The 144,179-nt window shown below is 40.8% G+C and overlaps 1 protein-coding gene and 1 long non-coding RNA gene across 4 annotated transcripts; both read right to left on the reverse strand.

Annotated features, from left to right (window-relative positions):
• Nucleotides 1–23,714: 23,714 nt before the first annotated feature.
• Nucleotides 23,715–87,152, reverse strand: pkdcc (protein kinase domain containing, cytoplasmic). The gene is made up of 7 exons (XM_008125785.3): nucleotides 86,168–87,152; nucleotides 57,885–58,007; nucleotides 56,262–56,533; nucleotides 52,255–52,334; nucleotides 50,486–50,593; nucleotides 30,993–31,166; nucleotides 23,715–27,078 (listed from the first exon to the last, which is right to left on the reverse strand). The coding sequence occupies exons 1-7, from the start codon at nucleotides 86,777–86,779 to the stop codon at nucleotides 26,993–26,995; spliced, it is 1,455 nt and encodes a 484-aa protein (XP_008123992.3). The 5' UTR covers nucleotides 86,780–87,152; the 3' UTR covers nucleotides 23,715–26,992.
• An 11,390-nt stretch (nucleotides 87,153–98,542) lies between these two features.
• Nucleotides 98,543–122,611, reverse strand: LOC103283028 (uncharacterized). 3 transcript variants are annotated; one of them, XR_010003279.1, is made up of 7 exons: nucleotides 120,576–121,227; nucleotides 118,768–118,850; nucleotides 117,936–118,001; nucleotides 105,627–105,666; nucleotides 104,620–104,731; nucleotides 99,018–99,125; nucleotides 98,543–98,876 (listed from the first exon to the last, which is right to left on the reverse strand). It is a non-coding gene; the product is annotated as an uncharacterized LOC103283028 (long non-coding RNA). The 3 variants fall into 3 exon arrangements; XR_507964.3 differs by lacking the exons at nucleotides 99,018–99,125; nucleotides 120,576–121,227 and adding an exon at nucleotides 122,573–122,611; XR_001729829.2 differs by lacking the exon at nucleotides 99,018–99,125 and having other exon boundaries at nucleotides 120,576–121,221.
• Between the last annotated feature and the right edge of the window lie 21,568 nt (nucleotides 122,612–144,179).

A 144,179-nucleotide genomic window follows, 5' to 3' on the forward strand; every position in this document is an offset into this window, starting at 1 on the left:
CTACTCAAATGCCTCAACATGCAATAATAGTAACCATAGACAGCCAGTGTAATGTTTTGGCAAGAATGATAGATGGAACTTGTGAGGTCTATGTTCTCCTATATTTGTCCAGCAATGAAACTCACCAAGTGGCCTTGAGCTTGACACTCTCACTCTCCGGCTGATCTACCACAAAGTTGTTATAAGGATTATGTTGGGAAGAGGAAAGTAATGAATGCCATCTTGAGTTTAGGATGGAAGAGGCATCATACAAACTTAACTAATACATTAATCAAAATAGTTAATCCGTCACATTTGAGTGTTAAACATTTGAGAATTTGATATGTTCTCTCTGGGGATATCTAGGGGCCTCCAATGCAGTTCCATGATCAATGTCCACCAAAAGTTGACAATAGAGAAGTGGTTCTCAACCTGTGGGTCCCCATATGTTTTTGGCCTTCAAATCCCAGAAATCCTAACAGCTGGTAAACTGGCTGAGATTTCTGGGAGTTGTAGGCCAAAAACATCTGGGGACCCACAGATTGAGAACCAATGCAATAGAGTCACCCTAGAGGATGTAGAGATTCCTAGAGAGGTGTTCTCTTAGTGCTGGGAGTTTTTTTAAAAAAAATTAAGTTTTCCACTTTCGTGGAAATGTTTTCCACTTTCGTGGAAGTCCTATGTCCTTAACTCCTGTGAATGCAGAGGGGCTACTGTATAGCCAAACTGTGTCAGTCCACAGAACAGCCCATTCTTCCCATTTTCTTTAAGGTCTCTCTCATACTCTTTTTAAAATTATGGTCTGCTTTTTAATGGCTTTTAGTTCATCATTGTGCATCTTACTGTATTATGGTTTCAAAAATCCTTCATTAAAAAGTCCCACAGAAAGCTTTTTGAAATGGGAAGTAAATGATGGTCACAAGGTTCACTTTATGAAATGCAATCTCTTCTTTCAAAGCTGGTAAGAAGATGCTACAATTCACCCTTACAGAAGCCAGGTCAGGAGGATCTCTCCACATCCCCTTTATCTTAATGTGTCATCAACTCCTGAGGCCATTTTCCTTGGATGCTTGATCTTGTTCAGCTAAAGATTATTAAGACTCAAAGCCTTGCTTCACTACACCATCATGACTCATGCTTGCCCTTAAATCCTTGGAATTCAGAAGCTTAAGAGGCTGAAAGAAAGTTGAATGCTCAATGCCAGAAATCAACTGCAGGGTTGTAAGAAGAAAGTTTAGTAACATCCTCTGTATGCAGCAAGCCAGCAGAGCTGAACTTTGGGATCTTGGTTCAGGATATCAGAGCCTCCAGCCAGCAGGTCAAATATATCAGCTCTCTGGAAGAGAAATGAAGTCACTTGTGAATCATCCTTGGCATGTAATCTGAATTTGAAAAGATCTCTCAAAGGTGCTGGACCTATTGTAATGAGGGGATTCAGGACCTTAGAAAGATGAAATGGCATCCAAAGACCACCATTGTACTGCAGTAATTCCCCACGATTTTAGAAATTATTGAACAGTGGAGAGGATTGGAGAAGTATCTGACTATAGAAAGACACATACGACCGACATCTTCTTCTGATAACTCCATGTACCAGGTCACAGAAAGAGCTGTCCTCAATCAGCATCTGGCTATGGAAACATAGATATAGTCATTTTCTCATCCTTCTACCCCGATCTCTTTCTGCCATGGAATGACTGTGGGGCAGGAGGATATTGTTTCTCAACTATGGATTCATGGGTGGTAATGGGAATGGTGACAAATTTCTTCAGGGGAAAAATTTCGCACAACACTAAACAACATAGGGCCGGGCTGTGGTGCAGGCTGGTGAGCAGCCAGCTGCAATAAATCACTCTGACCATGAGGTCATGAGTTCGAGGCCAGCCCGTGGCAGGGTGAGCACCCGTCAATTAAAAAAATAAAAAATAGCCCTTGCTCGTTGCTGACCTAGCAACCCGAAAGATAGTTGCATCTATCAAGTAGGAAATAAGGTACCACTTATAAAGTGGGGAGGCAAATTTAACTAATTTATGACGTTGAAATGAGGAAGTGCTGTCACAGTGGACGATGAAGCAGCTGCTCCCCCCTGTGGCCAGAATCGAACATCCCCCCAGGAGAAGATTAAATTGCCTCTGCCTCTGTCTCTGTCTCAGTTCTATGTGTATTTATTTATTTATTTATTTATTTATTGCAATATTTATATCCCGCCCTTCACACCCAACAGGGGACTCAGGGCAGCTTACAATAAAACGCATATATAAAAATTATACAGTGCAATATAAATCAGTTAAAAATTATTATTAACTTACATCAGTATTCATAAAACACATTATAAAATACAGGTAGGCGTGTTCAGTATATGGGCATTGAATGTTTGCCCTATATGTATATAATGTGATCCGCCCTGAGTCCTCTTCGGGGGTGAGAAGGGCGGAATATAAATACTGTAAATAAATAAATAGAATCCTATCTATCAAGTGAAAAATGCACATTGATGGAGATCCTTCTCCAAAGTATAGCAATCTCCATGCAGTTTCATTTCCTTCCCACTTCCAGGCAACTGTGAAATCATGAGATCAGTGATAGATGATAGGATAGAGGGAATATTTTCACATCTCTATATGATATAAAACTAGGAGACATAGCTAATACATTGGAAGATACAAACAGAATTCAAAAAGACCTTGATAAAGTGGAAAACCAGACTGAAATTAATACAATAAAATTCAACAAAGACAAATGGAAATTTTTAAATATAGACTGTTATAGGATGAAGGATTAATGGCTCAGAAGAACTACACATGAAAAGGACATTAGGATTCTTGCTGTTTATAAACTGAACATAAGACAGAAATGTAATGCTGCAGCAAAGAAGGTAAATGCTATCTTAGCCTGCATTGATAGAAGTGTTGTTTCCAAGTTGAGGGAAGTAGTAGTCCGTCTATATTCTATACTGGTCAGACCACATTTGGAGTATTGTGTTCAGTTCTGGGTATTTCATTTTAAGAAGGATATAGGCAGGTTGAAACAACCAGAGAAAGGCAATGAGGATAACAAGAGGTAGTGAGACCAAAATGTAACTGGAAATGTTGAAGGACCTGAGCATGCGCAGCTTGGTGAAGAGAAGATTAAGAGTTGACATGATATCCTTCTGCTGCTTGTTCATCTGGTTTCCTATTCTTCATATCAAATGCAGACTCTGGTCTTGGTTAAGTTCTTTTCACTTTGAAGTTGTCCTTGGCAAAGGCTAGAGCACTCTCCCCTTTATTTCCTCTTTTGGCTTCTGTATTCAGTCAAGTAACATGGTGCTTGTCCATGCCTAGCACTATGAATCTACCTGCTTTCCCTTTTCAACCACTGCTTTTCAAGTGGCTCATTGGTCTTTAGTTCATTTATCTTCTCTGACACACCAAAAGAAATGGAGAGACAAGAGAGATTGTTGGTATTTGAAGCCAAATTGATTGCACATTACATTTCAGACACAATCTGGAAATGGGAAGCAACTTCACTATATCAAGTATTTCCAGCTTTGTTTTTCCTTTTTTAAAAACCCATCAAGGCAAAAATCAGCTTGTCTCCACATCATAAGCTTGTCAACAAGGTTGCCATTACAATCTTCTCAACCTTTTAGCTTTCAAAATGCAATTTGTAGAGATTGTAGCATAGTTGGCAGAGTTTCCCATTTTGTATAATAAACTTGTAATACAACCCTAGTATCTCTGGGGCTTATGTTGTTAAAATGATTATGGAAACAAAAAAACTGTAGATAATAATAAACCCTACTGAAATGAATGTCTTTCTCCTGAAGTTGCCATACATTCACCATGAAGGAGCCAGAGGTACCCTTCTGTCTTGATTTACCAACAATATAACAATGCAGTGGGAGAGCCTATAGAGATAGAATACGGCATGGGGGTCAGGAAACAATCTCCTTCCAGACCCTATTGTAGATCATCTACACCCCTAACAAGTACAAATGTCTCTGTTGTCCTCTCAGTCCTTCTTGAAATAATTTTTTGGCCATTTTGAATGGGGCTACAGAGGAAAAGAAAAGCATTAGGAGGATAGTGTGGAGTTCTGAGTGTTTGTGAGGATTGAGTTCAAATATTTTTGTATGCTAATATACATTGGGAGGTCTTCATGATTTGAGGGCTAAATTGCTCAAAATCATGCCACTTTAAAAAATAAAAGAATTGGAGGCTTTATGAGTCTACTGGGGAATTTGGCATCATGAAGCCATCTGTGGCCCAGTGACTACATTTTGTTTATTTTTGCTATGCAAAATAGTTAGCATTCCTTACAGAATAACATCCCAAAAAAGGAGCAACATTTATGCTCCTGATCTTCTTTGTCCTCTGCAGAGGAAGCAACCACATCTTGCTAAGGAGATGAAGTAGGTGGATGGGTGAACTGAAAATGTTTTAATTGCCTGACTAGTAATCCTTTGGTTTTACTACACTGAGAAGAGGCTTTCCTTATCTGGCTTACATATCCCGCTGTGGGTGATTAAGAAGAAAAAGGCTTTTCCAAACATCCATAACATCAGCTTTTCAGTAAACACATACAACAGACTGAGGGAAAGTCATCAATGAGATTTTCCATGTGAGATTTTGCATTTGTGTATATCTTCAAATTGCCTGTCAATTTATGGTGATCCCATTAATGTTATATGGCTTTCTTAGGAAAGGGATACTCAGAGGTGTTTTTTCCAGTCTCTTCCTATGAAATATAGTCTACAGATATTTATTAGTGGTCTCTCATCCAAGAGCCGACCCTATTAAGCTTCCAAGATCAGATAAGAGCCGACCCTATTAAGCTTCCAGAGCCGACCCTATTAAGCTTCCAAGATCAGATAAGGTTCTGATGGCTTTAGGATATTTCAACCCTACACTGATAAGACTAGACATGAAATACAATACTAGCCGGTTGTACAGCACAGTTATAGCATACAGAAGGTCCTGGATTCAATCTCAAGAATCTCCACAGAAGGAAAAATCTAGTTTGAATCTTTCAATAGCCTCTGCCAACCAACGATGAGCAATGTGGGTTCTGACTAACCTCTGCATCATCGGACAGGAGATTATCCAATTTAATACTAGTGTTTTAAAGGAATTTTAGGGTGATCTGGAAAAGTACCATTCAAGTAGTTTAACTTCTGTCCTAGGTAAATTGTGGGAAAATACTACAGTGCGTACATACAGTTCTGATAATAAAAAGGATGTTATAGACCAGAAAAAAAATTCAGACCAACCAACTTTGTCAAGGGTCTTGATCAACTGTCCTATAAGGAAATATTTATAGAATTACAGAGTTGGAAGGGCCTGCAAGGGCCGTCTAGTCCAATTCATAACCAAAACACACCCAATACATAGCCACCCAAATAATTGTTTAAGGACAATTATTTAAAGTTATATAAATGAAGAAAAAAGAGAGATTCTGAATGGAGTAGAGATATTAGATAGCATCTTCTCAGCCAATCATAATACAGTCCTCAGCTGAAGCACAATGGTGAGATATTCAGAGTAGGTAAAAAGAGGTATTTCACACTGTGTGACCTCTGTCAAATTCATTGTCATGTGTTACGGCTACCATCTTGGATGACTTCAAAAATGGATTCATGGAAGATGGGCACCTCGGTGCTTACTAGTCAAGTATTAGTGTCCAGACTATCTTCGAGACTGCATCTTTTTCTATGAACCAGTGTGGGCACTATGATCTACCGGGGAGGCCCTCCTCCCAATCCCACCTCCATCACAAGTGTGGTTGGTGGGGATGAGAGAGAAGACCTTCTCGGTGGTGGCCCCATGTCTTTGGAATACCCTTACAATGGAGATCAGGCTAGCCCTCCACTCTGCAAACCTTCTGCATACAACTGAAGACATGGTTGTTTCGACTAGCCTTCGGCCATATTTACATGCCTTTAATGAATATATGTGAGGACCCATAGATTTCACCAAGCATTTTACATGACTAAGATTGACTATTGTTGTTTTATACCTGCAGCTATTGCTGTATTTTATTGATTTTAACCAGGGGCCTTGTGAAGTGAGATATTTAGGCTGGCTGTTATTGCTGTATGTTATTGTTTTGCACCTTTGAGACTTTTTAAGACTCCCCAAGTCCCTCTGGGAGATGGTGGTGGGGTATAACTTTATTTGTTTGTTTGTTTGTTTGTTTGTTTACTGCACTTTTATCCCGCCTTTCTCAACCCCAGGGGGGGACTCAAGGCAGCTTTACAACATAGGCAACAATTCAATGCCTTTAAAAACAGAGTACAATTAAATGACCATTTAAAATAAAATAAAATAATAAGAGACAATTAAAATAATTAAAAGCATAACCCAATACAGCAGAGTAATTCACGTGATCCATAAGCATAGTCCGGGCCATTCCAGTAGTCATTTTCCCTCTTTTGTATCTATTATTGCACCACATCTCCAAAGGCTTGGACAAAATGCCACTTTTTCAGGTCAGGAGGGAGAGGGCTGATCTAATCTCCCTAGGGAGGGAGTTCCGCAGCTGAGGGGCCACCACCAAGAAGGCCTTGTCTCTCGTCCCCGCCAATTGTGCCTGCGAAGAAGGCGGGACCGAGAGCAGGGCCATCCCAGATGATCTTAAGCTTCGAGATGGTTCACAGAGGGAATAAATAATAAATGATAAATAAAGTATTATTATTATTATTATTATTGACACAACGACGTTGTATGACACAGCAAACAAGATAGGTATGCTGGATTTCGTTTCACAAAACCACAAGTCGAACACTTCCCAAGTGTCTAGGACTGTGTGATGTATTTTCGGATGATGCGTGCAGATTCCAGTAAGGTGGCCTTTTGCAGTTGGCAGATCATAATTTTGTCAATGTCTATTGTTTCCAAATGCCGGCTGAGATCTTTTGGCACGGCACCCAGTGTGCCCATCACCACCGGGACCACCTGCACTGGTTTCTGCCAGAGTCTTTGAAGTTCAATCTTGAGGTCCTGATAGCGGCTGATTTTTTCCTGTTGTTTTTCGTCAATGCGACTGTCACCTGGGATGGCAACATTAATGATCCAAACCTTGTTCTTTTCCACAACTGTGATGTCTGGTGTGTTGTGTTCCAGAACTTTGTCAGTCTGGATTCGGAAGTCCCACAGTATCTTTGCGTGTTCATTTTCCACAACCTTTGCAGGTTTGTGATCCCACCAGTTCTTTACTGCAGGGAGGTGGTACTTGAGGCATAAGTTCCAATGAATCATTTGGGCCACATAGTTGTGCCTCTGTTTGTAGTCTGTCTGTGCAATTTTCTTACAGCAGCTGAGGATATGATCAATGGTTTCATCGGTTTCCTTGCACAGTCTGCATTTTGGGTCATCAGCTGATTTTTCGATCTTGGCCTTGATTGCATTTGTTCTGATGGCTTGCTCCTGGGCTGCAAGGATCAGGCCTTCTGTCTCCTTCTTCAGGGTCCCATTCATGAGCCAGAGCCAGGTCTTCTCCTTGTCAGCTTTTCCTTCAATTTTGTCAAGGAACTTTCCATGCAGTGTTTTGTTGTGCCAGCTGTCAGCTCTAGTTTGTAGTGCGGTTTTCTTGTACTGGTTTTTTGTCTGCTGTGCTTTGAGGAGTTTCTGATTTTTGACTTCAATCAAAGCAGGTTCTTCACTTTGCTTTACATATTCTGCCAGGGCATGTTCTTCTTCTTTGACTGCTTGTTTTACTTGTAGGAGTCCTCTGCCCCCTGATCTTCTAGGCAGATATTATTATTATTATTATGTTTATTATTATTTCAAGCCACCTCAAATAGCATTTGCAATGACACAATGCAGCATCTCGAAGCAAGACAGAGTAACACTGTATGCTCCAGAATGTTATGGGAAGGGAAGGGTGGAGGAATCACTACGGAGTATGTGGCCCCCATCAGATGGGGGGAAGCACAAAAATAGCGTTAAAAAAAGAGAAAATTGTGGGAAACTTAACTATATTACAAGGGCTGTCCATGATGTAGAAATTTGTGGTGGCCAACACAGGGTGCTGTAAGCATGCCAAAAGAGTGCATGGCCAGTCGTGCATCGTGTGAAGGAACGTATTGGTGGCCGTAAAATTGGATCAAAAAAGCAGAAACCAGAATAAAATTCCTTTAAAGACCCCATCTGATGAGGTCCTAATCAGATGTGGAATGAAAAGTTCATCATATGTAAATCTCATTAATTCAATGGTCTACACAAGCTCCATACAAGAGGACACCCTAAACCCACATTAACTAAAATCTGCTAAGAGATTGTCCAGCAGAATGTCTCAGACCACACAAAAGCAAGTCACTTTTTTAAAAAATGATTTTGTGAGGAACCTGAAATCCTTGACCTGTTTGAAAATAATTTTACTGGAAATTGTTTTATAAATCTCAACTGGTAGATTTGAAGAATCCCAATTGAAAATGAAATAATATATTGCCTATCTTCATCCAGCTATGGTTTAACAGCTACTTTGTCGATGTTCATTTAATAGAACCATGTAAGTGCGAGGAAACAAATACGCAATACCAGGCATTTAGATGCTGAAAATGAATTTGTGGACAGTGTATCCTGTGGCCACTCTCACTTTCCATTTTTGAGATTTCTGTAGGGGGCAGAACTAGATTTAACTAGGAGAACAATTGTGAACCGTTAACTGTCAGTTTTTTCAATATAAACCTGAAGCTGGCAATTTGGGGTTTGAAATTGTAGACTAACAGCATGTTTCTGATTTCAGCAAGCTGGAATAAATGGCTATTTTTCAAAGACAGCTGGGAGGAAAGGAAAAAAGTAACTGTTCCTTTGAACTTTCATTCAATACAGTGAAGCATTAGAAAGCTGATGGATAAAGATTTTTGCCCACAAAGTTTCTGATACATCCTTTCCTTGCTGTGATGACAAAAGTGGGGAAATATGGCAGGAAGTTACTTGTTCACATGAAACAGAGTTCTGATGGATTCTTTTTGAATATGTTTGTATGAAACTTCATTGGTGTGTATTCTCATGATGACATTCACTTCCAGGACTCAACCTAAATTTATTCTTCAAGCAGATCCAACCACTTCAGACTTAAACAGATCCATACACTGAGCATGAGCATATGTTCCATAGTCTCTATAATATCAGTCTTTCATTGGAAGCAAGTAAATCTTGGCCAGCTAGGTATTTTTGACTTTTGTCTCCCAGAAGCCCTTGCCATCCAGGCCAATGGTATAGAATTATGGGAGCTATAGTCCAAAACATCTGACAAATCAAAGGTTCCTCACTTTTATTCTTCATTACGATTTTCTGAACCAGCAGTGGCCAGTCTTTGGGAGCATTGTCAGAGTAGTTAAGCCCATTATATGTGATATAGCCTGGAATCCTGTTGATGACTTATGCATATGTAATTACTGTATGGAAATGGCTTGACATTTTTCTGTGAGTGCAGACTGTACACACACAGCTCAAAGTTGCAAGGGCACAGTGAAGAATGTGGTGTAATTTGGCATATGGATGTCTGATGCTTGATTTCTTTTCTTTTTAAATTTTTCCCTACTTCCATGGGAGTCCTGTGCCCTAACACCAGTGTATGTAGAAGGCTGCATGTACCGTAGTTCTGAAAGGATTGACCTTGGACAACCAAATGTTCCCAGAACACTTAATAAAGATACAAAAAAGCCTATTAGAGGAATGAGAATTTAAATGATCCCTCCATCCTCTGAGGCCTCAGGTCCAGAAGCATACTTTCACTTGGAAAACAAATGCATGTAGTTTATTTTTTCATCAAAATTAAAGGGCATGTATTTGATAAGGCCAAAATTATAATAGGAAAGATGCAAGGCTAACTAATTCTGTCTGATGTAGATGGAGATGCAAGTAGCCAAACTTGTTTCATTAGAAGAAAGCCAAAAATAGTGTTCTTTCCAAATTCAAGAGTAAAAGTATAAGGGAAATCAACAACCCTATAAGTATCAGTCTAGAGTTTGAAGGAAGGTCAACATAGGTAAGAGCAAATCAAAACCAGTCTTCTGAGCCTGAGGAGCTCTCACTACCCCACACATAGGGGGTGTACCTATGGAAGGGTTGGCACAATCAAGGCATTGCTCCCCAAATAAGAATTGCCCCCTAGCAAATAACAACAACAACAACAACAACACTTTATTTATATTCCGCCCTAGCTCCCCAAGGGGACTCAGGGCTGATCACAGTACACATACACGGCAACATTTGATGCCGTTTGGACAGACAGACAGAAAGCAGATAGGTTGTGTCAAGGTTCAGCTTCAGAGCCATGGAGGTTGTGCTCGGATTCAGCCACAGGGTGCGTTGTTGCTGCATTCTCTATGACGAAGAGCCATCAGGACTTCCTCCTTCCTTTTGATCACTGGCATTTCTGGTCTTTTTCATTTTTATGGTGTCATAAAATACCTCCCCTGCTGAATTAGTGGTATCTAATTTCTCTACTTACAGCTCTAAGCTTTTTTCGAACTGCTTAGATAAACAGTGAGCTGGGCTTGACAGTCAGGTGCTTACCCTGACCAGAACTACCGGTTGGTAGATCTTATTACTGCTGGTGATTTACCAGTTTTGCTAAAGCCCAGCTCTAAATATTCCTTTAGTACCCACATTTTCAGTGCTGGAGTAGTTTAACAATTCTTTTGAGCTTTAAGAAATGCAGTTTAAGCATCCAAAGGAAAAGGGGCCGTCAAAATTACCAAGGAAATGTCAATATAGCAAATCTAGGATTTATACATATGAACATTTCTTAGGTTTGACTCTCTGGCAGAACATAAATTTGGGAACTAAGGAAATACTTCATAAGAGCAATGCCCTCATTTTTCCCCCCTCATAGTTACACCCTTTCATTGTTGTGGTGGTCATGTCTAGCATAGTAAGCCTATCATTGTTCTTTTGGTAAAAATTTGTTCAGAAGGAGGATTGTCATTGCCTTCTGAGGCTGAGACAGTGTGACTAAGCTGAATGAGCATTCCATAGCCAAGCAGGGACTCAAACCCTGGTCTCACAGTCTTACTCCAATATCTAAGCCATGAAAGCATGCTAGTTCTACATGCCAACATAGCATCCATCTTAACTGCAAGTTGTATTGTGCCCTGTCCTTTTCAACAGAACTGGACTTTTCTTCATTGGCATTTATTTCTGCCATCCCTCAAATGAGTGAAAGTTTTCTTTAACTTGAAAACTATCCTTAACATTACTTATGAAAATGTTCTGACATAATAGTTCTTATTCCCGTGGCTTCCTTCATTGTCAAAGATGAAGCTCCATTCCATAGCAGATGTTGAAATGCCGTTTGCTGCCTTTCACAGGCAATAAAACAAGTTCCCTGGCACCTGATGGAGAAATAATTGTAATAACCCCTTCCACTTGAACACCATCATTTATCTGGGAACTCCTCGATGCTTTAAAATTCTAGCCAGACGTGGGAGTGTTATCTTCAAAGTGTCCTGATAAATTCCAACTTGGGTAATTCCATTTGAATCTGCATAATCATTTCCTTGTAGTCTTCATTTAGAAAGGGTTTTTTTAAAAGAGCCAGTGCCAAGGAAAAGGAAATTGTTCTTATAATAACTTACATAAACTACAGACTTGGAATACATGCCCGACTTTTTCATCATCATTTCTTCTATCACCAGGATTCATGCTATGCATGCCATTATTTATGCAGTCCAAATTTCACCACCCATTTGGAAGAAAGAGGTATCACCAGCAGGTTTGAAAACACCAGGCTTGCAGAAATTCCAAAGGAAGAGGGGAAAAAACTGTAAGGAGGCAGAAGAGAAGGTCCAACAGCCCAAAGAGGCCTGAGGATACAGGCTCCCACTTAAATATGACAATGAAGATGGAAATTAATGGGAAATAGAAAATCGAGCCGGGGGGGGGGGGATTAACATCATAGATGTGCTATGACTGGCTGACTCCATTTGTCAACACTTTGCTGTCGTTCCCACTTGCTCATTCTAACTTCAATACTTGGAATCAGAATGACTCATGAGGAAAAGCTGTGGATGGATGGGAGTGGCTTATTGCTCACAAGATCTTGAGAAGAACCTCATTCTTGGATCAAAGACTTCAAAGGTTTATCTCATTCAGCAACTTGTTTCTCACAGTTCCTGGTTACACAGTGTGAGGAAGTCCAGAATCAGGAAATGAGGACAATTGCTGTCTCCTGCTTTTTGTGCCAAGAAGTAGTGTCCAGAAAGGCTTGCAGCCTCTGATCCAAGGGGAAATCTGTGACCATTACGACCAGAAGACATTGCTTGCCATTAATACATCTAACCCACGTGTCAATAGCCTGATTTGGCAGCCATCATCTCATCTGGACAATAAGAGCCTAGAGCTTTTGTTTTGTCCCCTCCCTCATCAAATTATGCTACTGCATTACTACTGCAGAACTGGTGAGAATCGTGGATCCCTTCACTTCTGTTGGATTTCAGCTCCCATCAGCCCTAACCAATGGTGAGAAATCTCGCTCCATGTCAACAAGTTGTAATTAACAATATCACCAACGCTACTCTAGCTAGCAGCCTTGACCAGGAGCATACATTTGGTAAATAGGACTGAGCATATCGTCATGAACAGGAAGAAAGCATACTCCTATCTTAGCTGTCTTGAGTCTGATATATGACATATGAGCCCTTTAGCTGTGAAAGTACTTCTTTTAGGCCTTCAAACCTACAAAAAAATCACTTCTTGCTTTGATATTTCTAGAAAAATCTGGTCTATTTTTGCTATTTTTGCTATGAATGTCCAATCTAGATTGAGGTGGCTTTGTGGGGCAAGGATGGTAAAGGATGCTGAGGTGGCAAGGCACTGCCATTTTATTCCCCAGATCCTCTCCTTTCTTGCCAGGAGAACAAAGTCTTGACTCACATTCCCACCTTTCACAGCCATATTTCAAAAACCAGTCCTGCTCCCCACCCCACTGTTTACTTTTCCTGCCAAAAGTGCCAAGCCTTAACTCCCATTCCCACCATCCACAGCCACATTTTCAGATCCCCGCCCTCTCTGTGTGTGTTGAAATGGGGGGGGGGGGACAAAGCACTGCTTTCCCTGATTTTCTGTATATAGTTTTTGAACCGAAACTACAGGGAAACATTTGGAGAAGTTCAGCAGCTGAAGGATAATTATTTTCATATCCACATATTAGTTCTGGAAATTCAAAAGCTCAGCTCACTTACAAATGGAGGCAACATAGAATTCACCAGATTCCTTATTTTTCATTTTGTGGTTATATGCCTTCAAGTTAATTTGGCTTTATGAAGACCCTTCTATAGGATTTTCTTAGCCAGATTTATCCTGTGGAGGTCTGCCATTGTCCTCCTCTGAGAAAATGTGACTTTCCCCAGTTGCCAATGGGTTTCCAACTTGCTCTCCCAGAATTCTAACCCAACATCCAAGCCACTGCACTATGCTGGCTCCTTTTAACTAAACTCCTCTTCTGAAAATAACAAGCTTGAAAATCTCATCATGGTTTTTTTCATGTCAGGAGCGACTTGAGAAACTGCAAGTCGCTTCTGGTGTGAGAGAATTGGTCGTCTGCAAGGAAGTTGCCCAGGCGATGCCTGGATGTTTTACCATCCTGTAAGAGGCTTCTCTCGTGTCCCTGCATGGGAAGCTGGAGCTGACAGACAGGAGCTCACCTTGCTCTCTGGATTCGAACTGCTGACCTTTCAATAAGCAATCCTGCTGACACAAGGGTTTAACCCATAGTGCCACCAGGGGCTCCTATCTCATCAAGGTGAACAATTGCTTTTAATCAGGCTTGCAGAAAGTTCTACTGTATGCGTTATATAAAAGACTATCTTTCTACATTACAGCTCTAAATCAAACCTAAAGGATTTTGGGTACCCATGTAGAATGTGGATAAAGAGGAAAACAAAACACAATTTCTTTTGCGAGTGAACCAGGTTGACTCAGTTCAAGGTCAGTAGTTGACATAATAGATAAACTGTCGGGGATTGATTGTTTAAATATACTTAAATACCGAACCAACTAGTCTAGTCTCTGTGAAAGCTCTTTCAAGAGAACATGTTCTCTCACCCTTATGCTTGTAACATCTTGCACATTTGTGTTCATTGTGTAAATATCCTGTGTAAAATGATAAATGAGCCAGTGATGGAGAAAGGTGTTTGATGAGACATTGGTGGTTGGTTATATTAGATGTTTTTAACTGGCTCCGCTTAATGTTCGCAGCTCTGTTCAGAATGGGACAGTCTGACAGGTAAGGTGGGGAAACATCTGTAAGGCTTGAATAGTAAAGATAGAGCATGAGTATGCAATGGCCATACAAGATTCAGTGTCTGAAGAGAAAAGAAATAAAAAAAATTGGTCCTCAAGCACCAGGGAGAACTTTGGCTAACCTCAGCAGAACCTGAGACACGTAGTACATTCCCAATGCATTGTGGTTGACCACATATGACAACAGTCATATGTTCTACATAGGACAGTCTTTTCTCATTTCCAAATGCATCCATGGCTGAGAAAGCTATAGTCCTCTTGCCAATATTGTTTGTGGCCATGCTTCTTCAGAACCAGAGTTTAATCTTTCTCAGCAGCCTGGGATGTGGATGTAGAAGATGCTTAAGTGGAAATGGCAAGGGCTGAATGTAGACTCTCCTCTATAAAAAGTCCACATTCTACCACAAGATTTACATCCTTTACTCTGCTTGGAAATATATTGTAACTAAAGTGCATTACTTTCAATAAGTATCTAGCATTTGCTTTTTACAACCAGCCATAACATCATATCACCATGTTTCATTTTTAGTAACCAGCCTAGAGTTTTAAGACCATTTCTGTTGATTGGGAAAGTAGATCATTGGCATTAAAATTCATTTTTCAGATAATGTAATGGATGCTTCTCCCTATAAACTGGAGCACGAAGAGATGATGTCTGTAGAATCAATCATCCCCCATTGACAAGTCTGGTTAAATTATCAGGTTGTATGTAATTTTATTTGAGTGTAGGAAAATGAGTGTTACAGCCAAGAACTTGGTGGGGTTTTCTTTCCTGAGATGATGATTTATTCCTTTTGGCTTCAATAGCTACGGTGTCAGGCATATTTTATATTTCTCCAGCTCTGACACTTCAAACATTTGATTTCCCTTTGCAACTTCCAAGCTAAAACATGTTTCCCATTATGGCTAGTCAAGTGACTGCCATACATATACTGACTCACAGAGCTGTTTTTTATTCTCACAAAATATATAACCCCATTTGAATAAAATACAGATGGCCTCCAATGTGTTAAACACAGCAAATTTGCCATTTTTCTTTTTCTTCCCAGTCTTTTCACCACCCCCTTCTGTTCCCAGGCCAAGATTGTCTGCTTGACAGCAACCTAAAATCTTATCACCTTAAACTTGAACAGATCAGAGATGTAATGACAGCATAATGTTTGAAATGTCAATAATGTTTTGCCTGCCATCCAAACTATCATGTACAGGTAAAAGGGCAGAGGAAAAGCATGTGAAGACTTTATCTATGATAGGATACCTATAGATGGGTTCAGGTAACAGGGATATTTTCCCCCTTCATCTGTGTGAGCTGATTTTTGTGGGATCAGTTTATGAGTCAGGTCAGAGCATATTATGCCTTGCATGCAGAAGGTCTCATGCTAACTCCCAGGCTGCTAAATCTCAGGGCCTGGCTCTGAGTCTGTACAGTATTAATCTGTCATTGGGGGGGGGGGGGGGTTGAGGTGCAAGTTCTCCACTTTTTGTGGGCTCATCTCCAAGCAACAGGAAAAAGTTGTGTGCAAATCTCCATTTAGTTGGTCCAGCAGATAATGATAAAGCAAGAGATGAAGAGAGTTTAGGTTACTAAAACTATGTAAACCTGTCACTGCTGTTCTTCTTGAGATATTTTTAAGTTTTTCGTGTTATGCATCAAGTGCAGAACATTCAGAGCCCCACCCAGAATATGGTTGCAGACTATTAATGTCATCTGAAGAATGGTCTACCTGTTAGGAGTATCATGCTCCTCTTGGTTGTGTTGCACTCAAGAACCTAGAAAGCACCACTTTAATTTTTGGCTCCTTTAGAGCTCCAAAGCTGCATTATGGCTGTCATTTTGCAAACTGGAAGTGATAATAAGCTCTTTTTATTGCCCATCTCATTATTTTGGAGGGTTGACTATTTGGAGGTGGGAAGCAACAAGAAGGAGGATCCCTATCAAAGTTTACTGCTCATGGTAGAGATTGTTTCTGCAAGCTGCTTCCTGGTCATCAGGGAACTGACCCTTGTCAAATCACAACAACTGCTGCCTGATAAGTGAAGACTAGAGATTTTCATTGTCCCTATGTAGCTTCTAAACTAGTTCTAACAGTAAAAAAAAATGATTACAGTCAAGAATTTCTTCCTGATGTTTAGGTGGAATCTCTTTACTTGTTATTTGAATGCATTGGTTCATGTTCTAGTCTATGTAATAGCAGAAAACAAGTTGATTCCGTTTTTATGTCATCTTTCAGATATTTAAAGATGGCTAACATGTTAGCATGGTTAAGTAGTTTGAGTGTTGGACTACAACTCTAGAGACAAGAGTTCAATATCCTGCTTGGCCATGGAAACCCACTGGGTGGCTTTGGGCAAATCACACACTCTTAACCCCCAGAAAACATCATGATAGGGTCACCATTAGTCAGAAACAAGTTGAAAACAGGGTTGTTGTATGTCTTTCGGGCTGTGTGGCCATGTTCCAGAAGCATTCTCTCCTGACGTTTCGCCCACATCTATGGCAGGCATCCTCAGAGGTTGTGAGGTATGGATAAACTAAGTAAGGAAAGGAAAGAATATATATCTGTGTCCAAGGTGTGGCAAGAGTCCTTTGTCACTGGGAGCCAGTGACAAAGGACTCTTGCCACACCTTGGACACAGATATATATTCTTTCCTTTCCTTACTTAGTTTATCCATACCTCACAACCTCTGAGGATGCCTGCCATAGATGTGGGCGAAACGTCAGGAGAGAATGCTTCTGGAACATGGCCACACAGCCCGAAAGACATACAACAACCCTGTGATCCCGGCCATGAAAGCCTTCGACAACAAGTTGAAAACACTTAACAACAGCAATTATCATGTCACCTCTCAGTCATTTCTTCTCCAAGGTAAATGGTTTCAGCTCCCTGGGTCATCATCTTTGTTTGGAGATGTTTGGCACATCATGGTCTCTTTTTGGGACCCATTCCATCTTTGTCATCTAAACTACCTTGCATTTATATCCCCCTAACCATGGGTAATGAGTAGTAACAGCAGATTGCCCAGGGGCTTGACAGCTACTGAGGAGGAGAGAGAATGTGTGACTGCAGGGAGAGAAGTTCCCCTCTACCTTGTTGATGGGAGATATTGGCCATTGTGTTTATAAAGGTGAAAAGGAAAGAAGGATAGTATAGCAAAGCAGAATCAGCCATGAACATGTCCATATTAGCCCAGATCCTACTCCCTTGTTACACTTCAGAAGGATCTAGAATTTTTAGCCTTGTATTCCAGTCCTAGTTCCATCCCAGATTTTATATCATAACTATTTATTTATTTAGTCATTGATTAATTACTTATATCACACTGTTCTCTTAATTATCTAGTATTGAGCACACAGCTCTCAAGTCCCCTTTTTATCCTCACAATACAAGGTAGACTAACTTAAGATATAGGTTCTAGATCTGCATTTAGAACATGAACTCCCAGTCCAACATTCTAAACACTACTGATCACTGCCTGCCTATAGAAGCCCTACAACAAAAATGCAAAATTTGTCAGCACTACATTCATGAAAGCAGGCCTAACTGCATATGTCAGCATTGATCCCATTTTAGTTTTGTCAATCCATTTGAAAGCAAGTGGGGAGGGGGAGACCCAGCAAATATAGGAGCAGCCAAAAAAATGAAAAAGAATGAAGGAAGAGGTGTTTCTGGGTAGCTGAATCAGAAATTATGGCTGTGCTCAGTTTTATTTGCATGTGGAGAGCACAAAGTATCCAGAGATTGGAGCTGAGGGGAGCAGCAGGATGCAGGAACCGAAAGAGTGTAAACACAGGCAGACCTGGACTGCAAAAGAGGAATGGAGGAAATTCTTAAGGAGCTGGGAACTGAAACAGCATGAGCTGTGCTGCATCCTGATTTGGCTTTGGGGAATTAAAAATTAATCCTTTCTCGAGTCTCTGAGTGGAATTTCTGGTACTGTTTCTGTCATGCAGCCGCAACCAGTTTAGCACATGGAGCGAGCATCTACTGTGTCTTTGTTCAGGCCTGACTGATATATTTCTTCTTTTGACACATTCTATTCCCTTACTCCCTTTACACATCACCTGCAGGATTAGATCTGTTTGCCAGCTTGTGGCAGAAGTATGATTTTAAGCACTCATATCCTCCTCATAGGTAGTGTGAGTGCGGGAATACAAAGATACTAGTCTTCTGCTGTTATGGGCAAGTCCTGGTTACTTCTCTGCGCAGCTGGAATGATCAATGCAATGCATTGCTTCCTCTGACCTCCATGGTGGAAATCCTTCTATATGTTGTAACCAAGGGACAGTACCAACATTGGATAGGAGGTGCTATGATGAACAAATTGTGTACTTCCTCCAGCATTCACAAAGAGAATTATACAACTCCTTGGAATTAAGAAGGAAATGAATGAGTCAAAAGATCTCATAACAAAAACATTTTTCATAACAAGATCAAAGACATTATCGCAATCAGCAGTTGCCTTGCTAGACTCATACAGCTATTTCTCAAATGGAAATAACCATTTCAGACATACAGGTTTTTAAAGATGAGGATACTCTCAATAAAGAGGTGGTTATACCAGTTCAGGAACTAGAAAAGACACAAGTGTAAAGATATATAATTGAATACTAATGTCAGGATTCTCCTTACCATCGTATTTCTGATTTCAATATATGGTTGTGAAAATTGGGCAGTGAAGAAAGCTGATCAGAAGCGAATCAGTTTATTTGAAATCTGATGCTGGAGAAGAACTCTATAGACGCCATGAGTTGCCTGCCTAGAGCCTGGGTGTCATTTCCTCCAGGTTTTGGGGGTGAGATTAATGAAAAGACAAGCCTCCAAGATAATATCAGGAAGGACTTCAGAGTAGATACTTTCTTACAGTGTGACCTTGGCCTCTCTTTACAATCCAATGCAGCACAGGAGTGAAGTTGTCCTTCCTAAAACTACAAAGAAAATATAATGTGGTTTTAGCTTTGGTATCAGGGAAATGAACACAAGCAACTGGTTATTTGCAAGTAATCAATTACAAATTGGTGTGGGTATTCTTTAGGTATGAAACTTGGGACATGGGTGAAATTATCAGGATGAATTAGCAACTGGAGACTTTGTGTAGAACAAGGCAGAAAGTAAGCAGCGGGCAAGCATAAAGAAAAGAATAAGCCTTATTCTGTCTTTGCTGACTTGATTCAGGGAAAATATAGTCTCAGTTATCTTCCCTTTGCCAGATTTCCAGCTGGTGCACATATGCTTCTGTCTAGTAAGGTTTACTGCTCCCTCTCCCAGTCTAAACCTGATATGGGCCTTGCTCGAATGCTCCCTATTTCCCTTCTTACATTACCTGTAATCCTTGAGGACCTCTACTATAGTAGAGTTCCTTGTACTGATATGGCACCTCCTAGCCTGAAAACTACCCACTTACTGCAACCAGGGGAAAATTAGCAGATTTTGCAGTAGGTCAGAACTTTTGCCCTGTTGCCTAAAGGGAACAAGGATATTATGCAAAAACAAGAAGTTCCAGCAGCTGCTACTGAAAACAGACTTCAGTTCAGCAATGCATATGTACGAATCAAGGCATCTTCTGGAGGATAATTCCAAACACTTCATTTCTCTTCTCTCTGTTCCCCTCCATTAGCTGATCCGTATTGTCAAAGTAAACCACACCAGCCATCTGTTCTTTGATGCTTTTTCCATTACAGGCAGGAATACAACATGGAGCCGTGTACCCAAACCATGTTGCTGTGCACAAGAATCTGCAAATCTAAGCCATTTGTTGCTTACACAGATTTAGTCATTTATGCAGCATTATCCAAAGGGCTCAACCCCCTTCCTGATTCCTTGTGGTTATTCCCAAAATATGAAAATCTGTAATATAATAGCCTTGCTCAAAGTGTTTTGCCTTTGGGGGAGAGGCAATAAACCACAAAGGACAAAGTTTAAGACAGCCTGCTATCTCAAGCAAAAAAAAAATCAAGAGGACAGCCTTCTAAAGTTCCACATGCAGATATTATTTGGGTGCATCTACACCAGACATGGCCGAACGTCGGCCCTCCACTTGTTTTGGACTTAAACTCCCAGAAATCCCAGCCAGTTTACCAGCTGTTAGGAATTGTGGGAGCTGAAGACCAAAACACCTGGAGGACTGAAGTTTGTCCATTCCTGATCTACATTGAAGAATTAATGCAGTTTGATACCACCCTAACTGCCAAGGTCTGGTGCTAGGGAATAATAAGAATGGTAGTTTTACAAGGTCTTTAGATTTATTCTTCAGAAACAGCTGGTGCCTCACCAAACTACAACTCCCAGGATTCCATAACATTGAGCCAAGCAACTGAAATGCTATCAAACTGCATTAATTCTGTAGTGAAGATACACTTTCTGTGATATAATCTGTTTCCAAAGAAGATCCCCAAAGCTAATGCTTATTGCATTTCAGAAAGCACTTGAGACAGACTTGATTGGATTTTTCAAAATGATTGTTATGTACAGTCAGCCTTCCACATAAGTTGCGGCTAAGGATAAGAAAGTGAGGAAAGCATTATTTTGGTGGAAGTTGACCATATTAAAGAACCTAGAGATTCCTAGAGAGACCATATTAATCCAATCTGCCAATAATCAAATCCGTAACAGTTGAACCTTCAAACGTGGAGGGCTGGCTGTAGTGTCTTCCAAGTTCTTTACAATAATCTTTCCAAATATCTAAATGGAATTGGAATCATGCAAATAGGTACATAACATCAACATTTCCGAAGAATGCTATTCCCTGTAGACAATATTTTATCATTTTCTCAGCAACATTTGTCCTATTTAATAAACCGCCTGCCAGATTGTTCATTTCAGAAGTTGACAGTTCCCTTTGCACTGTGTAAATAATATCCTTAGTTCTGATCTCAGGAATTTTCTTTCCCTTTTATCCCAAGAATCAATTGTTTAAAGCAGAGCTGGTGTCTTCTTTCATTTTCATACCTTGAAGCTGCAGGGAGTTGTTTGAAGAAGCCAAGGAAATGTATAAACTAGCTTAAGCTCTGAAGCAACAATTCAAAAATAGTTTTGCCACAGTGATATCCTATACATACACATCTCTGTGCCAAAAGGGATCCAATTCAGCCAATACTCTAGGCAGCTTTTGTGCCTCATTCCCTCCTATGGGGATCACTAATATTTTATGTCCAAATTCCTCAGTCCATCAAAGGGATGCTTACTGTACTTGGCTGGTGTATTCTTTAACAAGTTATTGGCATCTTTGGAACTATTTACACGGTAATTATACCTCTGTCTCAATAGATATCTGTTCACATTTTGCTTTGTTGTTGTTACTTGCCTTCAAATCAACTCTGACCTATGAAAACCCTATCCTGGGATTTTCATGACAAATGTTTGTCTTTGCCTTCTTCTAAGACTGAGTGTTACTTGACCAGGGTCACATACGTGTAGTGGTTTTCCATAGCCAAGCAGATTCTGATCCTGGGCTCCTGGAGTCCTGATCCTTGTCCAACACTACAACATGGAGACATGTCTATTGGAAACAATTGTTTTCTATGGATTTCTGAATTTATATGGATAAAAGTTGAAGTCAATTCTATTTCGTGCTTCCGATATCTTGTATGTCTTATTCATGAGTAACCATAACCATGTCTCTTTGTACAAACTCCCCAAACCCACCTAACAGGCCACAGCTTCATCTAGCAAAGATGATTTATTCAGCTGGTGATCAGAATGCAAGGAGGGTGACTCTCCTCCCACAAATGAGGATGTAATAGTCAGAAGCTCAATTCCTCATTGTAGTCACAAATGTTGATGGGAGAGGGCTAGATACATCCTCCGCCTTGTTCTGTATTTGCCAGCTGAACAAACCTCATTTTCTAAGTGCAGCCGCTGGCTATTAAGGTGGGCTTGGTGGACATTTACAATGATGACAATAGTGCCATGACTGTGACTACGTAGTGATACTGGATATGTAGCAGCTATGAATCCATAACTGTAAGTTATAAATCTGTAATTTTAGCAGAATGCCAGTGTATGTTTATAACTCACAATTCCTCCAAGGTGCTCAAGATACCTTCATGTTAAATCTACAAGCTAGCTAAGACTAGCTTATAACACAAAAATAGAGGGCAGGGTATAGCATAGCAAAGAGTAAAGTGTGAATTAAGAAGTTATCCCCAATTCAACTATTGCTTCTGCCATAAACTCCAGGCAAGGAGTGTGCATGTATTAAGGATCATGGCATCATTCTGAGTGATTGCTGCTTCAAGTCCAAAAGTGCAAAACTATATTTCATCCTGAGACCTTTTCCACTAACCCGCCCCCCCAATAAGAAGTACACCCCCCCCCCAAAAAAAAAGGAAGAAGATACCCAGTGGTTGGAAGTAACCCTCTCATGGCTGCTTGAGGCCCACAGGTCTCCATCCCTATTCTAAATAGGCATCCATATCCTCAACCAGCATCACATTCAATAGGAAGATGGCCCTAATATATTTAAAATGCTTATTGAAGGAACTAAAAAAGTTGATTCACATTTCAGATACTTTTGAGTACTACAACAGTGAAAATTGTTATTTGATGGTTTTAACCTTTCAAGGCAGTAGTATTTTTGATATTGTTTGGTCTGGAAAGAGCTTTGAATAAACTACTACCAACCAACTGTGGAATAGACTGAAGCTGATCCATTCTTTCACTTTCTTGGATCATCTAGCAAATCAATCTTGAAATACCTTGGTTTTTAAGTGGCTTCTGCACAATTCAGCCTGTCTACAAAATCTTTTGGTAACCTTCACATTGATCTGCACTGGGAATTTGTACACTCTTTTTTATTTCCATTAAGCTCTGTACACTGGCATTGGCAGACTTCAAGTATGTGGATTTACTGTTTCTTCCTAGATGATCCCAAAAGCCATGTTATCAGAGAGGCTTCTGTGCAAATAAGTACTCAGTTGAAATTTGCTCCCACAATTAAAACTGATCTTAGTCTTTTCACATGAATTCTAGTTCTTACCAATGCTTTTTTAACCCAACGTGGAGAGAATGTTTGTCTTCAGACCTTGAAAGATTTCTTTCACATGAATTCTAGTTCTTACCAAAGTCTTTTAACCCAACTTAGAAGAGAATTTTTTTTCAGACCATGAAAGATTTCTTTTTTGGCCTACAAGTCTGGCAATTTCAGTCAGCCATTGTGCGTGTTGAGGTTCAAAGAAGTAAATTTCCCAATCTTTGCTTTTATTAAACCATTGGGAATTTTTGAAAATGCTTCTAATCACTGAGATTTACCAGTAAAGTCCAGTCTGACTTCTGCTCCTCTACAGTAAAGCCCATTGAATATTTTTGATAAAGCAGTCTATACAAAAATAAGGCAAATTGCATCAATATGGTGAACCACATGATCATTGTATAAAAGAGCATCATTTCATTTCTTACAGCCACTAACTCTAAAGAAGTAAAACCTGGGTATTCACAAGTTCACTGAAGAAATTTCTTATTTTAAACTAAAATATAGGAGAAAAAAGAATAACAACGATGGCAAAAAACAGTTTCCATTTCATTTTAATTTTTTTGCAAAAATAAACAATTTAAGAACAAAAGTACAAAAGATTCTTGAATGTACAAACTAAAAAAACAGCATGACATTTGTCATTTTTAACATTTCCTTGATTGCTTTCACTGAAAGCATATTATCTAAACACACTTTGCCTATGAAAAGATTTCACTATTTCTATTGCATTATTAAGGCTTGGGTTCATTTGCTGCTGTTAAGCTCATTTGTTCTTAAAGCTAGCAATTAGTATTACCAGAACTCCAAAGATTCACTAGGAGAAAGGTATCTTTGGTCATAAGATACCCTTGCAATATTGTGCTGTTCATTATTGTTAGCTGCTCTGCTGATGGATCATGGAAACATTGTTAAAGAAAATGGCCAGTTTTAATTTGACATATGACTACATGAAGAACATATTTCTTCCCCAAATGTTTTGAACATAATGATATGCAGAAATCGATTTAATATGAATTGTTCATTTTTGCTTGCTTTGGGACAGGTCTGACAGTTGGATCCAATTGTGATCCAGAATATATTTCAAAACAGAGTCCCTAGCAGAGATAAGCTATTCCAGGAACCTGAGTATTCAAACCTTTCGATTCATTCAGATATTAAAGTCCTTGCAGAATGCTCACCAAAAAACAGATCCCATTCCAAAACCTTGGTGAATAATCCTTTTTGACTTAGATTATACTATTCAACTAAATGAACATGTCACATTTCACAATAATCTCTACATTTATGAATATCCAAATAACATTTTTTGCATTTTGTCTCTTTTGCTCTTGTGTTCCATTCTATCATGACCAAGAAAATGGATCTCAAGAAAAACTGTGTGGATAGATAAGGGTTCAACTGTTGTTGGATAAGCTGAACAAGCTACATGAAGTATGAACAAAGTAATGCTGCTATTTCTTTCCCTAAGAAAGAATAAGGCTAGTTCATGCATGAAAAAGCTCTTACAAAACATTTTTCAAGGGCATTGTTTCTGTTAACTCATATGGGAAAACTAAATTGTTGCAGATAAGATTGGGACACTGTTTTGTAGATGTATGGGGAGAAATACAGTGCATCTGTTGAACTGACCTCAAGTTCAGAATGACCCTTTGGGACTCTGCAATGTACAGATCTCTCTTGTAACCACAGACATCTTGATAGTTAAACAGTCTACGCATAGTAAGGTTGCAACATTTAGCTGAATCATCAGTCTAACCCAGGCATGGGCAAACTTTGACCCTCCAGGTGTTTTGGACTTCAACTCCCACAATGATGTTAGGAGTTGTGGGAGTTGAAGTTTAAAACATCTGGAGGGCGAAGGTTTACCCATGCCTGGTCTAACTGATTAAAAACATTTTAAACAGGTAAAAATGCATCCTTGATGAACTGGACAAAACATGTTAAATAACTTATTGGATGTGCTTATGAACATAACAAGGCAGTGACATGGCCCAAGAATCCAGATGTCTTGCCTTGGAAACCCACTAGGGCAGTGGTTCTCAACCTGTGGGTCCCCAGATGTTTTGACCTTCAACTCCCAAAAATCCTAACAGCTGGTAAACTGGCTGGGATTTCTGAGAGTTGTAGGCCAAAACACCTGGGGACCCACAGGTTGAGAACCACTGCGCTAGGGGAACATGGACCCACCAAATGGGAAAAAATCTATATAGAAATAGGTGGAAATCCAGCACCACTTTTGGAAAATTGCTTTTTTAAAATCCAGTAAAAGATGCATCTTGTTTTTTTTAAAAAAAGAAAGGAGAATCCATGCATTCCCAAAAAGTGAGATTCATTGTAAATTGCATTTTTGAGGAAGGGTGCTTTTCTTTATGATTGGAATGTATTGAAGGTGGGTAGGATTACAAAAAAGAGCTTTTGGGTCCCAGGCAGGACCCATGGGGTGAAGGATTCACTCCACAGATCTAAAGAGATGCCTTCCAGATCTGTAAAGCTATTAAGTACAATTTTTAATTCCTTCTAGAGTAAAAAAAATGGAGAGGAAGAAAGAAATGCCTTCTCTAATATCAGAAAGAAGCCAATGATGATAATGGCGGTAATAATAATGATGGCTCACCTTCTAGGTAAGTATTTTTAATCTCTTTCCCATTGAGAGATATATGTTGATTTATCTATTAAGACTGATAAAATCAATTGAATACACTTTTAATTTGGCAACAACCCCAGTAATAAAGGTTGAGCATCCCTTATCCAGAATTCCAAAATCTGAAAGACTCCAAAATTCAAAATCATCCACAAAGGCAACTGAGAACTTGACACCTTTGCTTTCTGATGGTTCGGTGCACGCAAACTTTGTTTCATGCACAAAATTATTTAAAATATTGTATAAAATTATCTTCAGTCTATGTGTATAAGGTGTATATGAAGCAAAAGTGAATTTCTTGTTTAGACTTGGACCTCATATCCAAGATATCTCAGTATGTATGTATGCAATAAGGGACACTTAGATTGTACTATCTTGTGATTAATGTATACATCTAGACTAGGTTCATATCTTGTGCGTTTCCTCTATTTCCTTCCTTCCTTCCTTCCTTCCTTCCTTCCTTCCTTCCTTCCTTCCTTCCTTCCTTCCTTCCTTCCTTCTTCTCGCCAGATTCAATCTAATTGAAATTCTTTCTTTTTCAATGCCATCTTGACCCAAAGGTCATCATTAGGTTTGGTCTTCTATATTTGATACAAGGAACAGAAGTAATTATTGTCTTCCAGAAGTTTTGATTGTTAGCTTTGGAACACAAGACGATTAACTGCAATGATTGTACTTGCTTGCATAAATATCTGAACAGAAGATCCCAAACTCCCTGGGGAATGGAAGAATTTCCTAGCAACTCCTATGCAAAACTTTACATAGCTTGTGTAACCCTAGAAGGAAAAGCCCACTCGGGGTGCCTGTTGTTTCAAAACAACTTGTGGCAAGCCTCAAAGTGTATCACATTTTGGATTTCATTCTGCTTCTACAAAAAAGTCACATTTTAAAAATGTTGTCCTATTGCACATTTGTCCTGGTCATGCTTGTCTCTTCTTTAAAGTTTGGTTCCACATTTTGTAGATTAGAATAAGTGTTAGTGCAATTCCCTCTCCATCCTCAGCTTCTTTGCATGCAACCAAAGACTACATTGACATGCAGATCTCGGTCATATTTCATATTAGCTGGTTCTAGTCCTATGCACACTTACAAGGGAGTAAACCTATCAGAACTTAGGCATTACTTCTGAGTAAGCCTACACAGAATAAACTTAATTGATGACATTGGCTTTCAATCCGTCACTTTCACATATGTGGTCTTGTCACGATCAGACACCATGGAAGTGGATCCCATCTTGAAGAAGGCAAGCTGACGACCTTGGTGGAAAACAAAGAAGAAGCAATAACAATGTTTTAAAACATGGGAGAAGATGAGGAGAAAAACCTCTTGAAAATAAATTGGTCCTCTCAGCATTTATACATGATGCACCAAATCAAGACCATCAAGTAACACAGCACTTCTATGTCTTGAGATCTTTCCCTCTTAAAGACTATCAGTAATCAAAAACTGGGAAAGGTATAAAAGCCCAAGAAAGCCCTGTAAAATTCACCCAGTCATTATAAATTGACAGCCAACTTTGAAAGTGTGCACATGTGAATGTGGGGACACGCGCACACATACACTGATTCAAAATCAAGTCTGTTGTTTTAGGGTAGGAAGTAAGAGGCTCCAGAACATTAGAGCTGAGAGTGTTATAAATTGAACATTATTACTGCCTCCAATCTCTTTTGGATGGGGAAGGAAATAAGCAATTTGAACAATGCAATCAAGCATATAATTGCCCTTTGAGTTTCAAAACACCAGAAGTGAACTGTGACTTGCTATATTTTATGAATCTATTTACAGTTTCCAACATTAAAACAAACACTAATAATATTAATCAAATCCTTAAATCTCACTAAAATCCACTGTAGCCCAGTCAAACCCAAAAACAGCATAACACCAGTAATTAAAAGATGGGAGTTGTTGCCCATAGAAATAGTGGGCTGAATCCATCATCAAATGTCAACTAGGATGACCAGACAGACATTTTCCCAACTGCACTCTTTCAGACTTCTGGGCTATGCAGAAACTTTCTCTAGATGTTTGAAGGTGCACAAGGCCTGCAGTGGGAAGGGGGAAACTGCCTTTCTATGACTCTGCAGATGGAAGATGTTCCTTAGTACAATCGCTCCATTGAATCTTGAGCAATGAGCGGCTCTTCATACAGCGTCTCCCCCAACCCCTAGGCATGCCTTGATAGCATGTTGGATCATTTCTCCCACATGGGTAGACAAGAGTAAGATAGAAGAAATAAACGGAATTTCCCTTTTCATAGTATATGTGCATGCAAAATTCAGTGTGGTCCAACAAGTCAAGTTCTCCTAACAAAATTTCAGCACTGAATATGCAACAATAGAGAAGGGAGAAAAAGAAGGCAAAGGGACAGGGGCTAGAGATGAAGGAGAGAAAAAGAAAATGGATAGTGAAAGTTTTTGGAATGATGTATATGGATCAATTGGTTATGATGAGGAAATAGAGAAGAACTTTGATAAGGAATGGGAATAATCTTTGAACTTTGTGGGAAGAAAAGAAAGCATTTTAGAATAGGCTCCATAATTTACGCTTTGTTATAATTTTTGCTTGTAATTTTTAGGTGATTATTCTTGTGCTAGAGGGAAGAATGTATAAATATGTGAGGGGAAGTCATAGGAAGGAGGGATCAGGCTTGTTTTCTGCTGCCCTGGAGACTAGGACGCAGAACAACAGCTTCAAATTACAGGAAAGGAGATTCCACCTGAACATCCTCACTGTGAGAGCTGTTAAGCAGTGGAATTCTCTGCCCTGGAGTGTGGTTGAGGCTCCTTCTTTGGAGGCTTTTAAACAGAGCCTGGATGGCCATCTGTCAGGGGTGCTTTGAATGCGATTTTCCTGCTTCTTGGCAGGGGGTTGGACTGGATGGCCCACAGGGTCTCTTCCAACTCTATGATTTTATGATTCTATGAATGGGTGAATGTTTTACTGGGAAGGAAGGTTAAGGTTGAATGTCCTCAACCCAAAGGACAAGAGGTCACTGCAACGGGTGGGGTGAAAGGGGGGAAATAGTGTAATGAGGAACAATTATTATAGGCACTGTTCTGAAGTATATGTGTTTTATGTATACATATATGTGTAGATTTTGGGATGGTTAAAAATAAAAAAATAAAAAGTAATGCAAAATTTCAGCACTGGCGTGACAAACTGGAATTCATCAGTACATTCCCAAAAAAGGAGATTCACTCCCAAATAAAATTGAAAGGTACATTCTCATATTTTAGCTTTGAGCTTCACATGGTAGTAATTAACATAGTATCCAGGTTGAACTGTAATAGGTTTCTGGCAAGCTTTCCTCAACTGCACATGATTTTATCCAGAAATGGAAACAGATAGAGTGCTAGCAGCCCCGAGCTCTTTTTGTGACCCCCATCCTTCCTGCAAGCTCCCTGAAGCTCCTGGACCTTTCTGTAACATAAAATGACCCGAATGAAAGAATCCTGACCCTTCCTCTAAATGTCAAAAATCATCCACCCAACTGGCCAAAAATCCTAGTGGTTCAAATGTTTCAGGTCAGATTTTTGGATGAAAATGCACTACTATGCCTGTAGCCTGTGGCTAACAAAAGCACTGCTATCATTTTAAAAAGTGTTTAATTCCTTGGAATATGCCTTCTTGTGCATGTTTGATGTTAATAATAAACAAGGCTGCCAATCAACAGCATATACGACCTTGCAGCATGCATAGCACAATTTTCCCTGAGGTCATCTGAGGCTGCCCTTAGAGTAAGATTGCAGTCCTTAGCATCTTCTGGTGGTTAAAATACTCTACTTGTCAAAGGAAGCTCCTGCTCACATTTCATCCAGCTGGATGTAGTCTCCCAGCACACATACACACTAATCTCCACGGAACTCATCATGACTGATAAAGTAAAGGCGCTGGAATGTATCTGGCAGAATTACTTTTGCAGCTGCTTGTCCTTCCTCTACCTTCTGCCTACACTTTTAACACAAAGGACAGTGCACTCCCCAATGCCAACACTCTCAAGAGTCAGCAATAGCAACCTAATGTTCTGCTGTAGATACTGCCATGACAGGTTTTGTAGACGGAGGCCATCATTCAAGGCCATGACCCAAGTGCCACTTATTTGAAATTTGGCAGGCCCCTTAATGGTGAAACTGCTTCACTAAAGCCTTCCAGGCTGATGACAAGAGAAACCCTTTCTATTCTCCAATGACATTGTATTTGGGTAATGTGTGTGTGAATGTACACACAAAAATAAACAGAGATATTTATTGATTTGTGTCTGCATATGTACTTCATACAAATGCACATCAACAAGAATCTATATGTACACAAACTTATTTATATAAGATTTTATATATCTATATAGCTATTTATCTATATACACACACACATATTACACACACACATACATACATATACATACATATATACAAATATATACTGACACAAATATTTATTGATATCTGGTATTTTATATTTTTCACTCTGATATTGTGCTTTGCAATCTTACCACACGACAGCTGGTTTCCAGTATTTGTATTAGCTGCCTTGTTCCTGTTTCAATCTCCTAATGCATTTTTAAATTCTACCTTTTGCCGCTGCATTTTATTGAGATTTCAGTTTTATTCATCTCCTTTTTTATCATATTTATTCTGAGAGTACTGATCTTTGTGCCAAAAAAATGTAGCATGAGCCAGACTGGAGAGAAATATGGAAGGGCAATGGAAGATCACCTGTGACTAACATCTACTATAGGGTGATTTCAATATATAATAAATATCACAAAGAATTAAATTTGGTAGGAAGTCAGCTGTGAAGGAAAAAATCTTTCTATGCAGAGCTATGGGCTTTTCTAACATAAGCTGCAAGTAGACTGTGTATTGCAAATTCAAAAACATCTAAAAATGGCAAGACAGACCTCTTGCAAATTTCAAGCCAGAGCTTTAAATATTACTTTTTTGGACCATGATACCCCAAGCCTCCTATTGACCTTGATTGGAAGATTCAGGGAGTTGAGGTGCCAAAAAGTCATTTCCCCATGTGGTTTAAATCTACCTATCTTGCTAGTTATCTTCCTTAACCTGCCTCGAGCCACGAGAAGAGGCAGATAAGAAATAAAATGATTATTATGATTATTATTATTATCATCATCATCATCATCATCACAGAGAAATTGTTAAGTGTCTGTTACCTGTCCATGTTGTTTGGTTGGTGAGAACAAAAGCTTTGCACTGCGAATGGCTCTCGCAAACCTCAATGGCTTCATTAATATCAAACACAGAAAGGAGACATCCCTTGTGATGGTAGGATGGCCAGCACCTATAATTCTCATCGAGGATAGCAGCTTCAGGTACCTTTTTGTAATCTGTAAGAGAAGCAAAGAGAAGCTGTTGTTTCAAAATTGTAGGGTTTCAACACATTTCTAGAAAAAATACTCAAAATTCTTCTCCTTCTCTCCTCCTATGTTCATGTGTGTGTTTAATCCTGCAAGAAATATTTGCCAAAAAGAATATTTTGTTATGTTCACTTTGGCGAGGAAGGGTTTTGTGGGGGGAAAGGGTTTGCCAAGAAACTCTATGTGCCCCCAGATTTTATCCCTCTTCTCCTTCCTGTGCAATGTAAGCCTTTCATTTTGTTGGGGTCTTTCTGGACTGAATGTTCTCCTGAACAAACTGCATTTGCTTGAATGAACAGAGGGCTCAACTGTCGTCGCTTTAAACAGTGGGCTGAATTGTCAGGGCAAGACCTGATCAGGCTTTCCCAGCCCTCCTCCTGAGTCAGAAGAGCGTGGCTGGTTTTCTCTTGCTCAGTAGAGAAAAAAAACACAGGCTTTTAATTAAGCAAACCTTTTTTTAAAAAAAATGCTTGGATTAATACAAAAGGACAAGTTGCATGATGGGGCCCAGAGAAAAAGGCATGGATGGAAAAAAAAAATCCGACACCAAGTTTGGTGCTTGACCAGCATCCTTGCACTGCTTATGGATTAACTGCCCCCATTGGCTGCCATTCAGTCTCCCTTCTTTTTATGAGCTGCTTTCTCTCTCTTGTTTGCTGCTCTACACCATTTCCCAGCTGCCTGCGGTCTCCTCTAATGAATGCAACAGACAAATTAAACTAATCATTTATAAATATTTCTACTTAGCCGTTGGACTCACAAATTTTTAAAAAACCACCACGTGCTTCTAATTGTACCTATTAAGAAAATAAAGCTGGATTTCCAGTTACGCAGCCTGTATTTTGTTGGAGTCATTTCAGTTCAAGAGGTTGTTTTTGCCTGCAGCCATGAAATTTCAGCCTGTTGATATTTTGGATGCTTCCAGCTCAGCAGTCACAGAACTTATTTTTGGCTGCAATTACATGCAAGTTTACTTGAGAGTAGCCACAGTCCTACTACCAAGAAAACATCCCAGGGATTGCTGCACACAATCGTAATAGGCAACAGATTGGTTTATATGAGGATTGTTCTTCACACCATTTAGTATGCATTCCGTACATCATGGCCTGGGAAAGTATGTGAAACATTTCGTAAACAGGCTTTGCTTTGTACAGCCTTAATATTTTTCACTCTGACAACAAGGAAGTAAAATGCGAAAGCATATCCAGAATGCAGACTCCTAAAGTCAACTACAGCATCATAATTCTGCACTGAAATAAATTAAATTCTTCATCAAAACAAAGGGAATCTCTATTAGGGTACCATCCTTGACCTACTTATGTGGGAGAGAACTTCACTGTCCTCAGTAGCGCTAACTGCTGAGTAGACAAATACAGGATTGTAGTGTAAATTCTCAAAGCTAAGGATAGTCCTTTATGTGATATAAGGAATTATACTTTTTGTGTTATTCTTGAGTGAGCAGCAACATGTTATAAAAAGTATAGAAACTATGTAGTCAGCTACCCAGAATTTTATTCAAGCAACATATGCATACACACCTGATATTTCACCGGGCATTGCTGACATAGTTTAGTCATAATATGCTATATGCCAGAAGAGGCACTTAAGGAGAATTAACTGAGACCAACAACAGTACTGAATCTGCAGTTTGAAATGAGGATGATCACAGCCCGAGTCTCGGATTACATAGCGCAATGACATCTCATGCTTCCTCTCTTGAGTAGCAGGTGCTCAAACCAATCCTGTTTAAAATCCTGTAAACCGAGTACTGTTTTTCAGTTCATGTAACATAAAGCCCCACTGCACTGAACTGCTGTTGATGCTCTAATTTGGAACTCAGAGTCAGAACTATCATGACTACTACTTTGTGCTGAACCCCTATATCTGAAGCTGAGGATATTCCATCATTTCTAATTTCTATCTTGCAGTGGCTTCCTCTATTCATTTCCAGTCCCAATCCTTCATCCTTGGTAGTCCACCAGAGAATACAGAAAGGGATGACACAAAGTTGAATAGTGCTCTGAACTCAACTGCTAGACTCAACTACAGTAGAGTCATCAAATCAATGTGCTTATATAAGTGTGGGGCTATTATTAAGCAATTGATTTAATGGATGACGAGTAGCTGATTGTTGACCACTCTATGATTGGGGGGAATGGCAGTCTGGGGTAAAGAGAAAACAATCTAGCTCTGTATCATGCAAAGAGTATATGGCACAATCTCACCATTGTATAATGTAGTAGTAATTATAAGGGTAACTACTCCAAAAAGGAGCTGTTATATGACATTTATTTATTTACTATATTTATTTATTCCCTGCTCTTCTCACCCTGATGGGGACTCAAAGTGACTAACAGATTATGGTAAAAATTCAATGCCGCATCAAACACACAATAATAAATATAACATCAGATTATAAAGCAACTAGCTGTGCCCAGCCACGCGTTGCTGTGGCTTTTTTTTAGTGATGTTGGTCAATCTACATTGGGTTTTATTTTTGTTGTGACCGTCAACAAAAATTATACAGTATTATTTATTCATTTATTACATTAAAGACATATGATAGGATATTACGCTATAACATATACGACTATTTCACAATATTAGTAGTAATATATATATATATATATATATATATATATATATTGTTTTGTTTTGTTATTAGTATTATATTGTAGTGTATTATAATATTATTAGCAGTATTATATGTATATACAATGTATTGTATTATATATGTATTGTATTATTATATATATTAATATATTGCAAATTGGCCCCAGAGTACGGAATGGCCTTGTAGTTTCAAAGCTTGGGTGGTTCCGTGTGTTAGAGGGGGGGAATGCTTTGTTGGGAGGTGCTAGGTGGTCCTGATTGTTTCCTGGATGGAATTTGTGTGTTTTCAGACTGTTGTTGTTTATTTACTGTGCTGAGATGAGAGAGTGATGAGTACGGAATGGCCTTGTAGGTTCAAAGTGTGGGTGGTTTCCTGTGTGAAGGGGGGAATCCTTTGGTGGGAGGTGTTAGATGGCCCTGATTGTTTCCTGGATGGAATAGCTGTGTTTTTAGAGTGTTGATCTTTATTTACTGTCCTGAGATGATATTGTTGTGTATTATTGTACCACAGTAATTATTTCATATTACAGTAGAATCTCACCCAACATTCGTTTATGCAATGTTCTGGATTATGCAATGGAGTCTGCCTTTTAATAGTCAATGTTTTTGGAGTGAGTGTTTTTAATGTATTGTGATATTTTGGTGGTAAATTTGCAAATACAGTAATTACTACATAGCATTACTGCGCATGGAACTACTTTTTGTGTCAAATTTGTTGTATAACATGATGTTTTGGTGTTTAATTTGTATAATGATGACCTAATTCGATGTGTAATTGGTTTTCCTGAATCCCTTCTTATTATCCAACATATTTATTTATGCAACGTTCTGCCGGCTTGTTTATGTTGGATAAGTGAGATTCTAGTGTATATTTATAATGTGATATTATTTGTTTAGAAGTGGATTATATGAGGCGCCTTCTGTTATAACAATAATAATTATTATAGTCTTGAATGATTATCATTGTGATAAAAATAATAACTACTTATTATTAGTTGTTATTATATTGTTGAATGATTATCAATGTTATAATAATAATTATTAATTTGTGAATGATTATTACTATAATAATAATAATAATTTTCTATTATTACGATTTGTTAATACATTGTTGAATGATTGTCAGTGTTATAATAATAAGAACTGACTATTATTATGAATTATTATGTTCTCGAATGATTATCAGTATTATACTAATAATAAATTAGTATTATTATTGGTGATTATTACATTCTTAACTGATGATCAGTTATTATATTAATAATTATTACAGGGAAGGGAAAGGTGAGGGCGATAGGGTTTGAGAGGGGAAAAAGGGGGGCTTCTGAGGCATTGGAGGGGTTGTAATTTGTGGGTGAGAACAACAACAACAATAACAACAACAGAAAAGGGGGAAGCTCAGCCTGGGCCAACTTGGGCCTTCCCTTGACTTGTTTTGGGCGCCAACTTCCACCCTTCCTGGCCTGAGGCTCTTTCCTTTTCCCCATCAGCCGTTTAACCGGGTGAGGGGGAAAAGGAAGGGCCCTGAGGCCGGGAAGGGCGGGGGTTGGCGCCCCAAACAACTCGAGGGGAGGTCCAGGCCTGCTCGAGGGCCGTGCCCTCCTCTTCCCCCCTCACCTTGAAGAGCTTGAAGACCTCCGAGAAGAACCGAGAAGGGAGGAGGAGGAGAGAGGGTGAGGCGGGGGGGGCTCCGCGGGGCCTTCCTCGCATTGGGGGGATTGTGATTGTCATATAAATCTTACTGGAGCCGCGCGAGCGCCATAAAGGGTTGAAGCATGGTGTTTTTGCGCATGCGTACTTAGTTTTGGCATTTTTTGGTGTTGTGATAGTGTTTTATGTGTAAATTTGTTGTATCTTACTGGAGGCGGGGATGATGGATTGCGTTGCCAATTTTCGAGTTTGGGGGGGCTGTAGATTTGTTGTTTTGTCCATCGCCGTGATGCCATCACTCTTTTATATATATAGATTAAGACATATAAACAGTTAAAACATATAAATACAATAAAGCAGATTAAAAACATACATAATGCTGAGTCTTGATTTTCCATACTTCTTGATTTTCTCATAGTCATTATTCAAGCTGCCAGATAATAATAATAATAATAATAATAATAATAATAATAATAATAATAATAATACCAACAATTTTATTTTTATACTCCACCACCATCTCCCCGAAGGGACTCGGGGCAGCTTACATATGAGACAGAAAGTCCAACATACATAAAAGCAACAATCCATTAAAATTCCATATTACACTACTCTCTGAAGCCTGTGTTCAAGGCCAAGTCTTTAGTTTTTTCCTGAAGACCAGGAGGGATGGGGCCAGTCTAACATCACTGGGGAGAGAGTTCCACAGCCGAGGGTCCACCACTGAGAATGCCCTGTCTCTTGTCCCCACTAATCGCACTTGCAAAGGGGGTGGGACCGAGAGCAGGGCCTCCCCAGCAGATCTTAAGGCTCTAGTTGGCTCATAAAGGGAGATAGGTTCAAACAGGTACTACCACAAGGTGCCACTGTTCCCAATGCTGCTTAATATTTACATGAAACCACTGGAAATTTCATCTGGAGGCATAGCGAAGAGCAGACCACTATCAGTATGCTAATGAAACCTAAATATAAATCTGTATGCCTTCAACAATAGTATCAGTTAAAGGCATTATGTCTCCTTTAAATGAATGTCTACAGGTGGTAATGGGTTGGCTGAGGACAAGCAAATTGAAACTGAATCCAGACAAGACAAAGGTGCTTACCATCAAGGGTCCTAACCTTGGTTTGGAGGTGTGCCAATCAGTTCTAGTTGTGGTCCTAGAGCCACCACTTCAAATGACAACCCAGGCCCCTTCCACACAGCAGAATAAAATCCCACATTATCTGCTTTGAACTGGAATATATAGAAATGTGGACTCAGATAACCCAATTCAAAGCAGATATTGTGGGATTTTCCACCTTGATATTCTGGGTTATATGGCTGTGTGGAAGGGCCCTCAGATAGATGCAACAGTCAGTAGTGCCATTAAAGCCCTAGAGCCAAGTTATCTACAAGATTGCCTTCTACCGTAGGATACACTAGACTGACTGTTACCCAGAGACATTTTCTTTAGCCACTCCCAGGCAGTGAAGTGACCTTCTGGTAGAGATTTTTAAATTCTGTTTTTAAAGTATTTATTGATCAATTTTAATATACATTGGTGTTACATTATTTGTTGTTTTTCCCTATCTGATCCACAGGGAGAGGTGGAAAGGAAATAAATATTGATGGCGATTAAAGAAATCCAATTGCTAAACCACTGTTGAGTATAAAAGATAGTTATGGTTTAATTCATTATACTAAAATGGCTTCTTCATGCCATTTTGGCTGAATTTGGATTTCAGGGTTGCATCAATCCAGAGCTTCAGCCTGCAGGAAACTTACTGTCCCTCTCTATGCACACAAATGCCATTACCAGAGAAGACCAACTGTAACTCTCCGCACTGCCCCTGTGAATTCAACCGTCTAAATAAAGCTCTTGGAATATTACCTAATGTGTTCTGTTCCTGTTAAAAGGTTCAGGCAAATAAAGTAAATCTTTCCACTCTGGGCAGCTTGCATAGGTATACAGCACAGGCCCATCTGTTCCTAGAGCTCAGAAGCCACAGAGGTCTTCAAAGGTTCTTGGGCTCTGAAGTACTGTAAATACCATGTCATAACATATTTAGTAAATTTTAATGCTAGCTATTTTCAAATTGAGAGTTGAGTGAGGCGGAATAGAATAGCAGCAGAAAGAAAATGGCAACATAAGTTAACTGGATTTGAGATTTTACTGGGATGTCATTGAATATGTTGTTAAAACCTGAAAATCAGAGTTTGTGCAAGAATGAGCCAAAAGAACAGCAGTGAAATTGGAAATACCTCCTGTCTGACAAAACACAGACCCTCTATTTTGACTGGCTTTTGGCAAATTCTCAAGACTGGCACACAACTTGGAACAACCACCTACTTCAACAGTTGTTATCCTTCTCCTTTCCAAAGAGTAGTTTAAAGAGAACTCCATAGGGGATGATATGCATCTCAGAGAAAAATAACACACATGGAGTAAAAAAAAAAAAAAGATCAGATGATCTGCCAAACACAGTGGCACCTAGAAAAAAAACTTGAGGAAGCAAACTTGCATGTCCAAAAATCACACATTGGCCCACACAGCTCATCTTCCAGAAGGAGTCGGCCTTATGGCCTGGTGTCTTTACACCAACATCCTCATGAAAATGACTTGAGAGACACAGCTTCTAAAACTGCTGACATACACACATCTCCTCCTGGCTTGCAGGTTCTTTTAAAATCCATTACTCAAGGTGTAGTTATAAATATGCCACATTATCACGGCTACACACATGACTGGAAGTTATACCCAGGAGTAGTTTTGTACCCTACACCACAAAAAATAGTTATATCACTCTCCTCTATTAAGCTTCTCCTAGTCTTGTCAGACTAAAAAATGGAGGGAGCTCTTGCATCTTTGTGTAGCAGCTAACAAACAGATAATGAAAAAATCTCTTCTACATGACCACTAAAGATGGAGAAGCCATCTCCAGTTTTCTCTATGGCAATTCTATTTCTTCCCTACTTTATCTTCCTTGCAGACAGATAAGAGGGAAGGGGGTTGATAAAATGTCATTTTATAAGATTCATGGCACAGGGTGACAATACTTTGAATCTCCCCATACAGATTTTAGCTTTTTACACACTATAAACCTACACCTGGAACACCTTTTTGAGCAGTTATATAGGAGCTTTCTTTACCTTTAGGAATAATGAGAGCATTTTGTTGAACTAGGTCCATAGAGAGAAGTTACTCACGAGATTCCATCTATTGCAAATTTCCATCCTTCTATAAACCTGCATATTACCTACATGTGTAAATTTTCTTGACACCACTGTCATCTTCAAAGCCGGCTGCCTTCAGACCACCCCTTACAGGAAGCCAACTGAGCAGTGCACATACCTCCCTGCCAGTAGTTACCAGCTTGGCAGTATAAAGGCATTCATTGTATATCGCCAAGCCATATATTACAACAGATTTGCATAGATCTCAAGAGTGTGATTTCAGAATCATGTAATCACTGGAGCTCTTCTTCTTACCTATTTCTTTCTTTTAGGATATATGTACTTCAAGTGTGTGTGCATTCTAAAAGCAATCAGTAATGTTAGTTTGTAATTTGATGCCGCCTGCTTGCATTTTACTTACGTCAGTTTCAGTCAGGAGAACACTAAAGACTGAGGCGTGTCGCTTTTCCTAAATTCATTCCTAACAGATCCAGTCTTCATATTTTTTTCAAAAGGGTTAACACTCTTGAATGTGCTCCTTTTTCTCAGATAATGGAATAAAAATTTAAAAAACTCTCAAAATAATTTTATGCACAAGGGGACTTCAAAAGTTAACTAGAAATAGTTACTTGTTCCAACAGCAAAGTCACTTTGTTTGTACTAATTATGCTAATAAATCTAAAAGGAAACAGGGTTTTGTTACACCCTCATTACCACAGTGGTGTTATTCTTAATTTAGTATTCTCAAGCTCTTTTTTCATTGCTAATACAATGGGATGATTCAGGCCACCCACTTAGTACATGGCTGAGCTAAAGTATGGAGTCAAAGTCCAGTACTTTGTCAAATGGACCACACTGACTGACAACTGGCTGGACAATCGGCGGAGGAGGAGAACGCAATGTTATTTGTGTTCTTCTCTGCTTTGGCTGGCTAGAGCAAAACTAAAGGAGCAGAGAGGAGAGTAGGCCAGTCAATGGAAGAAACACACACATACCCTGAAATAGTCTACACAGACTGGAAGACAAGGCCCAGGGGACCCATAAGCCCGTCAGCACATGCTAGAAACCTTGACACACAGCGCAGATCGATGCATACTATTACACAAACAGAAGAAGATGCTGGCTGTCATGGTTTCTTGCGAAATAGGCCCTTTTGCAACAAGAGTTTTATTGCAAAGCAATAAATATTGCAAAAAGCCAATGGCAAAAGTGCCTCTTTGGCCCCATGGAGAACTACTCTAGCCACACTGGTAACTAATAGGCTTGCTCAAATAATTCGTTTTCCCCGTTAACCGTTATTAATTCGTTATTTTCGTTTGTTTTGAAGCAATTTTGAAGCATTGGTTGTCCACACGTCTGGATATCGCGGTTTCGAATCGCGAGAGGCCGTTTTTCGTTATGTCGTCGTTTTTTTCGTTAGGAAAAAAAAAGCTTTTGCAAATCACCCAAACTCCCACCATTCAGGCCCTTTCCTTTTGCCCCTCAGCAAAAGGGGCGTCACGGGCTCAGCCAATGGGAGGGGGCGAGGGGGAAGGAGGCCGAGGAGGAGGAGGAGGAAGACGGAGGGGGGAAATGGCCGCCGCCGCCTCGCCTCAGCTCAGGCCTGATACTCAGAGGTTTTGACGTCTGTGCGAAGCTAGGCAAGTGGGGTTTATATATCTGTGGAAGGTCCAGGGTGGGAGAAAGAACTCTTGTCTGTGGGAGGCAAGTGTGAATGTTGCAATTGGTCACCTTGATTAGCATTGAATAGCCTTGCAGCTTCAAAGCCTGGCTGCTTCCTACCTGGGGGAATCCTTTGTTGGGAGGTATTAGCTGGCCCTGATTGTTTCCTGTCTGGAATTCCCATTTTCTGGGTGTTGTTCTTTTACTGTCCTGATTTTAGCTTTTCTGTAGCTAAAAATGCATATAAAATTGATTCTATAGGGAGGATAAATGATTGGATTTCAACTCCTACAGCTTAGCTTTCTCTGCCAATAATGGTACCATATCAAACTAAACCTCCCAAGATTCTGTAGCAGTGAGCCATCTTGGATATTGTAAGGGATTTTTATTATTATTATTATTATTATTATTATTATTATTATTATTATTATTATTATTATTATTATTAGACCTTGCTCCCAGGAAGGTGCCTTCGCTGTGGCTCCCAACTTATCTATCTACCTTTCCACATATTCTCCACATTGTGTGTATGTGTATGTATATTATATATACATGAGCCCCGATGGCGAAGTGTGTTAAAGCACTGAGCTGCTGAACTTGCAGACCGAAAGGTCCCAGGTTCAAATCCCGGGAGCAGAGTGAGTGCCCGCTGTTAGCTCCAGCTTCTGCCAACCTAGCAGCTTGAAAACATGCCAATGTGAGTAGATCAATAGGTACCGCTCTGGCAGGAAGGTAATGGCACTCCATGTAGTCATGCCGGCCACATGACCTTGGAGGTGTCTATGGACAACACTGGCTCTTGGGCTTAGAAATGGAGATGAGCACCAACCCCCAGAGTCAGACATGACTGAACTTAACGTCAAGGGATACCTTTACCTTTACCTATACACACACACACACAAACACACACACACATATGCAGGGACTATACACAGTATATATCACACACACACCAATTTAACAAAGTTTCAGCCACAAAAACAAAGTTTCTGAAGTAGAACAATGACTTTCACAGTAAAGACAACCCAATTTAACAGGAAATAAGACTTTCAAACCAGGAACAGATTTCTGCAATTATTAAAAAATGGTTTATTATAAAAGCTATGAAAATTCGCCAAAAATCAGAGGATAAGGGAAACGTTCCAAATTTTGGTGAGCTATCAGTGTTAAATGTGTTCTACCACTGTACCAAGTTGGAAGAAGATCACTCAAAAAATGAGGGTGGGATAGTCCTGTAAAGTCCTCTCCCTCTGTGCTGTTTTTGGGAATTGCGCATGCGCGTCCGCCATTAACGAATTAATTTAGAAAATAACGAATTTTCGTTAATTTCGAATTTTTTGGGGGGGCCAAATTCGGAAATACCATCAGAAACGAAAAGCTGCCCCCCTCTAGTTTTGAAACGAGTTTAGAATCAAATTTTTCGTGGATCGATCAAGCCTAGTAACTAAGCATACAGAAGAGCTGAACTGGGACACTGGGTTGGGAAAATTTACAAGCAAATAAAGAAGATTGGGGAAGGGATGTGATAGGGACATTTCAAGCTAATGAATTAGGGTTCAGAATGAAACACCAAACCAATAGAAGTGTCCCAATGATAAAGAGCTAATCTAGGTTTGAAAGTGTTTCTTCTAAAAATTCCACCTGCATTTTCTTTCCATCCTTGATTTGTATCAGATTCTGAGGATTGCTTCCTTTCCACACTGAAATCTATGCATATTGAAATGCATTTTTCAGTGTGCATGTTTATTTATGCATTATACCTAACATTTGCTTATCTGTTAACTAAAACGTGATGGTGTGTCTTTTTCTGAATAATATGCATATTTAGCCACTTGCATATGAAAAACTGTGCAAGCTTTATTTTCCATAATGCAGTCTCCACAGATTCAACCATCCACAGCTTTAAAATATGTTTTTACCATTTTATATAAAGGGACACCAATATGTATATATTGGGATTGAGGATCCATGGATTTTGGTCCTAGAACCAAACCCTAGAGCAGTGGTTCTTAACCTGTGGGTCCCCAGATGTTTTGGCCTTCAGCTCCCAGAAATCCTAACAGCTGATAAACTGGCTGGGATTTCTGGGAGTTGTAGGCCAAAACATTTGGGGATCCACAGGTTGAGTACCACAGCCCTAAAGTATATCAAAGCTCAAAGGATATCTAAATTGAAATTAAATTCTCACCAAAAGGCACTGCTAATAGTAAAGTGCACATAGACCCACATTTATATCCACGGAAAGCATGCCACGCATAGGCATTCCTTTAACTGCAGAAGAGAATTGATGTTTTAAACATCTGTCCAATACATGGGAGCTCCACTGGTAGAGTTTTTTCCTGTCAACGATATGAAATTATAGAACAAGCTGAGCTGGATGAATTTCTAGCCATCATACAACCATCCCAGACATAAGGCCTCTGTCAGGAAACAGTGGCAAGCTTATTCAGATGTCTACTCTGATACTCTGAGATGCCCATGATGGATTTAAGAGCTTCTGTACTGTAATAGGAGCGAGTCAGGAAGCCCCTTCTCCAATCTCACCTTGCAATTAGGCAGCTTTTAAACAAGTTATCCATCTCAGCCTCAGTTCCTTACCCATATGCCCACTCCACCACTGGAAATATAATACCGATCTATCTTATCCACTTATGGGGGCATTACTGAGTAAAAGAAAAGGTGCATTCAATAGGTAGCTACTATATAAATGCTAATTTGTTAACAAAAGCAACAGATGAGGACTTGGGATGAGTTTTTAAGTAGCATTTCTTCTCCTCTCTCCCCCAAATAAAATTCTATTGGGTGACTGAGAATTTTTTCTATTTTTCCCTCTTGAATGAAATTGGAGAGGGGGAGCTCTGGATTACTGACAGGATTCAGAATCTGGATAGGTTTTGTTCTCTTTGTCTTACCATAACCTGAAACCTGCTAAAGGTAAGCCATGAAATAAGACTTCCTGCAACAATTCACATCATAAAAAGGTCAATTTCCTGACTAATGGGGTTTAACCCCAATAAATAATTTGCCTAATGATAGTGCCAACAAATTTACACATTCACAAATGGAAACAGACACATGGACTCACAGTGGGCATGATTTAAGGCTGTTACTGTAGTATCACATGCCAGAGATGACCATTTTTCCTCCATATATAGGACCATCCTAATCCAAAGCCTCCTAATTTAGAATTATGCTTATAGATATTGCAAATGACCCCAATATTCTATATTCATCCCCTGACTTTGGATGACATGGGCCAAGGCCATGTTAAGTGGCCTTGCAAGACATGAAGGGCAAATCTGTTTGTGTATCAGGTGGTCACAAATTCATTCACTCCCACTCAGCCTTATTTGACCTGTGATTGGCTCTTAGAAGCAGGATCCATGAGCTGTTGGCTCTCCTACCACACAGTGACTAGTTATTACAACTAGGAAAACTAAGCTAGCAGTTTTCCCACTGATGTGATGTGCGGACTGGGAATGTGAGTGGGAGTCACAGCCAGCTCAGTGCAGCTAAGAAGTCTTAAGGAGATGTCTTCCCCAATATCTGCTCCCTGATCTGATTCATGCAAACCTTGCAGCATTTAATAAATGAAAAGTGAGACAGATGTGCAATATAAAAATGTGATCATGCTTGCAAAAGTTATGAATGAGGAAGACCAGATAAGCTGAGAAATGGTTTCCATTTGCTTGATGCTACTGGGAAGGGCAAGGCTCAATCTTCTCCTCTCCCTCTACTGAGTTAGCGGAGTGTAAACTGTTTTGGACTTTGAATTCAGCACCAATGGAAGTAACCTCAGGACAAAGTGAGAGGAAGAAAGTGAAACCGAGGGCCCTTCCACACAGCCCTATATCCCTGAATATCAAGGCAGAAAATCTCACAGTATCAGAGTGTAGAGTAAGATAACCCAGTTCAGAGCAAATATTGGCGAATTTTCTGCCTTGATATTCTGGGATATAGGGCTGTGTAGAAGGGCCCTGAGGCCCCTCCCACACAGCTGAATAAAATCCCACATTATCTACTTTGAACCGAAATTTATTTATTTATTATTTATTTATTAAATTCATTTCTATACTGCTTTTCACACCCCTGGGGGGTTTCAAAGTGGTTTATACATCATATATCAAAAATAGCACATAATTGTGAATTAAAACCTTTAGAACTATAAAACATCAATCACACACATTGACATAAGACATAAACATTAAAACATTAAGCAATTGGATCAATTCCAGGTTATTATTTCACTGCTTCATTGTTGCTATCACTCACCGAATGCTTGTTTGAATAGCCAGGTTTTAAGTTGTTTTCTAAATGCCAGGAGAGAGGGGGCCAATCTAATTTTGCTGGAAAGGGGATTCCACTGCTGAGGAACCACCACCAAGAAGGCCCTGTCTTTCATTCCCACCAGTTGCGCTTGCAAAGACCGGGACCGGGAGCAGGGCCTCTCCAGCCAATCTTAATGTTCTGACTGGCTCATAGAGGGAGATGCATTTGTACAGATAAGCTGGACCGGAGCCTTTCAAGGATTTATAGGCCAAAGCCAGCACTTTGAATTGTACTCGGTAGTAGACTGGCAGCCAGTGGAGCTGATGAAACAAGGGGGTTGTATGCTGAGACAACTCAGTTCAAAGCAGATATTGTGGGATTTTCTGCCTTGATATTCTGGGTTACATGGCTGTGTATAAGGATTCTGATAAACTTTAAAAGCAGATGAAAAAATGGGATGGCTGAGTATTGAATGGGACTATCCTTGTCACATCAGGACAGTTGGAAAATATGCATCTGGATAATACTGACAGTAAAGCTAATTACTGTATAGATTGAAAGCCTATGGGCCCTTCCACAAAGCCATATAACCCAGAATATCAGGGCAAATAATCCACAATATCTGCTTAAACTAGATTATCTGAGTCCACACTGCCATATAACCCAGTTCAAAGCAGATAATTTGGGATTTTATACAGCTGTGTGGAAGGGGCCTAAGTGTTCTCAAGGAGTTCCAAACCATTCCCTCCTAACTTCTGATGGCTGGATCAGAGAGGAAGGCATGCCAATTTCAGTCTGTCCCACTCCAAATTCAGTCACATAAATAAACTCCTGGATGACAATATAAATTAGGTAAAACAGGCTGTGGTTTCCTTCTTTAAATTGTCTGAGTCACCCTCAATCTGACTTTAATCAGTCCTAATGACCATTTATTTCAACCGCAGCTGCCATGTTTATTTATTTATTTCACTTTTTTTAAAAAAACAACTAACTGTAGCTACCAGCTGGAAAACTGCCCAGTCTCCTTCTCCCATTATCACCTCCTGATATAGCCAGGGATACAGCTACAGGAATGTGCATTCCCGACAAAGCAATCACTAGATTCTCTCCCCCTTTCATTGTTGTGAAAGCAAAATTTAAAATGCCAGCAGCAGACTACTATGATAAGAGATGTGGAAGCTATTCAAATTTATGTGTAGAACAACATAAGATTATATAGAAGAGCTCAAGCTATCTTCTAGTTTCTTCAGAGTAAAGTGTGACACAGTAAGAAGTTGGTCAAAAAGCTCATGGGCTTTAAACTACTATACTCACTGAAATTACCAAGCAATTTATTTAAGTAACTTGAGCAAAGAGGATAAGATACCTGTCCCAATGCAGCTTACAACCAGAACTCAATCACCTTAGAAGGTGAAATAGCGCTTGTAGTCAGAAAGATAATAAACGAAATTAAGAGAAGGAAAGAGGTCTAAGACAGTGCTTCTCACCCAGTGGATCCCCAGGTGTTTTGGCCTACAACTCCCAGAAATCCCAGCCAGTTTACCAGCTGTTAAGATTTCTGGGAGTTGAAGGCCAAAACATCTGGTGGCCCAAGAGCCAAGTTATGAGGAAGAGAAAGGAGGGCAATGCACACTGGGTTCATGCTCTGGTCATTTCCTTTTTTGGAAGGGATTTCGCTCTGTTGTTGAACACATGTTTACCATGCTGAATATTTCAGGTTCAGCCCCCAGCATCTCCAAATTGGGTCATTAAAGTCGGGATAAATACTTTCATTTATTACTCAATGAGATGGCCCAATAGTCTGGTTATATACGTGTTCCAAAATACAGGCATGCCAAATGATATATGGATTATGTAAAACTAAATGGCATCCATTAGTCACTGGTTGAATTGTACAATGAAGCAAATAATAAATAAATCTAAGCTTTGGCTTTCTAAAAAAATGACAATTGGTTCCTGTATTAACAAACCATTAAAGCATTTTAACATAGTGTCATTTCAGAGCAGCATTCAGATAACAATTTTTGATAATGGAGTGATTTATGATTCCAGAAAAACACACATGACTATTAAAGCTCCCCACACACACACACCCACATGTGCTTTGTTTCTATGTCACTAAAACAAAGTCCAAAGTCAAATATAATTTATGGCACTATAAAACGTTTTACAACCAAAGCACAGTGAAAGCTTAAGACCCAAGCTGTTCTGTAACATGACCAAGGTTTATCTTGTTAACATTTATTTATGGGGAAGGCCCGGATTGACAAGAGGTTTCATGGAGTTACTTTTCACTAACTGTTGGTGCCACTCTCCTCTATACTTGAAAAGAGTCAGTCAGTCTGTCATCTGTCTGTCTCTTTTCTCAGAAATAGTTCAGACTTGACCCTCAAGTTATTGAATACACTTCTGAGTTATTTTTTAAAAGCCATTTCACTAAGATCACCATCAAATCTTATCAAATGGATTTTTAAAGCAATATGCCTACTTCCAATTCTGATTAAATATAGAAGGCTGGAGGACGGCAAATAAAGGTTAATAATACACACAAGACAAAGATGCTCCTAATTTGACAAAAGACAGACCTTGGAATAGAGACTGAGGCAGTGCTAATACAAGTTCACAATTTGGGATTACTCCAGACCCAGGCTTAAACCTAGAGGGCCAATGACAGCAGTGAACAGAAGTGCATTAGCACAGTTAAAAGCTCACTATCCAGCTGTGCCTATCATAGCCTCCTAGTGTCCTGATTTTAGCAGGGAGAATCCTGATTAATCTTCTGTTGTCACACTTTTTTAATTGCAGTCAAAAAGTCTCAATTTCAGTTTCATCCTCCTAGTTTTTCTCTTTCTCCTCAGCTTGCTTTCACTTGCTGCAATTTCAATTCAAATGGCAAAAGTTGTTTGTACTCAGTTAACTCAGCAGAGGAAGAGGACAGGAACAGAATCATGCTCTTCCCAGGAGAGTCAAGTACAAGCAACCTGCTGCAGCCTCTCCATGCTTATGTGTCCTTCCTTATTGATAACTTTTTTTCCCATCTTGATCACATCCTGATGCTATTTACCTAGTTTTCATCTGTAAAACATTGGAGAACCCACATAGAACCCACTCTTGAAGATGTCTGATCTGACCACAGTGACACACATGGCTTGATTACATCTCATTTGGATTAATGTGCTCCACTCTTACTCTGGAAAATGTACAAAAACTTCTATAGACCCAAAGTACTGTAATCTGATCATTAACTGGGGCTAGTTGCAGGTAAAATAAGTTGTTGGTGTAAAATAAGAATTAAAGGTTCAGCTGTATGCTAATATCTTTCAATGCACCAGAAAACTTTCATTTTGACAATATCTAGCGTCTCCCCATGGCCGTATTGTTTGCTGTTATTTGTATTCTGCTAGAAATTCTGTAACTGAAAAATTATGTGCCCAAAGCTAACAACCATGTTATTCTTACATATGGTGCCAGAACCTGAGAAACAATGTCATCAACAAGAAATCCTAAAATCATTCTGTGATGGTCACACAAACCTCAGATAAAGATTACACATATGCATTAGATATTGCGTCTGCACACTTTGCCCTCATCTGCATAACTATGCAGTTCTATAAAATACCAATGCTTGGAATAAAAAGCTGTATATGTTTTCAGACAATGCTGAGAGCAGGCTGGACTGAAACCAGTGATGGGGCTCGGTAGATCCTTTGGCCAAAGTTATTGTTTGTTGTCTGTTTACCTTCCTGCTCAGTTTCAGTAGAGCCCGCTTATCCGAGCTCCGTTTATCCGGCACTCCGTATTATCCGATGCACCGCCAGGGGCTTCGCGGCGCATCGTATTCTCCCCACACCTCGCTTGCTCACCTTTGAGGCCTGGGCCTTTTGAGAAGTGTGGAGCGTGTTGCCAAGAAGCAGCACCCCTCGCACTTCTCTAGGCCGGGGTGCCTGCCGAAGAGAGAAGTTTCCTCCCTCCGGCAGGGCCTGGGCCTTTTAAGAGGCGCGGAGCACGCCACCAAGCAGCGGCACCCCCGCGCTTCCCTAGGCTGGGGCACCTACCAAAGGGAGAAGTTTCCTCCCTCCGGCAGGGGCCTGGGTCTTCTGAGAAGCACAGAGCGTGCCGCTAAGAAGCGGCACGCTCTGCGCTTCCACAGATCCGATTATCTGACAGATCCAGGTTTCCGAGATTGGGCCCGCCCATTTAACTCTACTGTAACTTTGTGTCCCACCTGAGAGGATACAATAGAAATGATATTTCAATCCTACCCAACACAGGGAGTAACTCCCTTGCTCTGACAGTTCTACTACTTGTCAGTCCATTCCCAGGCACAACTCAAAATGCTAATTATGACCATAAGGTCCAATATGACTCAGCTCCAGAATATCTGCATCTCCCTATATGACCTTACCTAAATCCTAAGATCTTTCAGGGAGATCCTTCTCTCAGTCCTGCAGCCTTTCCAGGCATAGCTGGTAGACACATAAGAGAGAGCCTCCTTGGCAGCTGCTCCTAGATGTTTTGGATCTCTTTCCTAGGAAGGTTAGGAATATTCCCTTCTAGTTTTCCTTCTGCCTGCAATTCCAGCAGGCTTTCAAGAATCAATTGCAATGAAATTTTAAAGTATGTTGTTTTTTTTTAATTTTATATACTGTCTTTTTAAAAAATATATGGTTTTAGTTTTATAGGTTGTATAACTGTGCTCCAGAAAAACTTTCACATATTTTACTGATGTTTCCCTATATTTTTAATCTGTTCTGTTTTCATTATTCCGAAGGCCACGCTGAATCCCAATATTGGGGAAAGGGCAGGATATAAATGAATAAAATGACAATAGTAATTGAAATGCCTTCCTTGCACACCAACCACTGAGGACTCTAAAGGAGAGAAGAGCAGACAGTCTTGGCCACAGCAAATGATAAAAAGTCCACCCACCAGATCAACTTGTTCCCCATGTTCAAGCACACAGTATCTCTACTAATCTTAATGTTGTCCTCTGTTTCCACCCCCTTTTCCTTGTGTGTCATATCTTTTTAGATTGTAAATAAGATGACAGGGAACTATTTACAAGTTACTCTGTGGGCCTTTTTAGTTAAAAGGTAGGATATACATTCTCTAAACAGATACATAATGTATGCAATGCATGCATACTGTCCTGTAGTTTCTCACAACCAGGCCTGTAGCGAGGGTTTTTTTTTAGGGGTTTAACCCCCCCCCCCCCCGAAAATTTTCAGGTTATAAAAAAAAACCTGGTTTACTCATGAATTTTAACTGGATAACCAAATCCCCATGCTAAATCTATGAGACGCAAAACATTAAGAGTCCCTCCAGGCACTATCTCAAGCAGATATTAACAGGTTTGTAGTGGGGGTGGGGGGTGCTAGGGGTTCAACCCCCCCCCCCCCCCCCCGAAATTTTTTTCTGGCTACGGCCCTGCTCACAACACATAAGGAACTCAATCTATAATTGCTTCCTCTTCATTTCAACAGAATATGCATTGCTGTATACATGTAGATTTTTTCCTTCCAATTTTCTAATCAAATGAAATTTATATTTAAAAAAGAACATGCTCCTTGTGTACTTAGCTGAACTCAGCTTTCAAAAGCTTAAGTAAAGCAAGCCACACCTAGATATGCACATTCTGAGTTGTGTGCTTAATGAAATCCTACATTAAGTATTATTACTTGTGGTTTTTCTGAGAACAGCCCTAGAGAAACTGGGGAAATACCTTAACATTAAGTAGGAAAAGAAGAATAAAAATCCTTCTTAATTTAATTTAAGGAAATTTGCATTTATGAGAGGATGACAATGAGCATCATCTTCATCACCGCTACTGCTACTGCTATTAACTTTATATCCTGCCAGCAAGGAACCCATTTATAGTTTTGAAGATACATGCTTCACTCCCATTTTTAGTTCATGATAGGAATTGGCTACGTTTATATACCTGATTTGGGCATCTGAGTAGTGTTCTGAAGATACATGCCACTCTTATATAAGTGCAAAACTTTTTCAAGTTGAGCAGCAGTTTCATCTATTCCCCAATGGAGTTCTCCTGTAACAAAGAAAGAAACATAATGATTTACAGACAAGAAGAAACTTCGCCCACAATGAAAGAAATGGCAGCTACAGAGGCTTTAGTTGAAAGTAGTAATTACAGGGACTAATGTGAGGCAAAAAGCAGAGGAAGGAGGAAAATTGGCAAAAGTTTTATTTAATTAAGACTTCTACCTTGCTTTCCATCAGGGAGCTCAAACATTTTTTCACTTTCACAACAACTCTGTGCAGCAAGTACGACTGAAAGAAAGCAAGGAACACAACAAGAACTCTGTACCAATTAGCTCAGTTTTTCTCAGACTTTGGTGCTCAAAAGGTTTGGGCCGTAAATGAGCAATAGTCCCAGCAAACACTCAGACATTGCACAAGTAAAAGTCCCAAATATTTAGAGGACCAGGGTTTGAGAAGTACAGTACTAGACCGCACTGGTCTCCCAATGACGCAATATTGAAGACCAAAGCTATCCTAAGCTTACAACCCTTCATCTAAGGTCCGTTGGTGGTTTCAAAAATTTTACTATACTACTATACTAAAAATTTTATCAAAATTCCAATATCACTGTGATCTGAAAGGGGTTTCTTATGCCCAAACGGAAACAATTATTTTTTGTTATATCACTCTCATTTCCGAGATAACTTTCTTTTTAGATTAATTCCCTTAGAGAAGGGATAAAAGTTTGTCATCTCACTAGAATATAAAACCAGGGTAGGTAGAAGGTTAAACTAATCTGCTATCTGATCTCAGAGTGACAAAGAATATTGGATTCCTGTGATTTTATCGACAGAAGCAGCAAAACAACTCCCCTCGACTTGCACTAAACAATAATGAAAAAGGTTGTATCTGTTCTGTTTTTATGTGTCTTCAAGTCCTTTCTGACTTACAGCTACCCTAAAAAGACTCCATCACAGAGATTTCTTGGCAAGATTTGTTCAGAAGGGGATTTTCCATTACCTTTCACTGAAGCTAAGAAATTGTGACTTGCCCAAGGTCACCCAACGGGATTCTGTAGCCAAGTAGGCTAAGACCTTGGTCTCCAGAGATTTCTTCTATAATAGATAGTATTTGACTACATTTCCTATCCTGGTCACTAGCTGTGCTGGCAGAGGGTGATGGATGTTATACATATGGAGCTACAAATCCTCATTCCTGTTTTAAGGTAATCAAGAGAGGATTATTGTATAAAACGGGGTAGGCAAAGTGTTCCCTCTGGCTACATGTGCCCACCCATGATCTTTTCCCACTCTGTTACCTACATATTCCCCCACCCCCAACATGCACACACACACCAACAGCATGCTTACACACATATATACAGGAAAAAGTAGTGTCTGGGAGTTTAAAGGGAGTCCATACATGCTCAGAAAACTCTTCTCTAATTTTTTCATGAGCTTTCTTTTTTTTTCGTTCCAAGTCCTGATGCAACCCATGATAGATCCTCAGGACCAATACCTAGCTTCCAGTCTGGTATATTAGTCTGGTATATAATATCTCAGTTCTGATTCTCTAGACAAACACCTGGTCTCAAAATCCTTTCAGACTCCTTGCACATTTTTCCTGTTATCCATTGCTTCATAGCCAGTCTGGTTCTAGTAAATGCTTCAGAGCTTGGAAAAAATATTATTTGGGATTATATCTTCCAGAATTTTCTTCTTTTCCTACCTGTGGCATTGACTATCATATCAAGCATTGGTCTCAGGGATGAAGGGGCACTGTGTGGCAGAAGATATGTGAAGAAAAACCTACAAAGAAATGAAACTTGTTAGGTTTATGAGAGTTTGCTAACCGCGGAACAACATAAATGAATAGTAAAATTCCAGTAATTTACAAGCCTCTGAGCTATGCAGGAAAGAGAATCATATTCTATAATTAAATATATCTGTAACTATATTCACACAGCTGCTTGGTACAGTTTAAATAGAGCTGCTTTGAACAAGGCCACCTTATAATTATCCACAATTTTTTTTATTAATGTAGAGATTTGGCCCATTTACAAAGATGTCTGTCTCTGCTTGGGCAAGATTTGGAGTTTTTTTAAGGGCTGTAAAATTGAAACTTCACGCTTCCAATCTGAAAAACACCCAACCAGGTATGGAAACCAACCAAGTCAGTTAAATTTTAGAGCTACAGAATGTATAAGTTGGTGGTTCTCAACCTGTGGTCCCCAGATGTTTTTGGCCTACAACTCCCAGAAATCCCAGCCAGTTTACCAGCTGTTAGGATTTCTGGGAGCTGAAGGCCAAAAACATCTGGGGACCACAGGTTGAGAACCACTGATATAAGTGAAGGGACAGTACCCTGACAGAGAGATTGGGGAGGGATGTAAACACTTCAACAAGAAACACTAGATTTTCCATCATGTATCAACTATGTCAACTGAGCCATAAATTTTTTTGAACTTCACTACCCAAATTTGTATCAGACAATACTTTTATAAGTAAAATTAAATGTTCTCCAGAACTTTTCTTTGTGCTGAAAGAGGGAAGGGAACTGAGCATATTTAAAGTCTTCAGATTCTACAGTTTGCAGAGATATCAAGACAGACTGCAGAGATACTAGATGAAACAAGCTCTTGATCATTAAACATGGCTAAGACGAAGTGATTTCTACACCCTCTGCTAAGCTACATTCATGCTGATTATGGACAAAGAACATTTCCTTCCTCCAGAGCTAGTATGAACATTCAATTGAGTGTTTAAAAAGGGGTGCAATGATCCATCCAACCCCCACCAACTCACTGACTGTATGGAATACCTGGTTGCTTTTCATAAGAACACTCTTTTGACATTTTGCTGCAAATCCTGACGCACATTAATTCAAAAACTGCAAAAATGCCTTTCCTCTATCTGGCAACTTAAATAACAATTTACTTGCCTTGTACAATATGCAAAAATGTATTTCTTGAAGCAGTTACCTTCCCAATGAACTACGCCTACCAGGTGAGATGTTAAATGAAAACATCTGCACTCACTTTTTTAGTTGCACCAAGAGCTACTGGCACAAAGAAATCGCTGTGGCTTTTGATTTGAGAAGGGATGAGAAAGGCTATCCCATGGATGTCCAGAATACATGCTGATTGGGCTTTCTGGGAATTACAGGCCAAAATGTTTTTAAAATCCTCTCCATGGTCTGTTTTCCAGTGTAGACAGTAAGAAGCATGCACAAATTCAGTGGACCCTTGGTATCCGCTGGGATTTGGTCCCAGGATCCCACATGGATACAAAAATCCATGGGTATTCAAGTCATATTATATACAATGATGAACTAAAATTGTGCCCCTCATAAAAATGACAAAATCAAGCTTTTGGAATTCATTTTTGAGAGGGGGGATTTCAAGTCATGGATGGTTGAGACTATGGATACAGAATCCGTGGATATGGAAGGCTAGCTGTAATGTTCTTCATTCTTGTTCTTCTACAGCTTTTGGAGAAGGAAATGGGGCAGAGAAATGGCATTGAACTGGCACTACAGGGAAGAAGTCTTGGTTAAGTAGATCCTTGATTCTTTAAATCCCTTGCTAGAGATCATGAATTTAAACCCTTCACATAAATAAGAGAAACTTAAAAGGTGGAAGCAGACAGTTGAATCTTTAAAATGTCAACACCTTTGAGAATAAAGAACAGATAGTTAAAATTAACATGGGGGGACTTTAAATCCTTTGGCATGATTTATTAAAGGATATGTAATTCCAATGTCTCACTGAATTTCTCCAGCCAAATTGCATACTATTAGAATAGTTTATCATTTTTCCTTTCAAAGTTAAATTTAACAAGGTGGATGGTTCAGGCTCAGTGTAAACTGAAGCATGAGACATAAATATTAGGTCACAAGCAGATTGGTAACATAAATAGGATATTTCAAGGGAAGCTGCCATGTTCTTTGTCTGATCTGAAAAGTAATGGAAAACATTTTCCTTACATGCACGAATTGCACTGTCCTATAAAAAAAATCCATATAAAAAAGGTAGTTAATCACACCTGGGAAAGAATATAAAAATACTTGTTGCATAGTATTAATTACATAAATGAAGTCATCAGAAGGAATTAATACAAGATTCTTTTTGGCATCAATGTAGAGTTTGAGAAAAGAAGAGTGAAGCTGGACCTGAGCTCATAGAATCATAACATTATATAGAGTCTTGTACTCTCAGTAGCCCTTTTTTGGCTGGATCTACACTGCCCTGTATCCCAGGATCTAATGCTAGATTATCTGCTTATCCCAGATTATTTGGCAGTGTAGACTCAGGCCTCTTCCACACAGATGTATAAAATCCACATTAAACTGGATTATATGACAGTGTAGACTCAGATAACCCAGTTCAAAGCATATATTGTAGATTATCTGATGATATTCTGGGTTATATGGCTGTGTCCTCATATAATCAATTCAAAGTGGATAATCTGGGTTCAGATCCTGGGATATAAGGACAGTGTAGACCCAGCATTAATCTTTATCCTTCAAATGTTTTGAGTTTCAACTTGCGGAGGTTCAAATTAACTCAACCAATGGTCAGGGATCCTGGAAATTGAAGTTCAAAAGATCTGAAGGATCATAGATGGAGAAATACCAATTTAGTTTACCCATTGGTACATGCAAAAGAGCATCCAACAATGGGTGTCTGGTCATTTTCTCTGCTTGTAGATATCCAGTAGGCCCATATACCTCCAAAAGTAGTTGTTCTGAATGGAGGAAATTCCCAATCAGGAAACAAAGTTGAAATCAAACATCATCTGGAACCTCCTTGGTTGAACACAACTGTCATAGATAATTGATTTCATAGCTGGTATTGTCGCATTTCAAAAAGCATCTCCCAATATTCAATTGAAATCTTAACGCTTCATAAATCCATTTCAAAAAAAGCTAGTCTTGTTTAATTATATTATAATTAAAATATATCTAGTCCACGCATTGTAGCGTATCCATGGTCACAGCCGGGAGCATGGAGAACCCGTCACCCCACACCATACATAGCCCAATTTACCACTGGCCTCATCTCATAGGGTGAAGCATCTGCCACCAAGCTTCCCCTCCCCCACCCTCCATTGTAGCAAAGGCAATGCAGGAAGCCTCTTGTGTTGCCGCCACCACAGCATATGCCACTTCCTTGCCCTTTTCACCATGGATCTCAGTTGGAAGTGGATGTGTACCGTGTAATAGGCTCCATAGTGAAAGGGGTGAGGAAGCGGTGTAAAACAGGCAAATCAGCCTGTATAATGAGGTCATAAGACAACATGGCCATTTAAAATTTCAGAACAGAGGAGGCTTGGTGTCAGAAAGTCAATATACTCTTTGGAGAATGCATTCCAGTCTGGCAATCCCATTGCAAAAATGGGCCTTTTTTCAGTGCATATAGCTAGATACCTTCCCCAAAGTGGTACCTTTCAAGTCTAGATGGACTACAACTCCCATTTCAACTAATCAGAGGAGGTGGATCTGGGAGCTGACTTCTCTTCAATGCAACATCTACAGTATATGGTACAACTGCAGCATGCTTGACAAGTGGACGCCCTTTGCCCCTTTAAATAATTTCAGTGAAGCAAAGCCCACCACGTTACAATGAAATCTGTTCTAGTATCAAACAGCTCCTATTCATCCAAAGTTTCTTCTACCCATGCATATCTTTGAAATGTTCAATGACCATGGAATTTACTCTCTAGCTAGTTTAGTACCTGTATGCATTGTAAAGATTCCTCTTTTCATTCATATTTTGGCATTTGCCTTCAACAGTACAAGGAAGAGTGAAATTTCTTGCTGGAAATTCCATGAAACAATCTCTGCTGCTAGTGCAGGAAGTCTCCTCAGTGCTGGCATCATCCAGATCGGTGACTTTGAGCTCTCCATCCACAATCACAAACTGCCGAGGTCGGAAATCCAGCAGAGTTACAGAGCCAAGGGGAGAGTGGGCCAGGTAATGCAGAAGCTGAACTAAGCTGAAGCAGATCTGAAATAACAAAAGCCAAAATCGTTACATGTAGCTTTCTCAACAAGGCAATCCAAATGGGCCTGTTTACTGTTACACTGCAGGGAAAATGACAACAGACCTTCAGCCTTTTTGTTATGAGAAACAGACTCAGCAGTCAGAGATGCCAAGTCTGTACACAAGATCTCTGCACAACCATCCCTGGTCTCTGGCGTAATCAACTGGCCCTTTGACGTTTCAAAAGGAAAATGAAGATGCATACAAAAATCTCTTCCAAATAGATTTGGCATGTCACTCGGCAGTGTAATCCTGCAGGATGCATTTCACCTCTTATATTTGGTTTTGTGGATGGTGTTCACAACCTCACTTTAACTGGTTTACTCAGAAGCAATTTCTATAGAGTTTAAGGAGAAATAGTACAACAGCTGACCATTAAGCTGCATTGCAGAACCTAAGATTCCTAGAGAGATCACTTCTCTAGGAATTTGTGGGTCTTCCAGCACAACTCTATGGTCATTGTCTGGTGGAAACTGAAATCGGAGTCACATTGGAGGACACGGGGATTCCTAAAGAAATGTTCTATCAAATAGAAAATAGTGGTTTTTATTGCAGGGATCCTGTGCCCCCAACCCCAGCAAATGTGAAGAGCTGACTATTTATTTCTGTATTGCTGAAAATAAAATACATCCAACAGTTTCAAAACAATTGCATAATCACAATAATTTCTAGGATAGCTTTATGTCAGATTATGTTAAGCTTGAGGTGCAATTAGAGCAGGTATCAACAACGACACCCTCAGGGCAGCTGCCATGGTCACAGCACCTCAACAGAGCCTACTTCTGCTCTGGAAATTACCACAAACTTCTCACACCCAGTGGACTGAAGCAAGTATTTACATTTCTGACAGCGCTCCTTCATTTTTTTTCCTACTATGCATATTTTCAACAAACATAAAAGACTACTACATCATGGAATTCTAATTTGATTACTCTTGGTTTCTACAGCCCTAACAGTTCAAGATCAGTTTATCAGAGATGCCACCTTTTTCCTCTCAGTTTTTATGCTTTGGAAGGAAGACAAGGTTTGCCATATCACTCCAAAGTAAGGTTCACTTAATGGGAGTGTGGGGGAAAACCGTCTTGGTTGTGGTATTCACCATGTGAGTCCATTTCCCTAATGAGATCAGCTGAGTTCACAAAATGGGCTGTTTCTGACATCAACAGTTATTTGTTTGCCCAGGTGTTTTCCAGTATTGCCATTTACTTCTACTGATTACCATGAATTATTTTATAATTTTATTGTCACTTTATTTTATTAAGTGTTTAGGTTTTACTTTCTATTTTTTCCAACACAAAATTTAAACAATACTTACACGAAATCTATCTTCCCAAGAGGTCTGTAAAAGCTGTATCATCTCCAATGGTGAACCCAGTTCTGTGATGGCTGTCAGTGTATCTGAAATGTCGTTACTGTCTTGATAACAATATCCATAGAGCTGTCAGGGCAAAAAGTAGAAAGGAGACAAGTCAAAACATTATTTGCATGCATGTTCTCCTTATCAGCAACATGTTGATCTCACCCTCCAAATACAGATTTGAGACCCAGTAGCAATGACATGATAGTACAGGTTGATTAACACTCTACAAATTCAGGCTGCAGAACACATGTGTCAAACTCAAGGCCTGTGGGCCAAATCCGGCCAACCATATCATTTTATGTGGCCCTCCAGATGCTGAACTATAACTCCTGTGTTCCTTATTGTTAGACATGACTAAAGCTGATGGGAAGTGTGATACAGTAACATCTGGAAGGCTGCTGTTTGTTCTGTTTAGTCAGGATAGTGGGGTCTGAATTTAGATAAAAGGCTTGTGGATATGATGTCTTACTTTAAAATGTCCTTTAACCTTTTCCCAACCTCAGAACCACAAGTGTGGTTGGGTAGGGTTAGAATTCCCATTATCCTCAGTCCACAAAGCGGATAATCAAAAGTAACGAGAGTTGTCATTCAATAACATAAATGCTTTTGCACATAAAAAAATGTACTTTAAAAAAATAATATCAGGCAAAAAATTCAAATGCATTGGAAATCATCAGTCTACTTTGGCATCAAATATGTCATTACCGCAGTTCATTACACCTTAATTCCTAGAATAGAAAACTAAGAATAGTCTCCTGTTCAAGGTGACTCATCTCCACTCACAAATTTGGAAAGTCTAAAGACATTTAGATGTCGTTTAGAATAGCCAGGACTCTATTCTAGAACTATTTCTATTTTTAAAGGGCTTTTCCATACTGATTTTGCATCAAAATAATTTCACTGTAGTAATTGTTGTTGTTAACTGCTATCAAGACTACTTTACTTTACAGTAACTCTGTGAATAAGATAACTCTAAGCCACACTATGAACAACAGCATTGCTGAGGTCTTGCAGATTCAGAACCATGGTTTCCTTGATTGAGTCTATCCATCTCACTGACTTCCATCAAAACTCTGAATGGCAAAGAAACACTAAATTTATTTATTTATTTATTTACGATATTTCTATCCCGCTCTTCTCACCCCGAGGGGGACTCAAGAGTGGCTTACAGATAAGGCAAAATTCAATGCAGCATTATAAATACAAATAGACAATACAACATATCAAGCGATAAAACCAAAAAACATATAAATACAATTAAATGCAATTTCCTTTGAAAGCAATGCATCTACAAAATTCTGTAGTGTCTATATTCCTAGACAAACTGTCTCTTAACAATTAGATTTCTTTTGGAATAGGTTAAGGAGAAATCTACAAATTGCAGTGAGAGAAGTGACCCTTTCAGATGGTCACCCCCTCCAAAAGCAAAGGTCAGCAGAATACAAAAAATGACATTTCCCAAACACAAAATAAAAGCACTTTATTAAACTGTCATCAATGGGTAAGGATATACAAACAAAAAAATCCCTTTGGGCTTAGTGAGATTTCCAAAGCTGGATTTGTAGGAAAGTACATGCTGAGATAAGACCTTAGCAAAATGAAATGTTCGTGAAAAAAATCAGTGAGATGTTTTCTGCTTAAAATGATAGTTCAAGTATCTGATAATGAGGCTGGAAAGAAGGATGATGATGATGGAGGTGTGATGGAGTCCAAAGTAGGGCAACATGGGGGGTCCACTTTAACAGGCTCTATCCGTTCTCCCTTGATTCCACTTATGACTGTAATTTCCTCAAAAAAATGCCACCTTCGTTTCTTTTTCTACCTCAAAACAGATTACTTCCAATAACTTTTAGGCTTAACTCTTTAGTATTCTTCTAAAACTGAAGACAAAAGCTGGGGGTAAATGCAGACAGTCAAACTTTCTCTTTTTTCAATTCCTTTTTAATTACCTTCTTTCATTCTCTGCCAAACCTTGGAAATCCTACTCCACCTAGCATAACCAATGGACATACTGTAGGATCCTGGGAGTCATCGTCCAAAAATATTGTTTTTATTTTAACTTCTGTCTCACACACAAACAAGGATAGAGGGAATGATATAAGTTTAGACCACTTTAGACACACATACCCACAAGGCTCATATTTAGACTGTAAGCCCTAGAGGCAGGGATTTTGTCTTTTTGTTTATCTTAGTTACTAGGAAAGTGTCATGCCTACACTATAAATACCAACTCTGCCAAATTCAAGGGTGAGGGCAGGTTTTGCTTATAAATTTGCCCAGATCTTTATGCTCATCCATAGCACAACTCAAAATCACTCTTCTGTTCTCCCAGGCTCTGTAGAAATGCCAGACAAATGCCAGTAATAAGTTCTGCATTATGAGTCTGTTTTATCTGCTATAGTTCTATCCTATGGGTAACTGGGATTTGCAATTTTAGGAAGAGGTATTCAGAATTTTCAGGCAGGCAGCTCCTCTTGTGCCTCATCAAAAGACAAACCCCAGGATTTCATAGAATGCAGCCGTGGCAACCAAAGTGGCATCATGGTGCTATAATTGTGTAGTATGCAACAGCCTCTGGTTATCCTCTCTCTATGGGAGGCATTGCAAACTGTGCCCAGAGGGAGGGAACAAACAGATAATGGATGATAATGGAGGGAGGGAGGGAACAAATGGATGATGGAAGTTACTGAGAGGAGGAGGATGTGCTGTGGGATCTGGACTCCAGCCAGTCAGCATTACCAGCACAATGGAACCAGTATTACCAGCACAATGGGACAACTTGCCCATTTGTTTCAGCACTGCAGTTCCATTTAATCCTCTGAGTTTCTTGTATGGCATTACCTGTAACTCTGTGAAATTAAGTACAACCCTAAGTACAGATTCTGATAGTGCTCTTAAAACAAAACAGCTAGAGAAGTTTGTCAAGGTAACACTCTTTAATAGAGTGGTATTGTGTGCCTTCAAGTTGTTTTCGAGCTATGCTGACCCTAAGGTGAACTGATTTTCATGGCAAGGCTTTTTTGGAATGGGCTTGCCATTGCCTTCTATGAGGTTGAGAGAGTATGACATGGTCAAGATTACCCAGTGGAAGACCTAGGTCAGTGGTTCTCAACCTGTGGGTCCCCAGGTGTTTTGGCCTACAAGTCCCAGAAATCTCAGCCAATTTGCCAACTGTTAGGATTTCTGGGAGTTGAAGGCCAAAACATCTGGGGACCCACAGGTTGAGAACCACTGACCTAGAGATTCTTGAAGAGATGTTGTCTCTAGAAACCTCTAGGTGTTCCAGCATGACTGAGGGAAGCTGACCATAGAGTCACAATGGAAGACTCAGAATATCCTAGAGAGAACATTTTAACTAAATCTGTGAGTAATTGAATTTGCAAAAGTCAAAAGTACAAATGTGGAGGGGCGACTATATCTTCCTCCTCAGTTAAAGCAAACTGTACCTAATGCTCCCATCTGTTAATGTGGGATTTGTGTATTGGTAGTGTTTAAATGAAATTTGTGTCTTTTCTGTATTGCATACATTTTGTCACGGACATCACTGATATTGCAGCAGTACCCTGGTTGCCTGCCCTCGCCACAGGCATTTCGCAGAGGAGAGGAGAGGCAGGGAGAATACCAAGCTGAATAATAATTTTACAAGACTAAGATTTGAATCTTCCTATCTATATTACATCTAGCCTTCCTCAGAGTGCGGAGCAATGCCTGGGAAAGCAGGGTCTGGGAGATTCCAATAAAAATGTCTTTATTATCCCACATGACATTTTCCAACATTGTGCCATGCTGGCTCAGTATAAAATATTCAAGTCTATACATTTAAGAAGATAGGAACAAGAAAGCAAGAGGACTAAACCTTTCATTAGGAAGGGTGATAAGCAGTTGTTTTATGCAACTAGTTGGAGGTGGTGAGAGCAAATCAATTTAAATTAAGCTGTATTAATAGGAGTACCAACAAGGGTTTGGTGTCAGGAGCTCCCTCCCCCACAAATGAATATCTAAATATGTGGATAATCAAGTCCAGTTATATACAATAGTATGGTAAAATGCTGTTCCTTATATAAAATGCCAAAATCAAGAATTTTTTTGGATTAAAAAAAATCGAGATCTGGATAGTTGAATCGATAGATGTAGAATATGTGAGTATGCACACTGTATAGTGACTAATAGTACTACTTTATTTTCTTTTGATTGAATTTCATCTGGAATACTGTGTCCAGCTCTGGGCACCAGCTGGAATGTGTCTAGAAAAGGGCTACCAAAAGGACTAGAAACCATATCCTATGAGGAGCGGTTTAGGGAGCTAGATATGTTTAACCTGGTGAAGAGGAAGTTAAAGAGGGACAAGATAACTTTGAAAGGATGTCGTATTGGAGTTGGACCAAGATTGTTTCCTACTGCTTCATAGACTAGGACATGAGGTATGGATTCAAACTGTAGGAAAAGAGATTCCACCTAAACATTAGGAAGAACTTCCTGGTGGTAAGAGCTGATAGCCTGCCTCAGAGGGTGGTGTTGGGAGTGCTTTGATCGTCTGATCCTGCATGGCTGAGGTTTGGACTGGGGGAGCCTTTCTTCCAATTCTATGATTCTGTGATTTATTTATTTATAACTGGTGGCTGGAGATACTTGTAAGATTGTCTACCTCAGATGAAAAAATAACTTGCCTGACTTTGGGAACTGTACACCTTAACTGCAGGATGGTAGCAATGAAATTTGTTGTTCTACCTCCAGTGGGGTGGAACAATCAATTTCAATTCAACCTTTCCACTGCACAATAAAGCATAAGGTGGTTTATACCGCAATAGTGGGCGCTATAAATAATGTCATACAAAAGCTGACTGTAACAACCTCGGGATCACAACCAGACACAATGAAGACATCTGTCCTTGAGCTTTGCTGCTCTGCTGCTAAATATGCATGCCCAGTGTGGAATGCATCTCACCATGTTAAAACAAAGGATGTGGCTCTTAATGAGAAATGCCACAGTATCACAGGATGTCTACGCCCCACACCACTGGAGAAATTATACTGTTTAGCTGGCATTGCACCAGCTGACATCCACCGGGAAGTAGCAGCCAGCAATGAAAGGACCAAGGCAGTGACATCTCCAACCCATCCCCTGTTCAGATATCAGCCAGATATCAGCCAGCAAGCCAATGCCTTAAATCAAGAAATAGTTTTCTAAGATCTACAGAGATACTCTCAAGAACACCTCAGCAAGTGAGAGTCCAAAAGTAGCAGGCTAAAACCCAGATCCTCAACCCATGGCTGATACCGAATGAGAGACTCCCTCCTGGGCACACAGAAGACTGGGTGACTTGGAAGGTACTGAACAGACAGTGCTCTGTCGCCACGAGATGCAGAGCCAACCTTAAGAAATGGGGCTAAAAGAGGAGTCCACAACATGCGAGTGTGGAGAACTGCAAACCACAGACCACCTATTACAATGCAGCCTGAGCCCTCATGCACAATGGACCTTCTTATAGCAACACCAGAGGCACTCCAAGTGGCCAGCTACTGGTCAAAGGTCATTTAGTATAATGTTAAGTTTTTAACTTTGTTTGTGTTTACATATACATTACAACTGCACCCTCAGTTCACTTCTGACACGATAAATAAATAAATACTGCAATAAAATTATAACATACATCTCTCGCCCAATTAAAAAAAAACCTATGCCACAACAGCCTCTACGATTCTATTATACTTAGGGTTTCCCCATAAAAAATACATTAAAAGCCGTTGACAGAAAGTGTATCAAACAGCATATATGATTATTTCTCAAGAGACTCATATCTCTTATGTATGAATTATTTTAAATTTAACCACAATAAACCTCCCAGATGCATTGTTTTTGGCACCATCATTTGGAACAACAGAAGATAAATACAACATGAACTAGGTCCATGGATTTCACCTAGAATCATAGAATCATAGAATAGTAGAGTTGGAAGAGACCACATGGGCCATCCAGTCCAACCCCCTGCTAAGAAGCAGGAAATCGCATTCAAAGCACCCCCGACAGATGGCCATCCAGCCTCTGCTTAAAAGCCTCCAAAGAAGGAGCCTCCACCACGGCCCCGGGGAGAGAGTTCCACTGTCAAACAGCTCTCACAGTGAGGAAGTTCTTCCTGATGTTCAGGTGGAATCTCCTTTCCTGTAGTTTGAAGCCATTGTTCCGTGTCCTAGTCTGCAGGGCAGCAGAAAACAAGCTTGCTCCTTCCTCCCTATGACTTCCCTTCACGTATTTGTACATGGCTATCATGTCTCCTCTCAGCCTTCTCTTCTGCAGGCTAAACATGCCCAGCTCTTTAAGCCGCTCCTCATAGGGCTTGTTCTCCAGACCCTTGATCATTTTAGTCGCCCTCCTCTGGACGCTTTCCAGCTTGTCAACATCTCCCTTCAACTGTGGTGCCCAAAATTGGACACAGTATTCCAGGTGTGATCTGACCAGGGCAGAATAGAGGGGGAGCATAACTTCCCTGGATCTAGACGCTATTCCCCTATTGATGCAGGCCAGAATCCCATTGGCTTTTTTAGCAGCCGCATCACATTGTAGGCTCATGTTTAACTTGTTGTCCACAAGGACTCCAAGGTCTTTTTCGCACACACTGCTGTCAAGCCAGGCGTCCCCCATTCTGTATCTTTGATTTCCATTTTTTCTGCTGAAGTGAAGTATCTTGCATTTGTCCCTGTTGAACTTCATTTTGTTAGTTTTGGCCCATCTCTCTAGTCTGTCAAGATCGTTTTGAATTCTGCTCCTGTCTTCTGGAGTGTTAGCTATCCCAGTTTTGTGTCGTCTGCAAACTTGATGATCGTGCCTTCTAACCCTTCGTCTAAGTTGTTAATAAAGATGTTGAACAGAACCGGGCCCAGGACGGAGCCCTGTGGCACTCCACTTGTCACTTCTTTCCATGATGAAGACGACGCATTGGTGAGCACCCTTTGGGTTCGTTCGCTTAGCCAATTACAGATCCACATAACCGTAGTTTTGTCTAGCCCACATTTTACTATTTTGTTTGCCAGAAGGTCGTGGGGGACTTTGTCGAAGGCCTTACTGAAATCCAGGTACGCTACATCCACAGCATTCCCTGTATCGACCCAACCCGTAACTCTGGGCACCTGCTTGCCCACAACTTGCCCACCTGCAGAAACACTCTGAAATTTTCCCTTCTCACTGAACTTTAAAAAGTTTTCCAACATTTTCATTTGACCACCATTCATATCATGAGTTTATTCTGTAAGCATACAGTGCAAACATGTATTGGTTTAAACCATTTTAATTTTCTTTAACTGCTATCCTTGAAAAAAAAAATCCTGGGAACTGTAATTTAGAAAGAGTTAAGGAATTCTGACAACAATTTTAAGTGATCTCTAACTGAGGAAAGGGTGCGTGTAAAATAACTACTAAATCAATTTCAGTTTTCTCTTGAGATAAACACACCCTTTAAACCTCAAGACCTTCTCTTGCATAAAACTGTCTTCTATTCTAAACTTGGCACCTTGGAAATTGCAGGGAAGTCAATAGCAATCATCCCAGAACAGGCCTTGGTAAAGAAAAGTGACAGGAGGTTGCAAATCATCAGCTTCCTTGGAAGAAGCAGCCAGCAAAACAGAAACTTTGGGGATGATTTGCAACACATTAATGATGTTGACAAATTCACTGGGCTATTTTTTTAAAGAAACACAGCACTAAAACTGAACAAGGATAGTAGCGCTTTCTAGTCAACACTAACAGATATATCTGAAAACAACTACTCACGCCAACTTGCCCATTGCCCACCACCGTGCTTTCCACCATTCAGAAATGATGTTCAGTCACTTCACAGCGGAGGCGTGCTGCTCTGTCTAATAATGACATGAATAGTTTCTGCCTGGTTTGCAATTGTATCAGCTCCTGACTTCCAGCAGAAGCAGAGCTCTTGCTAACAGATCCTTTCTTCACTCTTAAAAGCTCAGGATAACATCTGGGCCTTTGGGGAAGCGTTCTTGCAATAAAGAAGCACTTTGTGTAATTCATCTTTCTTCACCAAGCCGCATCTGTCTGCCCCTTCAGCCCACCTCCTGTCTCCACTACCACCACACCCGGGGTCTTCCCTGAGCTCTGGAAGGGAGAACAGCAGATGGCCACCTTCAGTGAATTGCTAGAAGGTGGCACTGCTCTGACCTCTGCCCCCCAACAAGAATTTGAGATACAGCATCACCTTCCATGGTTGCCTCCCTGGTGAGACACTACCAGGCATTTAGCTTCCAGACTTGTGGTGGAGCAATCAGGAGCCAGTGCAAGATAGCAAAAGCATCTTGCTTAGTGGATTGGTTTTCTTTATATTTATTATTAAGTATCATAACATTCTTTCTCATCTCCCTTTACCATATTCTTTCCCTAACTTTGCTCCAAGAAGCTCCAGATAGTGCAATGCTTCTTAAACTGTGGGTCCTGACCCCAAATGGGCTCATCTTAGCTCCTGAAAAATTTGTTAGCAGTAAAAGTTTCCTGACTGCCACCTAGATATTTACATGAATCAGTTAGTTGACAATGTGGTATGTTTACAGTGAACTCTGCAGAAAATGCTTCAGATAGGCATCACAAAAAGGACAATCAGCCTGTTTAGCAAGCCTTGCAAATCCAGATTTAGTATCAGTAAACATTTGTTTTCTTACCTATATCATATACCTATAGATCCAGGATTGCATTAAAAAATTGGGAGGAAAGGGGTCATGAACAAATCTCTCGGGTAGAAAGGAGTAATGAGTGGGAAAAGTTTAAGAAGCCCTGAGACAGTGCACATGGTATTTCTTAATTTTATCCACACCTATATAGTTATACTGAAAGATAGAAGGCCCTTTCACACGACACAATTATAGCATTTTGATTCTACTTTATAGCCGCAATCCCAGTTCCTGGAGTGTGGCATACAGCAGCTCAGTTAACTGGCAAGGCCAATGGGGTGTTTTGCGTGGGTGTCCCATGATTCTGATCAGGAAGATATCACTCAGGCCCTTTCTACGCTGCCCTATATCCCAGGATCTGATCCCAGATTATCTGGCAGTGTAGACTCACATAATCCAGTTCAAAGCAGCTAATCTGAGATCATATCTTGAGAAATAGGGCAGTGTAGAAAGGACCTCAATTTAGTTATGTAGGAGATGGAGACAATATTCTTGAGGATAGGAATTCATCAGGTACTGGGGAGAGTAGTCCAATTGTTATAGAGAAAACAGGGCAAACAGTTCACAAACTCAGTTGTGAGGGGAAATAAACTTTTAACTAGCTAAGGGGGTGGACCTTGGTCTTAGTTTTCTTTATACTAATAAAATAAACAAGATGATACAGCAAAGCAAAAATGATATAATAGGCATCACTAAAACCTGGTGAGATGAATCTCATAATTGGAATGTTGTAATAGAGGATTATAACCTATTTCGGAGAAACAGACCAAACAGGAGGGGGAGTAGTGAACACTGTTGAAAGGAAGGACTATAGGGTTGTGCTAATGGACCTAGAAAATGCCTAGAGATGATCTATTTTGTCAGATGTGGATAAAGGAAACCATGGATACTGGTTTCACTGATATGAGGGTTGTACTCTAAATATATAATGGAGCCCCCCAATGGCATAGCAGGTTAAACTGCTGAGCTGCTGAACTTGCTGACCGAAAGGTGGGCGCTTCGAATCCGGGGAGTGGGTTGAGCTCCCACTGTTAGCCCCAGCTTCTGCCAACCTAGCAGTTCGAAAACATGCAAATGTGAGTAGATCAATAGGTATCGCTCCTGTGGGAAGATAACAATGCTCCATGCAGTCATACCGGGTACATGACCTTGGAGATGTCTACGGACAATGCTGGCTCTTTGGCTTAGAAATAGAGATGAACACTAACCCCCAGAGTTGGACATGACTAGACTTAATGTCAGGGGAAAACCTTTACCTTTACTCTATATATATGCACAAAAACATATAATAAAACAGTGATGACAATTATAATGACATAAATGGCAAAGTCTACAGCAATTCAATTAAAATGTGTCTGTATGAACAATAAACACAACAGACATTCACAGCAGTAGTCTAACTCACTGGTGATAACACTATCATCTGAGTATTGCCAGGTTAATTAACACTGTAGTGGGATAGGAAACAGTAATCTCTTTATTTGCGCTCAAACTGACAGGCTCAAGCTCCTTGCAAAGCCTTGAATTAGCACTTTCTTATAAGAGTCACTGCTTTTTAAAGCTCCTTTGTGGAAGAATATTACCTTTCAAGTCAACTAAAATGTTCTATCAGTGGTTTCCACATGTAATCTTTTCTGATGTCAAATATGTGTCCATCAGATGTCATAGTAAATTAAGGTTTCTGCAAAGTAGGATATTTTATAAGTAGCTTTTAAAATATAACGTAAAGATGGGAAATTCATGCTCTCGAAGCACTGATTTTGGCTGGCTGTCTTACAGGTTTTCTGGCCATATGTGTATGTTTTAAATAATGAAGTCCTTAGACTACTTTTTAATGATTTGATCAATCATTAAAAACAGTTATATCAAAATGAGCTGGCATACTACCCAAACCTTAGCAATGTGATTTTTTTAACAGTAACAAAATCATAAAATGTGCCTTGGGCTGCTATTCCTTGGTCTCAGTCTAATTCCCAAATTTAACAATTTTCTCTTTTAACAATTAAGCAGATAAGACAATACAAAACCAATCATTCCATCTTTAAAGCGGGACTAGTGAAATAACCCTCAAGGGGTGCTGAATTCAGGCGTATGTAAGTACTTCTGAATCAATATAATTTAGGGTCAATATTCAGATTCTGAGAAATGGAACCCTAATCTTTTAAATAGCATTTTCTATTTTCATATTTTATTTTATTTACTTATCTAAGTTTATTTACTGAATTTATGCCCTGTCTTTCTCCTGGGATAGGATCCAAGGCAGCTGGAGTCTAAATGTTTATTTTATCAAGTGTTCAATAAAATGTGTATTAATACATAATGATTTTAAAAATTACTTCCTAGTAAATATGTTCAAACTTAGACTATCAGATAGCAATCATATTCACATTCACTCAAAAGAGTTTAATAAGACAATTGAGTAAGTGTTTATAGAATGGTAGCCTAAGGTAGTTTATCTGTTTATTCACTTTCAAAAGTACTTGGCTTTACAAAGATTGGGAGAAGCTTTAGCTTATTATACTGAAGCCTTCAAGCAAAATTACAGATTTTAGAGTTGGATGCATTTTGCCCAGGAATTAAGTGTGCCGCAGTGATTTCACCATTAGACAATAATTCTAAAAATCAGGGTTCAAATCCCCACTCAGCCATTGAACCTACTGAGTGACCTTTGGCAAATCACAGATTCTTAAACTTAGAAGGAAACAAAGGCCAATTCCTCCTCTTAGCAAATCTTGCCAAGAAAACTCCATGATAAGCTCACCTTAGGGTCAGCACAAGTTGAAAATAACTTTAAAACACATGACCACCACAACATGTTCCTCTCCCAATATGAACAAAGCCATGGCTTCTGGGATATCTATCAAAGTCTGATGTTATGGTTATGTGTATTTGTCTATTCCATGAATGATCAAAAGAAAAAGGGAGCGAGCAGCTCTATAAATCACTGCCCTGTGGACTGCGGGTTTCAAACTGTACTACCTAAATATTGGTTAGCAAAGTCTGCCACCTAGGGACTGGAGATGGTATTTCTGGACACTAACAAATGAGCACATTTAAGCCAAAATTAATTAGTGGGTGTTTAAAAATCACAGAAACCCAAGGTACATAGGCTCAGTGCCCCCTTAGGATGCGTACCAGATTTTATGTATCTAGGATTCATGGTCTCTGAGCTATCACTTTGAAAATTAAAGGTACATATTCTCTTATTATTTTGAGGTCTTTTAGTTATTTGGTTTCTTTACCTTAATTGCTCTGGGAACAACAAATAAGATATAATTAAATAGCAAACATCAATGTGTAAATGTAAACAAAGAAAAAGAATTCATGTTCCATCATCAAAAAACAAGGCAGCGCTTAAGATCAAAACAAGAATTAAACAGCAACATTAAAACAGCTTATAATTCAGCATATCGATAAAACAGACAAAGATTGAAAGGGCAGTGAGAGGAAAAACAATTATGTGCTAGGCCCCCAAACCATAAGTAGGGACCAGATAGGCATTTCTACAGAATATTTGCTATTGCTGAAGGCCTATAGCTGAGAAGACCTTTTCTGTTGTCCTGTCCACTATATCTCAAAGTCTTAGTATGTGGGCCTCAAAGCACAGATTTATGGGGAAAGTGAATCATTCAGACGCTGGGAGACCAGGACATGGAGGTTTTTGCAAGCTGAAAAAAGAACTTGACACAAGATCCCAGTGCCAATGACACAACACCCATGTAATATGATCATAATGTCCTGTTCCCAACAGTTCTGACCTCTCCCAGTGGCTTCATGTCAATACCAAATATTAGAATGGATAAGAAACTCATGGGAACCTGAGTCATAAGTGACACAGCATCAAGTGACATCACCTTCTTGAAAGTGCACATTCAGCTATGAGCAGAATCAGTCAACCTAGATAAGACCTAAAGAAATTATACAAGAACTGATGAACTCAAAAGCAGCCGAAACCACCAAGATAACCAACCTAGGGCCTTTTCGCCACACATTGCTGCCCTTTCTCTCATCTCATGGGGAACAGGGACAGGGTGCCATCCCTACCATATGATGGGGAAGAAGGGAGGTTAGGCAGGGCGGCACGTGGCACACCTTCCCTTTTGCCTGTGACTGCCAGCGAAACGGCATGGCCCAAAAGATCCCAAATCATACTTTCACTACTGTTTTCCTGAATATGTAAATCCATGGGATATCCATCCTTTCCAATGCCACAACCAGGCCCAGTTCCTCCATCTAAACTATAGCCTAGAACCCCTGGTATTTATCAGTGGTCTCCCCTCCAAATATTAACTAGGGCTGACCTGCCTCTCAGGATCAGATCTGTGCTAGAATTTTTAAAGCAAGGAGACTGCTCAACAGATAGTCAGTTTACACAGAGGTCAATTCCACTAGGTTCAATGTGGCTAATTCCCAAGAAGGTATGCACATTATACAGTTCAAATCCTATTGATTTCCCAGCAAATAGCAAGCAGTGTATTCCTACCACCTTTTCACTCTCCATCATACTGCTGATGAAGGAGTCTGGTAGCACAGTAAAATAGCTGACAGGCAATTAGAGAAGGAGGGCTATGCTTGAATGCATACATCATAGTGAGCAGAACTCAGCTACCGTTAAGCCATTTAAGAGCTTTTGATTTCAGTCAGACAATTAAGCTGGGGCTTAAATCTCTCTCACTGAAATCAGTGGGACTAATAGTGCATATTTATTCTGCTAGAAATCTTGCTGTGTTTAGTGAGGTTTAAAAACTTTAAAAACTGCCTGGTTGTGGTTGAATTTGGCTGTGTGTGCGCGTGTGCATGTGCATGTGTTGACAGACCAGAGCAATTGGCATGCACCTTATTTATTGAATGTTCTGTTGAATTGTACCCAAAGGGCTTACAATAGAAAACCCCATACCAAGTGGGGGTGGGGAACCACCGAAAATTAGGAATGATCATAGCCTTAAAGCACTACTGTAATAAAAACGGCAGCCAAATTCCAGAGGCATTGCATACACATAGACAAAATAGAGCTGCCAAATCCAGCCCCTAACAACAGAAAAGTAGAATCCCACATTTCTCAAGATACAAGTTTTATTTTAACATCTTCACTGTATAATTGGAAGACAAAAGGGAATTCCACCAGGTAAATGCAACCAAAACAGGGATCCATCAAGTGTTCAATTCCCTCGTCACTTTCCATTGTCTCTTTCTTTCTTTTTGGCTCCAACAACATGAGAAGAATCGCTTAAGTCAAGCTCTTTATGACTATTTGAGCCTTTGCGCCAACACACAACGCGTATAATTATGTTTGATTACAGTAAATCAAACACTGTCATTGTCTCTTTACAATTGAGACCATTGTTTGAAATTAACAGCAATGCCACAGCAGCTTCCATGGAAAGGATTTTTCTGCCGCCTTCTCCACACTGCAGTGATGGGCAGGAATCAGTCTATATGAAGCCACCATTATATGGCAACAAAAGGAGGAAAGGGGACTTATGTTATCCCCACTTTGTTGCCATGAAAGAAATCACATTACAGCACGGAGAAAAGAGATGGACAAGCCCATCCACCACAATGTTTGACAGAGAGTAACTGCAAAGCAATTAGCCAGGCTGCTAAATCTTCAGACACAATAAATCAGTGACCCAGATCCCTGCCTTTCTCATATGCCCCTCATTATTAAATCAACTTTAATGAGCCACTCTCTTCTACTCCTCCTCCACCATTTCCTTTCATTCCAGACCAAACAACATTTCCATCTTGATCTGCACCTGCCCATCACAATGGATGGCACAAAGGAGCCCACTTGGAGTAGGATGGAGAGAGCCATTTGCAATACTCTGTAAGACACATAACCAAACTCTGCATTCAGTAACCATAGAAGTAGCAGTATTATTGCTAATACTACTAAGGAAGTCACCTTTGCAGCTCTCGTTCATGTCACGTTTTCTGTATTTCTTTTGATATATCCAGTACTTGCTTTGACTTGTTTTACACTCCTTGAAATGAGCTTATAAACAAGTCAGAAAATAAATAAATGCAATGATGAGATCTTTAAGAAGGTTGTCTTTTAAATTATCTCTGCCTACATATTAGGACTCTATATCACCCAATCCAAGTTGACCAATCCATGAAAATGAATACAATCTGTTTGCACATTTGCTTATAAAGGTTCCTCTAGAATGCATGAATAGAAAACAACCCCAGAAAATAGAAACCTTGAATAGTATTGAATCCTTTTGAAGTGAACAACTTCCATTGAGCTGGATGATGCAAAGTATTTTAGAGAGGTATCCTCTATTTGGGGGGGGGGGGGGGCAAGTTAAACCGTGAAGCTGCAGAACTCGCTGACAGGGAGGTTGGCAGTTTGAATCTGTGGTGAACTCTGGTGTTAGCCCCAGCTTCTGCCAGCCTAACAAGTTTGAAAGCATGCAAATGTGAGTAGATCAATAGGTACAGCTTCGGCGGGAAAATAATGGCGCTCCATGCAGTCATGCTGGCCACATGATCTAGGAGGCATTTACAGACAACACTGACTCTTTGGCTTAGAAATGGAGATGAACACCAAACCCCAGAGTCGGACTCTATTAGACTTAATGTCAAGGAAAACCTTTACTATATAGGATTTTGCTAGCTCCTCCAATATAACTCTGTGGTCCCATTTACACTGACCATACAATGTCATTTCAAGCTGCATTATATGACAGTGTAGATGTGGCCTGAGATAATTTCCAGCAGAAACGTACTGCCTTCAGAGAGATGGGGCGGGGTATAAGAATAAAATTATTATTATTATTATTATTATTATTATTATTATTATTATTATTATTACTATAGATCACCAGGAGAGTCTAGAAAACTCCCACACAGGACATATTTTGTCCAATATGAATAAGTGAAATAGCGGGTACTGGGGCCATACAGTAATATCTTGCGGTTCACATCTTTCCCAAAAATGCAGAAAAAGCATTTATTTTTTTACAACATTAACTAAGCTACCATTACCTTAACAGCAAAAAAAGTTAGTGGCCAGCTAAATGTCATTTTAAATCAAGTTCTGCTGTACTAGTTGCAGAATGTGACATTCTTATTTAATTCTCCCTTTCTGTGGTGCCATTTCCATCTGTGCTAGCCAATGTTCTTTTAGGAGAAGAAACTCATGATGACCTTAACAACTGGGTAACTAAAGATTTTGGGGGGAAAACATATTTATTGCCCTGCAGAATCAGGCTTGCCTTTGTAAGTTAGCAAGAACATTTTGTCAAGTAAGTATTCATTAACATGTCTCTTGAAAGGAGACACAGTCTAGTGACAAGAGACATGGTAAGAAGCAGGAAAGGCTCAGACAGTTGAAGAACAACATTGTTATCAGGCAGGCTGTCAGCTGGATGAGATTTACAGGGGACTTACAGGGGGAGCGCCCATGTCAATGGTTGTAAGGAAAAGCCCACCATTATTTTAAAGAAAGAGCAATGGGGGTGTTTGGTTTGAAAAGGCACAGGGTGATATATTAGCTAGTGGTGGATAGTCAGGAGGGAAAAGTCAGTATTTCAGTTTTCCCTAATTAAATTATTTTGTATGTATGCATGTACAATAGGCCACATTGACTGACTTTAGAGGTGTGGAATCCTCATGAAAATGCAAAACCTCTGACAAAAAACCTGAGAGGTTTTTTCCCACCTTAGAAAACACCTCCCTAAGAATCTCTAGTTCCTCCAGTGGGACTTTTATGAGACACATTTTTCTGACAATATATCAGTCCAGATCTATGGAGGTTGGGGCTTCCAGATGCCAATGTATTAGTGATGCAATTATTTCTTGAGATAGTGATAGGAACCGGGCATCCAACAGCATCTGGATGCCAATCCTGCATCAGTCCCTTCTTCCTGCACAACCCAATTATGCCAGAATGGTTTCCCTTTAGCCTAAAAATTATTTTTTGTACTGTAGGGTAGGAATGAAATATCAGCTCTACAGTATCTTCCTAAGTGGGACGGATGAGCCCCGAAACAGACAACACACAATAATTTTGGCCAAAGAACTGCCAAGCCAAACTCTACTTTACTCACAGCTCCCCTTGAGACAAATAAAGGTTATTCCAAGCATCAATGTTTTATAGAACTTCAGAGTTCTATAAAATACCTAACTTCTCCTGACATTAATTCTAGTCATGTCTGACTCTGGGGGTTGGTACTCATCTCCATTTCTAAGCCGAAGAGCCAGCATTGTTCATAGACACCTCCACGTCATGTGGCTGACATGACTGCATGGAGCATCGTTACCTTCCTGCCAGAGCAGTGCCCATTAATCTACTCATGTTTGCATGTTTTCAAACTCTTAAGTTGGCAGAAGCTGGGGCTAACAGCAGGAGCTCAGCCTGCTCCCCTGATTCGAACCGCAGACCTTTCGGTCAGCAAGTTCAGCAGCTCAGTGGTTTAACCTGCTGTATCACCAGGGGCTCTGTGTATATTCAGAGTTACACAAGCGATACAATGTGCATGAGCAATACCTAATGCATCATCCATATTAGAAGTCTATGTGACCACATAGCCAGGGACTATTTGTTGTTTAAGATGATGCATTTATTTAATATCTCCTGTAGTCTGGACTGCCATGGGATATTTAAAGGACCAGCCCTAGATTTCTGCAAAAGCAAGGGAATCAAGTTAAGTTCTGAGGACCTGGACAACATCTTGCTATTTAAAACCTTTTTAAAAATATGAACATATGTTTGTATATGTACACAATACATTTTTCGAGTTGTTCAAAGGGGTTTATATCCAACAGTTGAATATAAACAAAACATCAACAGAAAATTCAATAATCAATCAAAAACAGCTGTGGAAAGGCTTCAATCAAACCTAACCAAAAGAGAAAGCTTTCATAAACCTTTAGAAATTACAGATGTACTGCCCTTAACTACTGCTACTGATAAAACATTCGAAGTAGTGTGTGTGATCCCGATTCCTTAGTATCATCATTCTTCCTTGTTATGAAAGAAGACAAAACAGGCTTGTTGGTGTTGGATAATGATCAGTATAGAATAAAGACAAGAGAGGAACTACTGTCCAAAAACTTCCAAATATAATGGTTTCCCTACAGACAGACCTATAGCCAGGATTTTGATTTGGGGGGGGGGGGGGAGGTTGAGTCTGAGTGAGAGAGGATCTAGCCTAGCAAAGCCTTTGTATCATTATCCCAATACCCCCATGCATGTGGGATATATTGAGCATGGTGATCAGATCATGATATGAATAAACATAACAGTTTAAATAATAAATGTAAGGCCTTCTCGTGGACCACTGAGAATTTCAGGGGGGGGGGGCTGAAGCCCCTCAAGCCCCCCACGCCAGCTACATGCCTGCCTACAGACAATTAGTAGAATGACTAAAAATGGATATAAACACATTTGGGTTTGTTACTGATAAACCTGAACTTGAAAATGTTTTGGACTCTGGAGATGAGCACTTAATTGTTAAGTTGCATAAATAGCTGTTGAAATATGAAATGGAGGAACAGATGAAAGATTGTATAGATAATTGGGCACAAAAATGTGGTAAACAAATACAAACGGAACACTGGGAAATAATCTGGATAAAGAGTTTAAATATGTGCGGGGAAGTCATAGGGAAGAGGGAGCAAGCTGGTTTTCTGCTGCCCTGGAGACTAGAACAGAACAATGGCTTCAAACTACTGGAAAGGAGATTCCACCTGAACATCAGGAAGAACTTCCTAACTGTGAGAGCTGTTCAGCAGTGGAACTCTCTGCCCTGGACTGTGGTGGAGGCTTCATTTTTGGAGGCTTTTAAGCAGAGGCTGGATAGCCATCTGTCGAGGGTGCTTTGAATGTGGTTTTCCTGCTTCTTGGCAGGGGTTGGACTAGATGGCCTCCAAGGTTTCTTCCAACTCTATGATTCTATGATTCTAAGAATGAAAACTGGCGAAAAGATGTCTAACTGCCATTTAATTTGCTGTTGTCATTTTTACGACACAGAATTTTTAAGCTGTGTGCCCAGGAAAGTCGAGAGTCAGGTCTGCTCAAAAGAGAATTAAAGGGTATATAATTTGTGCTGAGTGATCCTGTATATAGACTGAAATTTCCAGCCACGAGTTCGTATTTCTGACTGAAGATTACAGACTGCTCCAGCATAAGGAACTATTTGTGGATAAATAGGCTAATTCACTAACGCTTTGGAGGCCCTTGGCAAGCCGTCAGTCAGCGCAGATGGATGTGCTGCTGAGTTGGAGAGAAGTCCGGGAGAATAGGTGGTCTCCAGTGTATTCCTGCACTCAAGGAAGCAACAACAGGAAAAATGAGCTTCTGTTCCTGAAAGCTCTCTACACTTTTTCTGGACACTAAGAGCTTTGCTTTAGGAAATTCACCTCAACGGCTTGGGTTTATTTATAAAGTCTGTCCCTCCTGTCAAAATTAAATCAGAAACCAGAAAAGCCTAGAGAAGGGGGTGAGGTGGGGGGGCTGCCAAGAGATGGGATTTCAACCATTCCCAGAAATGTATATAAAGAGATCAATGAACTGACACATTTTTGCTAGTCACCAAGAGAGTGAAGCTGGTTTTGCCATTATTAACATCAGCCTGCAACTGAGGAAATCTGATTTAAGAGTTCTAAAGGAGAAATTAAATTCTCATAATGCTTGCATTGCTTAAGGTGGGGAATTTGTGGCCACAAAATCTGACCATGGTCACCGATTTGAATGGTTTTAAGATTGGGGAAGATGGAAAAGAATTAGGCTTATTCATGGGCTATCCATGAATATTTATTATGATGAAAAAAATGACATGATAAGATTTGTATCTTGTCCTTTAAGTAAAATATTTTCAGGACAATTTAACAAAAGATAAAACTATCAGTAAGCAACTGTGAGAACGACCTGACAAACAGTAAACATATTTAAAAGGTGTTGAAAAGTAATTGTGTTTACCAAAAGCTTAGAAAAGTTGTTAGAGTACAGCTTTTAGCATCCCCTGAAAAGCACAACCCCTGGTCATGCTGAGGGAATCTAAGAAGTTTCATCACAAAAGGTGAATTTCCCAAGCTTTGTAATTCCGCTTGAAACTGAAAAACTAAGAGAATAGGCATTAGATCAGTGGTTCCTAACCTTTGCGCCTTCAGGTATTTTGGACTTCAGCTCCCACGCTTCCTAACAGCTGGTAAGCTGGCTAAGATTTCTGAGAGTTGAAGTCCAAAACACTTGGAGACCCAAAGGTTGGGAACCACTGCATTAGATCAATTGCCCTGATTGCAGCTGTCAGAACTAAGAAGGCCCTTCCTTCACACTGTCACACAATTTACCTGAGCAAATGATGACCTTCAGATAAGCTCTGGATACACAAACATACAGACTGATAGGATATTATGCAATTCTAAATAAGAACCTCCTGTTTCAGAGGACCCTCGAAGAAGGTCACTGACTTTATGCTCTGCTGTGATTTTTTCCAAGCACTGTCATTGTTAGCAACCAAAGCCAGTGACTATGCGGCTTTAGGATTGTGGAAATTGTAATCCAACCTATAGCAACGCACAACCCACTTAACACTGCATGCAAATACAGTAGAGTCTCACTTATCCAACATAAACGGGCCGGCAGAACATTGGATAAGTGAATATGTTGGATAATAAGGAGAGATTAAGGAGAATCCTATTAAACATCAAATTAGGTTATGATTTTACAAATGAAGCACCAAAACATCATGTTAGACAACAAATTTGGCAGAAAAAGTAGTTCAATACACAGTAATGCTATGTAGTAATTATTGTATTTATGAATTTAGCACCAAAATATCACGATATATTGAAAACATTGACTACAAAAATGCATTGGATAATCCAGAACGTTGGATAAACAAATGTTGGATAAGTGAGACTCTACTGTAGTGTTATATCTTGGATGTTTGTATAGGCAGACGGTGGTAGCAATTGGAAGAGAAAGCTTCTGGCTCTGAACCATCCTTAGAAGCCACTAATTTGAGATATAGGCAATGAAATATCAGTTTTAAGATATCAGCCTTCTCCTGCCATATCACTACTGCAGCAGCCAGAGTTATAGAATCTTTGCCTTGGAAAGCAATGTTTCCAGGCTCTGCAAGAAACATGATTTAGTAGGGTTTTTCTTATGTCCTCATAAAAAGAGCCTTGAACAGAGACCAGCCAAGAGCAGAATAAAATCAATTTGAACACAGCTTCATTCAGCTGTGTTCAAAGACAGAACAAACCTCCACAGGGAGAGAATACGTTCAGAATTCTAGAAATTTTACTTTGCCTGCACGCCTGTCTCAATGCTTTGACTGATTCTCATCTGGCGCTGAAAGGAGGATCTCTAGAGCAAAATAAAATCTTCTGCGGGTATTGGGGTTGGCAGAAAACAGATCTTGATCTGCTAGTAGATTTCCAAGAGATTAATACTCAAGGATTGTTTATTCTCAATGGTTTAATAGCAACAATGATATGATTCTCCTCCTCTTTAAATTATTCTGCTGAAGCCTGAAAACCTAGGATAACCAGGTTTTCTTGGGGACAAACTGCTCCTTTCACTTTTGGTTCTCAGCACAAGTTTCGCAGTTCAGAGTTCCTTAAGTCAAAGTGGATTTCTGGTTAAATTAATTAGGGTTTAATAAAATACACCTTTAATAACTGAAATGTGCAGCATCCCTCTTGAAAGTTTAAGATAGACTACTGTTGGCTGCCTTGCAGCAAATGGAATAAAGTCTCTAGATAAAATTTTAAAAATGGAACTCAGAACAACCTTAAAACAGACTGAAATCCCATTTTTAAATTCTGAAAAAGACTGGAGTTCTAACATATAAAACTGAGTGGGTCTTATCCCAAATATCTTCCTCTAGTAAACAAAATATATATATTTGAAAAGCACTCAGAGAAATCATAGGTCTATGCCTTTGACCTAAAGTGTGTCTGTCTAGATTGGTCAAGTTCATTTTGATCCAGAGGCTTTGCATGATGTACAATGGCATGAATTTAGTGTTCACTCACACTTTATCTACCTCACTCTGGGAAAGAGCAATGCTTTTACCAGACTATGCAGAACAAAGCTGAATTAAGACAGTTAGGTAAGAGAATTAAAAATCCCATTCAACTTCCCTCAGGCGTAGTTGGTATGGTGTGTATGTGCAAAATTAAGTCATTTAACCCTCCATACGAATTCTGCTCTCTCAAATGAAATTATCCTTCAATCCCCTAATTTCTAGCATCACTTAGAACTTAAAAATTTCAGATCGGCATTTATAAATACAGTTAAAGCATATTTATAAATACAGTTAAAGAATATTGGATGGCCTGAAAACTTACACACTGAGTGCAATTTGGTTAGTAATTATTAATTGGTCTCCTTTAAGTTCTCTTGGAATGTGAATCCAAGGAACAATCATAATAGTCACATACAGTAGAGTCTCACTTATCCAACACTCGCTTATCCAACGTTCTGGATTATCCAACGCATTTTTGTAGTCAATATTTTCAATATATCGTGATATTTTGGTGCTAAATTCATAAATACAGTAATTACTACATAGCATTACATTACATAGCATTACTGCGTATTGAACTACTTTTTCTGTCAAATTTGTTGTATAACATGATGTTTTGGTGCTTAATTTGTAAAATTCTAAACTAATTTGATGTTTAATAGGCTTTTCCTTAATGCCTTTTTTCCTTAATTCCTTTTCCTTATATTATCCAACATATTCGCTTATCCAACATTCTGGCGGCCCGTTTATGTTGGATAAGTGAGACTCTACTGTATATGAAGATGCCAGCCATAGGTGAAACTAGAACAGGGCCATACAGCCCGGAAACTACACAACACTACATTCACATATGTAGCCTTAAGATGTTTGGGGGGTGCATAAGGAATGTAAAGTGTTCAACTGTATTATTATTAAAGTTGTGAGCAGCTTTAGGTCTCCATCCAGAGAGAAAAGTGAGGTTTAAATAAATATAACAACAACAACAACAACAACAACAACAAGACAATGTGAGGACAAGTGACAAGGGTGGGACTCTTGAAAGTGACCTTCTAGGAAAACAGAAAATGTGAAAGACCATCATTTTAAAACATGCAAGAAGGGAGTTGGGGGAATTTGACGATTCCAAGATTGCTTCCTATGCATTATTGAAGAGACTGATTTGCTCGGGGACATCAAAGATAAATCTAAATATTAACAGAGTGCCTTTTTCTGTTCCTCTGCATGCTTTTTAAACATAATTTGCCTGATAAAGAAGCCAGTGGGGTTTCAAAGGCTTGCATGAAGTGCTTTATCCATTTTAGTTGGCCAAGAAATATAACCCACAAAAGTGGGTTTGTGGATGAAGTTGAACCACCTTGGGTGCATCTACAGTGGATGTAGATTCTACACTGTAGATTTAATGCAGTTTGACATAACTTTAACTGCATTGGCTCAATGTTATGGAATCCTAGGAGTCAGTGAGGCACCAGCATCATGTGGCAGATAAAGCTTAAAACCTTCCACAGATATATAAACCTCTCTTGTCTGGTGTACAATATACCTCACAACCTCTGAGGATGCCTGCCATAGATAGATGTGGGAGAAACATCAGGAGAAAATGCTTCTGGAACATGGCCATACAGCCTGGAAAACTCACAGCAACCCAAAGCTAAAAACCTTTCAAACTACAAATGCTATTTTTTTAATTGTGTCAGAAGCAACTTGAGAACATACTGCAAATCGCATCTGGCATGAGAAAATTGAGCCCGGATGTGTTACCATCCTGCTGGGAGGCTTCTCTCATGTCCCCGCAAGCTAGAGCTGACAGATGGGAGCTCACCCCATGTCATGGATTCTAACTGACAACCTTCAGGTCAGCAGTTCAGCTGGCACAAGGGTTTAACCCATTGCACCATGATTCCATAGCATTGAGCCAGGACAGTTAAAGTAGTACCAAACTGCATTAATCCTACAGTGTAGATGCACCCATTCACCCTACACAAGCATAGCCCTACAATTCCACTTTAGTACCATGGTCCAGTCTATATAATCCAGGAATTTAGAGAGGAGGATCTTTATTATTCCCATTCAGAGAATCCTAATGCATCCCCAAAATACAAATCCCAGGAAGCCACAGGGTGCAGTATTAAATTAGAATCTGAGTGTTATAGTTGTGAATGGGCAGTATCAACAATTATTATTACTACAATCCCTCGGTTTTTCGAACCCCCAAATCCATTGCACAGAGTAAGTCGGGTTGAAGTTGAGCAGGATAAAAAACTTTGAAAAGTGCTTTCCTTAGGACTGAATATATCCATAAGAGAAAGAAGAAGAAAGGCTTGGGGAAGTTTTTTTTTTTTTACTGCAACTCCCAGAATCCCCCAGCCGGATACAGGAATCAAACAGACTCAATGAGGACCAGCACTCTCGATTCTGCCATATGTTCCACAATATAAAAGCCAAGATTAGTAGTCAATTCCATAAACCATGCTGATCTGTGAAGGGACAGTACAGAATCCTTCTGGGTGGGGAAGAGATCTGGGGTGCATCTACATACACGGTGGAATTAATGCAGATTGACTTCACTTGAACTGCCCTGGCTCAATGCTCAAGAGTCCTAAGAGTTGTAGTTTGGTGGGCCATCAGCAGAACTCTTGGGCAAGAAGGCTAAAGAGTTCTCTTTAAACACCCAGTTTAAATAAAACGCCATCTTCCCTCTGCCCATTTTAATAGCCTGCAACCATTGTTACTGACATGACATTGGGTTGCTGTGAGTTTTCAGGGCTGTATGTTGTGAGTTTCCGGGGCCATGTTCCAGAAGCATTCTCTCCTGACTTTTTGCCCACATCTATGGCTGGCATCCTCAGAGGTTGTGAGTTCCACTAGAAACTAGGCAATGGGATTTATATATCTGTGGACAGTCCAGGGTGGGAGAAAGAACTCTTGTCTGTTTGAGGCAAGTGTGAATGGTGCAGTTGGCCACCTTGATTAGAATTAAATGGCCTTGCAGTTTCAAAACCTGGCTGCTCCCTGCCTGGGGGAATCCTTTGTTGGGAGGTGTTATCTGGCCCTGATTGATTCATATAATCGCTTTCCTTTTCCAAACGAGCTGACACGCAGTTTATTGGGAGGCGAACTCCAGTAGCACCCTGGCATAGTGTGAACACGGAATCCGAGTATAATGCTTTACCTAGCCTTCTGTTTCCGCAGCTGAAAGGGAATCTACCAGAAAAGGGGTCTCCAAGAACCCAACAGTCCCTGGAATAGGAGTCCAAGTACAATTTCCAGTCTGTCTCCTCCGAAGTCCATCCCAAGAGGATTGATTTCCAGGAGTTGCTGAGAAGACTTGCAGATCTGGAAGTCAAGATCGCAAATCTCTACGGAAGATCTCGCCTCTAACGATCCCAACCCAAGCCTTAGACCTTGAAGACCGGGACTGCCGGCAACCGATCCTGACGGGTGCATTTATACTACAATGGAGCTTGACACCCCTGTCATGGCTCGGTGCTGTGGACTCTTGGGGTTTGTGCCTCGGCCTCTTTGGCTGAGGAAACTAAAAGACCTTGCCAACAACCCCCGGGATTCCATGGCATTCAACCAGGGCAGTTAAAGCGGGATCAAACTCAATAAATTCTACAGTGTAGAGGCACTCCATTCTGGATTCATTCGGGGAGCAGGCTCGGCGCGTTCTCCCACTTAACTTCCAAATGAAGGCAGCTGCAGCTACACTGTGAAATTAATGCAGAGAGAAAGAGAGAGTTTAAACTCTCTTTCTCTTTCTTCAATGGGCTTCAGCACCCACGGATCTTGGTATCCCCGGGGGTCTTGGAGCCAAACCCCAGCGGATACCAAGGATCCACAGTTAATCCCACCGGCTCCTGAGAAAGCAAATCGTCTCCGCTGCCACCCGCGAATCCTTCTCTTAATCCGGTTCCTGCTTCGCTTGAGCGACACGGATTCGTTCCCGAATCGAGGCATGTTGACTCCGCTTTATCTGCCAAGGCTTAATGCTATGCAGTCATAGGTGTTGCAGTTTGGTGGGGCACCAGAAAAGGCCTTGCAAAGCTAAAAATCCCGGGTTTGCATAGCTTTGAAAGTTTGTCACGAGTTCTACCCAGTTGGGGGGGGGGGGGGGGGGAGGACATGAGCCCCTTAAAAAGGACATTAAAGGGGGGATGTGTAGGGACTTTCCCTGAAGCCCGAAGAGGTCGAAAGAGAATGGATCAGGATCACAGAGATGGAAGAGACCACAAGGGCCATCCAGTCCAACCCCAACACAATACATAACTATCCTGTCCCATCTCTTAACCATCTCTTCTCCAACCTAAACATACCCAGTTCCTTAAATCGTCCTCATAAAGCTTGTCTTCCAAACATTTGACCATTTTAGTCGCTCTTCTTCGGACCATAATGGTCAATACTGACCCTCTTGATTGCGTGGCCCAGAATGAGGCACAGTCTTCCAGGTGAGATCTGACCAAAGCGGAATAAAGTGGAGCTATGCCTTCCCTCAATCTAGAAACTATACTCCTCTTGCAGCACCCTGGAATCGCATTGGCTTATTAAGATGCTGCATCGCACTCTTGACTCCTTTTAATCTTGGAGAGAGACAGCCCTGCCGAAATATTTGATCGGATGTCACATTGAGGAGGGAGCAAACTCTCCACCTTACTGATTAAAAAGCAATGGATTCAAACTATAGGAGGACAGTCAAAGAATCCTAGAGTTGGAAGAGACCCAAGGGTCCTCCAGTCCGGCCCCCTTCCTATTTGTATTAACCTATATCGCTATTATTATTATTATTATTATTATTATTATTATTATTATTATTTATTTCTACCCTGCTTTTCTCTCCGGAGGGAGACTCCACACGGCCCCCTTTACCCTGACACCCCTACCTTGCCATTCTCACCATTATTACTATTACTATTATTGCAGCATTAAGGAATAATAGAATCACAGAATCCTAGAGTTGGAAAGGACCCCAAGGGTCTTCCAGACCGGCCCTGTTCCTATCTGGGGGGACATTAGGGTGCCTCAGCCTATATTATATTATCCTTATTATTATTTTCTCTCTGGGTGGAAATCCAAAGTGGTCCCCTTTACCCTGACACCCCCCCCCCCTTTGCTTGTCCTCCCTATTATCATCATCATTGGGTTGATGAAGACTTTCATGGCCGGAATCGATGGGTTGCTGTGAGTTTTTCGGTTTGTACAGCCATGTTCCAGAGTTTCACCCACATCTATGGCAAACATCCTCAGAGGTTGTGAGTTCTGTTGGAAACTAGGCAAGTGAGATTTGTGGAAAGTCCAGGGTGGGAGAAAAACTCTTCCACAGATATGTAAACCCCACTTGTCTAGTTTCCAGAAGAACTCACAACCTCTGAGGATGCCTGCCATAGACGTAGGTGAAACGTCAGGAGAGAATGCTTCTGGAACATAGCCATATAGCCCCCAAAACTCACAGGATTCCATCATCATTATTGTTACAGAATCCTGGCGTTGGAAGAGAGTTTAAGGGTAGACCCCTTTCCTACCTGGAGGACATAAGGGTGCCTCGGCCTATATTATATTATATAATAATAATAATAATAATAATAATAATAATTCTTATTATTTTCTTTCTGGATGGAGGTCCAAAGCGGTCCCCTCTACCCTGTCCTCCCTATTATCATCATAATCATTATTATTATAGAATCCTGGAGTTGGAAGAGATCCCAAGGGCCATCTAGTCCAACTCTGTTCCTACCTGGCGAATAATAAGGTGCCTCAGCCTATATTATATCATGTTATATTATATCATCATCATCATTTTCTCTCTGGAAGGAGACCCAAAGCAGTCCCCTTTACCCTGACACCCCTTCTTTGCCTGTCCTCCCTATCATCACCATTATTGTTGTTACAGAATGGTGGTGGTGAAAAGGGGCTCAATACCAACCCTGTTCCTACCTGGAGAACATTAGGCTGCCTCACCCTATATGATATATGACATTGTATCATCATCATCGTCATTTTCTCTCTGGAAGGAGACCCAAAGCGGTCCCCTTTACCCTGACACCCCCCCTCTTTGCCTGTCCTCCCTATCATCATCATTATTATTGTTACAGAATCCTGGCGTTGAAAGACAACTCAATACCGACATTAAGACTTTGTTTTTTCGTGTCAGGAGCGACCTGAGAAACTGCAAGTCGCTTCCTGTGTGCGAAAATTGGCCGGAGGTTCCCCGAGACACCCGGAGGACCGAAGTTTGCCCGTGCCTGCTCTATCAGCTCCAGCTCCATAAGGGGACACGAGAGCAGCCTCCCACAAGGATGGCGGAAACATCTGGGCAACGTCCTGCAGACGGCCAACTCTCTCACAACAGAAGCGACCTGCAGTTTCTGTAGTCGCTCCTGACACAATATATATATACTGTGTGTGTGTGTGTGTATGTATGTATATGTGTGTGTGTGTGTGTGTGTGTGTATGTGTGTGTGTGTGTATATATATATATATATATACACACACATTATTATTCCAGTATTGCAGAATCCCTGCGTTGGGAGAGAGCCCAGGGGCCACCCGTGCATGCCTGCATCCCACCGGCCAGGCGGCTCCTACCTGGAGGACGTTGGGGTGTCTCAGGCGGTGGAGGAGGACCATCTCCTTGAGGACCTTGTAGGAGGCGAGGCGGTAGCAGTCCTGCGGGGCGCGGTGGAGCTGGGCGCAGCGGGCCACGTCGTGCCCGGAGAAGTCCACGGCCTTGAGGGCCACGGGGCGGGGGCGCCCGTGGCCGTGGAGCGCGGCTTTGTAGACGGCCTTGGTGTAGCCCGAGCCCAGGAAGCGCACCTCGCCGGCCTCCCGCAGGTCCGCGCAGCCCAGGCGCAGCGGGCCCAGGGACAGCTCCAGGCGGGAGGCTGCGGGCGAAGCGGGAGCGGACGAGGGCGAAGAAGGGGGCCGGCCGCGCTCGAGGTCCATCAGCCGCCGCTCCAGGCGCGCCGCCCGCGGCTCCCGGTAGCGCAGCACTTCTTCGTAGCGCTCCCGGATCTGCTGAGCCAAGTCCCCTCGACTGAGCCCCTCGTTGCCTTCCGAAAGCGGGGCCCCCGCCTCTTCCTTCTGCTGCTGCTGCTGCTGCGGGTCGAAAGCCGGGATGAAGAAGAAGACGTTGAGCAAAGTGCCCAGCAAGAAGGAGAGGCAGAAGCCCGCCGCCGCTGCCAGCTTTCGCCGCTTCATGGCCACGCGTGGCTTCGCTGCCGCTGCTGGAGGCGATCAGCTTGGCTGCGATCTGCCTTGTCACATTCCAGATCGGGAGCAATGGCCAAAAGGGAGGAAGGAACCGAAACAAATCCCCACACCTCCTCTCCGGCTTCAAAGAAGACCTCCCTCTTTCCCGTCTCCCCCTCCCTTCCCCTTCCCTTCCCTCTCTCGCTCCCAGAATTTATTATTATTAGTCCCGGCTCTTCACTACTGTAAACCCCGCATGACACTTGCCTCCTTGGGTCCAAACCCTACAGAAGATAGGCAGACACACACTCCTCCCCTCCCCTGCCTGGCTCCTCTTAGGAAGCCCATATAGGCACACGATCCAATGCGAGGAGGGGGGAAAGGCACCGAACAGGGTTCTAGCCCAAGACACACACACACACCGTGACGCCGGCTGATTGACGGCTCGGCTTCGCCAGTGGAGAAGAGGGCGGCCCGCAGGGGTGCCTGGGAAAGGTAGTTTTTAATCCATGGAGGGCAAAGGGAGGCCCGAGAGGGAGGACTACACTTCCCAGAGGCGCTCAATCTTCCTCGCTCCACACTCGCGGGGAGAAGGGGAGGCAGGGGGGAGGTCTCGGCACTTGATAACGGTGTCGGAGACAAAGTGGGAACGATTGGAGAGAAGGGGTTCGTTTTTTTGCTAGTTTTGCCCATTGAGTCTCTACATCGGGAGTAAGGCGGGATAAAAACAAAGTAAACACTATCTGAATCAATACATCCTGTGGGTGGGAGCCCTGCTTGTTCTACACTCCCAGATATAACAGAGATTGGGGTTTTCAAAGGGATAAAACGCCTTGGGAGGGGGGGACATAAAGGCGTTGGGAGCCAAGGGCTTCTGCTTATCCCGCTTTGCCCAATTTTGAGGCCTAAATTCCGATTATATCACCCTGAAGAGAGAGTCGTAGGCGATCCTATTTTGCGGGTGGCTGGATGTCTCGGGGAATGACTTCCGATTTCCTTCCAGTCTTACCCATCTCCGTTTGGAGAATAAGGCAAGTAAGAAGCAATGCTTGAGGTGTTGTTGAAGGCTTTCATGGCCGGAATCACTGGGTTGCTGTGAGTTTTTCGGGCTGTATAGCCATGTTCCAGAAGCATTCTCTCCTGACGTTTCACCTACATCTATGGCAGGCATCCTCAGAGGTTGTGAGGTCTGTTGAAAGCTAGGCAAGTGGGGTTTATATATCTGTGGGAGAAAGAACGTTTGTCTGTTTGAGGCAGGTGTGAATGTTTCAATTGGCCACCTTGATTAGCATTGAATAGCCTTTCAGCTTCAATGTCTAACTTGTTTCCTGCCTGGGAGAATCCTTTGTTGGGAGGTGTTAGCTGGCCCTGATTTTTGCCAGTCTTGAATTCCCCTCTTTTCAAAGTGTTGTTCTTTATTTACTGTTCTGATGTTAGAGTTTTTTTTAATACTGGGAGCCAGATTTTGTTCATTTTCATGGTTTCCTCCTTTCTGTTGAAATTGTTCACATGCTTGTGATTTCAATGATTTCTCTGTGTAGTCTGACATGGTGCTTGCCAGAGTGGGCCAGCATTTCTGTGTTCTCAAATAATATGTTGTGTCCAGGTTAGTTCATCAGGTGCTCTGCTATGGCTGACTTCTCTGGTAGAATTAGTCTGCAGGACCTTTCATGTTCCTTGACTCGTGTTTGGTCGCTGCATTTGGTGGTCCCTATGGAGACTTGTCTGGTATACAGTAGACTCCTGCAGAGGTGAAAGGATCTTTCTTGTCCTTTGCTGAAGGTAGCATTAGTTGTGTTTGCCTAGTGGGTCTGTAGATAGGTTGTAGGTTGTGCAAGGCCATTCGATGCTAATCAAGGTGGCCAATTGCCACATTCATACTTGGCTCAAACAGACAAGGAATCTTTAGAGGTTGTGAGGTTTGTTGGAAACTTTGTAGTGGAGTTATATATCTCTGGAAAGTCCAGGTTGAGAGAAAGAGCTATTGTCTGTTTGAGGCACAATCTGACTATCAGTATTAAAAAAAACCCCTCTAAAGTCAGGACTTTAAATTAAGAACAACACTCAGAAAACTGGAACAATTCCAGGCATGAAACAATCAGGGCCAGCTAACACCTCCCAACAAAGGATTCCCCCAGGCAAGAAGCAGCCAGGCTTTGAAGCTGAAAGATCATTAAACACTAATCAAGGTGGCAATTTACAGCATTCACACTGTAACAGACCTCACAATCTTTGAGGATGCCTGCCATAGATGCAGGCGACACGTCAGGAGCGAATGCTTATGGAACATGGCCGTACAGCGCAGAAAACTCACTGCAACCCATTGCTTGGGGTATTATCTGTATGCTAATGATTGTTTCCAAAGGCATTTGCAAGCACGTGAGCGCCCCTCCCATACACGCGCGCGCACAAACACGTGTCATCTTGACAGCCCCCCCCCCCTTTCTTGCATTGTCAGATGCCCCGTTAGTCATGCTTTGCCTTTGCTTTGTGAGAGCGACGCAAATCGCCCACGTGTCAACACCGAGGGGAGGAAAGGCATGCCGTGGGCGAAGGGGTGGAGGCTGGAGAGAAAGGCTCCCTTTTTTCCTGCTCTTTGGCCTTTCCGAAGGACGCCCCACACCTCGACGGGGGCGAGAATCAGAGCCACGGATCGCTAGGTCTATTTCTCCACAATTTTGACGCCTTACAGCTATCAATCAATTCGAATTCCCTGTTAACAAAAAGTGTATACATACAATGTCTTGTGGAAGGTTTTCCTGGCCGGAATCACTGAGTAGCTGTGAGTTTTCTGAGCTGTATGGCCATGTTTCAGAAGCATTCTCTCCTGATGTTTCGCCTGCATCTATGGCAGCTATCATCAGAGGTTGGGAAGTCTGTTGGAAACTAGGAAAGCGTGGTTTATATATCCATGGAATAGCCAGGGTGGGAGAAAGAACTCTTGTCTGAGGCAAGTGTGAATGTTGCAATTGGCCAGTTTGGTTAGCATTGAATAGCCTTGCAGCTTCAAAGCCTTGCTGTTTCCTGCCTGGGGGAATCCCCTGTTTGGAAGTGTTAGCCGGCCCTCATTGATTCATGTCTGGAATTCCTCCATTTTTCAAGTGGTGTTCTTTATTTACTGTCCTGATTTTAGAGTGAACTGAACCACCTAACCTGGGCTCTACAGGCCAATGGATCCTCTACCACAGACATCAGAAGAGCTGCAAGGCCAAGAACAAGCCATGAGAGTAAAGACAAAGATCCACCCAGAGGAAAAGTGTTCTTACCATACATCAAGGTAACCACTAACCGCATAGGGAAGCTGATGAAGAAACACAACCTACATGCTATCTACAGACCCACTAGGAAAATCCAACAAATGGTATGTTCAGCGAAGGACAGAAGGGATCCCCTCACCTCTGCAGGAGTCTACCGTATACCCTGCAGCTGTGGACAAGTCTTCATAGGGACCACCAAACACAGCAGCATTGTCCAAACACAAATCAAGGAACATGAAAGGCACTGCAGACTAATCCAACCAGAGAAGTCAGCCATAGCAGAGCACTTGATGAACCAACCTGGACGCAGCATAGAATCATAGAATCATAGAATAGTAGAGTTGGAAGAGACCACATGGGTCATCTAGTCCAACCCCCTGCTAAGAAGCAGGAAATCGCATTCAAAGCACCCCCGACAGATGGCCATCCAGCCTCTGCTTAAAAGCCTCCAAGGAAGGAGCCTCCACCACAGCCCGGGGGAGAGAGTTCCACTGTCGAACAGCCCTCACAGTGAGGAAGTTCTTCCTGGTGTTCAGGTGGAATCTCCTTTCCTGTAGTTTGAAGCCATTGTTCCGTGTCCTAGTCTGCAGGGCAGCAGAAAACAAGCTTGCTCCCTCTTCCCTATGACTTCCCTTCACATATTTGTACATGGCTATCATGTCTCCTCTCAGCCTTCTCTTCTGCAGGCTAAACATGCCCAGCTCTTTAAGCCGCTCCTCATAGGGCTTGTTCTCCAGACCCTTAATCATTTTAGTCGCCCTCCTCTGGACGCTTTCCAGCTTGTCAACATCTCCCTTCAACTGTGGTGCCCAAAACTGGACGCAGTATTCCAGGTGTGGTCTGACCAAGGCAGAATAGAGGGGGAGCATAACTTCCCTGGATCTAGACGCTATTCCCCTATTGATGCAGGCCAGAATCCCATTGGCTTTTTTAGCAGCCGCATCACATTGTTGGCTCATGTTTAACTTGTTGTCCACGAGGACTCCAAGGTCTTTTTCGCACACACTGCTGTCAAGCCAGGCGTCCCCCATTCTGTATCTTTGATTTCCATTTTTTCTGCCGAAGTGAAGTATCTTGCATTTGTCCCTGTTGAACTTCATTTTGTTAGTTTTGGCCCATCTCTCTAGTCTGTCAAGATCGTTTTGAATTCTGCTCCTGTCTTCTGGAGTGTTAGCTATCCCTCCCAGTTTTGTGTCGTCTGCAAACTTGCTGATCGTGCCTTCTAACCCTTCGTCTAAGTCGTTAATAAAGATGTTGAACAGAACCGGGCCCAGGACAGAGCCCTGCGGCACTCCACTTGTCACTTCTTTCCATGATGAAGACAACGCATTGGTTAGCACCCTTTGGGTTCGTTCGCTTAGCCAATTACAGATCCACCTAACCGTAGTTTTGTCTAGCCCACATTTTACTAGTTTGTTTGCCAGAAGGTCGTGGGGGACTTTATCGAAGGCCTTACTGAAATCCAGGTACGCTACATCCACAGCATTCCCTGTATCGACCCAACCCGTAACTCTATCGAAAAAAGAGATCAGATTAGTCTGGCATATTATTTGAGAACACAGAAATGCTGGACCACTCTGACAAGCACCATGTCAGACTACACAGAGAAGCCACTGAAATCCACAAACATGTGTACAATTTCATCAGAAAGGAGGAAACAAACAAAATCTGGCTACCAGTATTGAAAAACTCTAAAATCAGGAGAGTATATAAAGAACACCATTCAAAAAACAATATTCTCATATTCACCTACTAACAAACCTGTGAGGCAGGTTGGCCTGAAATCTAATGACTGTTCTAGTCACTCAGCCAAGGCATTTTGGAGCCCAGTAACATTTTGAACCTAACTGTCCACAGTCCTAATTTGATACACTAACTACTACAGTACCCTGGCTCAGTAGATGTTATTTTCCACCAACAACAGAAATATCAGTTGAACCAGGAATGAGAAGTTGAGGACTGTCCTTGGCCCTGCCCATATCTTTGGCAATTGGTGATGCCGAACATTCTCCTACAGTGTCCAGATCTCAGAAGAGTTGGCTTTTTATTTTTACTTTCCTTTTGGACTACAGTAAATTCTCATAATCCCTCTGCCCGCAGGACCATAAAGTGTCACTTGATCTTAGCCTTCGCCTCCAGGACTCTATCAGCAGTCATCCACAGACCTTTTATTGGCTTGCTTAACTACTGCCACAAAATCCTTGGCCTTCTAAAACATTTTGTAGAAGAGATGGAACAAGCAAGGACTCATCCATTGCTGTCCTTTGATCCATATGTAATATATAACACTAAGGATTTTTAAAAAAGAAATAAGTCTGGAAGAACAGAAAAGTTATGGAAGGATACAAAAAATCATATCATGATGGACAGGAAATATTGTTGGCTTCCACGGGGAAAGTATTTCTTATTTGGGTTTTGAGGAAGCTCAGAGAAGACTCTCCTTTTAAGAACAACTCAGAAAGCAGGCACATCTGGAGAAAGTGGACACAAGTAGGCACATATAGGGTTGAAGAAGGCACCAAAGTTTCAAGGAATGTAGATTTCCATATCAGTGGAGTGGTAAATCTGAATTTGAGTTTCAGGCTAAACTTTAAAGGAATTATCTAAGATGCCTCCAAATAGGGTTCAACACCTTGGACATTTCTTTTAAAGTTGATCTAAAACCCAGAGCAGATTTACAGCACAACTGACACGGAAGACTTAATTCACTAGTGATTATAGAGTTTTATGAATCAAAACCAGCACTCAGCATTGGGCTTTGAAATTATTTAAGAAGCCAGTACAAGTGGCATCACACATCTTGGTCACCCAATGGGTTCCCATGGTTAGGTGGGGATTTGACTCCACTCTCTCTGAAACAGCCAGTGTGGTGTTATGGTTTCAGTGTTGGACAAGGACTCTGGAGTACAAGATTTGAATCCCTGCTCAGTCATGAAAACCCACTGGGTGACCTTGGGCAAGACACACATTCTCAGCCTCACAGGAACACAAAGGTAACTGCCCTATGAAAAAAAAAAATCCTGCCAGGAATACCACATGATAGATTTACCATAGGGTCATCAGAAATCAGCAACAGTAACTCCCAAAATCTACTCCAACACACAAAAGTTGATAATATTCCTAAGAGGGAAAGGGAGAAATAGACAGACAGATAGATAGATAGATAGACAGATAGACAGATAGACAGATAGATGTTTCTGTGTTATTCAAAAGACAGACATTTTAACTGATTTTGTTTATTGTAATTCATTTGCTGTCAGGAGTTCGGGGGCTTATCATAATTATTTTTTGTGGTTTTTGTTATATGGCATACTATTTTAATTTTCTTCTCCCTTTTTTTGTAACCCAGCCTGCTTACTAAATTAAAGTATAGTTTTATAACATTTTAGTAAATATATACATTTGCAACCTGGCTTACTTCCGAGGATGCCTAAAATGGTGTACCTGCTTCATCTCTCTCTATTTTCTTTCTATACTATCCCTGTAAAATAGATTATTCTGACAGATAACTGTCTGTGAATCAAAAATTCAATGTCTGCATGACTGCAAGCAAGGATATGAACTTGGATCTTTCCAGTCCTAGACCATCTTTCTAATCACCGCATCACATATTTTATTAATTTAATATAGAAATATATCTATATAGCCCACAAAACTCATCACATCTTGTTTCTGATAGGATCTTCATTTAATCCAAGACTCCAAAGTCACAATGAAATTCTAGTGACACACTAAAATTGCCAAATGTGAATCTGAACCTGAACTCCCATCAACAATATGTTCCTGATTTAAATGTAATATTCTTTTAATTAGATGGCATGTAAACCATGAAGCAGTAATTAAAAGAGGGTGGGAATCCGGTAGATAACTTGCAGGGAAAATCTGAAAAAGGAACAGGCATTCCCATCCAAGACCCTCAGGGTTTTCTCCTCCACAGTCTTTTATAAGTTTAATAAATTCAAGCCCCCAAATTGTTCTTTTTTTATTATCAAGCATTCATAGACAACAGACTCAATATGCTACATATTAATTGGACAAACATAAAGGTTTTTGATTGAACATAAGCATTACCCTCAAAAGGGTTTGCAGGTCTCCCACTAGTCCAGATTTATAGTATCTTCTTTTCAACCATGTTAATTCAATAACATTCACCTTGAGACCCTGGGATGTTTTTTAATCTGTATGAATTTAAATACACAGAATAAATTCTGAGTATTTGGCTTGCAATGGGGGGGGGGGGGTCTGATAATTTAGCTTTCTCTTGCATTCCATTCTCTAACATCTGTCTGCGAAACATTCATTACTCACAGGGTTAACTATACTGGTATTCAAACCCAGAGTTTTAATGCTCTAAACCTAAATGGATGAATCTGTCAATTTTGATTTCTCAAATGAATGAGTTTTAATTTCAAATATTTTTATCTCAAATAAGAAATTTACCAATTAAGTGAAGTTCCTATCAGTAATGCATTGAAACAAAACCTTAAATCATTTATTAGTTTGGGTAAATTACAGGTTTGTGGAAAACAGGAGCCCTCCCCATCCTAGTGTTTATGATGTGGCTTCAGTGCAAAATATTTGGAAAATCACCTGTGTTGTTAGGTGGAGCATGAAACTAAATATAAAGAATGGGACAACCAGGTTACTGCCTCGGGTAGTCCACAGGTAAGCAGCTCAGACTGAGGACAGTAATAACATAGGCACTAGACCCCTTTGATATTTGAATCTAAGCAGTGTGAATCCTGGTTAGCATTTAGAATTTAGACCCATAGCTATTGCTACAACCCCTGAGCATTTCTTGCTTAAGAAAAATGGCAAGCAACTAGAAAGCCCATATACACATACTTTACAACTCCTTCAAATTCAATTATGTTAGTACTGAAATAGCATTGCTATCTCTTTTTTTAACATGTTCCCCATCTTTAATTATTATTATTATCCTGGACCCAAACCATATAGGGCTTTAAAGGTCAAAACCAACACCTTGTACTTTGCCCGGAAACTAATTGGCAGCCAGTGGAGTTAAATTCGGATAGGTGTGATATGCTCACTCCTAAATGTTCCTATAACCAATCTGGCTGCTGTATTTTGAACCAGCTGGATTTTCTGAACTTAGTACAAGAGTAAAGCACATTGCAGAAATCCAACCTTGAGTTTACCAGTGCATACATTACCATCTTCAGTTCCTCCAAATCTTTAACACCTGTATAGCAAACAAGGATGCCTTGAACTTCTCCATACTGGCAAGAACAGTACCTGTTGGATTTAGTCACACACACACACACACACACACACACACTGAATTATGAGGAACATGATAAGCCATTGATACTGAATTATGTCCCATATAGAGATAAAAGTGGCATATACATCAATCAAGTGAAAAAATAAAAGAATCTGCACTTTAAAATTCATGTGTGGGAGAATGTTAAACTGACAATCTTCACTTTAGCTGTCACATGGCAGGACAATACACCATCCTTCTATTCATTTTGAGAATAGCTGTGGAAACACTGCCTTGTAAAAACCTGTCTTTAGAGATTTTTAAGCAGAGGCTGGATGGCTTTCTGTGAGGAGAGCTTTGTGTATTTCTGCATGGCTGAATGGGATTGGACTGCATGGCTCTTGTGACCTTTCGCAACTGTGTGGTTCTCACTTCAACTGCCCTGCTCAGGTCTTGTAAATGTAGGACTGTGGCGCTTTGACTGAATCAATCCTTCAGTAGTATGGTCTCCCACTATCTTCCACTTTACTAAGCATTATCATTTTTTTCCAATGAGTTTAATGACATGTTTAATGTTTGACAGTCTCATTTAGTCCTCTTCACTTCCAATGAGAGTTTAAGAATGCTGTAAGACCCATTCATGAGACCCACAGAATTCCTCTTCAGTGATTCTTGGTGCTTACTTGTGATTTGGTTCCAAGATCCTCCTACCCCCATCCAATCCCCACATACCAAAAGCCATGGATGCTCCAATCCCATTATATACAATGGCACAGTAAAATGGTATCCCTTATATAAAAAATGGTAAAATCAAGGTTGACCTTTTGGAAAACACCAAGCCATTTGAATATGGGGATACTGTAAATTGGCTCTGCTCCAATTAATTTTCTTCACTGTCTACCTTTCAGAATCATACATAGAAACTGGAAATACTATGGCCTGGATGACATTTCCCTTGACACATTAACTTTCTGTAGTGTGAGACTGTGTTCCTGTAAGGCAAGATAATAGCATTGGTAATGGTGGGGTCTCCCATGTCAGGCAAACTTTTGCTGAGGAGCCGGGCTCAATGTGTTAAACAGACACCAGGTAGTATTAGTACTTGGAGATGACATTGGCAGAGGGTTTTCTCACAGGCAATGGCTCTACTATCATAGCTAACTTCAAGGGCATGATGTTGCACAAAATTAGTAACAGTAAACCATTCCTGGAGCCTTAAAAACCTTATGAATAAGCAATCCAAAATGACACAAGAGCTTACCAAAGCTCCTAAAGTCCTTCATAAATCTAAAAAGGAAAAGTTTAATATGGAGAAAGCAAAAGTGATTACTCATCCATTTTTATTCTATATGTGTACACATTATGTCTCAGCTGCCAAAAAGCAGACATGACACAGAAGTCTCAGACCGAAATGCCTGGTGGCCAATAGCCTATCAATTAAGCGCCACCTACTGGTATTTGCTGTTGGCAAAATTCCTACAAAGCAAACACCATTCCAAGCCATCCATCCCAGATGCCTGTCTTCTGTGTCCTTGAAGAGGATTATCACAGCGCTTGAAAGTATTGAGTTACGAGAATATTACTTGATTCCTTCCCTCATTAATGGCTTTTCCTTGATAGCTTAGGACCTATTTACAATACAGTTATAGCAGGTTGGGAGTCCTTCAATTATCCTCATTCTAGCCTATGGAATCCTGGGATTTGTAGTTGGAATTTAGAAATAGAGCCCTGGTGCTACACTTTAAGCAAGTTTCATTGAAACCCTCTAGAAGAATATACGAATCAAGACTGTGTAAAGGGCCCAATCCAGGTCCAGTCCCCTGCCATGCATCTGGATCTGCTTGGAGTCAGTCTGATCTGATTTAGATCCCAAACCTGAACTGAGTCAATTTGTGGGATACAAAATGCTTTTTAAAAAGCAAATCTGCATAAATTCTGAAGAGGTTTGAAATCCTATAAAGAAAATTAACCTGGTCAGAAGGCAGGTAAATAGCTGCATCGATTCTAGTAACAGTCTCCTATATGTTTTGCTGGTTTGAAGGGGGAAAATTACTTCATCTTGAACATTCTGGCTGTTTTTGTCCTGTCATTGTCTTATTAGTGTTATGACATTTTCTTTTAGTACTTAGAGGGAAGCTGAAAGACTGTACCAAAGAAGAGCAAAGGTAGACCAGACACACAAGCAAAAGAATTTGGCAAGAAGGAAGCCCTTGAGTTTTCTAATACTTCTCACTTCTCCATTTGGGATAGCAGGCAAACAGCTCTCATCATCTAGGCCTGTTAACTGATAATGAGCAGACGTGATCATATAATGAAGGATTACTTAAGGCAGCGGTTCTCAGACTGTGGGTCCCCAGGTGTTTTGGCCTACAACTCCCAGAAATCCCAGCCAGTTTACCAGCTGTTAATATTTCTGGGAGTTGAATGCCAAAACATCTGGGGACCCACAGGTTGAGAACCACTGACTTAAGGATATGATGTTTTTTATTTATTCTACCAGCAGTCCATATAGTGACATTTGGCAATACAGCCTAAGGACAGAGGAATTCATTCTTCACCAGCCACACAACTATTGAGATGCTCCTGACAACCGTCCAGATTCCTGTCAGGCCTTTGGTCTGGTGATCTGGGCTGCTGTTAGAATATTCCATTTTATGATTCCAGTCCCTCCATACCATGAACAGGGTTGGACTAGATCAGTGGTTCTCAGCCTGGGGTCCCCAGATGTTTTTGGCCTACAACTCCCAGAAATCCCAGCCAGTTTACCAACTGTTAGGATTTCTGGGAATTGAAGGCCAGAAACATCTGGGGACCCAGGTTAAGAACCATTGGACTAGATGGTTTTGAGGTCCTTCCAACTCCATGTTTGGAAGATAAAATCATAGACTCTTGTACTTTCCCTGATTATCTGCCCAGATAGTCTTTAAACATGAATTTAAATGCATATCTTTTGTTTAATCTCTGTTTAGTTTTGTAATACATTTTTATAGAAACACGTTTTGGTGTGTAACTTTTATAGTGGTACATTTTAATATATGTATTTGTGGTGTTTTTGCTGTACTTATGTGTTTTAATTGTTCTGTAACCCACCTCGAGCTGAGGAGAGGTGGGTAAGAAATAAAATAATTGTTGTTTTGTTATTATTATTACCTGCCTAAGCCTCTTATGGTGTGGGAGGCTGATAGTTGCTGCTGCTAGGGGAAATTGTGTTTTTCATTGTAATCTTTTGGTTGAACCCTTTAAACTTTATTAATTCAAACAATTAAAATGTATTTAACTTTTTTAACTTGCTTAACCTTTTATATATAATCTTTATTGTGATTTTCTTTTTTAAAATACAAGAATTCATTTAAAACAACAAAAAGGAAGAAAGAAGAGAGAAGAAAAAAGAGATAGAAAGAAAAAAGAAAATAAAAATAAGAAGAGTAATGTGACTTCCAGTCCTCATTGATGCGGCTTTTTGTCTTTCGGTCCAAGTCTGTCTTCTTTTCTATTTCTCTGCTCCCTTTTCTCTTGCATTCTGCTTTTCTGATTCTTTGTTTCTTTTATTCTTTGTTTCTTCTTGCTGTGTTACTGTTATTTCTTTTTCTTGTTTTTTGTTTATCTTTAATTGATATATAATTTTCTGAAAGAAAACATAGAAAGTGTGAAAACTTTTAATTTTATTTTCTAATTTTATTTGGGGGGGGGGGGGGGGAAGAAAGACAAAGAGGTGGAAATGAAAATTATGTGGAGAAATAAATTTAAAAAGAAATCAAAAGTGAACCTTGGAAGGCAAGCTCATTTTTCTGAGATAGTATATTTTACACCAGGCTTCCTTTCACTTCTGTGTTGAAAGAACCATGCTTTCTAAAGGTCCCAGGTCTTTTTATTACTGAAAGAGAGATGCAAAGGAAAAGAAAACATTGGCCCAGCTTATATCACACATCTTCTCCTTTCCTGAAGTCTGCAAAAGGACAGCAAAGATAGTCTTAAGTTGGATGTTTCCTGTCCACGTCGGTTTCAACATAGCTTCAGTCATAAGCCTGTTCTGTCCAATTTTCATATCACTCTCAATTTAAAACAAAACTGTGCATGAAAAGTTGCAATTATTTTTCTGTACAGTTTTCCTAACACCTTTTATGCACTTGTGTGTGTTTATATGTGTATATCTGCCTTCAAATTGCCTTTCAACTTATGGCAACCCCATGAATTTCCTAGGATTTTCTCAGGCAAGGAATACTCAGGGGTGGTTTTGCCAATTCCCATCTCTGAAACAAAGCCCGCAGCAACTGATATTCATTGGTGGTCTCTCATCCTAGTACTAACCAGGACTTTGCTTCAAAGATTAGATGGGATCTGCTGCCTTTAGGGCATTTAGGTCCTAATTCCAAGGTAGACTTCTAATAATTAAGCATCCAGAATCCTAGGCCTTGATGGATAGATCTGACAGTTTCCATTTTTCCCACATTGAGTTTGTTACTTTCTAAAGTTCTTTTCATTTCAAATTTGAACTGTTTTGAAATGGTGATACATTTTTTGACAAACTAAGTGAACTAAAATTCTTATCCATTTTTATGGTCTAAGTTCACCTGCTGTGTTTCAAAACTAAGAATAAAAGAGAGAATGCACTTTGTTTTAAAAAGTTTACATCTTATCAACAATAGTTTAGATTTGTGTTACAAACCTAAGATATAAATGTTATTTTTTGTATAACACACATGACCAACACCACCTTTATAATCTTATTAGATCTATTCTTCGAGACAAGTTATAGCAACAAGAAGTTCTACTCCAGATGTTTCAAGCAGCACTTGGTTTGAATAAAGATCAGTCTATTGGCCTCTTCTAGGTAGAACAGTCTTCTTCACGGTTATAATTTCCCCTGATTGCTGGCATTGTTTCCAGACACCTAACAGCTATTTAACATCCTTCAAATCTTAATCACAGAGCCCATTTAGAGAGGGATTAGCTATTTTCACACATAAGCAAAGGAAAACCTCCCATCAAGGATACAATAGAGGCCTCTCCCCCTTGGAGATGGCTTATCAGGTAATGGAGCAAAGCCTGCGTATTAAAAGGGCCTTGTTTAGCCAGGGACTTTGCATCACAATTTTACCTGAGGTCATTCAAGAGCAAGAATGTCAATAGGCCAAAGGAAAAGTCAGAAAAGACTAGAAGGGAAGGCTACAGTCAGGTTGAAAGACCACATGCCGGTAGTGAAAATTAGCTGTTAATTTGGTTTTCTACAATTAAGGATATAAGGGGAGGGAGTTCTTAGGACAGTCTTTCCCAATTTGGTATCCAAATACACCACTTTTAATCCCACCCATGGGAGAAAAGCAAGATATAAATAAATAAATAAATAAATAAATAAATAATAGATGTGTTGATTGTAACTCCCATTACCATTGAGTATGCTTGCTGGGGAAGATGGATGTTACAGTCCTAAACATCCAAATCATAACAAGCTGAGAATAGTCGGATCAGCAAAAACATCTACCTAATCCAGTAACTAGTATACAACTCTAGTTGACCAGATGCTCTTGAGAAAGATTTGTGAAGTATAATAGGAACAGCCATTTCACTATTGCTTTCTAGTAGCATCGGCTCACTACTATGCACTTTAGTCATATGACTCAGTACATAAGCAATAATGCTTGGTAAGGTAGATGGCCATACGAAAAGGTGGGCAGAGTCAATCAAAAAAGTCTCATTTCTGAGTCTGCAAGACCTGGGCAGGGTGACTTGGAGGTCTCTCATTCATGAAGTTGTCATAAGTCAAAGTAGTCAACAGCAAAGCATTTACTTCTGCTATTGGAAACCAAAAATATGTCATAGTTTCAGTGTTGAACTGGGTGTTCAACAGACAAGGGTTGCATCCATGTTCAGTCATGGAAACCCACTGGGTAACCTTTGGCAAGTCACACTCTGTCAGCCTTAGAGTGTCAAACAGTCAAATAAATATTTCCAAGATAATATTTGTGTATGTCCACCATGCATCTGTATCAACTTGGATATATTTGACAACAAGCATCTGCTGACATAGCAAATACAAAGAAGCTGTGCTTGTGTGTGTGTTCAAGATGCCTGTCAACTTAGGTGATCTCATTCATGTCAAAGGGTTTTCTTAGGCAAGGGTGGTTTCCCCAGTTTGTTCCACTGAAATATAGCTGATAGCAACTGGTATTTATTAATAGTTTCTCATCTAAGTACTAACTAGAGCTGACTTTTCCTAGCTTCCAATATCAGATGGAATCTAATGCCTTTAGGATGTTTAGACCCTTAAAGAAACTATAGGATTAGTAAAAGAAAAGACATATTTGCATTAAAAATAATTTACTAAATGATTAGCTGGACTTCCACATATTGTTGGACTGCAGGTCCCAGCTTTTCTCACTATTGGCTGTCCTGGCTGGGGATGATCCAAATTACATTACATTTGGAGAGCCCCATGAGTCCCATTTCAAAATAGATAACACATAGAAATAAGTCTGGAAAGGAGGACAATATGTAGAAATGCAATACATCTCACCAGATGGGGAATATTATAATCATAGAATCATAGAATCATAGAATAGTAGAGTTGGAAGAGACCTCATGGGCCATCCAGTCCAACCCCCTGCCAAGAAGCAGGAAATCGCATTCAAAGCACCCCCGACAGATGGCCATCCAGCCTCTGCTTAAAAGTCTCCAAGGAAGGAGCCTCCACCACAGCCCGGGGGAGAGAGTTCCACTGTCGAACAGCCCTCACAGTGAGGAAGTTCTTCCTGATATTCAGGTGGAATCTCCTTTCCTGTAGTTTGAAGCCATTGTTCCGTGTCCTAGTCTACAGGGCAGCAGAAAACAAGCTTGCTCCTTCCTCCCTATGACTTCCCTTCACATATTTGTACATGGCTATCATGTCTCCTCTCAGCCTTCTCTTCTGCAGGCTAAACAAGCCAAGCTCTTTAAGCCGCTCCTCATAGGGCTTGTTCTCCAGACCCTTAATCATTTTAGTCGCCCTCCTCTGGACGCTTTCCAGCTTGTCAACATCTCCCTTCAACTGTGGTGCCCAAAATTGGACACAGTATTCCAGGTGTGGTCTGACCAAGGCAGAATAGAGGGGGAGCATGACTTCCCTGGATCTAGACGCTATTCCCCTATTGATGCAGGCCAGAATCCCGTTGGCTTTTTTAGCTGCTGCATCACATTGTTGGCTCATGTTTAACTTGTTGTCCACGAGGACTCCAAGGTCTTTTTCGCACACACTGCTGTCAAGCCAGGCGTCCCCCATTCTGTATCTTTGATTTCCATTTTTTCTGCCGAAATGAAGTATCTTGCATTTGTCCCTGTTGAACTTCATTTTGTTAGTTTCGGCCCATCTCTCTAGTCTGTCAAGATCGTTTTGAATTCTGCTCCTGTCTTCTGGAGTGTTAGCTATCCCTCCCAGTTTTGTGTCATCTGCAAACTTGATGATCGTGCCTTCTAACCCTTCGTCTAAGTCGTTAATAAAGATGTTGAACAGAACCGGGCCCAGGACGGAGCCCTGCGGCACTCCACTTGTCACTTCTTTCCATGATGAAGATGACGCATTGGTGAGCACCCTTTGGGTTCATTCGCTTAGCCAATTGCAGATCCACCTAACCGTAGTTTTGTCAGGTAAACTGTGTGTTTCCTCAGTCTACTGTCCAGGCATTTATTGTTGATAGGCAATTCCAAGATTTCTCCTCCTTCTTTTGATGGACCTTGATCCTCAAACCAGACTTGAACAGGCATTCAAACAGTCTGATGATTTGATTGCTATTGACTGTGTGTTATTGTGACTGACCAACAGAGGTATCTATGGCATTTGTTAATTCCTCCAGTACTTTCAGAAATCCATCTAAGTTAGAAAATGTCCTCATATTTCTCTTTTTTCTCTTTTTCTCATTTTTCTTTTAATTTTTACAAAGATAATTGTGTTTAAATTATGTGGAATGTGGGAAAATAGAGAGGACTTTAATTAAATCCACACACATCATTGTCTGAATATCACTGTTGTTGCTGTGTGCCTTCAGGCTGTTTCTTATTTATGGCAACCATAAGGTGAACTAATCCTGAGGTTTTTTTGTGATTTGTTCAGAGAAGAGTTGACTTTACCTTCTGAAACCAAAGGAACATGATTTGCCCAAGTTCACTCGGTGCATTTCCAAGTGAGGATTTGAACCCTAGTCTCCAGAGTTGTAGTCCAACACTCACATCACTACACAGCTCTAGTTCTTTGAGTATCACTAGCTGAACTAAAATCAGATCTTGATGCAGATCCCAGTCCAATCAAAATAAATAAAAATGTAATATCCGTCCATTAGGGACATTGTATCTCCCAAACTATCGCTATGAAATTTGGACACAACATAGCACTTGAACTGATGAGTGTTTTAAGCCTACTCTCACAAACCTGACCGACCTGACAAAGGTAAAAACAAACCCTAAAGCAATGGTCAATTAGTCACCTCTATCCTTAGCTACCGTCCTAACAGACAGTTCCCTTAGCAATGGCCAAGCACACTCCTCCTCCCTTAGAATCTGTCTTAATAGATGGCCCCATCCCCTTAATATTATTTATGAGAAATAATATTAGCCAAGTTTTCATTTAGGCTAAGGTTCAACACTGATTTTCTAGTCTCTCATTTTCTGCTCCTGATTATGGAAAGAGAGTTATTTTGGTAAACTTGGAACATTATTACCATAAGGCTTGATAAAATATATCATAGAATCATAGAGTTGGAAGAAACCTTATGGGCCATCCAGGCCAACCCACTATCAAGAAGCAGGAAAATTGTATTTAAAGCACATCCAACAGATGGCCATCCAGCCTCTGGTGAAAAGCCTCCAAAGGGCGGCAAGAATTATGAGTATTTGTGTTCCAAAATAACAGTGCCAGCTTGGGTAATATGTACCTTGACTTGAATTGTTCACCATTTACTTCAGCAGCAATTTTTGTGTGTGGGTGTGTCAGGAACAACCTGAGAAACTGCAAGTCACTTCTAGTGTGAGATAATTAGCTGTCTGCAAGGGCGTTGCCCAAAGGACAACCAGATGTTTTGATGTTTTACAATCCTTGTGGGAGGTTTCTCTCACGTTCATGCATGGAGAACTGGAGCTGACAAAGGGAGCTCATCTGTGCTCTCTCCGGATTCGAACCGGCAACTTTCAGGTCAGCAACCCAACCTTCAGGTCAACAGTCCTGCCAGCACAAGGGTTTACCCCACTGAGCCACTGGGGGCTCCAGCAGCAAAATGTCTTGGTTCAAAGTTGTCCTCAGGCATCAAGTCCCTATATTTGCTAGATTTAAGAGCAACAAAGGTTTAATGTCATTGTGACCACTCTTTTATTTAATATGCCTAATATATATTCAGTATAGATACCTGGCGGTGGAACTGGCTTTACGGAGGCAGTCCTTTGTTTAAAGTGCTACCATCAGATAGTCCTTTGTTGAAAATGTCCTTTCTTTGAAGGACTACCCAGTGTAAGTTCAGTCTAAAAAGAAAGAGAAGACCAATTAACAATGTTGTGGCTGCCCATCAAATGTGAGCACTAATAATTATCACAATATATCTCCACTTATGGAAGGAGGCATTGTATTTCTTTTCCAATTTTTATACAGTATGATCCTGTGAAGGATATGTTTCCAGACTTTATGGGGATACACCAAAAATGGATAATAAGATATCTATTCTATAGAAATGAAGGATTCTGGGCCAAAAATACCAAAATCATGATGGATTCTAAAGATGATAGATATCGATAACTGATATCTTCAGATACAAAGATCATATTGTGGTGATTTTCTGGGTGTACCCAAGATATTTTCCTATCCGAAGCAAAACACACACAAACACAGTAGGTGGCACACACCCCCATTCCAAGTATGAAAGCCAACTGAAGTAGCAGCTGAATTTTTCTTCCATGGGATATTATTTTTCCTGAACCTCAAGTTAGTAAGTAAGCATCAGGAGTGAAGGACAGGCCACAAGGCATACATCTTTTCCCTCAGCACTTTGCTGCCAGTTCACTGTTTTATCCACCTGAATGTACTGCCCCATCTTCATTAATGGTAGTGCCAGCTCAGTTAAAGCTAACTTGTAACTTGTTACCTCAAGCCCTGTACCAGGATTCCCATGAAACATAAGGAATTAATCTTGCAAGATTTCCCCCACTCAACTGGTACTTCCCCAGAAAAAAGATTACAAGCTCCATGAGACGGGCCAGTGTCCATGCTTTCTCCATTCCAGTTCTGGCATTCAGTTCTATACAATTCTACATACACTACATAAACAGATTATCTATGTCTGATTGTATTTACAAATATTGCAGCCAAATGTTGCAAACACAACTTCATATGTACATTTTCCAATGCATTGAAATGGGCCACCTGTTTTGTTGTATTTCAATCTTTTCACATTAGACTCCATCTGAAAAAGAAAATCATGTTCCTCATTATATCAGCTCCCAACAAATCCCACCAAACGTATCACTCATTTCAATCTGGAAGATGACCCATCTGGAAAACTTTGAAGTTTAAGAGGTGAATTTTCAGAAGACAGAAAACACAGGTCATGTTTCCTATTATGAGTCCATTCTGGATCTGTCACTGATTAATGCCTTGGTTTACCTCCTGTCCAATGGACTGAGAAAGGCTGCTACAGACACCTCATTCACAATCAGGAGTGCATTTACAGCAGCTGTCTTGTGTGTACTTAATTCTGCTGGTCTGGAAGAGAAGGCAGCAAGGCTTTATAAACAAAGCTACTGGCTGCAGTGGCTGGAGCAAACAGAGAGCAGTATATATGCTTTCTAATATCTCAGGGATTTATGTTTGCCTCTATAGCAGTGGTATTTGTGACCGTCTGGATTATCAACATGCTATAGTGGTTTGAGAGTACAGATGACCAAAGTATGAATCCCCACTCAACCATGGAAACCTGCTCTCAGAGGAACCCTAGAGACTTATCACATGAGGCAGGCAAAATGGCATTGCAGGTGGAAATCACATGTGGTGATAGTCCCTATTGCACAATGCTATGTGCATCCTCCTCGAAGGATTGTCACTTTGTCGTGGTGAGGGGGCTTGCGTGTTCCAGTGAACCTGTTGGCACAACCACTGGAGTCATGCACTCCCAGGAGTGGCCACAGGGGAGGATCCAGACCAAGCACAATCTGAAGATCCTCAGACCTCAACAGTGGAGCAGGCGGAGGATAACATGGTACATGTTACAACACCTGTGAAGGCGGAAGAAGGCAGCAACAGACTGAGAAGCCACCGTCGTCGTGTTAATCACGCCACTGCTGGGACCTCACTCTGTGAAGACTGTGTGTTGACCGGCCGTGCACCAACCTCCACACATTAAAAAAAAAATCACACATAAACTGAAACAAAAATTTAGCAATATATTTTGGCTACATTACTTACAAATCAGAGAGCACTATAAACAGGATAAAAAGATAGGATTTAATACCAACGAAACTTTTTGGGATAAAATCCTCCAGACACAAAAAAAACTAATTACAAAAATCTATAATAGATTATTAGATTGGGCAACGGAGAAGGAAGGAGTAAAAAAATGTATGATTCAATGGGCAGAAAATATAAGAACAACAATTAATTTAAACAAATGGGAATTGAACTGGAATAAAAAGCTAAACTATACTTATGCGTCAGACCGCAAAGAAAATTGGCTCAAGATGTTCCATCAGTGGTATATGACGCCAATAATATTATCCAAGATGTATAAGAATGTTGAAAAAAATTGTTAGAAATGCCTGGACCATGACGGAAGTTTCTTCCACATATGGTGGACTTGCAAAACAACCACTAGTTATTGGATGAAGATTCACGAGGAGTTCCAAAAAATATTCAAAAGAAGATTCCCAAAAAAACCAGATTATCTTTTAGGTTTATTAGATAAGGATTTGACTCTGACAAAAAATGAGGACATTTTATTCACATATCTCTCGACAGTTGCAAGGATTGTTTTCGCGAAAACATGGAAATTACAGGAAATACCAGACTTGGATTTATGGAGAAACAAAGTAAGGGATGTTAAAGATATGGATCAACTGACTTTTTTCCTTAAAAAGAACTCAGGAAACCCTATAAAACAAACGGATTGGGAATTAGTAGAAAACTACTTCAGAAGAATGAAGAATTAATAGACTATTAATAACTGGAGAAGAATCAGAGTCAGAAGGACAGTGAGTAATCTTAAAGGAAAGAAATAAGAGGACCCTAACCGCAAAGGATTAAAGAAAGTCATATTATATCTATCTATCTATCTATCTATCTATCTATCTATCTATCTATCTATCTATCTATCTATCTATCTCCTTTTTGGCTTTTTTGCTTTTTCTTGTTTTTGGGTTCTTCCACCCCAAACCTTTACTCTCTTTCACCCACCTTTCCTATCACGCTATTGTTCCCACACTTTCACTGTATACTATTTTCAATATCTCAATAAAAAAGGGGAAAAAATCATTTATTTATTTCGTGTCAAAAGCATTGGTACAGCAAATACATTTCAAAAAATGGAAATAAAATAAAATCATGAAAAAATCATGCACAGGCATCTTCCAAGAAAAATAAAAACAACCAACAAAACTCCCATGGCAATCAGCGAGTGGCGATGGGAGCAGGACTGTGAAATTTGGAAGTCCCTAGTCACAGACTGGCACATGGGCGGTGGATATGGACTCAGCCGTTCAAGGCAGTTGAGTAGTCCGGCAGATGTATCCATGACTGAGCAGCCCTTTTTAGGATCTGCTCTGCTCACCCCACACAGGAAAGGGGCTAGAAAAGGTGCCCTAAACATAGTCTGCCTCTCTTATCCCTGACTGGACAGCTGCATCCAGATGGGTCACCACTCTACAGCCAAAAAAGAAAAATAAACTTTGGAACATGGAACATACGGGCACTGTTGGATAACACTGACAGTGAATGCCCTGAACGCAGGACTACTATCATTACAAGGGAGCTGGGACGCTTTAACATCGATATAGCAGCCCTTCAGGAGACCCAGAGAACAGGAGAGGGACAGCTGAAGGAAGAAAAAGGAGGCTACATCTTCTTCTGGAAGGGACTGCCTGAAGAAGAGCAAATAATACACGGAGTAGGATTCGCTATCAGAAATGACCTGGTGAATCACCTGACTGAAGCACCCACTGGCATTAACGAACGACTTTCAACCCTCCAAATTAACCTTGACAAAAACCAACAGGCAACCATCATAAGTGCCTGTGCACCAACACTAGATGCTGACGAAGACATCAAGGAAAATTTTTATTTCAGCTGGACACTGTCCTATCAGAGATACCTAAGCAGGACAAAACCATCCTCCTGGGGGATTTTAATGCAAGAGTCGGACAGGACTCCAACCTGTGGTCCTGGATCATAGGAAAAGACTGGGTCAGAAACAGCAACTCAAATGGCATCTTGCTTCTCACCAAATGTGGAGAGCACAACCTTGTCATCACCAACACGCTCCTCTGCCAGAAAAACAAGCTCAAGACATCATGGAAGCACCCCTGGTTAAAACACTGGCTCTGCTTGGACGATGTAATTACACGTGCCACAGACCACCGCGATGTGCTTCTCACAAGAGCCATGACAGGTGCTGATGACTGTTGGACAGACCACAGGTTAATCCGATCCACGATGGGTATCAAGATCGCCCCCAAACGCAGACTCCAAGCAAGGAAAATAAGGCGCAAAATGAACACCCAATCCTTTCAGGAGCCCTCCAAGTGAGCCCTTCTCCAAACAACACTCAAGGATCATCTACCCATAGAACATACCGAAAATGTTGAGGAACATTGGAACAAACTGAAGAACTCCATCATCACAGCCTGCGAAGAAACCACTGGATATCAAACTAAGAAACATCAAGACTGGTTTGACAATAATGACAAAGAGATCCAACAGTTGATAACAAAAGAAAACCTTCCAAATATGGCAGAGAGACCCCAACTGTGCTGCTAAGAAAAAGATCTATGCTAGTGCAAAAGCTGAGGTCCAAAGAAGGACTAGAGAACTCAAGAACATCTGGTGGACAAAGAAGGCTGAAGAAATCCAACACTTTGCAGATACCCATGATACTCAGGGAATCTTCAAAGCCACAAAGATCATTTACGGACCAAGAAACTATGGCATACAGCCTCTATGCTCATCAGATGGAACCAAACTTCTGAAGGACAAAACATCAATTGCACTACATTGGAAAGAGCACTACCAGAACCTTCTGAATCGCAGCTCCAATGTGGCCAAAGAGGCCCTCTCACAAATCCCGCAACAACAAACCAGGGATGAGCTTGCAGCACTGCCTAGTTTGGAAGAAGTCAACAATGCCATCAGCCGGCAAAAAAATAACAAAGCCAGCGGACCTGATGGGATCCCTGGAAAGAGGGTGGACCTGAGCTGATACAATAATTCCACCAGCTCATTGAAAAGGTGTGGGTGACCAAGAAAATCCCAGCAGACTTCAAGGATGCCACCATCATCACCCTTTTCAAGAAAGGGGATAAACAGACTGTGGAAACTATCATGGTATTTCCCTTCTAACCTCCTCTGGGAAAATTCTCGTAAGAATCTTTGCAAACTGCTTTCTTCCTGTCTCAGAAGACACCCTCCCAGAATCCCAGAATGGCTTCCACCCCTCCAGAGGAACAGTGGACATAATCTTCAATGCACGACAGCTCCAAGAAAAATGCAGGAAACAAAAACAAACCTCTGTACATGGCATTCATTGACCTTGCAAAGGCATTCGACACAGTGAATCGCAGCGCTCTCTGGACCATCCTCCAAAAAATCGGGTGTCCTGACAAATTTGTGAACATCCTGCGGTTCCTCCATAATGACATGATGGCAACAGTCCTGAACAGCAACAGCTCGCAAAGTGACCCATTTAAGGTGGAATCAGGTGTCAAGGAGGGATGTGTTATTGCCCCTACCTTATTTTCCATCTTCATCGCTATGATACTTCACCTTGTTGATGGGAAGCTTCCCACTGGAGTGGAAATCATCTATCAGACAGATAGCAAGCTATTTAACCTCAGCAGACTGAAAGCCAAAACCAATGTCACCACAACATCTATTATAGAACTCCAATATGCCGATGACAATATAATCTGTGCGCACTCAGAAGAAGACCTACAGGCCACTCTAAACACCTTTGCAGAAGCATACTGTGATGAACCATGGGCCTTGTAGTCCTGCTCAGGACATTGTAATCCCTGATGAAGATGAAAACTTGGGTTTTTTACCTTCCCAGTCTGAACTGGATTCCTCTCAGCCAGATCCTTCCCAGGCAGATCTGGAAACCTTGCACCTGCAAGAAAGTTGTGCCCCAGAAGTATGTCAAACAACCCCAGAGCCTACTTCTCCCGTGTTCTTGCGCCGGGAGTTTTGTAAACAACAGAGAAGTTTGGATTCAGCTTCGCGCAGGAGTGCGAGGATAGCAGCTAAGAATGTTGCCAATTAACATTGGTTCTCGTGAGAATCTTTAAGGAGTTTAACATCTGGTCTCAGAGTTTAGCTTTCGTTTCTGATTCCCAGAGAACCGCTTTGGTGAGAAAGTTGGACTCTATATAGGTGTTTTGCCCGCGTAGCAACTTCGCGGAGTCAATTCGTCAGCCTACGGAGCGAGTTGTGTCTGGACAGCGCGCTCCGATTCAAGCCTCGCTTCAGCTCAAGCCTTGCCTTGCTATCCAGCCTTCGCCTTGCTTCCCAGCCTTTGTTTACCTACGGACTTTGCCTTGTTTCCCAGGACTAATCCTTGCCTTGTTTCACGGATTTTACCAAGTTATTCCACGGACCTTGTTCTTGTTCTTAGTTACCTTGTTCCACGTTCAAGCCTTGTTTCAAGTGTCAAGTTATTTCCTAGCCACGCTCAAGTTTTATGGACTAAGGACCTTGTCATCTCCCCTCACTTTGCTTGGCAAAGTGAGTGTTTCGGTTATTGGATTACAACTTTGGACCTTAATATTTCTTATTGGACATTGCTTTTTTGGACTAATTCTGACCTTTCCTGAAAGGTCTAATTCTGGACTATTTTCTATACTTGTTTTATTAACTTTATATATTCCTTCAATAAAGATATTAGTTAGATTCTGGCCTCTGTGAATGGTTATTGGTGCCTCTGCCGTCTGGGTCGCGACAGTTTGACTCCGCCACCCATAAGCACCAACTAACCGAGGCCAGGATGTCTACCGGAGCCGCGCCGGCTGGACAGCCGCTCAGCTACACCATCAGCAAGGACGAAGTAGACCGCATCCGTGACAGACTCAACGCGCAGGATGGAGAAATAAAAGGGTTGAGGGAGCGCGGAGTTCGCCTCCCGGCCATGGCGTTGCCTACCAAGTTTTCTGGAGAAGCTGCTAAGGTTCATGTTTTCCGCCGCCAATGTCAAGCTTATCTAGAGGCCCGTGATGCCGAGTTTCCCCAAGAAGACATCAAGGTGGCGTGGGTCTACAGTCTTCTAGACGGACCAGCGGCTAGCTGGGCGACGGCCCTGTTTGATCAAGCCTCCCCCCACCTAAGTTCAGCACAACGCTTCTTGGATCACCTTAAGGAGACCTGGGGAATCGAGGACAATTTGGAGGCAGCCGGTCACAAACTCCGGCGCCTCCTTCAAGGAGACAGACCCATGTCTCAGTACATAGCCGAGTTCCGCGTGCTGGCCCACAACACCGGCTGGAACGATGTAGCCCTCAGAGGACAATTTCGGGAGGGTCTCAACATTGAAATGCTGGAAGAAATCTCCAAGGTGGATCCTCCCCAGACCCTCGAGGCCCTCATTGATCAATGTTTACGGGCTGAAGTCATGATTGCCAACAGGAAACAATGGGTTCGAGGCCAGGGCGGTAGAGCCGGGGCAAAACCCCCCGCTCCCGCCAGTGTTCAGCCACGTCCGGTGTGGAGACCCCCGCCGCCAACCCCATACCCCAGAGGAGGCGAGGAGGTGCCGATGCAGTTGGGCAATGTGCGTCCCAGACTAGATGCCGCCGAGAAGGCCCGTCGTCAACGCTTGAACCTCTGCTGGTACTGCGGGAATGGGGGCCACTTCGCCAGAGAGTGCCCAGCCAAAGGGAAGCCTGCCGCCCGTCTTGCGGCGGCGTCCTCCACGGAGTCGAAGACGTCTGAGCCGACTGGCACACAGCCGGCGGGGGAAGCCAACGACCGGGTGTAGAGAGGCTCGCCAACCCGGTCAAAAAATCCATCCAAGAGCCGCCAACCGGGGTCCTGTTCCTTCTCGTGGTCACATTATGGTCAGCAAAAAGGGGACCCGTCATGATCCACGCCATGATAGACTCTGGAGCTACCAACAATTTCATCGATAGAGAGTATGCCGACTCTCTGGGATTACAATATCATGATTTCAAGAATGCCCGTGTGGTGCAAGCCATAGACGGCCGTCCCCTCAAGACGGGCCCCGTAAGCCAGTGGTCGGAACCCACCAGGATGTGGATAAGGGAACATATGGAAGAGATTTCCTTCTTTGTTACCGAGGTTCCCCATTTCCCTGTGATTTTGGGAATTCCATGGCTGACACTCCACGACCCTAACATCTCCTGGTCCAACAGAGAACTGCAGTTTGCTTCACCGTACTGCCAAAACCATTGCCTCGTAGCCAAGGTATGCCATGCCACAGACTCCGAGCCCATCATCACCTTGCCAAAGAAGTACTCCGAGTATTGGGATGTATTCAATGAGAAAGAAGCCGAAAAATTACCCCCACATAGACCTTATGACTGTGCCATTGACTTGGTGGAGGGGGCCCCGATCCCGCGAGGGCATCTCTACTCCCTGACTGAACCAGAGCAAGAAGCTCTCAGGGAATTCTTAGAGACAAACCTTCGCAAGGGGTTCATCAGACCCTCTCAATCCCCAGCCGCCTCCCCAGTGATGTTTGTGAAGAAGAAGTCAGGGGAATTACGCTTGGTGGTGGACTACAGAGCATTGAACAATATCACCAAGCGGAACAGCTATCCCCTGCCCTTAATCTCGGATCTACTGGATCGACTTCGAGGAGCCAAGGTCTACACCAAGCTGGATCTTCGGGGGGCTTATAATCTAGTTCGCATCAGAGAAGGGGACGAGTGGAAGACCGCCTTCCAGACTAAATTCGGATTATTCGAGTCCCGAGTTATGAATTTCGGTTTATGCGGAGCTCCCGCAACGTTCCAGCATTTTGTCAACGATATTTTTCAGGACTATCTAGACAGATTCTTGATAATCTACCTGGACGATTTTTTGGTGTTTTCCAGATCACAATCAGAACATGAGAACCACGTCAAAATGGTGTTGCAACGACTGCGGGATCATGGACTTTATGCCAAGCTAGAAAAATGCGCTTTTGATCTACAAGAGGTAGATTTCCTTGGCTACCGCATCTCGCCTCTAGGGCTTTCCATGGATCCAGCCAAAGTTTCAGCAGTATTGGAATGGCGGGCGCCAACTAACAAGAAAGAGGTGCAGCGTTTCTTGGGGTTCGCGAACTACTACCGCAAGTTCATTCCAGATTTTGCCCGCTGGTCCGACCCCATCACTAGCTGCATCCGTGGAAAGCAGCCTTTCCGCTGGACTGATCAAGCAGAGAAAGGGTTCCAGCAACTGAAGAAACTATTCACCTCCCAGCCAATTCTACAGCACCCAAATCCTGGAACCCCTTTTGTGGTGCAAGCGGACGCCTCTGATGTGGCAATTGGGGCTGTACTCTTACAACCGGTGGGAGATCACCTCCACCCCTGTGCCTTTTATTCTCGTCAACTAACCACACCAGAGAGGAATTACACCATTTGGGAAAAAGAACTACTGGCCATAAAGGCAGCCTTTGAAACTTGGAGACATTGGCTAGAAGGGGCCAAATTCCCCATTGAAGTCCACACTGATCATCGTAATCTAGAACATCTAAGAACTGCCCGCAAACTAAATCAGAGGCAGCAACGTTGGGCTTTATTCTTTGAACGTTTCAACTTCCAGATCCATTATGTGACCCCAGCTCAAACCAAGCAAGCAGACGCCCTGTCACGTAAACCGGAATACGCTGCAGGACGCAAGGAGACCTTTGAATCCCAACTGCTACAACCTGAGAATTTTGCCACGCTCACAGTGGGGAACACCAAATCCAGTCCCATTGGTTCAACTTCCCCTACTCCAGGACCCATCTGTGCTCAAGAAATCAGGGCTAGTCAGCAAGCAGATGCCTGGGCGCAGGACCAACTTCGCCAAGGTCTGCATTTTCCCTTTTCGCTTAAAGATGGGCTGCTCTGCTATAGAAATCATGTTTATATCCCACCCGGACCGGGCAGGGAAAAAGCGCTTCGTCTGTGTCATGACTGCAAACCAGCAGGACACTTCGGACTATTTAAAACCATGCATTTGATCCTAAGAGATTTTTGGTGGCCCAAGATCCGCAAGGATGTGGAAAAATATGTCAACACCTGCCCAGTATGCCAGCGCTCCAAGATACGAAGGGAGAAGCCCTCAGGGCTTTTGCACCCCCTTCCTACCCCATCTCGCCCATGGGAAATAATTTCCGCGGATTTCATCACTGACCTACCACCTTCCTGTGGATTCACCACGATCTTAGTGGTGGTGGACCTATTCACCAAGTTAGCCCATTTCATTCCCTGCGAAGGCCTCCCCACGGCCAAAGAAACTGCGGATCTATTTCTTCAGCATGTTTTCAGACTACATGGATTGCCCAAGAGTTTAGTCACAGACCGTGGATCTCAATTCACCTCTCGTTTTTGGAAGGCACTACAAAAACTACTGGGCATAGACTCTCGCTTATCTTCAGCTCATCATCCCCAAACAGATGGGCAAACGGAGCGCACCAATGCCACTTTGGAGCAGTATCTTCGCTGTTATGTAAACTACCAACAGGACAATTGGGCTTCTCTGTTACCACTGTCTGAGTTTGCCTACAATAATGGAGTTCAAGCTTCTACAAAAGAAACGCCGTTCTTTGCAAACTACGGTTTCCATCCACGTTTCTTTCCCCCTGTCATTGAAACTTCAGAAGTTCCCGCAGCAGAGGATTGGCTGCAGGAACTCACAGCGGTGCAACAACTTTTGCTCCAGCAACTGGACCAAGCCAAGGAGGACTATAAACGCCACGCTGACAAACACCGCCAGCCGGGCCCCGAAATCAAGGTAGGAGATCGGGTTTTTCTGTCCACTCGCTTTCTGCCCTCCCACCGCCCATGCCGGAAGTTAGATGCCCGCTTCATTGGCCCCTATCCAGTGGTGGCGCAATTAAACCCCGTGACTTTCAAACTCCAACTTCCGCGTTCAATGCGCATTCACCCAGTGTTTCACCGTTCCCTGCTCCTTCCGGCGGATGGTGTGCGTCCTGATACAGACCAACCGGCCCCCCCTCCTGTTTTGATGAATGGGGAGGAGGAGTTCGAGGTTGAGGACATTTTGGATTCTCGCTTTCATCGCCGCCGCCTACAATATCTCATTGACTGGGTGGGTTTTGGGCCTGAGGAACGCTCTTGGGAAGACGCCTCCACAGTCCATGCTCCTGATCTAACCCGTCGCTTCCATCTGACCTATCCCACCAAACCGCGACCTCGCGCCTCGGGGAGAGGACCCCAGTTTGGGAGGGGCCCTGAGGAGGGGGATAGTGTGATGAACCATGGGCCTTGTAGTCCTGCTCAGGACATTGTAATCCCTGATGAAGATGAAAACTTGGGTTTTTTACCTTCCCAGTCTGAACTGGATTCCTCTCAGCCAGATCCTTCCCAGGCAGATCTGGAAACCTTGCACCTGCAAGAAAGTTGTGCCCCAGAAGTATGTCAAACAACCCCAGAGCCTACTTCTCCCGTGTTCTTGCGCCGGGAGTTTTGTAAACAACAGAGAAGTTTGGATTCAGCTTCGCGCAGGAGTGCGAGGATAGCAGCTAAGAATGTTGCCAATTAACATTGGTTCTCGTGAGAATCTTTAAGGAGTTTAACATCTGGTCTCAGAGTTTAGCTTTCGTTTCTGATTCCCAGAGAACCGCTTTGGTGAGAAAGTTGGACTCTATATAGGTGTTTTGCCCGCGTAGCAACTTCGCGGAGTCAATTCGTCAGCCTACGGAGCGAGTTGTGTCTGGACAGCGCGCTCCGATTCAAGCCTCGCTTCAGCTCAAGCCTTGCCTTGCTATCCAGCCTTCGCCTTGCTTCCCAGCCTTTGTTTACCTACGGACTTTGCCTTGTTTCCCAGGACTAATCCTTGCCTTGTTTCACGGATTTTACCAAGTTATTCCACGGACCTTGTTCTTGTTCTTAGTTACCTTGTTCCACGTTCAAGCCTTGTTTCAAGTGTCAAGTTATTTCCTAGCCACGCTCAAGTTTTATGGACTAAGGACCTTGTCATCTCCCCTCACTTTGCTTGGCAAAGTGAGTGTTTCGGTTATTGGATTACAACTTTGGACCTTAATATTTCTTATTGGACATTGCTTTTTTGGACTAATTCTGACCTTTCCTGAAAGGTCTAATTCTGGACTATTTTCTATACTTGTTTTATTAACTTTATATATTCCTTCAATAAAGATATTAGTTAGATTCTGGCCTCTGTGAATGGTTATTGGTGCCTCTGCCGTCTGGGTCGCGACACATACAAGAAGCTCGGCCTCTCATTGAACATCAAGAAAACCAAAGTGCTCTTCCAACAGGCACCAGCTAATCCCTCTTCAATGCCAGGAATACAGCTTAATGGTGAAACGTTGACTATTTCCGCTACCTTGGCAGCAACTTCTCCAAAAAAGTCAACATTGACACTGAAGTACAACACTGCCTGAGCTCTGCGAGTGCAGCATTTTTCCAAATGAAGCAGAGAGTGTTTAATGATCAGGATATCCGTAGAGATACTAAGGTGCTTGTTTATAAAGCCATTGTCCTCCCAACCCTGCTCTACGCCTGCGAAACGTGGATGGATTACAGACGTCATACTCAACTCCTGGAGCATTTCCATCAGTGCTGCCTCAGAAAAATCCTGCAAATCTCTTGGGAAGACAGGCGGACAAATGCCAGCGTGCTGGAAGAAGCAAAGACCACCAGCATTGAAGTGATGCTCTTATGCCATCAACTCCGCTGGACTGGCCACTTTGTCCGAATGCCCGATCACCATCTCCGAAAGCAGTTACTTTATTCTGAACTCAAGAACGGAAAATGGAATGTTGGTGGGCAGGAAAAGAGATTTAAAGATGGGCTTAAAGCCAACCTTAAAAACTGTGGCATAGACACTGAGAACTGGGAAGCCCTGGCCCTTGGGCGCTCTAATTAGAGGTCAGCTGTGACCAGCAGTGCTGCGGAGTTCAAAGAGGCACGAATGGAGGGCTTAAGGCAGAATCGTGCCAACCCTGACCAGGACCGCCTTCCACCTGGAAACCGATGTCCTCACTGTGGGAGAACATGTGGATCAAGAATAGGTCTCTTCAGCCACCTATGGACACATCCCAAGACACCAGAAATGGAGGACCATCATCCTCGGCCTACGGGGGATCACCTAAGTAAAGTAAGTACATGCATCCTCCTACTGGTCTACCTGTTCCCTGTGATTATCCCATGTTTAGCTATTTATAGGCAAATCCATGAATCGCTCTCAATTCCAAAAAATTCCTGTCACTTATCTTGGGCAAAGGGTCCCTTCCACTTCTATGCCAGCAATAAAGAGAGGGTATTTTCCTCTTCTCCCCCTTACCCTCTTGCTATTCCAAAGGTGGGGTTACATGGATATGTGAGGGCACGGTTATTTAACCATATTTATCTGTAAAAAAAAGAAAATATATAATTCAAGAGGTATACATACACCACATTTTACCATTGAATGGAAGCTTGTGAGACCAGATCACCTGTGGTTCATTCATATTACACAATCATAGCATCATTATCTCACTTGAACTACCATCATTCTGTCCTATGGAATTCTGGGATTGGCAGTTTAGGGAGATTATAATTTTCAGACGCAGGGATTTGGTACCCCACCAAAAAACAAACCCCAGGATTTTATAGGATGGGAATCTGACAGCTAAAGTGGAATAAAAACACAAACATTTTATAGTGCAAATGAATCCCTGGATGCCTGCTGAAATGATAACTATACTTGGTAACTAACTACAGTACCTTGATTCCCCAGCTAACATGGCTAGTAATCATGATAGTTAGTAGATTCTGCAAACTATAATCCAAAAATTTGACTTTTCCAAGTTTTACTTTGCAACTCATTTCCAACCCTGGTAGTTTGTCTCAGCTGCCCAAGAATAATTATTCCCACTTTGAAAAAACAGATTCTTTTTCCAATTGCTGTTAAATTAAATACCAGCCTTGCCACTTTTGCAGATCTAATAGAACAGATTTCATGTTTTCTTAAACTCGCATCCAAAATGTTCATAGGAGAATATTTGTTAGTCAGTGAAAATCTCTCAGCATTTTAGAGGACGTACACATGACAAATCAAGGGATGCTTGGTTATCACATGGGATGAGCTGCGTATAATTTAATTTTTTTAATAGTCATGTTAGTAGGAAACTTACTGTGTCTGAAAAGAGTTCTTTGATCAGCTCACTCGGTTTGGGATGCAAAATATGGACAGCTCTTCACGAGGAGGTCATGCAATCTGGAGAGAATTATAAAGCATCTAAACATGAGTAACTTGTAAAGACAAAGAGCCATAGTTTATGAAAGAATAAATCTTGTCTATCTAACCTTTTGCAGCCCTTAGAGTTAATAAAATAGTGGCCAGATGAGAACCAAGGGATGTCATTTATTTAAACTTTGAGACGGCTTTTGACAGATGTACTTCATAAGACATTATTAAAGAAATTTGGTCACCCTCAGAGAATGAGAGGCATAGAATCACATCTACCTATAATTAGTGTGGAATAAATGGTCAGTTCTCAGGACTGAAAAAGATTAATAACAGGGTCGTCACCCCCCCCCCCCCCCAAAGATATTTCTTAATAAACTAGAAGAAAAGGTGGGTTGTGAAGTGGCAAAATCTGCTGTCAATGTGGAATTCCTTAGGTGTGGCAAACTGGCAAAGGAAACAAAACTTAGAAATTCCTTTTTTCAAACTAATTTGCTACGGTATGTACTCTTTTCTTTTTTGCAAATGGGGATACATATAATACATCTTGCCAATACTGTTTGTACATTAATTGTTACTTTTTTCTTTTAAAAATAAAATAGGACTATTATGGGACAAACATATTGTTTGAAACACTATATATACAAAATTTGTCTCTTTTGGAAGAAACCACAGTAGCAAGGAGAAAACATTACACAAAAAATAACAAACATTACAACTTGTTACATCTTGTTCCTAATGTAACATCACTATTGTCTTGCTTCCCCACAAAGCAACAGTTTTCTGGGAAAGTGGATTGATATGGAAAGAAATCACTGATCACAATGCAGGGCTCATAACTTTGATTGAGGCATTCACAAAATCATAGAACCATTGAATGATACAGTTGGAAGAGACCACAGGATCATCCAGCCCTGCCATATAGCAGCACCCATTCAGAGTACTCCATCCAGCCTCGGTTTAGAAATCTTCAAAGGTGTAGACTCCAGCACACTGAGGATACATATTCCACCACTGGACATCTATTACCATTGAGAATGCTAATGCTCAAGTGGAATCTCTTTTCCTCTAGTGTGAATCCATTTGCTCTGTGTCTTCGTTTTTGGAGTGGCAAAAAATGACTTTGCTCCCTCTTCAATAGGACATTCTTTCAAATATCTAAACATGACTTTCATATCCCTTCCAAGCTAGTCATACCCAGTTCCTTAAATTGTTATTCATAGGGCTTGATTCTGCTTATACTGCTTCTGCTCTTATTAGCATTTGCTTACTCATGTTCAATTGGTGAATGATTAAGACTTCTAGATCCCTTTCATATGGACTGTTTTCAAGACAGGCTTCACCCATCCCATATCTGTGCAATCATACTCAGCCATGAGTGAACACCTATGAAATATCTGTGCAGTTCATTTATTTCCTGCCTAAGTTTAGTACAAGTACCTTACAGTTTTCCTTGTGGTTTATTGTTAGTTTTGCCAAGCTCTATAACCTGTGAAGATCATTTTGGATTCTGTTCTTGTCCTCTAGGGCTATCCCTCCCAATTTGGTGCCATTTACAGATGAGATAAGCATATCCGCGATACCATCATCCAAATTATTGATAAAGATGTTGGATAGCAATGGTTCCAGGGACAGAATAATGTGGCACCCCACTAGTTACTTCTCCCAAGGATGAAGCAACCAACATGAGGGAAGATCACCATTGTCCATGAGAAGAGAACTTCTAGCAGTAACTACTGAAGGAAAATGACTTACCCAAACTATTGAAGTACACCTTCTTTTATTTTTACATGTACAAGCAGAATTTTATGAGACCCAGCATGGTGTACTGGTTTGAGTGTTCGATTAGGACTCAGAAGGCCATAGTTCAATTCCCTGTATGGCCATGGAAATATTGGAAACAACTTAAAAACACCTCAAAAATCCAGTTTTTTTAACAAACCAGAAAATTTTAATCTTAGAGTTATGCATCTTTTGAGATTTCCCCCCACCCCTTTCTCTTCCCAGACCTCTAGTGACTCTCCTTGAACTCTCCCAGGTCTTGTAACACCACTCCCTTCAGCTGGCAGCAGTGTGTGAAGGTAATTAACCCCTGAGGCCAGCAGCTGGTAGTTGATTTATTGAGAGCCTCACCCTGCAAATACTACAGAGAACCTCATTCAAAGAACAGCTTTGTATTCCATTATCCTCATTTCTCCACACTTCATGAACTGCTATATGTCCCCAGACTCCCTTCTATTAATCATATGAGCTTAGGAGAATCATTAAAGCTCCAAAAATCCCTTTGTCTTGCTTTCACCTCTGTAAATAATATCCACTTTTTTCCCTCTTGAATTGCTTAGATGGTACAGATTGGACCCGTACTATCAGGAAGTTGAAAGATGGTGTGGGGAAATGGAAATAGGCTGTGTTTAGAGAACTTGTGACCCTGTGAGTTGGAGGAAGATTCCTCCCAGCTTCCAAATACCCATTTACCATAGGATATAAGAAGTGTGGGAGCCACTGCCAAGCAATATAAGAATATACACAGACTGATATCTTTTAACACCATCAGCATTCAATGCATTAGGGTGGTCAGCTTCTGGGAATTCAAGCAAAGAATAATCTAATATGCTTCTAGACATATTTGGCACTAAAAACATTACATGTTGAATAAGCTATAGATTTTATTATGGAGACCATAGAAATGAATTAATCTTATAGCAAAACAAGCCTAAACCCTTACTACATGATGACTGAACTGAGTCTGTCACACTTTTGGTATGAGACTGATATGGAGATCAAAGATTTGGGGGTCTCTCTAGAAATGGAGACCAGCACAAGATTCCAGAAGGAGGGTTGTGCAAAAAACCTGGCGAGCTTGCAAGAAGCAAATAAAGATTTCCCTATTCTCCAATAAAAAGGCTCACCAAGGTTCGAAGCAAAGGCCATCTAGTTTATTCTGGTCCAGCTGGAGCAGGATGAAGGTCACAATAAGTTGCAAAAGGAACCAGCATACCATTATAGAAGAAATTCCACATTTTATCCTTTTTGCTTTTTGAATTTCCCGTTCTTGCAGGATTAATGAGTGACCCTATGTTGGATCTATTATCAAGTGGTCCAGCGAGAGCCCCAGGGCCCTGCCAGCCGGACCAGTCTTATTGATACGAATGGAATTAATTATATATACATTTTTAAGGTTTTTATAATGTGTTTTAACAATGTTATTAATGGATCTGTATGTATTGCTTTGTTTTTATGATTGCATTTTTGGGCATTAAATTTTGCCAATTTTTGTAAGCCGCCCTGAGTCTCCTCGGGTGAGAAGGGCGGGGTATAAAAGGCCTGGAAGTGAAAGCAGAAACTGATACTATTTATTACTCTTGGTTAATATGCAGCAAAGGACAATGGAGCCTTAATTGAGAGCGGCTGCCTGTGGTTTTCAGCTACTGTAGCTGCTTTGAAGAGAGGATACAATGTTTCTGTTTGATTGAAGCCTATCTGGAGTGGAAATTCAGGGTTCTTATGAGCCTGTGCTCGACATCAAGATGACATGAATAATTGGGAAATATGTTAATGCTTGGTAAACTGGAAAGCATTAGGAAAAGAGGAATTGATTCAATCAAAGAAGTCACTGGGTTGAGTTTGCAAGACATCAACTGCAAAGGCAGTTGGAGGTCTCTCATTCATAGGCTCACCATAACTTGAGGACAACTTGGCAACAAATAACAAAAACCAAGTTGTAACTGAAGCAGAAATACAGTATAACTCACATGTTGGTGGAACCAGTATCCAGTTTCATTTATCCATATACATTACAACTCACATGTTGGTAGAACTAGTATCCAGTTTCATTTATCCATATCTGATAAAGTATGTATTCTCTAGCCATTTTCTAGATTCCGCAAAGTGACTTTATGGACCTTATCGCGCAATGGAAATTCTGTCCCAGTTGACCCACAGAACCCATCACACGATGTAGCATCACTTCCAGTGGGGCTCCATAGGTAAATCGGGGTGACAGCATCATAGGATACTGTGTCACCAACATGGGAGCCTCCCGTATTCCATGTGATGAGGTTCTTTGATATTCTTGGGCTAGAAGTCCTTCATTTAATAGAGTTTGCTATTATTCACAATTTTACATATTCATGCAAAGTCCAGACAGATCTCCCATGGATCAAAGACAAAGAAATGTTAATATGAATGTGAGAGGCCTTAAAATTGCCCATAATCAGTGGCTTGATAGCAGGGATCTTCCACATTTCAGTAAGAGAAAGTTCTGCACTCTCTCTCACTCTCTTTTACTGAAATGTGGAAGATCCCTGGAATCAAGCTGCTGTTTATGGGCAATTTTAAGGCCTCTCACATTTATATAAACATTTCTTTGTCTTTAAATTTCATTTCAATTCAACAGTCTTTCCCACAGAAGACATATTCAAAATAGAGTGTTTCTATAGAGAGGAGTGTCCTTTCTAAAGGGAACATGGCTTCCCTAGAGAAAATGCTAGAAAAAAAGAACTAGCATTATAAAGCATATTTCTATGAAGCATTGCAGACTGAAATGGAAGATAGTGAGGTTGAAAGTATGGGGCAGAAGTGGGAGAAAGTATTTAAAAGTTAATATATACTCACTTGTAAAACATATGATGGCCATGGAATTCTAAATTATCTTCTTTTGCTGTCATGTTAGAGAAAAATCATTGTTTTCCTAACATCTCTCTCATCTTTAATGGCTTTCCAACATTCATCCTCGAAAGTGACCTGTTGGTTAAGAACATAATCATAAATCTCAGTGGGAAAACAAGAGTTTAAATGTTCATGGTCATTTTGGTCTTCTTTTCCTTGTTATCTGTGATTGTTAGAGAAGTGGGAGAAACACTGATAAGGTTAGAGAACAAATTCATCTTTTAGCTGCATGATATTGTTCCTGAAGAGAGTGGTGATATTATGTCCTAGCAGGATGCACCCTAACTTTTAGAAATGCATGTAGGAGTAAGGCAATGAAGACAGAAAACCTACTTGAGCAAGTGAGCTGTACTGGCAATTTTCTACTCCATGGGGAATGTGAGGCAGCCATCACAGACAGCTGATTTCAGGGAGTGATAACAGGATAGTAAGTACTCCGTTATTTCAGTTGTATCTGTAGTTTCCGTTGTATTTTTACTGACTAGTAAAGTTACTTGTGGGACTCTTGACCTACATGGAGAAGATTGCATCCAAAGAAGATACATTTACCAAGCTTCAGCATCATCTGTGGTGCCTTCAAACCATTTCTGAATTATGGTGACCCTAAGGTGACCCAGTCATAGGGTTTCTATGGCTGAGTATGTGTGATTTGCCAGAGGTCATCCCTTAGATTTTCATGACCAAGCAGGGAACTAAATCTTGTAGCCCAACATTCAAACTACTATACTATGCTGTCTCTCTAAGATTTGTTGAGGAAGGGTTGCTTTTACCTTCTTCAGAGGCTGAGAGACTGTGACCCGTCTAACATCATTGGTGGATTTACATAGGTGAGCAGGGATTCAATCCCTTGTTTTTAGAGTTGTAGTTCAATGCTCAAACCACTATAGCACACTGAAAAGCAAGAACCACCAGCATAGAAATGATGATTCTCAGCCATTACGTGCTTCACAGACCAAGTTGCCCCAATGTCCGATCACCATCTCACAAAACAGTTACTTTATTCTCAATTTAAGAATGAAAAATGGAATGTCATTGGACAAGAAAAGAGATTTAAATATGGGCTTAAAGCTTTTCCTGCAAAAAATGTGATATAAACACTGAGAACTTGGAAGCTCTGGCACTCTAGCATTATAACTGGAGGTCAGCTGTTACCGACGATGCTATGGATTTTGAAGAGGCAGGAACAGAGAGCAAAAGGGAGAAATGTGCCAAAAAGGAAGGAGCGTCAAGCAAATCTTTGTCATGACCACTTTCCATCTGGAAATCTGTGTTCTTGATGTGAAAGACCATGTGGATCTAGAATAAGTATCACAGTCATTTATGGATCCACTGCCAAGACACTACTGGAAGACAATCATACTCAGCCACAAGTGATCACCCATGGTGTCAGCACACTGAAACTAACTAAAAGCTGCTAGATTGATTTCCAGAATTTGGTAGAGCTTACCAGTCCCAGATGTCAACAAGAGGCAATTCAAGAAGAAAACACCTAACAGGCTAATCATGATTCAGTTCCCAGCCATGCCTAATATAACAAGAAGTATTTAATTAGATCCACAGGTGGTTGGAAAAACTTCAGTAGCACCCTGCCATCCTGCACTAGACAGACTGGCACTGTGAAATTTGAAGCACTGCCACATCAGCACTAAAAAAATGATAATGCCATACAGAAAATAGCACAATGCCATTGTCATTGATATGATAAAAAATATGATTTGTCATTGATATGATAAAAATTCTGTGTATGCAAAAAGTGGGGGAATAAAAAATAGCAGTTCTAGAAAAATAAATTAGTGTGACAAGCTCAGATGATCTGTAATGTAACTTTGAAAAATCAGCTAAACAGTTTGAACCTCTTTTTCTATAAAATACTGAGGATAGTCCTCACTTTGAATGCCCTGTTCGGCAGACAATATTCCCACATGGTTTGTGTAGACTGCTGAGCTACTGCTCCAATTCACAGAAATTAAACTTTCCATCATCTGGTTTTTATATTTGGAAAATGTCAACTATACTTCCTATCATTGTTGCTCCAATGGCTGAGGCCTTCTGTGAATTTCAAAACACATAACTCAGCTCTCGAGCATTTCTTTTGTAAATATTGATAATGGTTTCAAGTTCTTTATTAAATAACTTTTTAAGAAGGTTGAGGACAAGGCGCTATTTTTTCATGTGCCTGTGAAGATAAGAATCATAACAGATCTTTCTGTACCATGAAACACATGGGTTTCAGTACCTCATTGTGAAAGGGAGTTTTCCCCACATTATAAAAGTTTAGTTTGAAAAACCCAAAAAGGCAATTTGAAGAAGTAAAGCTAGCCAAGATACTCCAAGAAGTTGTACAATCTTTGAAAGCATATTAAAATTCCCATAACACACTGCATGACACACTGGATTCATTGTGCTTTGCTGAGTTCAACGTTAATAACAGAAAATGGCTGTTAACCACACAAACTGGGTTTCAGTCAAAAGTCAATTGAAATGTTCAGTAGAAGTATGTGGTATAGTCTTTACAAGACTGTAGCACCACAGATTTCATGCCAGGGACCATATGTACAAATGCACCATTGGTTTTCCAGTCTCTCTGCACATGAAAAGTGAATTTTCTCAAGGAGAAATCTTGATACATTAGGAAGAACTTCCTCACTGTGAGAGCTGTTCGACAGTGGAACTCTCTGCCCTGGAGTGTGGTGGAGGCTCCTTCCTTGGAGGCCTTTAAGCAGAGGCTGGATGGCTATCTGTCGGGAGTGCTTTGAATGAGATTTTCCTGCTGCTTGCAGGGGGTTGGACTGGATGGCCCGTGAGGTCTCTTCCAGCTCTACGATTCTATGATTCTATGATAGCGCTCTCTTTCTTTGGTATATTGGCTTTAAGTATATGCATTTAGAGATTGGTGTGAAGGCTGTGCTTTGTAATGGAACAGGCGGTACCATTTGCTTTGTTTCAGTGTTTAACCTGGCATCGAGTGAATACCAATTAATGCATTGCACAAAAAACCTTTCATGTAGATGACCTATACAGGTCAATATTGTTGGTGAAACCCTGTACAATACTGCCGCTCTCCTTCCATAAATGCATGCCTTTCTTTTTCACAAAGGTCCAGAGGAATGTCCCCCATGATAAGAAAGCAGTTTCCGTGCCGCTGTGAGTGAGCCAAAGTTTGGAAGTTTTTTTTGTTTTGTTTTTCATGACAGCTCCTAGAATCGCCAAACCATCAAGTTCACTGATTAGGGGATTCTGGATAGTGTCATACAAGTTAGTGGGATTAGGGGATTCTGGAACATGTCATACCAGTTTTGAATGGGAGCAACTATGTATCAAGCAGTTCACATCTGTTGATGCTGAGCTGGATCCAGCCTTAACCATGGCCCACTGAAACCAATGAAGTTTCTGTCATGACTAATTTGTCCACTGACTTCAATTGATCAACTCGAAGCATGACTAAAACTGGATCGAAGCTGTTCTGTTTCAAGCTGAATTAATTTACAAGGCCATGTAATATTTAATATTTGTGCAGCCAGTCAAATCTGAGTAATATATTCCACTCTGAGGAATATAAAATGTGATTTTTCCATCCTGTGGAATTTTAGAGAATTGATCCCAAGTTAACTGAGCCAACAATGGTGTTTAGCAATCTGTTAAAAAGTTATCCACATGTGCTACAAAATTATTACTTCATTGACTGTGTCTACACCAGAAATTATTTTTTTTTCTAATACCCACAATTTAATACACAATTCTGAGACATGCACGAGAGAAAGCTTTTTGAGAGTCTAATTTCTTTTCCCTTCCAGTTAAATTCAGCATTTAAAATAAAGATCCTCTTTAAATCAAGAAACCAGACAGACAGAATAGCAATAGGAAGTATTTTCTTCAGGCTTGGAATATATTAATTGACATGAGTTTTGACCTTTGCTGCCTGCGTTAAATCCAGAGAAGGAATGTTTATGGGTAGTATTCATCTGTTTCAGAAACTGCATAGTGTCATTGGCAGTTATTTTCCTATGATAAATGGTATTTAGAAGACCAAGTCTGTGGTTGAAGCAGGCAGCAGACCTATGTGTATCTATTAAATAAATGATCTACATTTCAACTTGAAACGGCTGACATTAGGGATTAAAACAGGCAAAGCAGGTTTGCAAAACTTACTGGAGGGTTCATCAGCTGTAGTTTTTTACACTCAGATCTTGCATAGAATCATAGAGTTGGAAGAAATTACATGGGCCATCTAGTCCAACCCCCTGTCATGCAGGAAAAGCACAAAGTACCCTTGACCAATGTCCATCCATGTGTTTAAAAGCTTCCAAGGAAAGTACTTCCACCACACTCCAAGACAGAGAATTCTACTGCTAAACAGCTCTTATAGTCAGGAAGTTCTTCTGAACATTCAGGTGAAATCTCCTTTCCTGTAATTTGAACCCATTGCTCTTTAAGATGCTCCTCATAGGGATTCATGGTCTCCAGACCTTTGTCATTTTAGTTCTCCTCTGGACACCTTCCAGTTTGTCACTATCTCTTTTAAACTGTGGTGCCCAGAACTGGACACAGTATTCCATGTGAGGTCTAACCAAAGCAGAATAGAGAGGCACCATGACTTCCCTCAATCTAGACACTATAATCCTTTGGATACAGCCCAAAATCACATTGGTTTTCTTAGCTGTTGCATCACAGTATTGGCTCATGTTCAATTTGTTGTCCATGAAGACTCCACGATCGTTTTCACATGTACTTCATCTGGCCAGGTGTCACCCATTCTTTATCTTTGCATTTCATTTTTTCTGCCTACATATAGTATCTTACATTTGTCCTTGTTGAAATTCATTTTCTTAGTTTGGCCCAGCAATCTAATCTGTTAAAATCATTTTGAATTCTGATCCTGTCCTAATAGCTATCCATTCTGATTTGATGTCATCTGCAAACTTGATAAGTATGTCCTCTAAACCTTCATCTAAGTTAGTAGTTCCCATGTTGTGGTCCCCAAGAACTAAAATATGGTCTGCAGCCTCACCGTTACTACACCATTGCAACAAGAGCGACTGGTCTCACAAAACCCTACTGTAATGCCGAGGCAATGGGGATGTTGGGAGGGGAAAGGCTGACTACCCATGAAAAGTGTGACAACAAGCCTCCTGACAGCTGCTTCTCCTCCTCCTCCCTTCTCTTGAGTGAAGCCGTTCCATGTGGTGCCTAGAAGTGGAGGCAACTTGGTGTCTTTATTTTTAGGCCTGTTTCTGAGGTTATTTGGGGTGTTGATTCAGAAAATTGCATTAGATAGACCACATCAACTCTAGATTATTAAATATGGTTTTCTCTGGGCAAGCAGATGGCAACTACTGGATGGCATATGTTCTATATCAGATACTAGAGCTGATGTAATCTATCCAAAGCAATTTTCTGAATCAGCACACCAAATAACCAAACCAAATCTAAAGTTGACTAAAAATTGATTCATAACCCTTTTGGTACTAATGTTGGAGTGTGATCCCTGGTCAAGTGGCCCCTGGTCAAATGGTAAAAAAAGGTTGGGATCCACTGATCTAAGTCATTAATAAAAATGTTGAACAGTACTGGACCCAGGATCAAACTCTGCGGCACTCTTTTCAGAAGTCACTTCTTTCCAGGATGAAGAGGAACCATTAGTGAGCACCCTTTGGGGTTGGTCACTTAACCACTTACAGATCCACCTAACAGTAGTATTGCCTAGCCCACATTTAACAAGTTTGTTTGCAAGAAGGTCATGGGGCTTTACTGAAATCAAGATATGCTACATCCGCAGCATTACCTGCATCTACCAAGCTTGCTTATTCAGAATAAATTAGTTGCCTACTAATTTCTTACCTCTCTACTTGCTGTCCTGTCCTGTTTTTCTTGATATTACTGGCTGATTGTTACCATATATCGCCATGTCACTCCAAGGTAGGATAAAGATCCATCACCTGTCTTGCTTTGGTGACTTACCGGATCCAATATCAAAGGGTCGTTATAGAGAATGTTATTATTTGTGTATTTTATTTATTTATATCCATTTACCCCTATCCTTGTAACTAGGATTGCCAGAGTAATAGAGAGAGTCCTTGAACCTTTAATGATTCTGTAGTTATATTTAAACATTTCCCATGTCTTGGTTTAATCATTAATGAGAGTGAAAACGGCAGTAAAGAAATAGGAAGAAGACAGCTATGGAAAGGTAGGTTGCATCACTTAAAACTGTGTACAATATATAACAAAACTCTTCAGGATGTCTGGCTAAGACTTTATAGAGCTTTCTTTGGAATTTGGTAGCCTAGACAAATTTGGAAGGTGAATAGCTAGTGTGATGTAGTGCTTTGCGCATTGGATGATAACTTTGGAGACCAGGTTTGAATCTCCACTCAGCCATGAAAACCCACTGGGTCCCCTTGGGCAAATTACACTATACATCTTGAGAAAAAGGCAAACCCTTTTTGAACAAATACTGCCAAGAAATCCTATGATAGGTTTGCCTTAGAGTTGCCAGGAAAGTCAGGAATGGCTTGAAGGCACATAACAACAAGACAAACACATCTAAACTAAATGGAACACAAGTTCTTGACTAATTCTCCTACCAAAATTTGAGATTCATAGGGTTGAGCAAAATGAAAACTTAGATTCTGCATCCTTCATATCACATTATGGTTTGCACCCCAAATAGCCCTCCCACTACACATTGCCTATTGAGAGGGTCAAAACACTTCCAGAGGGGCATGACACATCTGTATCATTTTCATCATTATCTTGATCTTGTGGGGCAAGTCATTATTATTCCAGTGATAATGAAGCAGGGAGATAATGAGTTGCCCATAGCCATCCCGTGAGATAACAGAAGAGACAGAATTTCAGTAATGCTGCCCTCCCAGTCTGGCCTCCCAAGTTGACAAAATATCATGAAATGCAAAGTTGTGTGCAGAGTAAGAGCAATCTACCTCTTATTAGTTACTAGATAATCCTATGTTAATAGGTTTGCCCCTGGTCCCATTGTATAGTGTATACCAGAAGCACAAAATGTATACAAAATAATAATAATAACACAGCTAGTTTGTCTCAAAAAAAGTGCAACAAAGAGAGAGCAAGAGCAGAAAGCTAAGTAAGCACCAACAATGTAAAGATTTTGGTCAAGACCCCAGGGCCTTAGTTGAGCCAATAAACACATCCCAGTGCTAGATATGCCCATGTGATGGCTGGGGTCTCTTTCATATCATAAAAATGCATACCCTCCAGTTTTCCCAATTTGGCAGTGACAATCCTGATTAATTCTCCATTGTCCCATCTTTTGAGCTGTTTTCAAAATATCCAAGTTTCTCTCTCATCCTTTCACTTTCCCCCTTTGTTCTTTGATTGTTTCAGATGCTACAAACTCAATTCAAAACACTCACAATTAACCCAATTAACCCAGGAGAGAACAAGAGGGGTCAGTATCTTGGCCTTCCCTGCTGTTAGTCCCAGCTTCTGCCAACCTAGCAGTTTGAAAACATGCAAATGTGAGTAGATCAATAGGTACCGCTCTGGCGGGAAGGTAATGGTGCTCCATGCAGTCATGCTGGCCACATGACCTGGAGATGTCTATGGACAACGCCGGCTCTTCGGCTTAGAAATGGAGATGAGCACCAACCCCCAGAGTCGGTCACGACTGGACTTAACATCAGGGGAAACCTTTACTTTTACCTACCTGCTGTTAAGTTGACATTGATTATGGAAATACTATGAAGAAAAAGCTCCTGGTCATCCTGTCATTAACCATCCTGCTTTCACCTTTCAGATTCAGGGACATGTCTTCCTTGACTGAGTTTGTCCATCTGTAATGCAGTCTTCCTCTTTTCCTACTGCCTTCTACCTCCCTAAGCGTTGTTATCTTTTGTAGTGAGTCTTGTGTTGTCATAATATGGTCAAAACACAGTAGTTTTGGTTTAGTCATCTTGGCTTCTAGGGAAAGTTCAGATTTGATTTGCTCCAAAATCCATTGGTTTGTCTTTTTAGCAGTCCACAGTATCCATGCCTCTTCTCCAGTGCCATATTGCATTGATTTACTTCCTATCAGTTTTCTTCACTGTCCAGCTTTCACAACCTTACATAGACGTGGGAAATGTGATAGTTTGTCTTGCAACCCCCAAAACATGAAAACATAGGAGACACTGGGGTGAATTTTTAAGTGGGGGCTAATAGCTGGTTGCTATTACAACCAGGAAGCCAAGGGGCACATTCACACAAAAACTTTATCATGAAGGGGCTGGAGGGTGCATCAGCCCTGAGGTGGCTACATGATACATTGAGCTGATTCAGGTTAATTCAAGCCCTGGTCACTTAACATAGCCTTGTGCCGTGTTTTTAAAAAGTGTTGGGTTGCTCCAGGGTTTTCCCAAGAATCAAAAGCAAACTGCGACTTCAGGCTCATATAAACAGTTGGACCAGTTCCAAGACAGAACCGTTCAGAGCTGTTTAAATGGTCATCCCATATTCCTTAAACTCATTCTCATTGTAGTGGTGGTCACTGGGCACAAAATGGCCTGTGACCATTGCTAATTGCTTGGAGTGATGTCAGCTGGAGTGCAAACGTGACCGGAGAAGGAAGGAAAAAGGTGAAGGTACTTCCTCTTCTCCCCCATCTCCTCTCCCACACCACTCTGGTACCCTGGCCAATGTGACTCCAGGTGAAGAGTGATGACCATCAGCATTTCATGTCCAGTAGTTGCCTCTACAACTAGAACAGAAGGGAAATGGTAAGAGTGGCCAACCAGCAGCATGAAACTGGATTCAGTGCCAGTACAGAGTCAGGACTCCTCCTCACCTCCACAGCAGTCCAGGGCTAGAGGTAAGGATTCCTCCCAGCTTCATATTCCAGATGAGTCACAGGATGAAGGGTATATGTACAACCCCCCCCCCCCCAAAGGAATGGGAGTCCAAAAGAGAACAGAAGAGCCACCAGGCAGCCTTCAAACTTGGTATTTTCTCCATGTTAACAAGAACAAAAGTCTGGTTTAAAAAGCTGACTTCTCTATAGAAGAGAGTTGGGAAAAAAAGAAGCTTTGAGGTTATTCACAATCACTATACTGTACAGCAGGCTGAAAAGGTACAAACATGTTGAAGAGCACCCCGTGGTTTATGAGCAGCATCAAGGAAACTGTAAAAAGGCAAAAGGTTTCCTTTAAAATGCAGAAGTCCTACCTAAGTGAGAATTAAAGGGGCTGTAAACCCTGACCAAGTTCATGTAAACTGACAAGGAGACAAGTGAATAAAGAACAAACAATAGAGCTGTAATAGAAGCTAGATTGTACTTGTACGGATAAACAATTACAAGGTGAAAAGGCCTCCAAAGAAGGTCAGAGAGACCGCAGGCAAGCTAAAAAATTATTTTCACTGAAGATAAATACATTAGTTAAATTCTCTTATCCAGTAAGGACCTTTTCACATGGGCCGCCAGAATTGCCACGCATCATGGCAAATCCATCGGTGCTTAGCAGGAGGGTGGGGGAACCCATCGCCCCACACCCTGCATCGCCCAACATCTCACCGGGGGGGGGGGGTGTAGTATCGGCCACCTGGCTTCCCCCCATTGTCTCAAAAGCATCACGGAAAGCTTCCCGTGTTGCTATCACTGTGCCAGATCTTCTATAGTTTTACAATGGAACCCCGTGGGAAGTAATTCAACGTTTTCTAATGGGAGCTGGCAGGCTCCATCATAAAACTAAAGAAGATCTGGCGCATGCCGCCAAAACTAAGTCCATCTGATGAGGTCGTAAACAGGAGTCTAAACAACTGCAATCAAGCACACACCATGGGTGTATCTACTCTGTAGAATTAATGCAGTTTGATATTAATTTAACCACCATAGCTCAATTGTATGGAATCCTAGGCTTTATAGTTTCTTGTGGCACCAGAGCTTTGTAACAGCGATGGCTAAATATCTCACAAAACTACAAATCTCCTAATCCCATATCATTGAACCATGGCAGTTAATGAGTTGTCAAACTGCTATAATTCTGCAGTGTGGATACAGCCTAAATCTAATGCAATTCAGTGGAGCTTAGGAACAGCCAGAGTTCTAGGCCAATGAAAGCCACCTTGGAAGATGAAATACAAATGTTTTAATAAATGGAAAATATATTCTAACACCGGTTAACCAAACATAAGATAACAAGTTTCTATGATTAGACAGCTACAGCCAAGAGTTGTCTCTTTCTCACTCTCTAATTTACAGATACATTACACACACTCACAAACAATAATGCTAAAAACTTTTGACTTTGCCAATTCTATCTATCTATCTATCTATCTATCTATCTATCTATCTATCTATCTAGCATGTAATGGGGCTTGAGCATCCATAGTTTTGAGGCCTTTTGCAACCAAACTTCAACAGACACTAAGAGCCCACTGTATTTTATTTTCCATCCAAAGTGGGAATGTCTTGGAACTATGGATGCAAAAGCAGCCTTGGCCTCCCTACGTGGTTCCACATTTTCCCCAGCTTTGACCAAAAGGGTACATTCAAAAAAAGATCCACTCTCTAGGATGTCCACAAAGCCATCCTATGTGCTGCCCATGTGGGTAACATTTGCCATAGCTGTCATAGATAAACCATTTTGTCAGTTGTATCTCGGATTGGGCTTTGAGACTATTTCAGGCAGAGCCACCCTAAGAGTCTTCTTCATTTCTTCTGGCCAGAAGACAGAAGCCGCCATTTGTGGCAGATCTGTAAGACCTCAGCATCACTTGCCAATGAATAAAAGGGATGTGGGAGTTGAGGCAGGGCTCTTTGCATTCCCCCACATGCTTGCTCCATGGGGAAATAAGCAAGCAAGGAACATCTGCTTACTCTTATATATTCGATGATTAAAGCCAAGGTAGACCAGGCAGTTCTGTGTGTTTTCAACAGGGCTCTTACTTCCTTTACTCTCTCACATGCTTGAATGATTCATGTCACAATTTAGTCCCTGTAGATTTTGTTTTAATGAACCACAGACTAGAGTTGCTGCAAATTCCAGAAGTATCTAAAAATGTTGTCAGATTCTAATTGTATCTGGTCCATTTCAGACAGCAAATTGAAAAAGGTCCAACACAAATTTGAATCAGGCTTTGTAGGAGCACTTGGGAATGTTGGTACCTGCAGTGATAATATTTGAGGAATCATAGGGCACGCAAAGAACAATAGCATCTGGTTTCATATTTCTGAGTAGCATAATCCAGTTATTTGGATTTTTCTCAATAATGCTGAATCTGCACTGTTTATTTGATACCACTTTAAACAAAATCGCTCCATTTCAATAATATTAGGATCTCTAGGAGCCCCCAATGATGCAGTGAGTTAAACCCTTGTGCTGGCAGGACTGCTGACTTGAAGGCAGGGTTGCTAACCTGAAGGTTGCCGGTTTGAATCCAACCCAGGAAGAGCGCGGATGAGCTCCCTCTATCAGCTCCAGCTCCATGCAGGAACATGAGAGAGTAGTAAAAGCATCAAAACATCCGGGCGTCCCCTGGGCAATATCTTTGCAGATGGTCAATCCTCTTACACCAGAAACGACTTGCAGTTTCTCAAGTCGCTCCTGACATGGAAAAAAAAATAGGATCTCTCAAGCAGAGGAGACAGCCCTGGTATCCACAGATCCTACATCCAAGGATTCAACCAACCACAGTTTGAAAATATCCTTTCCTCAAAAAAAAAAAAAAAAAAAAGAGTAACCAGAATGTATGGCAGTTGTTTTCTCATTATAGATGGCTCTAAGAAACATACACCAGTGTTTCCTCCAACTTTTTAAATTTTTTATTGTTGTGTGCTTTTAAATTGTTTCTAATTTATGGCACCCCTAAGACAAACCTATCATAGTGATATTTGCCGTTCTCTGAAATGGAGAGCAGGCCACCCAGTGTGTTTCCATGACTAAGCAGGACTCGAACCCTTGCTTCCAATGTTCAGACCACTGCACCATGCTGGCTGCCACACTGACTCTTTATTCCCTATTAAATTGTGGCTGCTGAGCTTTAAAAAGACTCCCATCTGCCGCTATCCCACATTGCATTTTTCTTAAGCATTTTCTCTGAGTGCCTTTTAGTCTATAGAATAACCTAGGGCAATGGAACGGTACTGCTGCTCACTCTATAAATGTTTTAAGCCACTGAAGCTGGTAGTATATAACCTTATTTGAATTAAATTACCTCTTTGAGAGAGTCTCTTAAAACTGGATGACTTCATATAACTCGTTAGGTTTAAGAGGCGGTTTTTCACATTGCACTTTAAAAAAAACCTATGACATTATGGGGCAATTTGTTCAGTCACTTAAAAGGAAATATTTGCTAACTATCTTTCTTGTGAGATACATGAGGAAGAACCACTGGCGGACTGAACTTTCGGTTGACTGATTTATTGATACACTGACACACACACCACCTTATCAGTCATAATTTTCAATTTAACAGGCAGTAGGAGCACAGGTCCCCTATAAAAGTACAAAAGTGAATAAAATATTGCTATTTTTTACCAGAGAAAACATTTCTCTAGAATTTCTAGGTCTTCCAGCACAACTCTTTGGTCAGCATCTGCTGGAAGCTGACCAGAAAACTGCATTGGAGGATCTAAAGGCCTCTAGAGAGGTGTTTTCTCTAGAAATCTCAAGATCGTCCAGCATGTCTGGAGAAAGTTGACTATAATGTCAAGCTGGAGGATGGATAAAGCTGACCACAGTGTCATGCTGGAGAACCTAGAGCTAGAGAGAACATTTTAAAACAAATCCATAAAAATCATAACACAAATATGTAGGGATGACTATAATCACAATTCTAACAAAAAAAAAATAGGCTCAACATAGCAACAAATAAGAACTTAGCAATCATCTCAGAGCAGAAAACTAGAGCGGGGTGGGCATCATGACAGAGTGATGGAATTTGCATCTCAGGCTTTCCAATATTTCACAAATGAAAACAGGGACAAATGTCGCTAATCAATGGCAGAGTGTGGTCAAGTTGACAAAAGTTATAAATGTGGAAGAACACACAAGTTAGGAGAGTCTGGAGCGGTTTGCTTTGGCCTGAGTCTATGGAAAGGACAGAATTCTCTCCACTCCCTCCTACTGAGTTAATTGAATGTGAGCTACCTTTATACTTTGAACTCGTTTTGCAGGAGTCAAGGGATGCTATGGTTAAAGGGGGAACGATGATTCTCCAGAATGGTCCTTGCCAAATCTGGGCCGCTGAAGGATTTGCAATCTAAAATATCCCTTCTCTCTTTCTGAGCGTTCCTCCAGCACTGACATTTGCCTGCTTGTCTGCCCTTCAAAAGCCACAGTACTGAAGTCAACCTTTAGATGTGCTTCAAGGTTGCTAGCCAAGCCTTTGGTTTGCTCTTCTACATCTGCCAAAAAGGAAGTCAGTTGATGCCAGTTATATGGTTAGGCCACAGTGTGTGGATTTCAGTAACAGTTAATTTCAAAAATCCTCTCCAGGTTTTTTTAAAAGCTAACATAAAATGTAGAATGGTTGCCTTAAAAGACATGAGGACTGAGATTCAGATATTCCCTTTGTTCAGATAGGTGGCTTTTATCCCAGCCATTTGGGGTTAAATCTTTTGGAGGAGCACACAACACAAACAATAAAAAACTGAATTTACACATGTCTGAGAAAGAGTATATGCAGTCTGCTAAACAATGCCACTTTCCAACTACACCTTGTGATATGCTAGTTTCTTTCCAGCTGGTCCCAACACCCTCCTTCATCTCAGATTTTCTTTTTCTTTTAAAATAGGCAAAGCTCAGACTGAAATCCAATAGCAGTATGTTGAACTGTAATATTTGGGCTGGGGGGCATTTTACTCCCAAACTTCTCAGTAGGCCTGTCTCTTGTACATGAGGATATGGCTTTTACCTATAAGCAATAGAAAGAAACATGTTTTGTAGGTATTGGTCCTTGATCTGACGAATGTTACTAACATTTAAAGATGATTTCTACTTAGGGCTTTATCACGTGAACCAGCTATTATACTGCAGCCACACTGTCGTTGATAGTGGATACATACCTGATTAAGCACCTTTGATATTGCACCTATCTTCAATCACACAATTGCACTGATTCAATTATTTATGGTACTGTGATTGTACTTCCACATACCCTCACATTTTTCCATACTTAGCGGTTCTATAATTGAAAATATTTATTCCCGGGTATTAAAAATAGGCAAATAGAGTAGAGTCTCACTTGTCCAACATAAACAGGCCGGCAGAACATTGGATAAGCAAATATGTTGGATAATAAGGAGTCATTAAGGAGAAGCCTATTAAACATCAAATTAGGTTATGATTTTACAAATTAAGCACCAAAACATCATGTTATACAAGAAATTTGACAGAAAAAGTAGTTCAATACGCAGTAATGCTATGTAGTAATTACAGTATTTACGAATTTAGCACCAAAATATCACAATGTATTGAAAACATTGACTACAAAATGCATTGGATAATCCAGAACATTGGATAAGCGAATGTTGGATAAGTGAGACTCTACTGTATATAACATTAAAATATAAAATAAATGGAAAACGGACAGCTTGGAAATATCAAGAGGAATGAGGAGAGGAGGAGAATACTGGAAAAGAAAATGGGTTCCCTTAGAATTAGAAAGATCATTATCCACTAAATGCAGTGATGCAAAAGTATTTAAACATATACAAGTTCAACTCATCCATACAAACACAAATGAGGTCAGTAAAGCATAAGATTGTTACATTCATATTAAAAAGAAAAAGCTTGTTCTTCTCTCAAAAGATGACTAGGCTCCTCTTCATGTGTATAGTAATACTTCTTGTGTCTTTACTACAGATTAGTAGACTTCAAATCCTTGTGCAGCAAATGTTCTAGTTTCTTTACTACAAATGAGTAGACTCCGACATTCACCACAACCTGTTTCAACTCATAAGAGCCTTCATTGAGTTGTTGGGTCTGTAAATATTACATATCATTAATACAACCATACAATTTTCCATATAGAAACAACAAGCTTGTAAATACACACACACACACACACACACACACAACTTATTCACTTATCAAAAAAGCTCAACACTTGAGGTCTGTGGTCTATTAACAGTGCTCTTTTTCCATGTGGTATTCCTGAAAAATGGATCCTAAAAGGAACATACATAGTGGCTCAAGGTAGCTCTACACAGTTGCATTTGAACATACAGCATGCATAACAAAGATATACAATATGCACAACAAAAATAATATAGTAATACTCACAGCAAGTTCTATTTCCTAACAAGCATGCTCTGCAGAGGCGTTTTATTCTGTTGTGAGTATGGATTTGTTAATATCGCAAGCCCATCGGTCAGGTGGTTATAATGGCATTGTTGGTTCTGAATAGCATTTAAGGGAACATCTACAATGTTTATAAAAAGCAGTCATATGAATTTGTGTTGTTTAACCCCTTTGGATGTCTTGTCCGTTCTGTTTTCCCCCCTTCCCTTGGTTTTACCCATTGTTAGCAAGGGGTGGGATAATTATGGGGAGGAGGCAGACTGGCAGCAGGATGCACACATCTGCAATTCCGATTTGCCTGCTTTGTGTAATAAAATCCTTATGCTTTCTCAGACCACAACAGTGTTGGTTACAAACCTGATGTGCAAACCAGTGGCAAATTTTGGAAACACTATCTTTTTGAACTACAAGTTCCAGAATCCCCTAGCTGGCATAGTTGCTGCTAAGTTATGAAATCTGAAGTCTAGTGAGACTTTTCCTCACTATCCTGTACTCATATAAGGGCTCCTTCAATGCAGAGGGGAGTGTTATAAATGAAAGCCACCCAGCCTGTGTCTCTATAACTATTAGCAAGAGGGGGAGTCCTTTCTTAATCTCCAAACCATGCAATGGTCTTACTAGCACAAGTGTTAATTACCTTGTCACATTTCAGCTAGTGTGTTGCAACTTGCGCCTTTTAACATACAAATACAAGAAATCCCCAACATTATAAAGGAAAAAATTAGTCAGCTCCATAGGACTATGATGCCGATGCTGATACTGATTCTGCCATAGAGTTTTGTAGCAGAAGAAAAACAATGGATTAAAAAAACTCTTCTCCCTTCCAATAAATAACCAGGCATTTGCTGTATTGTTTTGAGCTGCTAATCTTTGCTGCACCCTGTTGTTTCTCCCGCAACCCAAATTGCTGGGATGTTTACTTCCTGGATTGAATTCTAGTTTAGCTACTACACTAATCCTTAAATAAATCTTTTCCAGTTTAACTCCCTTCCCTTAACCCAATCGCCCAATGTTTATACTAATTTAAATGGGCAGGATATTAGATTAAAGTTAATTGATGGAGTCAACATACTAATCCAGTTTCTACAGGTTTGCACCTTTGAAGAACATATTAAGTACAGCCACATAAATTACCCTTTCTCATGGACACAGTGGGAGAGAATATGTTTAGAAAGAAGCCTGCTATTACGTTTTGGAAACCAAAGATTCTTGTATTGTACGCTTCTCAAATCTGGTGTAATATAAGCCTGCCCATATTGTTAAGCTAAATTCAGCTTCCCTCACACACTCTGCAGCCTGGAATTTCAAATTAGGCTGAGCAACCTTTTGTACTAATAAATAACATGTTTCTGAAACATGACATCACAAAATTTCCACTATTTTCTTTTTTTGATTCATGATACATGATGATCAGAATATTAAAAGATGTACAGCCCCACAGTTTCCATCTACATGAAAGAAAAGATACAAATGGATAAATGCCAAATTAAAACTGAGTGTTCAGACTGTGGTTGGGTTGGGGCAACAATGTACATTCCTCTTTTTAAAATAGCAAAGTTAAAATCTTAGAAGCAATTGCTAGTGAAATTGAGGAGAAAGGGAAGAAAATTACTGTGTACCACAGAAGAAGGCCAGTCAGGGAATAAGCAAAGAGCTCAGAAGCAAAAGATGACATCGAGCACTTTGAATTCAGAGTGTTTTTAGATTCTTCATGTATTCTCTCCATATGGGTCCTGTTGCAAAAACATCAAAATAAAGTTAACTAATGGATAAAACTAAAGTTTTCAAAGCAATTTAAAAAGTATTTAAAACAATGATTGACAATAAAAGGCAGAATACAACACAACCAATTAAAAGACCTTCTGTGATAGAAAGTTAACAGTCATATACGTGAAAACAAGCTAATATCTTTGCCACCATATGTACTTATGTGTAGATGTGCATATTTATCTCTATCAATAGATCTATAAACATACACCATTGTGTCCCTTTTGTTTTTTAAAAATAATTTTTAGTAAACACACAAAAAGAAATAGGGGGGAATACAAATCATTTTTTCTTTGCTTAAAACTAATAATTACAAATGAACAGGGGGAGGGGATGTTAGGGGAGGGGAGTAAGAAAGTAACAAAAAATAGGGAAAGGACAAGAGGGAATAAACAAACAGGAGTAGTTGTTGACTTCCAATCTCTTCCTCTTGGGGTAGGTCCTTTATAATCTTACTTCTTTAGTTAAACTCTCTTTATCATTTATAGTTTATTTCAAATGAACATTTTTCTGTTATCTGAGTTTAAATAGTCTCTAAAACATGTCCAGTCCTTTTTTTTAATTGGGGTAGCTTGATAATTCTTTAGATGGGATGCATTCATAATATCCATAATTTTTTTAATCCAGTCTTCCATATTAGGTGTTTCTTTAATTTTCCATTTTTTTTGCATATTTTATTCTAGCTGCCATGGTAAAATATGTAAATAGTTTGTCTTGATTTTTATTGAAAATTGAGTCTGTTATGCCTAATAGAAAATATTCTGGTTTCATTGGGAATTTCAGTTTTAGACCTAACAAACAGAGAGGATATCTCCCAGAAGAAAGCAAAAATAGCAACATCAGTGAAGATGGAAATGATCATAATTCCTATTGAACTTCCCAGGGCCCTTTCACACAGGCCCAAAACTCATGGTGGGTTTCAGGTTTACTTGAGGCATTCAAGCGTAGACTGGGATTAATTTGACACCTGGAAAGATCTGTACCTTAATGTAAGATTTGGATCTTTCCAGGTGTAGGCCTGTGAGGATTGAGTCTTGGGACCGCATTCCACGATCCTGGACGTCAATCCTCATTGCCATCTCAGTTCTTTGGATTCTATCCTGGTTCTTCAGGCATCCTATCCTTCCCTCCCAGCTCCCCATTTTTCCCCAAACACTTACCAAAGGGACCTTGAGGGGGGGGGGGCTAAATCTTGGGAGGAACTGGGATTAAATATCTCAGTTCCTCCTGGGATTTAGCCCTGTCTGGAAGAGCTCCCAGAGGCATCTGGACTATCACTGTGTAATCAAAATCCTGGTTTGATCCTCAGTGACTCTTCTTATGCTCTAATGATGCTTAAAATTCTACCAAACACAGTGTAAAGATTTTGTTTAAAAACACAAATGTCCGTTGAGCTCAGCTACCCTGGTAGGGAAAGGGGATATCTGTGGCCACAGACCAGTGCGGGGATAGACCAGCAAACTACTGTAGAGGAGGATAAATGGCCTTGAATGTAGCATAGCACCTTGACCATAAGCATTAAATATTGCAGTATTGGGTTAAGTATACTTCTATCTAAACCCATGGCTGAACAAATTGCAAAGAAAAGTAGGTTTACAGACTAAGGCTTGCCTTCAATGATCATGTGAGACATTGTTCAGTTAACCTTTATTTCTTTACAAGGTGGAGTCTTACAGCTCACCAGCAAAACCATTTGTGTACTACTTCAATATCGTTAGCAGCTTACCATTAATTCAGCCACAAATCTAAATGGTTCTTCATTGTGAAATGTAAAACCATCTAGGACACAGCCTGTAGCTTTTCCCCTACAGGGTAGGTGTTTATGGGCACGGTAGCACCAAATGTTTTTCTGGAGCCCACAAACCTAATTTAACTGTGGCGATGTGAAATTACTGACTCAACACTCCTGCAGCAACACATGTTGCAAGAAATCGTAAGAAGACAGATGGAATGCTTAACAGTTTAACCACAAAGGAATGTTTGGATCTGATTTACCCTGAACTGTTAATCTGATGATCATCAGTTGTGGCATATAACAGAAGCCAAGCAACCTGGTGACTCTATTGGCGAATAATGCTATAGTGTTACTACAAAGATTCTCATGTACTTTCCCCTTTAACTCAAAGATTCCCAAATGTTAACAAAGAAGTTATGCATTACAGCACAGGCTTTTTTATTATACAATTACAATTACAATAGCTGGAATTGGCATCTCCTTCATTTTCCCTCTTTATTAGGGCCAGAAATATGCTGCCTGGAGCGAAGAACAAAATGACTTGTTCACCGTAGATGATGTTGAAAAAATGAGTAGATTGGCAACTGAATCTCATTTCAATCCTGGCAATATGATCTTCTCCCACACATGATGTAATTGGCTAGTTTATAGCCCAGGAAAGTAGGATAAGATATGTAATTAGGCCCTCCAACTGTAGGGGAACAATACAAGAGTTAATGAAAAACTGCATGGTAGGCAGTGCCATCACTGTCTTTTCTCCCAACCCCAATTTCAGTATTAGCTGATCTATATTTCATCATCCCCTTGTATGCCAAATCTCCACCCTTGTTATGTCCCAGTGTCCTTGTATGATGAGCTACTGAACTGCAGGTTCAGTAGCATCTTCAAGTCCTAGACTTAATCCACTTACCAAGAACGTCTATGAACCCTTGACTGGCCCAGCTCAACTGTGTGTTGCCTCTTTTTGTGATTTTATTAGCCCTTGAAGATGGCCTTGAAGAACATGTATAGATGGAAATGCCTTGGATTTTTCATCCATAAATCATAATAAATCATAAATCATAATAAATAAAACACATTGAAACTTATCTCCAATGTTTTCCAACTCAGGGAACAGCATTCCAGGCTCATTTCCTGATGTCCCATCAGGAACCCTTAGCAGAAGATACGCTTGTAGAGCTCACTACCTCAACCACTCCTTGTGGATTGCCAGCAGATGGAATGAATGATTTTTGACTGGCAGGTAAGTGAATCAAAATTATTCATCTCTGAGCCAGCAGCACTGCCGACAACCGGTCGGCAGGAGAGCGGGTGAGCTTCCTCTGTCAACTCCAGCTCCCCATGTGGAGACAGGAGAGAAGCCTCCCACAGGATGGTAAAACATCAAACATCCGGACATCCCTTGGGCAACATCCTTGCAGACAGCCAATTCTTTCACACCAGAAGCAACTTGCAGTTTCTCAAGTCGCTCCTGATAACACACAAAAAAACCCCACTGAAGTGCAAGAGGTTTTCTGTTTCAGTAGATTCTTTCTTGTAGGACAAGGAAGCAAAAACATTACCATCTAAATAGGGAAATTATATAACGAGGTAAAACAATATAAGTCCACAGGCTAGAATTACAGTACAAATCACTTATCCATGGGGGATTCCTTCCTGGTGTTACTGTGGAAACAAGAAACTGTGAATAACAGTGAACTTTATTGAAATGAGTGCCTTCCACCAATTTTACCATAGAGTCATGCAAATTCATAAAGTCACATAGCAAATCCCTAGAGAGATATCCTCTCTAGCCATTTGTTAGGTCCTCCAGGATGACTCTTGTCAGAAGCATAGTATAAAATCAACCAGAGAATCTAGAGAGACCATGTTTCGTTTGATATGTAGGTAAAACTGTAGATCCCAGTCCCACAGGTATGGTGGTTGTATTGTACC

The sequence above is a fragment of the Anolis carolinensis genome, chromosome 1 (genome assembly GCF_035594765.1).
Source record: "Anolis carolinensis isolate JA03-04 chromosome 1, rAnoCar3.1.pri, whole genome shotgun sequence".
NCBI lineage: Eukaryota > Metazoa > Chordata > Lepidosauria > Squamata > Dactyloidae > Anolis > Anolis carolinensis.

Bases quoted from the DNA above. Each gene is read 5' to 3' on its own strand.
- pkdcc (XM_008125785.3), bottom strand. From the start codon at position 86,779: ATGAAGCGGCGAAAGCTGGCAGCGGCGGCGGGCTTCTGCCTCTCCTTC. The intron at 58,008-86,167 runs GTAGGAGCCGCC...TTGCCCTGACAG, and splicing joins GACACCCCAACGTCCTCCAG to CTCTATGGATATTGTTATCA. The intron at 52,335-56,261 runs GTACTAAACTAG...ATTTCTTTGTAG, and splicing joins AATCTTTACAATGCATACAG to GTTTTTCTTCACATATCTTC.